This window comes from Salmo trutta, chromosome 19 (genome assembly GCF_901001165.1).
Source record: "Salmo trutta chromosome 19, fSalTru1.1, whole genome shotgun sequence".
In the NCBI taxonomy this organism is placed as follows: Eukaryota; Metazoa; Chordata; class Actinopteri; order Salmoniformes; family Salmonidae; genus Salmo; species Salmo trutta.
This window is the reverse complement of record NC_042975.1, coordinates 42,718,699-42,862,877: the sequence shown is the minus strand read 5'-3', so window position 1 is coordinate 42,862,877 and position 144,179 is coordinate 42,718,699. Positions and strand designations below refer to the sequence as shown.

The following is a 144,179-nucleotide window of genomic DNA, read 5'->3' as shown; positions in this document are numbered from 1 at the left end:
GTAAGGGTTATGGCTAAGGTTAGGGTTAAGCCGTCTGCATACATAGGTTTGAATTGCTCCTAGCAGAACTCGGCTCGGCAAAGTGAACATCTGTGCTTGCATACTCCCTTAAAATAGCTTTGCTTGAAAAAAGTGCCCATATTATTGTTTGTCCCTCTTGAGACGCCGTACTAACAAGTACAATTCCTTAAAATAGTCTGAATTAACATAAGATAAATAAAAAAATCTGTAATTAATTTTGAAAATGTAGCTGTTGTCTTAGCCGTGCAATTTTACATGAACTAAAATGTGTATGAAAACTAGTCGTCTGTCGTTGATTGACAACAAACACTTAATTGAAGAATCCCTACTGTTGACCAATCCCTGACTAAGGGGCGTAGACTTCGGGAACTGAACTTTGACAAACCTCAAATTAATTTACTCTAATAATGGTACCTCCAAACCTCCTGTTACAGTACTCTGTGTTTCTCAATCCTGGTCCTAGGGGCCCAAAGGGGTGAACATTTTAGTTTTTGCCCTAGAGTTGATTATTTGAACGAAGTGTGTGAGTGCTAGGGCAAAATAAAGAATATGCACCCATTTGACTGCGTTTACACAGACAGCCCAATTCTGATCAGATAGGGCAAAAGACAAATTAGTAAAAAAAAAGATCAGAATTGGGCTGCATGTGTAAACGCAGCCTTTGGGTCCCCAGGACCAGGATTGCGCACAGCTCTAGGCCTATCTGTTATCTAGTATTTTGGTGTTTGAATTAGAAGGGAAACTCAATCAAACATTTGATTGCAAGAGTATAATGTTACAAATTGTTGGCTATTAATTTCCCGGTTGACTTGATTTGCCAAAATAAAAATGTGCTGGCTCATTATACCAATCATTCAACTTCAATAATTTCCATTTCTATCTCAAGGTCAATTCATTCAAATGGGATTCAGGTCACTTCACTTTGAAGCCATTCCACATATTCCTCAATTTCAATCGACATTCTAAGATGTATTTTTCCCTCTAGAGAAGGATTACACACAAATCCTGTCACACCACATTGCTTTAATCCCTTCTCAATTGTCCTTCCAATTGAAACTCATTCAAATTCAATATGTCATAGTCCATAAAGGAGTACATATACTGTAGACGCAAATGCAGGTTTCAAATAACCTGAAAATGCCATCATGACATGACTCGCTCAGCTATTAGCATTCAAGGTTCCATCATACAAGGGAAGTTTGCATCCAGGATACCACATCATACCAAAATCTTGACATGACAACAGTGAATGCTCAGTCAAGACTTGTACATACTGTACATTAATTCTGTTGCAGCCCAGACAGCAGGACATAACCACATTTAGAACTTCTTGTCACCACCAAATATGGTGATGAGAGGAAGTCCAGTGGCGGGAGGTAGGAGGAGATGGAGCTAGATTAAACTTGGCCGACATTCTGCTAATTGTCTAATCAATGAAACATTCGATCTCAATACAGTTTTCTGTTCCCAAAACTACATTCTGTTACGAATTGACTGCACTAACTTTGTAGACTTTTACTTTTCTAAAAGTTGTAAAAAATGTTGTTGTTTAGGAGTGCAAGGGTGAATTTAGTTATTGCACACGCACACTTCACAGAGTAGGCCTTCCCTAATGGAAAAATGCAAATGTATGCTAGGACGCACCAATGGGATCTCGCTTGCTCATTCTTGGCTGTGCCCACATCCTTGCTTGTTCTGCCCACTATGCTCCTTTTGCTCCCAATTGGAAACAACACCGGTAGTGTATCTTGGGTTAGTTGCCAGTATCTTTGACGTAAATTTGCAGATGATCAACTGTCTGACACGACAGTCTGAGAGCACATTTGATTGTCCAAGGAGGACTGTGCTCAGGGATAAGTGGAACACTTTAGAGGAAATTAGTTTAGCCTAATAATGGCCTCATTTGCATGTAACATGTTGATAGTGTTCTGTTTGAGTAGCGGAGGTCAAGACACTAGCAGTGGGTTCGTATAGTGAGATACTGAAGCATTATTATCTGGCTGCCTGGAGGGCTGCCGTTGTCATGGCAGTGTGTGGAGGGAGAATACCAAATGCTTCAGGAAATGAGAGAAACAGCCTCTTCAGCATAGAGACACACTCTTGACCTCCAGCACAGACGAGGGGTTATTAACCACACATTCACACAGGGAGAAGAGACCTCGATGAAGACAACATGCAGAGCCTCACATCTTACATGTTATCTAACCTGAGAATGCCACATGCAAACCTCACACACACACCCACAGCCATATAGAGATTGACAGAACACTACATATAGTCACATTCACACAGGTATCGTGACCTTGGGACTATAAGGTTCTATCTGCACAAAGCATAGTTCTGAGATATTGAGCATAAGACTTTTCACATCGCAGATCTCAGAACTGTTTTGTAGTGAATTGTTCTTTCATAACCCATTAAGGTCCTCCCCTTAAAGATACCTAAAGTGCAGAGTATCAAAATGCTGAGACATTTGTAAATCCATTTTTTAGGGGGGTGCAATCACAGATAGAACCTTATGGCTCTGAAATGTCAGTCTGGGTTCAACCATAAGGTTCTGTCTGACACTTCTGAACTAGACGTGTTCAGTTAAGAAAACTGTAGCTATTTGAATGCATCAATGATAGACTGAAACTATTTTATCAAGATGGAGTCAGAACACATCTTCAACTATATTAAGAAAGGCATTATGATCATCAGATGAAATACTGTCATCACTGAACAACGATGTGACGACATAGGTTCCTTTAAGATTTCTGACGGTGTGTGCCATTATTGCTGGCTAGACTAGCCTAAAACATACTTAAAGGGAGATGTATTTGTTCAGACTTGTGATCGGATTGCGTATAGAACCTTATAGCGCCACACTCCAATGGGTTGATGCAAACATAACTTTCTATTTTTCAAAACACTTCACTGACATATGAAGAACCATCTTAAGATCAATTATATGTAACTAACTCATTTATGACCAACAAAAACGTCAAAAACAACTTTCTAGTCCCAAGGTCTCGCTATACTAAGCACAGTGTACGTCAGTCAAACACACTCTCTTATACAGCAGATATATTATGGACGGTCATAATGTGGTTGATAATGTGAAATAAAATGTCTCCCCCTGCCATGCAGTGTTCATTCTAAACACCTGGAGGCGATGTTACACCTTGAGTAGACGGCAGTTGGCCTGTCAAGGAAAGTGTAACATTTGTGGCATCCTCATTTTGGAAGTTTATGCCTGGTAGAAAGCGACTATCATAGAAAGATAAAGAAATGCAAAAACTCGTAGAAACCCATTACTGTTGCACCTTCATCATCCTCCTCGATCATCATCAACATGACGATCATCCATTATTATGACCGAGTGTGTCTTGGTATTTATGCAGTGATTCTTTCACCAGCGTTGCCTCGGCGTTCTTAGAATGCTTTAACAGCTCACCTTGAATCTTCTCTTACCCCAGTAGCACAAAGAGAACATGTGAAAGTTATGTCTGAATTAGACAGTAGATCCAATCCTTGAATACAACCAATTACAGCGACAGTCAGTTTGGGCCGTTAGTGAGGACAGGAATTTGAACCCTGACTGGGCTTGGCTCCTGGACAGAACACTATGGCTGTCTATGTTTGCTGTGGCTGTTTCGTATTGGCCTTTTCTCTGACTGTAGATGTTGAGGTCACAGTCTTTGTGTTGCTCTTGTGAAAGTCCTTGCTGCTGATTGGTAGGGACATTTCCTGGAAACCCTTATGTTCCATGTTAAACACTGAAGCAAATACATATGCTTTCACTGTTTTCTATTTGAGAGCTCCAGTGCTTTGAATAGCAAAGTATGATACAACTGGCAATATTTCATATTCTTACTCATCCCTCAGCCTTTCTCTCATGCTCACAGCTCTCTGACCCTTGCGAGGGAGATTATCATGTTCATGTTGTTTCCAAGCTGTTGGCTTGTGCAACATTTTGACAGGATATCAATTTTTCTAGCAGAACACGATATCTTGTGGTATGGATTATGCTCAATTGCCAAAACACATTGTTTAGATCATTCTCTCATAGAATAACGAGAAGCATATGAAAGTGCACTTCCACATGTCAACGCTTTCCTGTAATGTTCATGTGTTCATATTAGCATTTTAGAAGGTCAAGCTCATGCTCCCTGGTTCTCTGTGTGGTCATCATCTCCAAGGCGGTGGTTTGAAACTCATGCTGGAACTCGGCTGGATCCAAGGCTCCTAACAGAGCTCCTGTGGGTTTGGGAGACGAGACGAGGGCCTGACCTTGAATGAGCCTGCTGTAAAACCATAAACCAACATTTGGCCTGAATATATAGGAAAGGGAATGCTTGATGTGCACAACTGTCTCCCTGGGTCAGACTCATTGGACCAGTTGCCATATGAATGCTGTTGGCTGCCATCCACCCAGAGACACACTCAGGCTCCCGCTCCTCTTAAACAATTTTTCCAAGCCAATTACTGACAGTCTCATTGCAGGCTGAGGGAAGACTCCTCCCCTGCTTTCCAACAGCAGCTCCTTCAATTCAGCCTGGAATTGAATAGCCGACGCCCTGGAATTGAATAGCCGACGCCCTGGAATTGAATAGCCGATGCCCTGGAATTGAATGGAACTTAATAGCAGACACCCTGGAATTGAATGTAATTGAATAGTAGACGCCTTGGAATTGAATGGAATTGAATAGCAGACGCCCTGGAATTGAATGCAATTGAATAGCAGACGCCCTGGAAATGAATGGAATTGAATAGAAGACACCATGGAATTGAATGGATTTGAACAGCAGACGCCCTGGAATTGAATGGAATTGAATAGCAGACACCCTGGAATTGAATGGAATTGAATAGCAGACACCCTGGAATTGAATGGAATTGAATAGCAGACGGCCTGGAATTGAATGGAATTGAATAGCAGACGGCCTGGAATTGAATGGAATTGAATAGCAGACGCCTTGGAATTGAATGGAATTGAATAGCAGACACCTTGGAATTGAATGGAATTGAATAGCAGATGCCCTGGAATTGAATGGAATTGAATAGCAGACGCCCTGGAATTGAATGGAATTGAATAGCAGACGCCCTGGATTTTGAATGGAATTGAATAGCAGACGCCTTGGATTTGAATGGAATTGAATAGCAGATGCCTTGGAATTGAATGGAATTGAATAGCAGACGCCTTGGAATTGAATGGAATTGAATAGCAGACACCATGGAATTGAATGGAATTGAATAGCAGACGCCTTGGAATTGAATAGAAGACGCCCTGGAATTGAATGGAATTGAATAGCAGACGCCTTGGAATTGAATAAATTGAATAGCAGACGCCTTGGAATTGAATGGAATTGAATAGCAGACGCCTTGGAATGGAAAGGAATTGAATAGCAGACGCCCTGTAATTGAATAGCAGACGCCCTGGAATTGAATGGAATTGAATAGCAGACGCCTTGGAATTGAATGGAATTGAATAGCAGATGCCTTGGAATGGAATGAAATTGAATAGCAGACGTCTTGGAATGGAATGGAATTGAATAGCAGACACCCTGGAATTTGGATGATTGTCTAAACTGTCTTAAATGTTCCTTTGAATATTTACGAAGGAGAAACTGCATCCCATTTGTGAGTGGCCAGGATTGCATCAGATATCAATATGGGAGGCCACAGCCTCTAACTCGGCCTTCAGGGGAGATAATCCAACAAATCCCGATTATTGAAACCTCAGCAAATATAAACCCTCTTAGACTGGAAATGAAAAGACAGGAATCAATTGGAGAAAGTCAGAAAAGCAGATGGGCACAAACAGAGACGCAGAAAATACACCCCGAGGCAGGCAGAAAAAGAAATTGGCAGATATGAGGGAAAGACAAATACCGGGAGAAATATTAAAATGAAAGCATGGTGAGAGACTGGTGGTGAGCCAGTGTGACAATGGATTATGTCCAGTGCCAGGTTTATTTAGAGCTGACGTTTGGTATTGATTTCCTTGTCTGGCCCAGGCCTACCTGCAATGGCGTACAGGGGAAACTGCAGCGGATTGGAAACAGTCAGGGGCCAGGGCTTTAGTGTGCTCTCCACATCCAAACCAGGGCCGCGCTAGCCTTTTGGGGACCCTAAGCGAGATTTGGTTGGGGCCATCCCACCTTGCAGGTATAACATTTTAGTGGCTCCCTCTCTTGACGGCGGAGAGACAAATGTACCTTTTAAAAGTTAATTTCCTGCAATCCCACAAATTTTGCCATGGGGTAGAGAGAAATCGTTTCAGTTTTAAATTCCTGAAATTCTACACATATTGCCACGACTTATGCCATGTTAATGATATCTGAGAGAGATTGACTAACAAAATGAAATGGGGGCCACCTGGAAATCAGGGCCCCTGGGCACGGGTCCTGCGTGACAGTATTCGGCCATGATTACTACAAGTTTAGATAGCTGGCTAGAATAATTTAACAATAAAATAATTGTTAGCTGACATGGCTAATTGAGTGGCTGACTTAACAAGATAAAAATTGCTGATGCACAACTCAATTTCGAACTTTCACCTTGTGTATTCTACTATTCTAAGCCCCCGCCCCCCCAAAAAAAATTATATAAAAAAGAGAGTTGGGGGCCCTAAGCAACTGCTTATGTCGGTATGCCTGGAGCCGGCCCTGATCCAAACGCTTAACTCTGTGCATCATACCCACTGCACAGGACACTCTGATACACACTCTTTCAGCTCCACACACAGATGTTCAATTCCCACAGCTATACACCCCTCTCAGAAACAAACACACAAAGATATTATTTGTCCAGGTGTGTAACCCCTTTTATTGAAAAGGAGAGACGTTTAGTATGCAAGACATCGGCCAGGTGATTTGCATACTGTGTATTTTGTGAGAAAGAGAGGCCCACTCAATGAATAGCTGTCCAGTTGTCCATCCCTCTTTTTTGTAAAAGGGTCAAATGCCCTTGTGAGTTATTATGAATCAGAGAGACTTGCGGTTCCCCACATTTAATGATCCAATGTGACTCAATCCAAGTGTAATTAATGGAATTTGGATTTTGGTTCAGCTCAATTTCGGGTTGGTATCACGCCCAGTCCAGGGTAGATTATCTTGCTCTGTCACTCATCCAACTCTGGGATTTACTACTTTACAGAATGCCTGGCCTTTTTTTCTCTCTCTCTTTCTCTCTCTCTTTCTCTATGACATCACCACAGACTACCACCAGGCTGAATTAACCTAACAAGGAGTCCTGCAGGTATGTGACACATGGCTGCCACCGTAGTCAAGATTTGATGGTCTGCACCTGGTAGTGTGTGAGCGTGTGTACGTGTGCTGGTGCATGATTCATTCGTGTGAACGTATGACTGTATTTGTGTCGGTCGAACAGAATCCTATAGGCTTTTAGTATTAGAGGATGTTGTCACGTTATCAAATAAATCAGTGCAAAGACAACCATGCCAAAAATGAGGAATACGGCGACAAAGAGAGAAAGGCTGATAATTTTTTTTATTTAACCTTTATTTAACTAGGAGAAGGAGAGATGGATGAAGGAGAATGATGGATAAGGGTTGTGCAGAAAAAGAGAAATGGGAATAGGGATTGAGAGATACAGAGAGATAAAGAGAGAGTTGGTTGTAGAGAAAACAACGTGTCTGGTAGCTTTATCTGCCAATTAGTGAGATAACACACCCCTTGAAACATTCCTGGAATGTAGCTGGTAGCAACTTCTAACTTGGGGGAGCTCTCAACGGTCGTCGTTGTCTCAATCCCTTATCTTAGAGTTACTGCTTCAATGAACAACAGGATCTATTATTTAAGCACCAAATAGTGCTCCACAGTACAGCACAATGCTAGTACTGTGAATCACAGGGAAATTTTAGGTCTGATGTTTCAGGACAAAGGGTATCCATTAACTTTATTCTAGACAAATGGCTTTATAGAATGAGATAATGCTGATATTATACAGTCCATCCGGAAAATATTCAGACCCTGTGACCTAACATTTTGTTACGTTACAGCCTTATTCTAAAATGGATTAAATAAAAATAAAAGTCTCAATCTACACACAGTACCCCATAATGACAAACAAAAACAGGTTTTTAGACATTTTTGCAAATTTATAAAAAAACAAACAACAGAAATACCTTACATAGGTATTCAGATCCTTTGCGATGAGACTCAAAATTGAGCTCAGTTGCATTAGAACCATCAAGAGTCTTCCTAGAGCTGGCCGCCCAGTCAAAACTGAGCAATCTGGTGTGAAGTGCCTTGGTCAGGGAGGTAACCAAGAACCAGATGGTCACTCTGACAGAGCTCCAGAGTTCCTCTGTGGAGATGGGAGAACCTTCCAGAAGGACAACCATCTCTGCAACACCATCAATCAGGCCTTAAAAGGCACATGACAGCCTGCTTGGAGTTTGCCAAAAAAGCACCTAAAGGTTTCAGACCATGAGAAACAAGATTCTCTGGTCTGATGAAACCAAGATTGAATGTTTTTCCGGAATGCCAAGTGTCACGTAGGGAGAAGACATGGCACCATGCCTACGGTGAAGCATAGTGGTGGCAGCATCATGCTGTGTGGATGTTTTTCAACGGCAGGGACTGGGAGGCTAGTCAGGATCGAGGGAAAGATGAAGAAAGCAAAGTACAGAGAGATCTTTGATGAAAACCTGATCCAGAGCGCTCAAGACCTCAGACTGGGGCGAAGGTTCAATTTCCAACAGGACAACAACCCTAAGCACACAGCCAAGACAACGCAGGAGTGGCTTCGGGACAAGTCTCTGAATGTCCTTGAAGGGCCCAGCCCGAGCCCGGACATGAACCCGATCGAACATCCAAGGAAAGACCTGAAAATAGCTGTCCAGCAACACTCCCCATCCAACCTGACAGAGCTTGAGAGGATCTGCAGAGAAGAACGGGAGAAACTCCCCAAATACAGGTGTGCCAAGCTTGCAGCATCATACCCAAGAAGACCGGAGGCTGTAATTGCTGCCAAAGGTGCTTCAATAAAGTTCTGAATAAAGGGTCTGAATACTTATGTAAAATGTGATATTTCAGTTTTTATTTTGAAAAATGTGTATAAAAAAATCTAAAAACCAGTTTTTGCTTTGTCATTATGGGATATTATGTGTAAATTGATGAGGGAAAGAAACAATTTAATACATTTTAGAATAAGGCTGTAACGTAACATAATGTGGAAAAAGTCAAGGGGTCTGAATACTTTCTGAAGGCACTGCATCTTCCTGTTATAGTAATAGAGAGATGATTATAGTGGAAATAAACCAAACCATGACACATTCCAAAATCACAACATCCTCACAAACTTTTCATTTTAAAAAGAAAATCAGAACTTGAAAATGTTTACAATTTTATAATAGGTACAATATGTATAGGCTACTGCAGTGGTATGGACCAAGGCGTGTCTACACAGTCTACTTTTAGACGCTACAGAGGTAATCATGAAAAACCTGTGTAACTGCAGAAATCAAATGAAATAATAACACCCGACTTCAAACTATGAATCAATCACACACACAAACACATTCACACGCAGCGCACGCACACAGAAAAAAACTGTGACCTGTTCTGTCATTGTTGGAAGAGGGACAGTTGCCGTGTCGCTGACTGGTTTTGAATAAACAGCAGAGGACAAAGCCTTGATGGTTGGGTGAGTGTCGTTTGGGTGAGTGTTTGAGGGAGGACGCTCTGAGACAGATGGACGGGCGCAGCGGCAGGACACTGCACCCCTGTTCAGGTCCCGCTAACGGTGTGGACACATGACATTGCCTCGGCCATCTCATCCAACTGTCAGATTGAATCAAAGATGCAACTAAACAATGCATCTTTCGGAGAATATTCATCCTGCTAGTCTGTCAACTCCTCAGGGCTCTGACAGAGGCTTCACGGTGACTGAACGCCCTTTGAGAGCTTAATGACTTTAGGATGGATCTATGTTTAACCCTTCAGTGCAACACTAAGTTAGAAAGGCTGAATTATGCAGAGAATAAGAGGTCCAGTAAAAGGATTCATTGAGAAAATCAATGAAGATGTCATACTGTCTGTTTTGTGTGACAGAAGAAGAGAGATGAACACAATTAGTTGGCTGGCACTTCACGAACAGCATGATGATTCATTTCTTGGAATGAGATTGAAAACATCTGGACACCATAATGTGAGCTCTAAGAACTCTGACGTGAGAGGACTGTCAACAGGTCTATTCAAAGGAACACCTGCGCTTTCCATGGCAGACTGACCAGGTGAATCCAGGTGAAAGCTATGATCTCTTATTGATGTTATTGATCTGTTAAATCCACTTCAGTCCGTGTAGATGAAGGGGATGAGACAGGTTAAAGAATTTTTAATCCTTGAGACAATTGAGACATGGATTGTGTATGTGCGCCATTCAGAGGGTGAACGGGAAAGAAAAGGGATTAATTCGCACCAGTTTGAGTGTGTCAAGCACTGCAATGCTGCTAGGTTTTTCACACTCAACAGTTTCCCGTGTGTATCAAGAATGTTCCACCACCCAAAGGACATCCAGCCAACGGCAGGCCAGTGGTCGAAAAAGGGGTCATTGATGAAAGAGGAGAAAGGAGACTGACACAAATTGTGCAGAGCGACAGACGAGCTACAGTTAGCCAACTGACAGTCCAGTACAACATTGGTGCCCAAAAGAAAGAACTCGTCGTACCTTGGCACAAATAGGGATGCCGATGACCTTAAAGAGTTCCACTTCTTTCAGCAAAAAACAAGAAACTGTGATTGCAGTGGGGTAAGGAACGAAAGAGTATGGAGAAAACCACAAGTACGTGCATCCATTATGCCGCGTGTCGACACTGCAAGCTGGTGGTGGTGTGGGGTGTGATTTCACTCACACATTGGGCTCCTTGATAAAAGTGGAGCAACATTTGAATTAACATTATTGCTAATCAGGGGCATTCCTTCATGGCAGCAGTGTATCCATCTGCAAAAAATGTTGAGGCCAGCATCCCTGTACAAAACATCTACAAGGTGTCGAAAGTGTTCCATAGGGATGCTGGCCCATGTTGACTCCAATGTTTCCCACAGTTGTGTTAAGTTGGCTGAATGTCCTTTGGGTGGTGGGCCATTCTTGATACACACAGGGAAACTGTTGAGCGTGAAAACACAGCAGCGTTGCAGTTCTTGACACCCCCAAACCGGTGCGCATGGTACCTACTACCATACCCCGTTCTAAGGCACTTAAATATTTTGTCTTGCCCATTCACCCTCTGAATGGCACATATACACAATCCATGTCTCATGATAAGCTGTAGACCACACTATTTACCAAGAGAGTTTTCATCTATATTCTTTGTAGCTGTCTATTTACCACCACAAGCCAATGCTGGCACTAAGACCACACTCAATGAGCTGTATACGGCCATAAAGGAAAACGCTCATCGAGAGGCGGCGCTCCTAGTGGCTGGGGACTTTAACGCAGGGAAACTTAAATCCGTTTTACCTAATTTCTACCAGCATGTTAAATGTGCAACCAGAGGAAAAAAACTCAACTCTAGACCACCTTTACTCCACACACACAGACGCGTATAAAGCTTTCCCTCACCCTTCACTTGGCAAATCTGACCATAATTCTATCCACCTGATTCCTGCTTACAAGCAAAAACTAAATCAGGAAGCGCCAGTGCCTCAGTCAATAAAAAAGTGGTCAGATGAAGCAGATGCTAAGCTAAAGGACTGTTTTGCTAACACAGACTGGAATATGTTCCGAGATTCTTCTGATGGCATTGAGTACACCACAGTCACTGGCTTCATCAATAAGTGCATCGATGACATCGTCCCCACAGTGACTGTACGTACATACCAGAAGCCATGGATTACAGGCAACATCCGCACTGAGCTAAAGGGTAGAGCTGCCGCTTTCAAGGAGCGGAACTCTAACCCGGAAGCTTATAAGAAATCCTGCTATGCCCTCCGACAAATCATCAAACAGGCAAAGCGTCAATACAGGACTAAGATTGAATCGTACTACACCGGCTCCGACACGCGTCAGATGTGGCAGGGCTTGCAAACTGTTACAAACTACAAAGGGAAGCACAGCCGCGAGCTGCCCAGTGTCACGAGCCTACCAGATGAGCTAAATTACTTCTATGCTCGCTTCGAGGCAAGTAACACTGAAACATGCATGAGAGCATCAGCTGTTCCGGACTGAGTGTGTGATCACGTTCTCCATAGCCGATGTAAGTAAGACCTTTAAACAGGTCACCATTCACAAGGCCGCAGGGCCAGACAGATTACCAGGACATGTACTCAGAGCATGCGCTGACCAACTGGCAAGTGTCTTCCCTGACATTTTCAACCTGTCCCTGACTGAGTCTGTAATTACCAACATGTTTCAAGTAGACCACCATAGTCCCTGTGCCCAAGAACACTAAGGTAACCTGCCTAAATGACTACCGACCCATAGCACTCACGTATGTAGCCATGAAATGCTTTAAAAGGCTGGTCATGGCTCACATCAACACCATTATCCCAGATACCCTAGACCCACTCCAATTTGTATACCGCCACAACAGATCCACAGATGATGCAATCTCTATTGCACTTCACACTGCCCTTTCTCACCTGGACAAAAGGAACACCTACGTGAGAATGCTATTCATTGACTACAGCTCAGTGTTCAACACCATAATTCCCTCAAAGCTCATCACTAAGCTAAGGACCCTGGGACTAAACACCTCCCTCTGCAACTGGATCCTGGACTTCCTGACGGGCCTCCCCCAGGTGGTAAGGGCAGATAACAACACAGCCGCCATGCAGATCCTCAACACGGGGGCCCCTCAGGGGTGCGTGCTCAGTCCCCTCCTGTACTCCCTGTTCACTCATGACTGCATAGCCAGGCACGACTCCAACATCATCATTAAGTTTGCCGATGACACAACAGTGGTAGGCCTGATCACCGACAAGGATGAGACAACATATAGGGAGGAGGTCAGAGACCTGCCCATGTGGTGCCAGGACAACAACCTCTCCCTCAACGTCATCAAGACAAAGGAGATGATTGTGGACTACAAGAAAAGGAGGACCGACCCCATTCTCATCGACGGGGCTGTAGTGGAGCGGGTTGAGAGCTTCAAGTTCCTTGGTGTCCACATCACCAACAAACTATCATGGTCCAAACAGACCAAGACAGTCATGAAGAGGGCACGACAAAGCCTATTCCCCCTCAGGAGACTAAAAAGATTTGGCATGGGTCCTCAGATCCTAAAAAAGTTCTACAGCTGTACCATCGAGAGCATCCTGACCGTTTTCATCACCTCCGAACGCAAGGCACTACAGAGGGTAGTGCGTACGGTCCAGTACATCACTGTGGCCAAGCTTCCTGCCATCCAGGACCTCTATACCAGGCGGTGTCAGAGGAAGGCCCTAAAAATTGTCAAAGAACCCAGCCACCCTAGTCTTAGACTGTTCTCTCTGCTACCGCACAGCAAGCGTTACCAGAGCGCCAAGTCTAGGTCCAAAAATCTTCTTAACAGCTTCTACCCCCAAGCCATAAGAAGACTATTTGCATTGCCCCCCTCTTTTACGCTGCTGCTGCTCTCTGTTTATTATCTATCCATAGTCACTTTAACTCTACCTACATGTACATATTGCATTAATTACCTCGACTAACCGGTGCCCCCGCACATTGACACCGTACCGGTACCACTTGTATATAGCCTTGCTATTGTTATTTTACTGCTGCTCTTTAATTACTTGTTACTTTTTTTAATACATTTTTTTTTTACTCTACACTTATTTTTCTTAAAACTGCATTGTTGGTTAGGGGCTTGTCAGTAAGCATTTCACTGTAAGGTCTACTACACCTGTTGTATTCGGCGGATGTGACAAATAACTGTCACGTCCTGACCATAGTAAGATGTTATTTTCTATGGTAGAGTAGGTCAGAGCGTGACAGAGGGTGTTTTTCTATTTCTATGTTCATGTTCTGGTTTTGTATTTCTATGTTGGTTTTGTTTGGGATGATCTCCAATTAGAGGCAGCTGGTCCTCGTTGTCTCTAATTGGAGATCATACTTAAGTTGGGTTTTTTTTTTTCCACCTGGGTTGGTGGGAGATTGTCTTTGAGTAGTGTATGTTTCACGGTTTGTTGTTTCTTTGTAATTCAAGTTTGTTAATATGTATGGCATAGTTTCACAGTGTAAATAAAATGTGGAACGACACACATGCTGCATTTTCGTCCGCTCCTCCTTACGACAACCGTGACAATAACATTTGATTTGAATTGCCTCAAGACTTAAAAATCCTTCTTTAACCTGTATCTTCCCCTTCAACTACACTGATTGAAGTGGATTTAACAGGTGACCTCTAAGGGATCATGGCTTTCACTTGGATTCACCTGGTCAGTCTATACTATGGAAAGAGCATGTTCATAATGTTTTTTTTACACTCAGTGTATATATTGGCTGGAATTCCAACCATAATAATGGCTGAAATGGAGTTAATGGAATGGTATCAAACACATCAAACACATGGTTTCCATGTGGTTGATACCATTCCATTGACTCCATTCCAATCATTATTATGAGCCATCCTCCCTCAGTGGCCTCCACTGGGCCCTAGCATATGGTTTGGGTCTGCTTCTAAAACCTGATCCTTCTGAGTGAGTGGCAAAATCCCAACCGCTCTGAGAACACAAAAAGGAGGAATCAGAGAGAGGGTGAGTGAAGGATGGATAGAGGAAGGATGGCACACAGTCAGTCTATAGTTCTGCATCTTCAGTAATTGCTTTTTTCAGGTCATCAACTGGGTGAGCTACGTGATAACTTTACTGTAGATCTGTAATTAGTTAACTGCCTGGGAGGAGTGGAATACAGCGAATAAAGGGAGGGAGGTCATGGATAGGGCACTGAGGAGGAACACACAACCTCCACCACATACACGTATGCACATACTGTATGTACACATGCACACACACACACCTACAGTGCATTCGTTAAGTATTCAGACCCCTTCACTTTTTCCACATTTAGTTAAATCAAATCACATTTTATTGGTCACATGCACATGATTAGCAGATGTTATTGTGAGTGTAGCAAAATGCTTGTGCTTCTAGTTCCGACAGTGCAGTAATATCTTACATGTAATCTAACAATTCCACAACAACTGCCTAATACACACAAATCTAAAATATACATATAAATCAATGGATGAGCAATGAGAGAGCGACATAGATGGTATAAAATACAGGATATACATGTGAGATGAGTAATGCAAGATATGTAAACATTATTAAAGTGGAATTATTAAAGTGACTAGCGATCCATTTATTAAAGTGGCTAATGATTTCAAGTCTGTAAGTAGGCAGCGGTCTCTTTGTTAGTGGAAGCTGTTTAACAGTCTGATGGCCTTGAGATAGAAGCTGTTTTTCAGTCTCTCTATCCCAGCTTTGATGCACCTGTACTGACCTCGCCTTCTGGATGTTAGCGGTGTGAACAGGCAGTGGCTCGGGTGGTTGTTTTTCTTGATGATCGTTTTGGCCTTCCTGTGATATCGGGTGCTGTAGGTGTCCTGGAGGGCAGGTAGTTTGCCCCCAATGAGTTGTGTGCAGTTGCCGTACCAGGCGTTGATACAGACTGACAGGATGCTCTCAATTGTGCATCTGTAAAGGTTTGTGAGGATTTTGGGTGACAAGGCACATTTCTTCAGCTTCTTGAGGTTGAAGAGGCGCTGTTGCGCCGAGGAACTTAAACTTTCCACCTTCTCCACTACTGTCCCGTCGATGTGGATAGGGGGGTGCTCCCTCTGCTGTTTCCTGCAGTCCACGATCATCTCCTTTGTTTTGTTGATGTTGAGTGAGAGGTTGTTTTCCTGACACCACACTCTGAGTACCCTCACCTCCGCCCTGTAGGCTGTCTTGTCGTTGTTGGTAATCAAGTCTACTACTGTTGTTTTGTCTGCAAACTTGATGATTGAGTTGGAGGCGTGCATGGCCACGCGGTCATGGGTGAACAGGGAGTACAGAAGGGGGCTGAGCATGCACCCTTGTGGGGCCCCAGTGTTGAGGATCAGCGAAGTGGAGATGTTGTATCCTACATTCACTACCTGGGGGTGGCACGTCAGGAAGTCCAGCACCCAATTGCACAGGCGGGGTTCAGACCCAGGGCCTCAAGCTTAATGATGAGCTTGGAGGGTACTATGGTGTTGAATGCTGAGCTATAGTCAATGAACAGCATTCTTAAATAGGTATTCCTCTTGTCCAGATGGGATAGGGCAGTGTGCAGTGTGATGGCGATGGCATCGTCTATGGACCTATTGGGGCGGTAAGCAAATTGAAGTGGGTCTAGGGTGACTGGGAAGGTGGAGTTGATATGATCCTTGATTGGCCTCTCAAAGAACTTCATGATGACATAAGTGAGTGCTACGGGGCGATAGTCATTTAGTTCAGTTACCTTTGCCTTCTTGGGTACAGGAACAATAGTGGCCATCTTGAAGCATGTAGGGACAGCAGACTGGGATAGGGAGAGATTGAATATGTTCGTAAACACACCAGCTAGCTAGTCTGTGCATGGTCTGAGGACTAGGGATGGCGTCTAGGCTGGCAGCCTTGCGAGGGTTAACACGTTTAAATGTCTTACTCACGTCGGCCACGGAGAAGGAGATCCCACTGTCCTTGGTAGTGGGCCGCGTTGGTGGCACTATATTATCCTCAAAGCGGACAAAGAAGGGGTTTAGTGTGTCTGGAAGCAAGACGTCGTGTCCGTGACATGGCTGGTTTTCCTTTTGTAGTTCGTGATTGTCTGTAGACTCTGCCACATGTCTCGCGTCTGAGCCGTTGAATTGCGACTCCACTTTGTCTCTATACTGACATTTCTCTTGTTTGATTTCCTTGCGGAGGTTATAACTACACTGTTTGTTTTCGGCCATATTCCAAGTCACCTTTCCATGGTTAAATGCGGTGGTTCGCGCTTTCAGTTTTGTGCAAATGCCGACATCTATCCACAGTTTCTGGTTAGGGTAGGTTTTATTAGTCACAGTAGGTACAACATCTCCTACGCACTTCCTTATAAACTCACTCACTGAATCAGCGTATACTATTCTCTGAGGCTACCTGGAACATGTCCCAGTCCGCGTGATGAAAACAATCTTGAAGCGTGGATTTCGATTGGTCAGCCAGCGTTGAATAGTCCTTAGGTCGGGTACATACTGTTTGAGTTTCTGCCTATAGGAAGGGAGGCGCAAAATGGAGTCATGGTCAGATTTGCCGAAAGGAGGGCGGGGGAGGGCCTTATAGACATCGTGGAAGTTAGAGTAGCAGCTACAGTCAATATGCTGATAGAATTTGGGTAGCCTTGTTCTCAAATTTGCTTTGTTAAAATCCACAGCTACAATATATGCAGCCTCAGGATATATAGTTTCCAGTGAAGTTCCTTGAGGGCAGTTGTAGTATCGGCTTGAGGGGGGGATATACACGGCTGTGACAATAACCAAGGAGAATTCCCTTGGAGATAATACGGTCGGCATTGGATTGTGAGGAATTCTAGGTCAGATGAACAAAAGGACTTGAGTTCCTGTATGGTGTTACAATTACATCATGAGTCGTTAATCCATGAAACATACACCCCACCCTTCTTCTTCCCGGAGAGATGTTTATTCCTGTCAGTGAGACGCACAAACAATCCAGGTGGCTGTACCGACTCCGACAGCATACCCCGAGAGAGCCATGTTTCCGTGAAACACAGTATGCTACAATTCCTGGAAAGCAGCCCTTGCCCTAATTTCGTCTACCTTGTTATCTAGAGACTGGACATTAGCGAGTAATATACTCGGAAGCGGTGGGTGGTGTGCGCGCCTTCGAAAGGCTGACCAGAGGACTGCTCTGTATATTACTCGCTACCTCTTGCCCTGGATGGTTCGGACAAAGGATCCGCTTCGGGAAAGTCATTTTCCTGGTCGTAGTGCTGGTAAGTTGACGTCGCTCTGATATCCAATAGTTCTTCCCGGCTGTATTAAATGTAATAACATTTAAGATTTTCTGTGCTAACAATGTAAGAAATAATACATTAAAAAAACTAAATACTGCAAAGTTTCCTAAGGGCTAGAAGCGATGCAGCCCTCTCTGTTGGCGCCGTCTTACTAGTTACATTACAGCCTTATTCTAAAATGGATTAATGAAATGTTTTTCCTCATCAATCTACATAAAATACCCCAGAATTTGATCTTAACTGACTTGCCTAGTTAAATAAAGGTTAAATATACAGTTGAAATCAGAAGTTTACATACACCTTAGTCAAATACATTTAAACTCAGTTTTTCACAATTCCTGACATTTAATCCTAGTAAAAAAATCCCTGTTTTAGGTCAATTAGGATCACCACTTTATTTTAAGAATGTGAAATATCAGAATAATACTAGAGAGAATTGTTTATTTCAGCTTTTATTTCTTTCATCACATTCCCAGTGGGTCAGAAGTTTACATACACTCAATTAGTATTTGGTAGCATTGCCTTTAAATTGTTCAACTTGGGTCAAACATTTCAGGTAGCCTTCCACAAGCTCCCCACAATAAGTTGGGTGAATTTTGGCCCATTCCTCCTGACAGAGCTGGTGTAACTGAGTCAGGTTTGTAGGCCTCCTTGCTAGCACACACTTTTTCAGTTCTGCCCACAAACGTTCGACAGGATTGAGGTCAGGGCTTTGTGATGGCCACTCCAATACCTTGACTTTGTTGTCCTTAAGCCATTTAGCCACAACTTTGGAAGTATGCTTGGGGTCATTGTCCATTTGGAAAACCCATTTGCGACCAAGATTTAACTTCCTGACTGATGTCTTGAGATGTTGCTTCAATATATCCACATAATTTTCCTGCCTCATGATACCATCTATTTTGTGAAGTGCACCAGTCCCTCCTGCAGCAAAGCACCCCCACAACCTGATGCTGCCACCCCTGTGCTTCAAGGTTGGGATTGTGTTCTTGTTACGGCTTGGTAATCGTGGAGGAGGAATGAGGCGCAGGAAGCAGTGAACACAGGGTAGAGGTGTTTTTAATATACACTCACACACAAAAAAACAAATGTTCCCACACACAGGGGAGAAAATACATACGGCGTCAAACAACGCCGACACGAACATAAGCCGTCTGACAAGAAACAATCATTAATCCCGCACGAACAGGAGCGGGCCAGCTAAACTAAATAGCCCCTCTAATGGCTAATTGACCACAGGTGTCACAAAATTAAAAAAGGGAAAAGCAAAAGGGAATCGGTGGCAGCTAATAGGCCGGTGACGACGACCGCTGAGCGCCACCCGAGCAGGAGGGGGCGCCACCGTCGGTGGGAATCGTGACAGTTCTTCGGCTTGCAAGCCTGCCCTTTTTCCTCCAAACATAACGATGGTCATTATGGCCAAACAGTTTTATTTTTGTTTCATCAGACCAGAGGACATTTCTCCAAAAAGTACTATCTTTGCAGTTGCAAACCGTAGTCTGGGTTTTTTTATGACGGTTTTGGAGCAGTGGCATCTTCCTTGCTGAGCGGCCTTTCAGGTTATGCCGATATAGGACTCGTTTAAGTGTGGATATAGATCATTTTGTACCTGTTTCCTCCAGCATCTTCACAAGGTCCTTTGCTGTTGTTCTGGGATTGATTTGCACTTTTCGCACCAAAGTACATTCATTCCGCGTTCACAGAACGCGTCTCCTTCCTGAGCGGTATGACGGCTGCGTGGTCCCATGGTGTTTATACTTGTGTACAATTGTTTGTACAGATGAACGTGGTACCTTCAGGCCTTTGGAAATTGCTCCCAAGGATGAACCAGACTTGTGGAGGTCTACAAATGTTTTTTCTGAGGTCTTGGCTGATTTCTTTGATTTTCCCATGATGTCAAGCAAAGAGGCACTGAGTTTGAAGGTAGGCCTTAAATACATCCACAGGTACACCTCCAATTGACTCAAATGATGTCAATTAGCCTATCAGAATATTCTAAAGCCATGACATCATTTTCTGGAATTTTCCAAGCTGTTTAAAGGCACAGTCAACTTAGTGTATGTAAACTTCTGACCCCCTGAAATTGTGATATAGTGAATTATAAGTGAAATAATCTGTCTGCAAACAATTGTTGGAAAAATTACTTGTGTCATGCACAAAGTAGGTGTCCTATCTGACTTGCCAAAACTATATATTGTTAACACGAAATTTGTGGAGTGGTTGAAAAACGAGTTTTAATGACTCCAACTTAAGTGCATGTAAACTTCCGACTTCAACTGTATATATATATTTTTTATTAACGCCAAAGCAAAAACTGTTTTTTTGGAAATGTTTGCAAATTTATAAAACAGAAATACCTTATTTACATAAGTATTCAGACTACTTGCTAAGAGACTCGAAATTGAGCTCAGGTGCATCCTTTTTCCATTGATCAGCCGTGAGATGTTTCTACAACTTGATTGGAGTCCACCTGTGGTAAATTCAATTGATTGGACATGATTTGGAAAGGCACACACCTGTCTATATAAGGTCCCACAGTTGACAGTGCATGTTAGAGAAAACAAATTAGATTTTAAAATCGGACTAAACAGAGATGCTTGTTCTAGGTTCTAGGTCCCAAGAAACAAAGAGATCTGTTGAATCTGACAATTAATCTTGATGGTTGTATAGTCGTCTCAAATAAAACTGTGAAGGACTTCGGCGTTACTCTGGACCCTGATCTCTCTTTTGACGAACATATCAAAACTGTTTCAAGGACAGATTTTTTCCATTTACCTAACATTGCAAAAATCAGAAATTTTCTGTCCAAAAATGATGCAGAAAAAATAATCCATGCTTTTGTTACTTCTAGGTTAGACTACTGCAATGCTCTACTTTCCGGCTACCCGGATAAAGCACAAAATAAACTTCAGTTAGTGCTAAATACGGCTGCTAGAATCCTGACTAGAACCCAAAAATGTGATTATATTACTCCAGTGCTAGCCTCCCTACATTGGCTTCCTGTTAAGGCAAGGGCTGATTTCAAGGTTTTATTGCTAACCTACAAAGCTTTACATGGGCTTGCTCCTACCTATCTTTCCGATTTGGTCCTGCCGTACATACCTACCCGTACACTACGGTCACAAGATGCAGGCCTCCTAATTGTCCCTAGAATCTCTAAGCAAACAGCTGGAGACAGGGCTTTCTCCTATAGAGCTCAATTTTTATGGAATGGTCTGCCTACCCATGTGAAAGACGCAGACTCGGTCTCAACCTTTAAGTCTTTATTGAAGACTCATCTCTTCAGTAGGTCCTATGATTGAGTGTAGTCTGGCCCAGGAGTGTGAAGGTGAACGGAAAGGTACTGGAGCAACGAACCGCCCTTGCTGTCTCTGCCTGGCCAGTTCCCCTCTTTCCACTGGGATTCTCTGCCTCTAACCCTATTACAGGGGCTGAGTCACTGGCTTACTGGTGCTCTTCCATGCCGTCCCTAGGAGGGGTGCGTCACTTGAGTGGGTTGAGTCACTGACGTGGTCTTCCTGTCTGGGTTGGCGCCTCCTCCTTGGGTTGTCCCGTAATGGAGATCTTTGTGGGCTATACTCGGCCTTGTCTCAGGATGGTAAGTTGGTGGTTGAAGATATCCCTCTAGTGGTGTGGGGGCTGTGCTTTGGCAAAGTGGGTGGGGTTATACCCTGCCTGTTTGGCCCTGTCCGGAGGTATCATTGGATGGGGCCACAGTGTCTCCTGACCCCTCCTCTCTCCAGTATTTATGCTGCAGTAGTTTATGTGTCGGGGGGCTAGGGTCAGTATGTTATATCTGGAGTATTTCTCCTGTCTTATCTAGTGTCCTGTGTGAATTTAAGTATGCTCTCTCTAATTCTCTCTTTCTTTCTCTCTTTCTTTCTTTATTTCTCTCTCTCGGAGGACCTGAGCCCTAGGACCATGCCACAGGACTACCTGGCATGATGACTCCTTGTTGTCCCCAGTCCACCTGGCCGTACTGCTGCTCCAGTTTCAACTGTTCTGCCTATGGAACCCTGACCTGTTCACTGTGATTACTATTATTTGACCATGCTGGTCATTTATGAACATTTTAACATCTTGGCCATGTTCTGTTATAATCTCCACCCGGGACAGCCAGAAGAGGACTGGCCACCCCTCATAGCCTGGTTCCTCTCTAGGTTTCTTCCTATGTTTTGGCCTTTCTAGGGAGTTTTTCCTAGCCACAGTGCTTCTACATCTGCATTGCTTGCTGTTTGGGGTTTTAGGCTGAGTTTCTGTACAGCACTTTGATATATTAGCTGATGTAAGAAGGACTATATAAATACATTTGATTTGATGAGATTGAAGGAATTATCCATAGAGCTCTGGGACAGGATTGTGTCGAGGTACAGATCTGGGGAAGGGTACCAAAAAAGTCTGCAGCATTGAAGGTCCCCAAGAACACAGTGGCCTCCATCATTCTTAAACGGAAGATGTTTAGAGCCACTGTGGCTCTTAGAGCTAGCGTCCCGGCCAAACTGAGCAATCAGGGGAGAAGGGCTTTGGTCAGGGAGGTGACCAAGATGGTCACTCTTAACATCTCTGCAGCACTCAGGCCTTTATGGAAGAGTGGCTAGACAGAAGCCACTCCTCAGTAAAAGGCACATGACAGCCCACTCGGAGTTCGCCAAAATCCACTTAAAGGACTCTCAGATCAAGACTCTCTGATGAAGCAAGATTGAAATCTTTGGCCTGAATGCCAAGTGTCACATGTGGAGGAAACCAGGCACCGCTCATCAACAGGCCAATACCATCCTTACAGTGAAGCATAGTGGTGGCAGCATCATGCTGTGGGGATTTCTTTCAGCGGCAGGAACTGGGAGACTACTCTGAATCAAGGGAAAGATTAACGGAGAGATCCTTGATGAAAACCTGCGCCAGTGCGCCTAGGAACTCAGACTGGGGTGACCCTAAGCATACATATAATGTCCTTCAGTGGCCCAGCCAGAGCCTGGACTTGAACCGGATCGAACATTTCTGGAGAGACCTGGAAATAGCTGTGCAGAAACGCTCCCCATCCAACCTGACAGAGATTGAGAGGATCTGAAGAGAAGAACGGGAGAAACTCCCCAAAAACAGGTGTACCAAGCTTGTAGCGTCATACCCAAGAATACTCAAGGCTGTAATTGCTGCCAAAGATGCTTCAACAAAGTACTGAGTAAAGGGCCTGAATTCTTATGTAAATGTGATGTGTTATTCATTTTTATTACCCTTGCAAAAATGTATAAAAACCTGTTTTTGCTTTGTCATTATGGGGTAATGTGTGTACTGTAGAGTGATGAGGGGGGAAAACAATGTAAACCCTTTTAGAATAAGGCTGCAATGAAACAAAATGTGGAAAAAGTGAAGGGGTCTGAATACTTTCCAAATGCACTGTTACATCCAGTACAACTTAGGGCTCAATGGCAGTCTGTTTGAGTCTCTGAGCACATCAAAAAGGCTTTAATTCACTGCTGATGCTCTGATTAGGATCAAGTGACAGATCTGCCTATTAAGTTTCTGCAGTACAGTTCTCAGAGAAGAGGCTTAATGGCTATGAAAGTCGAACTCTAACTGTTTTCTCAATTGGTTGGTAGAGCATGTTTTGACAGCGGATTTAAAAGTGGATATGAAAAAAGATCTTCACATGAACTTGATTGGTCAACCAGCACTCCTGCACTCATTTACATAATGCTTATCCTTTTGGGCTGCTGCAGTGTTGTGGCACTAACTTTGCCCATTCAGAGGGCTGTAGGTCAAAATCAGTCACCAAAGAGAAGGGATAAAAGGCAGGAATTCAGTTGGTGAAGAGTGAATATTGCACCATTCCTGTTAGTAGAAAACCTTGAAGAGTAGAAATATGTAAATACAATGTTCAAAGGGAAAAAGGCAAAAAAGCTACAATTTAAAAAATGAAATATGCTCAACCAGGTGGTTGATATGTCAGTAAAAAGAATGATATATATATATATATATATATATATATATATATATATATATATATATATTTTAAAATACTTATTTATTTTGGTGAAACATTTGATTGAATTGTTGACAACACACAATTATGCAACACATTTGTTAAACCACATTTCATGCCCCATAGGGCAATTAATTCCTATTCTGACCATAAAATAATACACTTAATAGTAATAAAAAAATTGCACTTTGTCATATATTATCTCAAAAGGTAGTCTGAACATGTGGGAAATATGGTGGAAAAACCTGGAACATTTGAAATGTAAGAAAACCATTGTTGGGGACATTGCACTATAGACCAACTGAAAATGCATTATTTTCAATGCATCTGAATATTATTTGGACACACAGTTACAATAATTTGGTTAAATTTGACATCTGTCCTCATTTAACAACGATAACCTACCTATAAAAGCCATTCAAGCGGATTTAAAGTAATTGATGTAATATTCTTGAGATTAGTAAAAATGCTATGCAAATTGCCATTCTAATATGGCATTGCTGGTATGACCCTCTTTTGACTTCTCAACCGCCTGATAGAGCTCTGTAATTTCCTAAATAAACATACATTTGTAAAAAAAAAATATTGGGAGTTCTTATTTGAGTTGTTAGAACTAGGAATTCAAGGTGAAATAATTGTTGTACAGTGTTTTTAAGAGACAGTTAAAGGGTTAAAACTCTTTTGACCTGCATTCATCCTCTACTCCTCTCTCTCTGGCTCTAATGGTTTATATCTCAGACATTCTCTCTGTTAGTTAGGTGTATATGAGCTTGGTACTCTATTTAACACTGGGTATGTAGGTCTTGTAACAATCAGCTTGGATCTCAAACTAAGTTGCAATATTAAAGTTCAAGGCAGACAACATTATATCAAGTGAGCAAAAGAAACACATAGTTACCAATTAGATTTCAATCAAAATAAAATAAAATCTGTCTTTCAAATAATTCCAAAATAAAGTTGACAAAGTCCAAAACCCAATTAGAATCCGAACGCAAAAGTCTCAATGTCCAATTAAAAAAATGTCAATCCCAAAGCAAAAAATGCACAAATATATGTATATATATCCAATAATGAATGTGAAAAAATACATTCACAGGATAAATCTCACCGGACTATAGAAGCAAGTGGAAATCCGACCTTGTAGAGATTTCCTCAGAATGGCTCAATGTTCATGGAGTCCTTAAAAACCAACAGAAATAATATTCCTTTGTTGGTTGAGAAATAATAAAAATGTGCAAGGCATATTAATTTAACGGTTTGTTCTAGGCTGCAAAAGGCTTTTGAACAGCATTAAAACCTTAGCCAGGTATACACCACCATTTTTCCCAGAACGCTTCCTTTCTTAAAGGGACATGCACTCTTGAATGGTTGAGCCACCAAAATAGCAATAGCGGACATCTTAGATTTATTTGCCAGTGCAAATAACACCGATACATAATATAACAGCATGGAAATGAAAAGACACATAAAAGTTTAACCGTGCCAAGTTTTTAACTTTACACCAGACATATATATATATATATATGTATGTGCCTAACATCTCACACTTGTGGAAGCGTCAGTCTCACTCTAGGAATAATGTGCTTCTGTAATCAACCTGGCCAGCCCCCTCCACAATATTCCCCCCACCTGACTGCCTACTAACCCTTGTTTTACACGCATAGAACAGGGTCATGTGAGAGGTGTGTTTGTGTGTAGATGGGGGGTTGGTAGTTGGTGCAGTGGGCAGTAGACCAGGCCTGTGTAAGGGTCTGCAGGCATGTATTGTATTTCCCTGGAGTTGTTCATGTTGACATGGTGAGAGTAGGCTTAGGAGCGTATCTGTTGTGGGGGTCCCCAGCAATCACACAAAATCAATTCCAATTTATATATTTTCCTGTATGTCTGTAGAGGGGAGAGTAAGCCAGTCACTATGATGCACTGTGGAAATCTCTCTTCAAGAAAACAGGGGGATCAGTGGCCTGAAAAATACTGGCATTTTGATCCGATAGACCTAGTTCTAGTGATTAGTTCAAATCAAATCAAAGTTTATTTGTCACGTGCGCCGAATACAACAGGTGTAGACCTTACAGTGAAATGTTTACTTACCGGCTCTAACCAACAGTGCAAAAAAGGTATTAGGTGAACAATTGGTAGTTCTTGTGTTTTGATGTGTTACGCAATGATGGATATTGTGTTAGATATTCATGTTTTGAGCCATGTCCGCCTATATACGGTAACACAGCAATACGATACCATAACTATTGTGTCTTTAAGCCCTTAGCCTTTGTGGTGTGGTTATGGTAACAGCTGTTTATCAGTTTAAGAGTAAACTAATCAGCAGACAGCCTTAGGAAGATGATTTCCCGTAACCAGTGCAAGTGGCTTATGCTGGCTTGGCTGGGGTAATTGGATAGCCAGAGAGAAGATGGTGCTCAACTTTCTAATTACGGAAAAACAAGCTGAAGTTTTTTAATTGGGGAGAAATGAAAATGAGAAAACCTGAAGAGGCTTAGGTGTCTGAAGAGGCTTAGAGACAGAAAGGCGGTGCAGTCTGAGAGTCATTGGACTCAGGAATCACGACAGATGTCTCCTAACGCATGTTCTGCCACACTGTGTGACCTTTTACTGACCTGCATACTGCACCTCCTTCCTCATCAGATGGAATGAAGCCCACACAGCCAAGGTTTAGAGACTTCCTCTGACAGACTCCTAATCTAGAGAAGGAGAAGAGAGGAGAGGAGGAGGGGGATGGGAGAAGAGAGGAAATTAGGGGAGAGAAGAGGAGAGAGGAAAGGAGAAGAGAGGAGAGGAGAGGAGAGGAGAGGGTCAAAGTGTAGCAGACGGAGGAGAGGGTCAAAGTGTAGCAGACGGATAGTGCAGGGAGCAGGCGACCACCTCTGAAATATGGTCAATACTTGACCTTGTGACCCCAGTCCATTAGTGTTGATGTAATATGCGGACATCTCTAGAGGGGAAGTGGTGAGAGTGTGTTTCTGATGCTGATCCAAACAGTTATAAATGCTTTTTGGTTTCATTTGGGCTTTGTATGAACTCACATAAACTCATTTTGAAGTTACATTCCAAATCCACAAACAAAAATGGGACAAAAAGCTCTCAGTTTACCCACAAACCCCTCTCCCTTTTGTGTTTATGATGTATAAAACAAAAGTAACCTGACTACAGGCCATATTAGGGATACTCTGAGTAAGTATTACAAATGAAAGTAAACAAGAGGCAGTATGAACCTGCTCTCCTCAGAGATCTCCAGTGTAACAGGACAGTAGGTCATTACAGTTATAATGACCTTTAAAGTGTTATAAGGCTCATCCTGTAACCATGGCACTAATGTGGTTGGCAACGGTCATTGTTTTTAAAGGTTTTAAAAACAATTCTAATAAATTCCTCAGCTGGACAATGGACGAAGATACTGCAAACTTTTAAAATGTTTATAATCCATCAGATGTTGATTGAATTATGGCACATAAAACATTTTACTGGCACGGACAAATATTGAGTTCAGAGATTTTGGTGGGAACTCAGGTATTTAATTTACCGTCAAATTTCACTCTTAAAATGCACTCATATATACATTTTCTTATTGTAGCAGGCATTTTTTTTTATTATGTTAAAACAAAGACAATTATAGAGCACCAGTCAAAAGTTGACACACAGAGACTAGTAAAAAATAAAGATAAACCCTGGAATGAGTAGGTGTGTACAAACTTTTGACTAGTACTGTATGTGCCTAATTTGCATAAATATACAGGGGAGGCATTTACATATGAATGAATTAACACAAAGGGATGGAACAGGACTGCAACCACCAAACACTTTCTCTGTCTACCCTACCTGCCTCTCACCTACACTGTCTACAGTGCATTAGGAAATGATTCAGACCTCTTGACTTTTTCCACATTTTGTTTAATTCCATTTTTTTCCTTATCAATCTACACACAATACCCCATAATGACAAAGCAAAAACAGTTTTTCTAGAAATGTAAAAAAAAAAATTTTAACAGAAATATCACATTTACGTATTCAGTATTCAGACCCTTTACTCAGGACTTTGTTGAAGCACCTTTGGTAGTGATTACAGCCTCAAGTCTTCTTGGGTATGACGCCTGTATTTGGGGAGTTTCTCCCATTCTTCTCTGCAGATCCTCTCAAGTTCTGCCAGGTTGGATGGAGATCGTCGCTGCACAGCTATTTTCATGTCTCTCCAGAGATGTTTGATGGGGTTCAAGTCCGGGCTCTGGCTGGGCCACTCAAGGACATTCAGAGACTTGTCCTGAAGCCACTCCTGAGTTGTCTTGGCTGTGAGCTTAGGGTTTTTGTCCTGTTGGAAGGTGAACCTTCACCCCAGTCTGAGGTTCTGAGCCTTCGGGAGCAGGTTTTCATGAAGGATCTCTATGTACTTTACTCCGGTCATCTTTGCCTCGATCCTGACTAGTCTCCCAGTCCCTGCTGCTGAAAAACATACCCTCAGCATGATGCTGCCACCATCATGCTTCACCGTAGGGATGGTGCCAGGTTTCCTCCAGACGTGACGCTTGGTTTCTCATGGTTTGAGAGTCTTAAGGTTCCTTTTGGCAAACTCCAAGCGGACTGTCATCCATTTTAGAATAAGGCTGTAACGTATGAAAATGTGGAAAAAGTCAAGGGGTCTGAATACTTTCCGAAGGCACTGTAAACTTCCTCATTAATTCAAATCAAATCAAATTTGTCACATACACGTGTTTAGCTGATATTTTTGTGGGTGTAGCGAAATGCTGGTGCTTCTAGTTCCGACAGTACAGCAATATCTAACAAGCAATATCTAACAATTTCTCACAAATACCCAATACACACAAATTGAAGTAAATTAACGGAATTTAGAATATATAAATATATAGGCGAGCAATGTCAGAGCGGCATAGACTGAGATACAGTAGCTAGTATAGAATACAGGATATACATATGAAATGAGTAATGCAAGATATGTAAATATTATTAAAGTGATATTATTAAAGTGACTAGTGTTCCATTTATTAAAGTGGCCAATGATTTCAAGTCTGTGTATGTAGGCTGCAGCCTCTCTGTGCTAGTGATGGCTATTTAACATTCTGATGGCTTTGAGATAGAAGCTGTTTTTCAGTCTCTTGGTCCCAGCTTTGATGCACCTGTACTGACCCCGCCTTCTGGATGATAATGGGGTGAACAGGCAGTGGCTTGGGCGGGTTGTTGTCCTTGAGGATCTTTTTGGCCTTCCTGTGACATAGGGTGCTGTAGGTGTCCTGGAGGGCAGGTAGTTTGCACTCAGTGATTGCTTTGTGCAGACCGCACCACCTCCTAAGTCTGACTAGAAGACTGCTCCGACTACATCTTCTCCACCGGCGTTGTTTTGGGTCGGACTCTGGAATCAGAATCAGTTCAGCCCTGGGTGGTGCGAACAAAGGATCCGCTTCAGGGAAGTTGTATTCCTGGTCGTAAATGCTGGTAATAGTTCTTCCCGGCTGTATGTAATAACACATAACATTTTCTGGGCTAACAATGTAAGAAATAATACCTTAAAAAACAAAATACTGCAAAGTTTCCTAAGAACTAGAAGCAAAGCAGCCCTCTCTGTCGGCGCCATCTTGTAATCTGTTGTTGTCACGTTATCAAGCTCTCCCTCGCTGCTGCTGTGACTGAGTTTTGAGTGAAGGGGATGGTTACTGTCCTGTAAAATGCTTTCAATCTTTAGGACAATGAGTTTTGTGTAGAGGTTGGTGGCTGATTCTTGATCTATACCAATTATCCTTCCCACCATCTTGATCAAGCACTGAAGCTTGACTTGGTCTTGCGCTCGCATGTCTCCAAACACGCATATCAGACCAAAGGACAGCACACTCTAAAATGGTTTAGTTTGCGTAAAAAACATTGTCTGTTGCAATGTCTTTATCTTTGCAATGACACAGTCATGGAATTTCAGTTTATTGTCTATTTCGATTCCCAGGTACAGTATATATATATATATATATATATATATATATATATATATATATATATATATGTGGTCACTCTATCGACTGATTCCCCATTGATCTTCGAAGGGGGTAGTGCAATTTTGTTCCTTCTAAACTCCATTTACATCTATTTTGTTATCTTGATGTTTATTTTAAGAAAGTTATCTGCGCACCACTGTAAGGACTTTGCCATTTCTCTGTCTGTCACGCCTGCTCCAGCTCTCCCTCTCTGGCGCTCAAGGGTGCCAAGCTGCCCTTCATTACGTATACCTGTCACCATCATTACGCGCAGCTGCACAATATTGAACTCAACTGGACTCCATTAATTTGATTACCCCCTCTATATCTGTCTGTTCCTCCGTTTGTTCCCTGTGTCAGCATTGATGTCGTGATTTTCCCCTGTCCAGACACTGTTCCTGTTCTGTTTCATGTCTGTTGTTTATTAAATGTTCACTCCCTGTACCTGCTTCTCGTCTCCAGCATCTGTCCTCACAGAATGCTGACACCAATATGTGAAGCATCAGGGAGTTTTTGTTCTTTTGTTTTTGTTGATGACGTCAGGTCCGGGTGCCATCACCGATGGAACCGACGGTGCCTCAGCTGGCTCGTCGGGCTTCAACGCCTTAGCCGGCTCGAGAGGTTTTCTTGCCTCGGTTGGTTCGGCAGGCGCCCATCCCACATCATGTCTCAGCTGGTTCATCGGGCTCCCACGCCTCAGTTGGATCGTCAAGCTCCCATGTCTCAGCCGGCTCGCCAGGCTCCCACACCTCTGCTGGCTCGTCGTGCTTCTACGGCCCAGCAGGCTTGTCTAGCACCCATGCCTTGGCTGGCCCATGAGGCTCGCCCAGGTGGGATGCCGGGTGGCGCCCCCAAAGGGGAGGGGGTTACTGTCACGCCTGCTCCTCAGATATAGAGATTACCACTCTATATCTGTCTGCTCCTCAGTTTGTTCCCTGTGTCAGCCTTGATGTCATTATTTTTCCCCTGTTCAGACACTGTTCCTTTTATGTTTCATGTCCGTTGATTATTAAAGGTTCATTCCCTGTATCTGCTTCTCGTATCAAGCGTCTGTCCTCACACTGTCAAAATCTTGAAGACAGGCTTGGTCTGGGTGGAGGAAACCCACATCAGCGGTGTCATCTGTGTATTTAAAGAATTTGTGGGCTGAGTCAGAGGCTTGACAATTGTTTGTGTACAGTGTGTACAGTATCGTTGAAAGTATGCAACCTTGCGTGGCTTCCTATATTCACCATTCTAGATGTAGAGATGGTGGAGTTAAACTTCCCTTGTTGAGTACGGTTCACAAGGAAATTATTAATCCACTTGATCAGTAGAGAGTTGACACCCAAATTCACCATCTTATCCATTAGTAGGTGGGGTTGGATGGTGTTGAACGCGCTACTGAAGTCAATGAATACAATTTTCACTAGGTTCATAGGTATTGTTCAGCATGACCAGTAACACATCATCAATACCCCTGGAGGCATGGTAGGCACATTGGTTTGGATCTAGCTGGGATGAGAGACCAGAGAGAATCTGTTTTTGAATATTTTTTTTTTAAGCATTCATAGGTACAGGTGTCAGGGCTACAGGGCGTAAATCGTTATTTTCTTTTTGCCTGTTGTTTTTAGGTACTTGGACAATCAGTGAATTTTTCCATACATCTGGAATCATCTCACTGTCTAGTGACAGCTGGAACAGCTTCTGGAATGGTAATCTGAGTTGGTCTGTGTATGCCTGAAGTGCCTTGCAGCTGACGCCGTATGGACCATATGATTTTCATGGGTTGACACGTTGAAAGTATTGCTTGCCATGACCAATTAAAAAGGCACAAATACCATAACTACTCTCCAGGGAAGTAGGTATCACTACCTTGGAAAATTGGTGAAATCGGCATATATTAAAACCATGCGTGAGGATATCTAAACTCTGGCTACCGTTGAGAGAGGCGCAGAGGTAACCATCATAGAAGAGGTAAACTATAGCAAAGCATTCTCCGTCTGATGGCAACACCGTCATTCTGACGATCGGTTCTCCAAGGCCGCCCATTTCATCCCTCTCGCCAAATTACCATCTGCAAGAAGACGGCCCAGTTTATGGTGCAGCATGTCTTTCAGATCCATGGACTCCCGGTACATGGTCTCCGATCGGGGTCCTCAGTTCTCGTCTCAGTTCTGGCCTATGACCCAATAAGGCATTCTACACCCTTATTGGGTCATAGGCCAGCCTGTCATCCGGATTCCATCCCCAAACCAACGGTCAGTCGGAGTGAGCCAACCAAGACCTGGAAACCACCTTGAGATGCCTGGTCTCAACAAACCCCACTACCTGGAGCCGTCAACTGGTCTGGGTGGAGTATGCCTGGAACAACCTTCCTTGTTCTGCCATGGGACACTCCCCTTTCGAGTACTCCATGGGGTATCAGCCTCCACTCTTCCCAGAACAAGAGCAGGAGGTCAGCATACCCTCGGCCCAGATGTTTGTCCGCCGCTGTCGACGTACCTGGAGAAGAGCCAGGACGGCTACTCTCAAGACCAACTCCAGGTATCGTCGACAAGAGGACCGTTGCCGGACCCCAACTCCCTGCTACCGCATTGGGCAGAGAGTATGGCTTTTCACTTGGGACCTACCCCTGCAAGTAGTCCCGCAAACTGTCTCCCCAGTTCATTGGTCCTTTTCCCATCTCCAGAGTCCTGAGTTCCACTGCTGTCCATCTTGTGTTACCCCGTACCCTCCGTATCCACCCTACTTTCCATGTGTCCAGAATTAAGCCCGTGTCTCACTGTCCTTTGTCTTCTGTTTCCAGGCCCATCCCTCCCCCCGAGTAATCGATGGCCAGCCAGTGTATACGGTGAAACGCCTCCTGAGGGTTTGACCACGGGGCAGGGGTTTCCAGTACCTGGTTGACTGGGTGGGTTATGGCCTGGAGGAGAGGTGCTGGGGTCCTGCTAAAGACATCTTGGACCTGGCCCTCATTGCCAATTTCCACCGCCGACACCCCAGTCAGCCAGGTATGCGCCCAGGTAGGACGCCAAGTGGCGTCCCTGGGAGGGGGGTACAGTCACGCCATGATCTGTTTCACCTGTCCCTGTGATTGTCTCCACCCCCTCCAGGTGTCACTTCAGTTCTTGTGCTGACGTTGCATCCAAAGGCAGTTTGGAACTCAGTAGTGAGTGTTGCAACTGAGGACAGACCATTTTTTAGCGCTACAGCACTCGATAGTCCTGATCTGTGAGCTTGTGTGGCCTAACACTTTGCAGCTGAGCCGTTGTTGCTCCTAGACATTTCCACTTTACAATAACGTCACTTACAGTTGACCGGGGAAGCTCTAGCAGGGATGAAATTTGACAAACTGACTGACTGTGCCACGTTGAAAGTCACTGAGCTCTTCAGTAAAGCCATTCTATTGCCAATGTTTGTCTATGGATATTGCATGGCTGTGTGCTCGATTTTATACATCTGTTAGCAACGAGTGTGGCTGAAAGAGCCGAATCCACTAATTTGAAGGGGTGTCCACATACTTTTGTCTTTACCTGTATAGTGTTTCAAACACATTGTTTCCAAGTGTTTCATGTCATTCCATTCGCTCGTTTCAGCAAATATTTTGAGCCGTCCTCCCCTCAGCAGCCTCCACTGCAGTCTGAATATCTAATATCAGCCTAATGTACCAATCTGATACTCGAGTCATCTGTTGCTTTTTTGCAGTTCAAGCCTTCCCCAGGCTAAAGGGAACTTTTTCATGGCTCAGGATGTAAAGCAAAGGAAATCTCTTGAGGCTGAGGATATTTCCTAAACAGAAACCTTGAGGCGGCACCCATCAGAGAGGTACTCACTGTTCCTTCTGTGGGATTTCATCAAGGCTGCTCTATCCTGTAGCAGAAACACAGTCTGCTATAGGACTGTTGAACTCATATCTAACTGTCTTTATGGTAGCTCTTTGATGACCATTGTGGCTGATTGAGATTCACAGATCCCCTTCCTGCTTTCAAACAAACCATCAGATCTGGTTTAACAGTTGATAAGTATCTAAATGATTGATTGTCCAGGGCTTATAGGAGTCCCTTGTGGAAGACCAGGATTCTCTGTGTCTGTGAGCAGGAATTACCCATCCTTCTCATCCACCACATCCCTCTTTCCATTTTCCATTTCAAACTACATTTTTCAAACACGTCTGCCGAGACCTTTGTATTTCAAAATCCCTTTTTCAAACGCTTCGGCTGCGTTTCATCCCTGCAGCTCTATCCTGAGGTGACGGAGAGATGGGCTGGTGAGGGGTGAGGAGGGCTGAGGAGGGCTGAGGAAGGGGGAGCTGCTAGGACCACAGCAGACACACATAGAGCCTCGGACCCATTGGACCCCTGTGTGGACCTGCATGCTTAAACATTCCCTCTCTCAGCATGGGACCAGACCCAACATCAGAGCTGCACTCACTCAGGTCCCATATCCCTCTACTCAGCTGTGATTCATCCCTAAACGTACGTGTGTGTGTGTGTGTGTGTGTGTGTGTGTGTGTGTGTGTGTGTGTGTGTGTGTGTGTGTGTGTGTGTGTGTGTGTGTGTGTGTGTGAGAGAGACGGGTTAGGCTGGGCCGGGTGATGATTAATTCAGAGGCAGGCAGGAGAGACAGTGAAGCCTACAACCTGATATCATCACTCTTTGAACAGGAAACACACACAAACACTCAGCCACCTCGCGCCTCCTTCCCCGTGCATCACGCATCATCTCACGTGTCTCTCATAGCTCCATACTTCTCTGGCTCTAACCCCTGGCACTCTGACCAAACATAACACTACAATATCCTCATGCAGCCACGAACCCTACGATGTGCGCCTCATGGCCTGTGTGCGTGTGTGTGTGTTAGTGGTTTCACATGAGAGAGATTGTGTGTGCGTGAGAGTGAGACAGTTTGTGTGTGTGTGTGTGTGTTTTAGTGGTTTCACATGAGAGAGATTGTGTGTGCGTGAGAGTGAGACAGTTTGTGTGTGTGTGTGTGTGGGTGTGTGTGTGTGTGTGTGTGTGTGTGTGTGTGTGTGTGTGCGTGCGTGCATGTGTGTTTTTGAAGCATCCGATGAAAAAGACTAAAACATTTTATTTTCTTTAAATGTCATGCCTCGGGACACATCATATTTGTTTATCCAAATGACAGAGTGACTGGCCTGTCTAAATGATTCATGCACACTGGGAAGAGAGTCAATGGGAAAGACAGATACACAGCGAGGGAAGGGGATAATGATTTCAATACTATAAAAAGCAAATAGACATCTGAGCTCATATGGTACTAGATGTAATATCTATGTGAGGTGATATGCGTGTTTGCTTAGATAGTCAAGACCAGCCTGGAACATTTGTTCTGTGTCTATTGTGTTATTTTAATCTACTTCTGCTAATAATCCATAATTCATACTCATGTGACACCTTGGAAATCACAGGCTACTTATAATGAATTATGCATACCTGAACTGGAGGTTGGAGAGGAAAAGCCTGTCCTCGTGTTACACATACCGATGTCAGGTTAGGTGCACACACACGCGAACTCCTCACATGGAACAAACATCCTGAAACAACACTGTAATATTCTCTTAGTGATGAGCTGCAATCTCAACAATGTTTTCTTCTCCTTCGAGTCACTCTGACCAAACTCCTGACTTCCTAGTAAACACATTTGACCTCAGCATTCACACAGTCATGTTTGACGTAATGGATCCAGTCAGCCAGACCAGATCTGTGTCTGCGGGGATTGACTCAGCACATCCAGAACATCCACTCCAGCACATCCAGTCCAGTCTATCCACTCCAGCACATCCACTCCCGTCTATCCACTCCAGCACATCCAGTCCAGTCTATCCACTCCAGCACATCCACTCCCGTCTATCCACTCCAGCACATCCAGTCCAGTCTATCCACTCCAGCACATCCAGTCCAGTCTATCCACTCCAGCACATCCAGTCCAGTCTATCCACTCCAGCACATCCACTCCCGTCTATCCACTCCAGCACATCCAGTCCAGTCTATCCACTCCAGCACATCCAGTCCAGTCTATCCACTCCAGCACATCCAGTCCAGTCTATCCACTCCAGCACATCCAGTCCAGTCTATCCACTCCAGCACATCCAGTCCCGTCTATCCACTCCAGCACATCCAGTCCAGTCTATCCACTCCAGCACATCCAGTCCAGTCTATCCACTCCAGCACATCCAGTCCAGTGTATCCACTCCAGCACATCCAGTCCAGTCTATCCACTCCAGCACATCCAGTCCAGTCTATCCACTCCAGCACACCCAATCCAGCACATGCAGCACACAGCACAAATCTGGCATTCTCAGCTGTCACTTTGCTTTAGCTAAAATAGAGCCTGGTGAATATTATTGCACCTTAATGTTTCTCACATTCCTTCTTCTGCTTTTCATGATCATCACCATTACCCTTTGCAGGATTGTAGAGCAGCACCAATTCCTGACTGTTAGTTGCATATTGATATTTAACAAGGCATGGCCTTTGGTGTTGTGGGAGGCTTTCAAGCACTGACACACTACATTTGACAAGTAAAGTTGACCTTTCTGTAGGAATCTGTAAATGGTTGAAAGAAAATCCCCCGAAGACTCCTAACAGGCTGATTAGCCACCATAAAGCAGGGGGTGTTTTAATTGGCCCCATTAGTACCGGGGGCCGACCTCCAATTGGTCGGATTAATCCAGAGGCTAAATCAGAGCTCTTCATGTAGCACAGGAGTCTATAATTGGTTGTAATGAACCGGGGGTGGGCATTGTGACGTCTGGTTGGGTCTGGTGCCTTCTTCTACTTCCTTTGCCAGTATGATCGTCAGACCCCATCCACTCATACCGTTGGTCACACTCATTCTACTGATCACCCTATGAATCAGTCATGTCATACCACCCAATAATGCGCGCATGCACACACACACACACGCGCACACACACATAGTTTTAGTGTGCATGCTGGTTCCACTAATTGGCTTCACAGCAATGTAATTCCATAAACACAAATGCTGTACTATGTGGAGGAGCATGTCTCTACAAATGTGTTCTCAGTGAAGCGAGATGCCAGAAGAGATATTAATAATCACTGACTTTCTAAAAGCTCTAGTCGTTCTCCATGCCCCTCTTCCTCTGTCTTATAACCCCCCGCATAAAACAGCCTACTGCTGCTCACCCACAGCCTCCACCCATCCCCTCCAAACACAAACAGAGCCTTTGAAATACATCAGACAACCAACTCTTCCTCCAGAACAATATGGCCGCAGGCCCTCCATAATGATGCCAAATGAACTGTGGGCATGGTTGTAGGATGTGCACTCTGATTTGCATGTGAATCTCCTTCTGTCTGTCTGTGTTAGTTGTTTACGAGGCTTTAAATAAAGCTACATCCATTATGGAGCACTGAGCAGGTGAACGCTGCTTTGTTGATGCCAAGAAAATAGTTGCTATTGAATCAACTGACTGTGTGACAGAGTGAGAAAGATGATTACACGGTAGGAGTAAGTGTTTACATACCGTATGTGTGTTCAGTATGTATTTTTCTCAGTATGTAGTGTAGTGGATGTGAGTGCCTCTATGATAAAGAGGAGGGAGCCTGACCCGCCAAACCGCGCTTCTTTACACCCGCCTGCTTAACCTGGAAGCCAGCCACACCGATGTGTATGAGATCTTAACCTGGAAGCCAGCCACACCGATGTGTATGAGATCTTAACCTGGAAGCCAGCCACACCGATGTGTATGAGATCTTAACCTGGAAGCCAGCCACACCGATGTGTATGAGATCTTAACCTGGAAGCCAGCCACGCCGATGTGTATGAGATCTTAACCTGGAAGCCAGCCACGCCGATGTGTATGAGATCTTAACCTGGAAGCCAGCCACACCGATGTGTATGAGATCTTAACCTGGAAGCCAGCCACACCGATGTGTATGAGATCTTAACCTGGAAGCCAGCCACACCGATGTGTATGAGATCTTAACCTGGAAGCCAGCCACGCCGATGTGTATGAGATCTTAACCTGGAAGCCAGCCACACCGATGTGTATGAGCTCTTAACCTGGAAGCCAGCCACACCGATGTGTATGAGATCTTAACCTGGAAGCCAGCCACACCGATGTGTATGAGATCTTAACCTGGAAGCCAGCCACACCGATGTGTATGAGCTCTTAACCTGGAAGCCAGCCACACCGATGTGTATGAGATCTTAACCTGGAAGCCAGCCACACCGATGTGTATGAGATCTTAACCTGGAAGCCAGCCACGCCGATGTGTATGAGATCTTAACCTGGAAGCCAGCCACACCGATGTGTATGAGATCTTAACCTGGAAGCCAGCCACACCGATGTGTATGAGATCTTAACCTGGAAGCCAGCCACGCCGATGTGTATGAGATCTTAACCTGGAAGCCAGCCACACCGATGTGTATGAGATCTTAACCTGGAAGCCAGCCACGCCGATGTGTATGAGATCTTAACTTGGAAGCCAGCCACGCCGATGTGTATGAGATCTTAACCTGGAAGCCAGCCACGCCGATGTGTATGAGCTCTTAACCTGGAAGCCAGCCACACCGATGTGTATGAGATCTTAACCTGGAAGCCAGCCACACCGATGTGTATGAGATCTTAACCTGGAAGCCAGCCACACCGATGTGTATGAGCTCTTAACCTGGAAGCCAGCCACACCGATGTGTATGAGATCTTAACCTGGAAGCCAGCCACACCGATGTGTATGAGATCTTAACCTGGAAGCCAGCCACACCGATGTGTATGAGGAAACACCGCAGGCGCCCGACACGCCACAATGAGTCTCTAGAGCGCGATGAGCCAAGTAAAGCCCCCTCGGCCAAACCCTCCCCTAACCCGGATGACACTTGGCCAGTTGTGCGCGGCCCTATGGGACTCCCGGTCACGGCCGGTTGTGACACAGCCTGGGATCGAACCCGGGTCTGTAGTGACACCTCAAGCGCTGCAATGGATGCAGTGCCTTAGACCGCTGCGCCACTCAGGAGGCCGGGAGGACGATTTTTCATTCATATTCCTTTCACCCAGTTCAATGTAACATTGATAGGTTTAGGCTACTACATGATCATTTTCTCTATACCCATCATGAGGTTGCTACAACCTAGCTTACGGATTAAAGGTTTACAACGTAGGCGCACAGGTCGAGATAAAAATGTGAGTAATCAAGGTGACAGACGGTGACACATTCAATACCGCAATGCACACTCTTGCCTGCATCTAGCTGATCAAGGGTGTAATCGTTAGTCCAACAGTTGCAAACGAGAGTTTCTATTGGACAAATTCAGCTATGTGTATCCCCATTTTGTTCCGCTTTCATCTGTTTAAGAAATATTTTTCAACAGAATCTGCAAAATGAATACACCCCTGATCAGCCTAGCTGTGTGGAAGAGAAGGTACTGCTCTGTTTCAGCCATTATGGGCAGCCTAGCTGTGTGGAGAAGGTACTGATCTGTTTCAGCTGTTATGGGCAGCCTAGCTGTGTGGAGGAGAAGGTACTGCTCTGTTTCAGCCATTATGGGCAGCCTAGCTGTGTGGAGGAGAAGGTACTGCTCTGTTTCAGCTGTTATGGGCAGCCTAGCTGTGTGGAGGAGAAGGTACTGCTCTGTTTCAGCTGTTATGGGCTGCGTAGCTGTGTGGAGGAGAAGGTACTGCTCTGTTTCAGCCGTTATGGGCTGCGTAGCTGTGTGGAGGAGAAGGTACTGCTCTGTTTCAGCTGTTATGGGCTGCGTAGCTGTGTGGAGGAGAAGGTACTGATCTGTTTCAGCTATTATGGGCAGCCTAGCTGTGTGGAGGAGAAGGTACTGATCTGTTTCAGCTGTTATGGGCAGCCTAGCTGTGTGGAGGAGAAAGTACTGCTCTGTTTCAGCCATTATGGGCAGCCTAGCTGTGTGGAGGAGAAGGTACTGCTCTGTTTCAGCCATTATGGGCAGCCTAGCTGTGTGGAGGAGAAGGTACTGCTCTGTTTCAGCCATTATGGGCAGCCTAGCTGTGTGGAGGGGGAAGTACTTTTTGTTTCCTTAAGTGTCCTTGTATCAACAACCTTTGAAAAGTTTGAATCCTTTATGATGTAATGTGATTTGTGGATTCAAATAAAGTATTTAAAATGTGTGTGTGCGTGGGTGGGCGGGCGCATGTCCGGCTGCAAGCGAATGTGCAGACATAGGTGTGTGTATTTATGTGTGTGTGTGTGTGTTACTGGGTTATTGAGTTGGCTTCAGGCACTGTGTAATGTGTCTGTCACCACCAGTAGAACTAGAGGACAAATATTGACATCCACCTCCCTCGCTTGCTCCCTCTCTCTCTCGCGCCTGTCTGTATTGTTGTGTGGAGAAGCACTGCAAAGAAATGAAAACTTTCACTTCATGCAATGTCTTCTCTCTTTTTTTCTCTCTCACTCAGCACTGTGAGACATCCGAGGCGTTTTCTCTGCCCAGCGGTAAATACTCTAGTGTGAGATAAGGAGTGCAAAGAAGTGAAGCAGAGAGAAAATGTCATTTCTTTCTTTTCCAATATTGTCTCTCTCATTCTCTCTCTTTGTCTCTCTTTCCTGACTTGTTTAACTATCTGTGTAACGGCGAAACAACTCTGGCTGTAATAGAAACGTATTGAAGCATTTTAGGTCACAGTTTTCTCACTGCTTCTCCTGACCAGCTGCCACTGTCCTAAATCCTCTGGGGGTGTGGTACGTTATAAGACCAAGGCACCACCATTCCATAGAGGTAGGTACAATGATTTAGAGACTATGATTAATCAATATATACAGGAAATGATCGTAGGGTTAAAGCAAAGCAGGTTGAGCGGAGCAGTGGGAATACGGTTGTTCCAAGGGGCTGAGGGAGACGGACAGAGAAACAGATAAAGACAGACAGACACAGGAACAGACAGATCTACCAAGACAGGCAAATAGACAGACGCATGTACTATTATAGACAAAAACAAATTCAGACATTAAGACACAGGGCATTCAGACACAGGGCATTCAGACACAGGGCATTCAGACACAGGGCATTCAGACACAGGGCATTCAGACACAGGGCATTCAGACACAGGGCAGAACTCAACCTATGTGTCTGTTCCTGTCTCTCTGCCTTGGGCTGATTTGGAGGTCAACGGACTTCATGCCAATCATCCCTAACCAGCATGGTCACTATCCTATCCTGCGCATATATTCATGTTGATGGTTTATCTCACCAAACATACATTTAAAACCCTTCAGTAATTGAAAGGCAGATAAAGTCCCAAGCCATAAGACTGCTAAATAGCTAACAAAATGGATACATGGACTATCTGCATTGACCCTTTTACTTGTGCACTGACCCTATGCACACTGACAGGACTCTACACTCTCACTCACACTGACACTCCAACACACACTCACACACTTCATTTGCTTACATTCACATAACACGCATACATATTCATACTGACTCTAAACACACACTCACATACAATCATCATATACACTGCTGCTACTCTGTTTATCATATATCCTGATGCCTAATCACTTTACCCATATACATACTGTGTATTCGGAAAGTATTCAGACCCCTTGACTTCATCCACATTTTGTTACGTTACAGCCTTGTTCTAAAATTGATTAAATTGTTTTTTTCCCCTCATCAATCTACACACAATACCTTATAATGACAAAGCAGAAACCGGTTTTTAGAAATTGTTGCAAATTAAAATAAAAAAAAACTGAACTATAACATTTACTTTAGTATTCAGACCCTTTACTCAGTACCTTGTTGAAGCAACTTTGGCAGCGATTACAGCCTCAAGTCTTCTTGGGTATGACGCTACAAGCTTGGCACACTTGTATTTGTGGAGTTTCTACCATTCTTCTCTGCAGATCCTCTCAAGCTCTATCAGGTTGGATGGGGAGCATCGCTGCACGGCTATTTTCAGGTCTCTCCAGAGATGTTTGATCGGGTTCAAGTCTGGGCTTTGGCTGGGCCACTCAAGGACATTCAGAGACTTGTCCCGAAGCCACTCCTGCATTGTCTTGGCTGTACTTGTGGTAAATTCAATTGATTGGACATGATTTGGAAATACACACACCTTGTTGTCCTGTTGGAAGGTGAACCTTCGCCCCAGTCTGAGGTCCTGAGCGCTCTGGAGTAGGTTTTCATCAAGGATCTCTCTGTACTCTGCATTGTTGGTTAAGGGCCCGTAAGTAAGCATGTCACTGTAAAGTTGTATCTGTTGTATTCGGCGCATGTGACAAATACAATTTGATTTGACTTGACTGCTCCGTTCATCTTTCCCTCGATCCTGACTTGTCTAACAGTCCCTGCCACTAAAAACATCCCGACAGCATGATGCTGCCACCACCATGCTTCACCATAGGGATGGTGTCAGGTTTCCTCCAGATGTGACGCTTGGCATTCAGGCCAAAGAGTTCAATCTTGGTAACATCAGACCAGAGAATCTTGTTTCTCATTGTCAGAGTCCTTTAGGTGCCTCTTGGCAAACTCTAAGCGGGCTGTCGTGCATTTTACTGAAGAGTGGCTTCCGTCTGGCCACACTACCAAAAAGGCCTGATTGGTGTAGTGCTGCAGAGATGGTTGTCCTTCTGGAAGTTTCTCCCATCTCTACAGAGGAACTCTGGAGCTCTGTCAGAGTGACCATCGGGTTCTTGGTCACCCCCCTGACCAAGGCCCTTCTCTCACGATTGCTCAGTTTGGCTGGGTGGCCAGCTGTAGAAAGAGTTTGGTGGTTCCAAACATCTTCCATTTAAGAATGATGCACTTTCAATGCGGCAGACATTTTTTGATACCCATCCCCAGGTCTGTGCCTCGACACAATCCTGTCTTGGAGCTCTACGAATAATTCCTTCGACCTCATGGCTTGGTTTTTGCTCTGACATGCAATGTCAACTGTGGGATCTTACATAGACAGGTGTGTGCATTTCCAAATCATGTCCAATCAATTGAATTTACCACAGGTACATCTCAAGGATGATCAATGGAAACAGGATGCACCTGAGCTAAATTTCGAGACTCATAGCAAAAAGGTCTGAATACTTATGTAAATAAGGTATTTCTGCTTGTTATTTTTTTATACATTTGCAAAAAACTAAATTGTGTGTTGATTGATGAGGAAAACAATAATTTCATACATTTTACAATGTAACAACATAACAACATTTTGAAAAAGTCAAGGGGTCTGAATACTTTCTGAACTCACTGTATCTACCCCTACTACGCCAGTATCCCTGCACATTGTAAATATGGTATTGGCACTGCCACTAGAAATTACCATGTATATAGCTTACCTACTTTCTCGTGCGCTTCTTATTTCTATTTCTGGTATGTTTTTGTTCTACTTTACTTTATTTTATAGTACTATGGGTATTTATTACTGCATTGTTGGGAAAGAGCTTGCAAGAAAGGCATTTCACTGTACTTGTGCACGTCATTAAAACTTGAAACTAGACAAATGATCAGAAAATAGAGTGAGAAAGGAGAGGGAGAGAGAGCTGCTGAAGATTCGGCTTTTTTGTTGTTGTGCACATTTAACTGAAGTGTTTCCTAATTGTGAATCCCTTTCGACCCCTCTGTCTCACACTCTTCATCACCCCTTACCAATTTTATTTTCAGACGGATAGACAGAACTCCAAGGTAACCTGCCTAAGTAACTATCTCACATGTGTAATTATGAAGTGCTTTGAAAGGCTAGTCATGACTCACATTAACACCATCATCCCAGACACCTTGGACCCACTCCAATTCGCATACTTCCCCAACAGATCCACAGGTGACGGTATCTCAATTGTACTTCACACTGCCTTCTCCCACCTGGACAAGAGAAGAAATAACTATGTAAGAATGCTGTTCATAGAGTATAGCTCAGCCTTCAACACCATAGTCCACTCCAAGCTCATCTACAAGCTGGGGACTATGGGACTGAACAGCTCCCTCTGTAACTGGATCCTGGACCACCTGATGGCCCAGCCCAAGGGGGTGAGGGTAGCGGACAACACCTCTGCCACGCTGACCCTCAACGCAGGGGCCCCTCAGGGGTGTGTGCTTAGTCTCCTCTTGTAAAATCTGTTCCCCCATGACATGTGGCCTCGCATGACTCCAATACCATCATCAAGTTAACTGACTACACGACAGTGGTAGGCCTGATCACCGACAACGAGGCTTGGCAGTGTGGTGCCATGAAAACAAGCTCTCCCTCAAAGTCAGTAAGACCAAGGGGCTGATCGTGGACTACAGGAGAAACAGGGGAGAACATGCCCCATCCACGGGGCTGTAGTGGAGTGCGTCGAGAGCTTCAAGTTCCTTGGTGTCCACATCACTAAGGACTTAACGTGGTCCACACACACCCGCACAGTCATGAAGAGGGCATGACAACGACTCTTCCCCCTCAGGAAGCTGAGAAGAGGAGGAGGCTGTCAATGTCCCTTGGATCCTCAAAAAGTTCTACAGCTGCACCATCGAGAGCATCTTGACCGGCTGCATCACCGCTTGGTATAGTAAGCACCACCCTCAACCGCAAAGCACTATAGATAGTGGTGCAGACAGCCCAGTACATCACTGGGGCCGGGCTCCTTGCCATCCAGGACCTCTATATCAGGCGGTGAATTGCCAAAGACTCCAGCCACCCAAACCATAGACTGTTCACTCTGCTACCGTCCAACAAACGGTACCGGAGCATCGACTCTTGGATCAAAAGGCTCAGAGACATCTTCTACCCCCAAGCCATAAGACTGCTAAATAGCCATGAGACTGCAAAATAGTTCATTCATGTTTACCCGGACTATCTGCACTGACACTATCTTGCACTAACTCTATGCACACTAACAAGACTATATACACAGAGTGTACAAAACATTAAGAACACTTGCTCTTGACATGATATAGACTGACCAGGTGAATACAGGTGAAAGCTATGATCCCTTGTTGATGTGACTTAATCCACTTCAATCAGTGTAGATGAAGGGGAGGAGACAGGTTAAAGAAGGATTTAAAACCTTGAAACAATTGAGACATGGATTGTGTATGTGTGCCATTCAGAAGGTGAACGGGCAAGACAAAATATTTAAGTGCCTTTGAACGGAGTATGGTAGTAGGTGCCAGGCACACCGTTTTGAGTGTGTCAAGAACTGCAATGCTGCTGGGTTTTTCACACTCAACAGTTTCCCGTGTATCAGGAACCACCCAAAGCACATGCAGTCAACTTAACACAACTTTTAGAAGCATTGAAGTCAACATGGGCCAGTATTCCTGTGGAACGCTTTCAACACCTTGTAGAGGCCATTCCCCAACGAAATGAGGTTGTTCTGAGGGCAACTCAATATTACGAATGTGTTCTTAATGTTTTATACACACTATATCAACACTCACACACACACTGCATTGACACTCTCACACATTCACATACACTACATACGCACACACACACAACACACACACGCATAACACACACAAGCATACCGACAACACATACACACACATACACACACAACACATACACACACATACACACACACTTTTACACTCATCATACGCTGCTGCTAATCTGTTCCTTATTTTATTCTTATTATTATCTATCCTGATGCCTAGTCAGGTTACCTAGTTACCCTGACTTTATATACAGTCATGGCCAAAAGTTTTGAGAATGACACAAATATTAATTTTCAAAGTCTGCTGCCTCAGTTTGTATGATGGCAATTTGCATATACTCCAGAATGTTATGAAGAGTGATCAGATGAATTGCAATTAATTGCAAAGTCCCTCTTTGCCATGCAAATGAACTGAATCCCCTAAAAACATTTCCACTGCATTTCAGCCCTGCCACAAAAGGACCAGCTGACATCATGTCAGTGATTCTCTCGTTAACACAGGTGTGAGTGTTGACGAGGACAAGGCTGGAGATCACTCTGTCATGCTGATTGAGTTCGAATAACAGACTGGAAGCTTCAAAAGGAGGGTGGTGCTTGGAATCATTGTTCTTCCTCTGTCAACCATGGTTACCTGCAAGGAAACACGTGCCGTCATCATTGCTTTGCACAAAAAGGGCTTCACAGGCAAGGATATTACTGCCAGTAAGATTGCACCTAAATCAACCATTTATCGGATCATCAAGAACTTCAAGGAGTGCGGTTCAATTGTTGTGAAGAAGGTTTCAGGGCGCCCAAGAAAGTCCAGCAAGCGCCAGGACCGGCTCCTAAAGTTGATTCAGCTGCGGGATCGGGGCACCACCAATGCAGAGCTTGCTCAGGAATGGCAGCAGGCAGGTGTGAGTGCATCTGCATGCACAGTGATGCGAAGACTTTTGGAGGATGGCCTGGTGTCAAGAAGGGCAGCAAAGATGCCACTTCTCTCCAGGAAAAACATCAGGGACAGACTGATATTCTGCAAAGGTACAGGGATTGGACTGCTGAGGACTGGAGTAAAGTCCTTTTCTCTGATGAATCCTCTTTCCGATTGTTTGGGGCATCCGGAAAAAAGCTTGTCCGGAGAAGACAAGGTGAGCGCTACCATCAGTCCTGTGTCATGCCAACAGTAAATCATCCTGAGACCATTCATGTGTGGGGTTGCTTCTCAGCCAAGGGAGTGGGCTCACTAACAATTCTGCCAAGAACACAGCCATGAATAAAGAATGGTACCAACACATCCTCTGAGAGCAACTTCTCCCAACCATCCAGGAACAGTTTGGTGACGAACAATGCCTTTTCCAGCATGATGGAGCACCTTTCCATAAGGCAAAAGTGATAACTAAGTGGCTCTGGGAACAAAACATCGGTATTTTGTAATGGTCAATAAAAGCCTTTGACACTTATGAAATGCCTGTAGTTATACTTCAGTATTCCATAGTAACATCTGACAAAAATATCTAAAGACACTGAAGCAGCAAACTTTGTGGAAATTAATATTTGTGTCATTCTCAAAACATTTGACCACGACTGTACATACCTACCTTAAATATCTCATACCCCTCCACATTGATCTGGTACTGGTACTCCCTGTATATCAAATCCAATAAAACGTTTTGGGTCACATACATGTGTTTAGCAGATGTTATTGCGGGTGTAGAAATATGCTTGTGTGTAGCTCCATTCTTGTGTATTTTATTCCTCTTGTGTTACTATTTTTCCTTTTATTAGACATTTTTAACTCTGCATCATTGGAAAGGGCTCGTAAGCAAGCATTTCATGGTTAAGTCGACACCCGTTGTACTCGGTGCATGTGACAAGTCAAATTTGATTTGATTTGACAGACACGGCTGGTTGCCATGGTTACGGCACTTTTGTCTATATCGTTGCCAGGTGAGGTGACCGGTTGTCATAGAATCCAGACGGCTGCACGCTATAAATCTCGCCGTTGCTTTCTCCGTCTGTCTCTCTATCTCTGTCTCACATGGGGCTTCTGAGGGGAGGATGGCTCACAGTAATGGCTGGAACGGAGTGAATGGAATGGTGTGTTTGATACCATTCCACCTATTCCGCTCCAGCCATTTCCACAAGCCCTTCCTCCCAAATTAAGGTGCCACTAACCTCATGTGCTCTGTCTGTCATTCACTACTTACCTCCCTCACTGTGCCTGCCAATCTCTCTCTGTTTTCATGACTTATGCCAGAAGAAGCCTATGTTAAAAGCTCTGGGTAAAGCTGGATGCTCATACACACAATTGTCTATCAATGATTTAGACTAGTACCATCTTATATGACACTAGTTGTGTGAATCCAGGGTTACATTGCGTGGGCTTTTGTAGGGCAACAAGTGAAAGTAGCAGTACCAAGAACAGACAGCAGGGGGATGTAAAGAACTGCAAAGAAGGGCCATCACAACAAAGCCACACTCATGCACTCACAGTCACACACATTCACTCCCTAAACACAATACACAGTAGTCACATGCATGCTCACACATACCCACTCGAAGGCACTCAGAGGCACACACAAACAGACACAGGCGCATTAACGCAGGCTCTGGGTGGCTGCCCTGAGTACGAGGGCAAATATGGAGGGATGGCCGCCCTTCAGTTGACACAGTTTAGTGGTGCGTTGAGCTCAGTTGCGTAAATTTGGCAAATTCTGCTGATGTGCCGTGGGGAGAGCGTGAGCCCCACATTCCAGCTGACTGAACTGGGTTAGGACAGATTGTAGGACAAACTCCCAAACCATTTCTGTCACACATACGCCCACACACAAACACACATACGCACACACACGCACACAAACACACACACACGCATGCACACGCACAAGAAGCGCAGACACAATCCCAAACCGCTGTTGTGGTACAGAGGCAGGCAAAACAAACATGAAACAGATGCATAACTACACGGACAGATATGTCATTTGTATACATATTTTCCCACAAAGAAAACACATACTAAGATCTGTTTTTGTTTAAGATTCATATAGGGAGGAAAGAACAGACGTCTTTTAAAAGAACCAGTGACTCAGAGAAAGATGTACAGAGAGACAGGGCTCTGTCATTGAAAGTGGCACATCAACACACAGCCAGACACTCAGAGCCATACACACACATATGGGAAAGAACTTACATGCACACACACACACACAGCTTGAGCCTGTGTTGGGAAAAAAAATCTGTGCAAATTGAATATACATGACATACAACTTTGAAGAGATTAGAGGAAAGGAGAAAGGAGGAACACATGTCAATCTGATGAGTGTAATTGCTGCTCAGTCTGAAGCTGCGGCTCACACAGCAGACAGAGACAGAGCAGATGGGGCTAATGAGGTCACAGGTCAGCCTTAATAAATCAGTTGTATTAAAAGCAGAGGAAATAGATGAGCACAGATTGCCTCATTTACTTATTACCTCTTAGGCTGGAAGAGGAGAGAGAGAGAGAGAGAGAGAGAGAGAGAGAGAGAGAGATAGAGATAGAGATGGATGGATAGGGAGGAGTGAGATGGAGTGAGACATCCAGGCTGATATGAGAGAACCTGTCGAGTATTGGGCCAGGTGTTGTGAGGCTCAGTGTGTCTGTGCTGTGGGGAGCTGCTGACCTTTGAGAGCAGATTTGATTGGAGGCTGGATGTGCTTGGCATAGAGTGGGCCAAACAGACACACCAGGGACAGGCATGCCGAAGGGGCACATCAGAGACAGACATACAGACGGGACACCACCGACCTGTGTGGGTGTGGGTGTGTGTGTGTGTGTGTGTGTGTGAGAGTCCTGGTTTACACACAGCTCTGTCAGGGTGACATTACTTTTTAGCTGTGTGTAACACACTGCTCTTCATCAATGTAATAATGCAGTCATCACATATTCTCTGTGATCTGGTGCATCGCCACCATGGTCCATAGGAGGGGTGCTGGGGTTGAAGAGAGGGTACCAGAGGGGCCGGAAGGGGAGAGAGGTCTGGGGCCCCACAACATAGCTTGTCACTGGTCACAGCATTCTATTTACATGTGGTACACACCCAGAAAGACACACACACACTTGATACAGCTCAGTGCCCCTTTGGTCAAATTCCACTGTGTTTTTGCTCTTCGGTTGACAGGTTTTGCTGTGTGGAGAAAAAACAACCCACCCCCCCACTCTCCCCATCTGTCTCCATCCTCCCTCACACACACCCATTCCAACGACAGGGTCAAAGGCCACGGCTATCAAAACAGGGTGGATGGGATTGGAAGTCTGTTCATATCGCAAAACATTGGCCTTTTGTCTCGAAGGATGGAGAGAGAGAGAGAGAGTTATGGAGGGAGAGAGGGAGCGTTAGAGGGCGAGAGAGAGAGAGAGGATGGGAGAGAGAGAAAAGAGAGGGTGAGTTAATTACAAGGCTATGCTACATGATATGTGGTTGAACTGAGTTGGTTTAGATAATACTTATCATACAAGAGGTTAGATATACTATATTGAATCATAGAACTCATGAGGTATTCAACAGAGGATGAGGCTAGACTATTGTGGTATTTAATTTAGAACATTCCATTATTGTTCTTCTTTGATGTCATGAATCCAAGCTGTTACTGAGTGTGGGCCTAAACCAGGGGTGTCAAACTCATCCCACTGAGGCCCTAGTGTCTGTCAAATAAGCCCTAGACAACCAGGTGAGGGGAGTTCCTTGCTAATTAGTGACCCTAATTAATCAATCAAGTACAAGGGAGGAGGGAAAACCCCCAGACACTCGGCGCTCCGTGGAATGAGTTTGACTCGTGGCCTAAATGAAAGACCCCGTCTGTCGTAGAGGATGTTAATCCCAGTGTGTGTGTTTAATTAAGCGAACACACACACGTCTGTGTGTCATGTCTCTTAGGGGGGCTGTTGATCTGTGTGTGACCTATGTGTCTCTGGGGGCATGTTGGTCTGAAGGAATGTTGACCTAGAAACCAGAGTAGGAATACTCTCGACAAGATCACAAATCTCCTATCATTCTCCTTCTGTGTTTGTGTGAGTCAGTACTGTACTGACCGTCCTTTGACGGTGTCTGTGACTGTGTCTGTGGATAGAAAGGAGGGGTGCATATGTGGGTTGCTGTAGAACCTACCACCTGTCAGTGTTTTGCTTTCGACACTGACCTCTGACATTCACTCGACCAATCCACGGCAACCTTTAGTAATACAGGTCACGGCACCAATTTAACGTAGGTGGCTTCCTCCATCAGGGCTCGACCCCCACTGCTTCCATGCACATCAACGGTTCCCTAATCGCACTACCAATGCATGCGATTCACCAAACAAGCTGAAGACCAGGGCCCTTTACCAAGTATCTAATCACCATGTGTTCAATACTTGTTTGTACAGGGATTACTTGCAGGTATCATCCGCCAATAGCTACATGCGTTATTTTATATCAGTGTGTAACCTCTCATATTGTCCTCTGAGCAGGAGTGTATGCAATGTGTGTCAGTGGACTACCCAGGCAGAGCAGCAGATGGAGGATATGGTCAACCAACCTAATCTGTGTAATTACCTTGACAATTCCCTTCGGTATTTCCGTCCATCCTAAACCTCACTGACCTATCCTGTGTCTGCTAAACCTCACTGACCTATCCTGTGTCTGCTAAACCTCACTGACCTATCCTGTGTCTGTTAAACCTCACTGACCTATCCTGTGTCTCCTAAACCTCACTGACCTATCCTGTGTCTCCTAAACCTCACTGACCTATCCTGTGTCTGCTAAACCTCACTGACCTATCCTGTGTCTCCTAAACCTCACTGACCTATCCTGTGTCTGCTAAACCTCACTGACCTATCCTGTGTCTGCTAAACCTCACTGACCTATCCTGTGTCTGCTAAACCTCACTGACCTATCCTGTGTCTGCTAAACCTCACTGACCTATCCTGTGTCTGCTAAACCTCACTGACCTATCCTGTGTCTCCTAAACCTCACTGACCTATCCTGTGTCTCCTAAACCTCACTGACCTATCCTGTGTCTCCTAAACCTCACTGACCTATCCTGTGTCTCCTAAACCTCACTGACCTATCCTGTGTCTGCTAAACCTCACTGACCTATCCTGTGTCTGCTAAACCTCACTGACCTATCCTGTGTCTGGCACCGGTACTAACCGTCCTCCCACCTCAGCTTACTGACACCACCTCCCCCCAGCCACTATCTATGCCAGCCAGACAAACTCCTCCACATGGTCATGTCATTAGCTGGTCCTTAGAGCCTGGCAGTTTAGACCAGATCTCCTTCTCACATTGTAACAGAGATAACAATGACGTAGCTGCATCAATCTTACTTTCACTACATACTTGAAAACGTTCTCTGTGATAAGAGAACCAAATCTAATGCGAACCAAAATAGAATAATTAACTCCTGCTGAGTAAACAAACATCTGTTCTTATCAGCAGCTTCATGACTGAAGATGCATGACGTATTCGGTGTTAGGAGTTACGTCTCAGACTGGTGTGCTGTTGTTGAGATGCTGTGTTCTCTGGTTAATTCTGCCAGATGCCTATCCACAAACCTCTGTGCTGCTGCTTGTGGAAGACAGACAGCAGGGACTGGGAGTTTTATTTATTTTATATAACTAGGCAAGTCAGTTAAGAACAAATTCTTATTTACAAAGACTGCCTACCCAGGGCCAATTTTGCACCGCCCTATGGGACTCCCAATCACGGCCGGTTGTGATACAACCTGGAATCGAACCAGGGTCTGTAGTGACACCTCTAGCACTGAGATGCAGTGCCTTAGACCGTTGTGCCACTCAGGAGTGGTGCAGCTGCATTGTTGGTCATCCTAGTTTTGGTTAGCACTGCCTGTTACCCATCAACATGCTCACTTGATTTGCTGCCAGCTTTGTCATTTTGATTTGAACTTGGGGGTCCTCATGCCAGGGATTTCCTAAGGTTCCCCTCCATTCTGTAGAGTAATACACTCTCCACAGTAGTAACCCTTGATTGATTTTGACTATATAAAAACAATGCAACCACAAGTGTGAAGACAAGCATTTAGAAATGTGTCAACAAAAAGTGCAAAATGCATTTCCATCCCTGTCCAAATTCAAACATGTTACATTTACAGCTAACCCACATTAAAATAATATGTCTAAATACTAAAATATTCACTGTTTTTGCATCCATGACCAGTAAACTGTCGTTCTGCAGACATGGCCATACTATAGTGATCAATAGTGCTTTGTTAATGATTAGTATACTGCAGTATTTACTATAGCATTTAAGACATGACTAGTAACACCTGCTGATTAGGTTAGATAAAAATGGCACAACTACCAGACTATGCCAGTTACTGTTGAATGAGGGGAACACCTCAACCAGAAGACGCAGGTTCATGATGGCAGCAGTTTTACGGGCGACCAACCAATTGTGCCATTATGTGGGTTTTTTTCGCGTTGTTTGTAACTTATTTTGTACATAATGTTTCTGCCACCTTATCTTATGGCAAAAAAGAGCTTCTGGATAGCAGGACAGCGATGACTCACCTCAGATTAGACAAATATTTTTTCTTCAACAAGCAGGACGCACAGAACATTCTCCGAACACCCAACAAGGCCAACATCCCAGTTATTGGCAAGAGGAAGAGACACAGTTACAGAGAACACAGAGCAGGTTGCCTCGTAAGGATCTGCAGAAGGTGAGTGGGAAAGCTGCCGTTACTGTCAATATTACTCGCCAATGTGCAATCATTGGACAATAAATTAGACGACGTACGATCACGAATATCCTACCAACGGGACATCAAAAACTGTAACAGCTTATGTTTCACGGAATCGTGGCTGAACGATGACATGGATATTCAGCTAGCGGGATAAACGCTGCACCGGCTAGATAGAACAGCACACACGGCTAGATAGAACAGCACACTCCGTCCGGTAAGATGAGGGGGGGCCGGTCTGTGCATATTTGTAAACAACAGCTGGTGTACGAAATGTAAGAAAGTCTCTAGATTTTGCTCGCCTGAAGAAGAGTGTCTAATGATAAACTGCAGACCACACTACCTGCCAAGAGAGTTTTCATCTACTTTTCGTGGCTGTTTATTTACCACCACAGACGGATGCTGGCACTCGAACCGGACTCAGTCAGCTGTATAAGGAAATAAGCAAACAGGAAACCGCTCACCCAGAGGCGGCACTCCTATTGGCCGGAGACTTCAATGCAGGGAAACTTAATAAATCAGTTCTACCAAATTTCTATCAACATGTTGAATGTGCAACCAGAGGGAAAAAAATCTAGATCACCTGTACACCACACACAGAGACGCGTACAAAGCTTTCCCTCGCCCTCAATTTGGTAAATCTGACAATTCTATCCTCCAGATTCCGGCTTACAAGCAAAAATTAAAGCTGGAAGCACCAGTGACTCGGTCTATAAAAAAGTGGTCAGAGGACCCGGAAGCTTAGAAGAAATCCTGCTATGCCCTCCGACGAACCATCAAACAGGCAAAGCGTCAATACAGGGCTAAGATTGAATCGTACTACACCGGCTCCGACGCTCGTCATATGTGGCAGGGTTTGCAAACTGTTACAGACTACAAAGGGAAGCACAGACTCGAGCTGCCCAGTGACACGAGCCTACCAGACGAGCTAAATTACTTCTATACTCTCTTCGAGGCAAGCAACACTGAGGCATGCATGAGAGCATCAGCTGTTCCGGACGCATGTGTGATCACGCTCTCCGTAGCCGATGTGACTAAGACCTTTAAACAGGTCAACATTCACAAAGCCGCGAGGGCCAGACGGATTACCAGGATGTGTGCTCAAAGCATGTGCTGACCAACTGGCAGGTGTCTTCACCGACATTTTCAACATGTCCCTGACTATGTAATACCAACATGTTTCAAGCAGACCACCATAGTCCCTGTGCCCAAGAACACTACGATAACCTGCCTAAATGACTACAGACCCGTAGCACTCACGTCCGTAGCCATGAAGTGCTTTGAAAGGCTGGTCATGGCTCACATCAACACCATTATGCCAGAAACCCTAGACCCATTCCAATTTGCATACCACCCCAACAGATCCACAGATGATGCAATCTCTATTGCACGCCACACTGCCCTTTCCCACCTGGACAAAAGGAACACCTACGTGAGAATGCTATTCATTGACTACAGTTCAGCGTTCAACACCATAGTACCCTCAAATCTCATCACATAGCTCAGGATCCTGGGACTAAACACCTCCCTTTGCAACTGGATCTTGGACTTCCTGACGGGCCACCCCCAGGAGGTGAGGGTAGGTAGCAACACATCTGCCACACTGATCCTCAACATTGGAGCCCCTCAGGGGTGCGTGCTCAGTCCCCTCATGTACTCCCTGTTCACCCACAACCTCATGGCCAGGCACGACTCCAACACCATCATTAAGTTTGCAGACAACACAACAGTGGTAGGCCTGATCACTGACAATGACGAGACAGCCTATAGGGAGGTCCGTCACCTGGCCGGGTGGTGTCAGAATAACAACCTATCCCTCAAAGTAACCAAGACTAAGGAGATGACTGTGGACTACAGGATAAGGAGGACTGAGCATGCCCCCATTCTCATTGACGGGGCTATAGTGGAGCAGGTTGAGAGCTTCATGTTCCTTGGTGTCCACATCACCAACAAACTAGAATTGTCCAAACACACCAAAACAGTCATGAAGAGAGCACGACAAAGCCTATTCCCCCTCAGAAAACTAAAAAGATTTGGCATTGGTCCTTAGATCCTCAAAAGGTTCTACAGCTGCAACATCGAGAGCATCCTGACTGGTTGCATCACTGCCTGGTACGGCAACTGCTCAGCCTCTGACCGCAAGGCACTACAGAGGGTAATGCGTATGGCCCAGTACATCACTGGTGCTAAACTGCCTGCCATCCAAGACCTCTACACCAGGCGGTGTCAGAGGAAGGCAATAAAAATTGTCAAAGAACCCAGCCACCCCAGTCATGGACTGTTCTCTCTACCGCACTGCAAGCTGTACCGGAGTGCCAAGTCTAGGACCGAAAGGCTTCTCAACAGTTTTTACCCCCAAGCCATAAGACTCCTGAACAGGTAATCAAATGGCTACCCAGACTATTTGCATTGTGTGCCCCTCAACCCCCCTTTCACGCTGCTGCTTCTCTGTTTATCATATGCAGTCATTAACTACATACTATCTCAATTAGCCTGACTAACCGGTGCCCCCACACAATCTGCATTGTGTCCCGCCACCCCCTCTATTACACTACGCTCTGTTTATCATATGCATAGTCACTAGCCATACCTACATGTAACTACCTCAGCCTCACTAACCGGTGCTTGTATATAGCCTCACTGTTATTAGTCACTGTCTTTTTACTTATTGTTCACCTAATACCTATTTTTACTTCAAAAAATGGCATTGTTGGTTAGAGCCTGTAAGTAAGCATTTCACTGTGACAAATAAACTTTGCATTGCTCAGAACGGTTGACCCAAATCAACAAACCAGACACCTTGACCGAAATAACATTACAATTGTAACAAATGTTAAACAGGTTCGAGGACCATTAAGAGGAAACAGTACAGAGGCAGATGAACAAGCAACATTTAAAGTTTAGATTAGCCCACATTAAGAGTACACCAAAATGACTTCAATCTGTTACATCCACTAGATAGCTTTCTGAAATACAATGTTTCATGGATTCAGCTGACCAAGTTCAAGATGACCAAAACAAATATTGTACTTATGGTAGTAAAGTGAACCATTTGTATACATTAAGGTTATTTTACAAATACAATTTACTTTTCTTAAAGACAATCCCCTTATTGGAGGGTGATGCCAATAAAATCCCTGGACATCAAACCAGCAAAGCCTCCCTCAAAAGGACAATGCAGTGGCTTTACATAAAGAACATCCTGAATATCACCACATTAATAAACTGATGGTTAAACTCAACACATTCAGAACAAAATCGACCACATGCCAAACATTACTTCAATGCAGTCAAAATGGTTGCACACAGAAATAAACCAAAAGCAAAGATGCCATACAACCTATTCACACACAGGACCTTACAGGTACAAAACTCACTTGAACATGACAAAGGGGTGCTTTTGTAAGTTTCCTGCATGTCCCCCCATGATACGGGTGCCCAGGGAAACACAATTTTCTTCAGTTACAAGAGTCTAACGGATTGAAGTTTAGGTGATGTCCATCTACTGTAGGACCCCAGCTACAGAGCAGGCAGAGATGCAGTTCAGTTTAAGAGTCAGGTAATGGAGATGATACATGGCAGGGAATGACTGACATGACTCATCTTGAATTGAGACTTCATATGGTTTATCTAAAAGTAGAGGTGTAAACAACAAGTGACATGCATAATACAGCGGCTGTTATGGCAATAACTAATGTCAGAATTTCAAAAAGCATATAACTGGTTAAACTTAGGCATAAATAACAGCAGTTAACAATAAATGGCCAGAATGGTGCAGGCAAAGCTATAGTAGGCTAATTTATCAATGGCTATATAGCTTTATATTGATTACCTGCCATGCTAACAAAAGTAGCAAGCATAGCCATACAGCAGGCCTACTTAGCATAACAAAGGCACAAGTGCACAAGTGCAACATTAACATGGTCCCATTAACAGTACAAGCACCAAAGAGAACGCGCAATACACTCAAAATGTTTAGACATTAACATGTCACAGCCATTAGCAGTTGATATCAACAATAGAAAACAATGGTTTGAGAGTCCTCATCTTTTATAAGATAAGACTTGTACTCATTAAGGATGCATGCTGGTTTGACGTGAGCAACTACTCAGCTCTGTCTGGTTGAAGACCTGGATTGAAAGGAGACAGCTTCAAACCTGTCCATATAAAAACATATCCATAGTTATAAAGGGCACACCTGCCACAAGTGCCCTCCCACGTATCTACATCACAGAGCATGGAATTCTGTACAAAGATTTAAATCCAACTGGCAGTTCCCTTCATGCATTACCAGAAACCAATAATTCGTACCAAGATAGTGGCTTGCTCAACTCAGACAACCATAAATACTTCAAGTTACATATCACAGAGGCTCATTTCAAATATCTACCATATTGATGACTGAGTAGAGCAAGCCACTATCTGGGTATGTATTGGTTGTCTGACTGATGATTCATACTGGTAAAGTCAAAAGGAACTGCCAGTTGGTTTTCAATCTTAGTACAAAATTCCATGTGGATGCAGAGAGGGCATTCTTGGCAGGTTTGCAACATTTCCCAGCAAGAAAACCAAAAATGTTGCTTAAAACAGAGCAACAAAGAGCCACTGGCAACCAACACTAAACAGGTGTGGTTTCAGGAGGGGTTCTAAAAGACACTCATGGGGGTGTTAACTGAAAGTTGACTAGCAACAACTGGAACCAAAAAGACATCCACCATGAGTGCCCAATAAATTTGCCCAAAACAAAGCAAACAAATGAAAAACCCACACCAAATTTAAACAGGAAACAAATGGAAAAAAGTGGAGCAAAACAAAAACAGGGAAGAACGCGAAAGGCTTGTTTGTCTAGAAATTAAGTTACGCCTCACCAACTAAAGGTGTTAACCGTCCACATCTCTGAAGACAACTGGAGCACAGGGCCAGCCACTCTTAAATAGCACCTGGGCCAGCACAGGTGAAACACCATCCCACTAATGAGATGGCAACCAGCACAGGTGTAACACATACTGACCAACGAGGGGACACCAATCGGTGGGTCCTACGGGCCAACGAGCCATACGTGCTAAAGTCCAACCTCAAAACATAAATGGAAAAACCAAAACATGTAACACCTTCCCCCTTAAGACAACAAATATATCCTATATTTTTTGCTCACCACCAACAGAAAACATATTTTATTGGACAACATAATCAATTTAAATGCATCGCTACTTAAATGTCTCACCTTCTCCAATGTAAACACAGCATCTACTGGCTGTCAACAATTAAATATAAGACAAAATGCGCTTTACTTTTTTATATATATAGTTGCTTAAAATTTGAAAAAAAGAAGAAACCAGCACACTGCTCTTGATAGTATCACTGCTCTTTAATAAGAATTACGTATCGGCCTCAATGCCTTCATCAGCTCTGACAATGCACCTGCATAAAAGATAGCTCAGATGTGCGAGTGCCTTTTGAATTTTTATAGTTACCTAAAACTCACAAGTTTTGAGAAACAGGGGTAAAATAATGTATGTTTCTAAAACTCTCATCCTCTTGGAACTAGCGCAACCAAAACAATACTCATATCCAACATGGCAAAACATGCAGTCAAAACATAATGAGCCAGGGCAACAACTTGCTAAATGCAAAAAAAAACGTATTGACTGCCCACCCTTGAAAGACAATCAGCAACCAAATTGTCCTTACCACAGACGTGTCTGATTTCAAGGGGAAAGTCCTGCAACTTTCCTCTCGTGATTTTCCTCAGAGTCCCCGAGGTCAATGTCATGCTGTAGTACATTTGTCTGAGTTGGTACAGACTGGAATATGTTCCGGGATTCATCCAATGGCATTGAGAAGTATATCACCTCAGTCATCGGCTTCATCAATAAGTTCATCGACGATGTCGTCCCCACAGTGACCGTACGTACATATCCCAACTAGAAGCCATGGATTACAGGCAACATCTGCAACGAGATAAATGCTAGAGCTGCCGCTTTCAAGGAGCGGGACACTAATCTGGATGCTTATAAGAAATCCCGCTATGCCCTCAGACAAACCATCAAAGAAGAAAATCATCAATACAGGATTAAGTTTGAATCCTACTACAACGGCTCTGACGCTCCACGGATGTAGCAGGGCTTGAAACTATTACGGTCTACAAAGGGAAACCCAGATGCGAGCTGCCCAGTGACACGAGCCTACCAGAAGAGGCAAGCAACACTGAAACATGCACGAGAGCACCAGCTGTTCTGGATGACTGTGTGATAACGCTCTCGGTAGCCGATGTGAGCAAAACCTTTAAACAGGTCAACATTCACAAAGCCGCGGGGCCAGATGGATTACCAGGACATGTACTCAAAGCATGCGCGGACCAACTGGCAAGTGTATTCACTGACGTTTTCAACCTCTCCCTGACTGAGTCTGTAATACCTACATGTTTCAAGCAAAACACCATAGTCCCTGTTCCCAAGGAAGCGAAGGTAACCTGCCTAAATGATTACCACCCGTAAGACTCACTTTGGTAGCCATGAAGTTATTTGAAAGGCTGGTCATGTCTCACATCAACAGCATCCTCCCCGATACCCTAGTCACAGTCCAATTCGCACCTAGTCACAATCCAATTCGCATACCGCCCCAACAGATCCACAGATGATGCGATCTCAATCGCTCTCTACACTGCCCTTTCCCACCTGAGAATGCTGTTCATTGACTACAGTTCGCGTTCAACACCACCTCAAAGCTCATCACTAAGCTAAGGATCCTGGGACTAAACACCTCCCTCTGCAACTGGATCTTGGACTTCCTGATGGGCCACACCCCAGGTGGTAAGGGTAGGCAACAACACATCTGCCACGCTGATCCTCAACACTGGGGCCCCTCAGGGGTGTGTACTTAGTCCCCTCCTGTAGAAGGATTACTTAATCCTATCCCAGGTATTCCTTAAAGAGGTGGAGTTTCAGGTGTCTCCAGAAGGTGGTGATTGACTCCGCTGTCCTGGTGTTGTGAGGGAGCTTGTTCCACCATTGGGGTGCCAGAGCAGCGAACAGTTTTGACTGGGCTGAGCGGGAACTGTGCTTCCGCAGAGGTAGGGAGGCGTTCACCCATGACTCCCTGTTCACCCACGACTGCATGGCCAAACACGACTCCAACACCATCATTAAGTTTGCTGACGACACAACAGTGGTAGGCCTGATCACCGACAACGATGAGACAGCCTATAGGGAGGAGGTCAGAGAACTGGCAGTGTGGTGCCAGGACAACAACCTCTCCCTCAATGTGATCAAGACAAAGGAGCTGTTCGTGGACTACAGGAAAAGGCGGGCCGAACAGGCCCCCATTAACATCAACGGGGCTGTAGTGGAGCGGGTCGAGAGTTTCAAGTTCTTTGATGTCCACATCACCAACAAACTATCATGGTCCAAACACACCAAGACAGTCATGAAGAGGGCACGACAAAACCTTTTCTCCCTCAGGAGACTGAAAAAATTTGGCATGGGTCCCCAGATCCTCAAAAAGTTATACAGCTGCACCATCGAGAGCATCCTGACCGGTTGCATCACTGCCTGGTATGGTAACTGCTCGGCATCTGACCATAAGGCACTACAGAGGGTAGTGCATGGCCCAGTACATCATTGGGGCCAAGCTTCCTGCCATCCAGGACTTATATAATGGGCGGTGTCAGAGGAAAGCCCATAAAATTGTCAGAGACTCCAGTCACCCAAGTCATAGACTGTTTTCTCTGCTACCGCACAGAATTTGTATTCGTGGTCCTGGGAACTGGACCTTTTTTAGAGCACCATTATTTTTGTCTTACTGAGATTTACTGTCAGGGCCCAGGTCTGACAGAATCTATGCAGAAGATCTAGGTGCTGCTGTAGGCCCTCATTGGTTGGGGAAAGAAGCACCAGATCATCAGCAAACAGTAGACATTTGACTTCAGATTCTAGTGGTGTGAGGCTGAGTGCTGCAGACGGTTCTAGTGCCCTCGCCAGTTCGTTGATATATATGTTGAAGAGTGTGGGGCTTAAGCTGCATCCCTGTCTCACCCCACGGCCCTGTGGAAAGACATGTGTGTGTTTTTTGCCAATTTTAACCACACACTTGTTGTTTGTGTATATGGATTTTATCATGTTGTATGTTTTCCCCCCCCAACACCACTTTCCATCAATTTGTATAGAAGGCCCTCGTGCCAAATTGAGTCAAATGTTTTTTTTAAATCAACAAAGCATGAGAATACTTTGCCTTTGTTTTGTATGTCAATCAGGGTGTGCGGGGTGAATATGTGATCTGTCGTATGGTAATTTGGTAAAAAGCCAATTTGACATTTGCTCAGTACATTGTTTTCGTTGAGGAAATGTACGAGTCTGCTGTTAATGATAATGCAGAGGATTTTCCCAAGCTTGCTGTTGACGCATATCCCACAGTAGTTATTGGGTCAAATTTGTCTCCACTTTTATGGATTGAGGTGATCAGTCCTTGGCTACAAATATTGGGGAATATGCCAGAGCTGAGGATGATGTTAAAGAGTTTAAGTATAGCCAATTGGAATTTGTGGTCTGTATATTTTATCATTTCATTGAGGATACCATCAACACCACAGGCCTTTTTGGGTTGGAGGGTTTGTATTTTGTCCTGTAGTTCATTCAATGTAATTGGAGAATCCAGTTGGTTCTGGTAGACTTTAATAGTTGATTCTAAGATTTGTATTTGATCATGTATATGCTGTTTTTGCTGTTTATTCTTTGTTATAGAGCCAAAAAGATTGGAGAAGTGGTTTATCCATACATCTCCATTTTGGATAGATAACTCTTCGTGTTGTTGTTTGTTTAGAGTTTTCCAATTTTCCCAGAAGTGGTTGGAGTCTATGGATTCTTCAATTACATTGAGCTGATTTCTGACATGCTGTTCCTTCTTTTTCTGTAGTGTATTTCTGTATTGTTTTAGTGATTCACCATAGTGAAGGTGTAGACTCTGGTTTTCTGGGTCTCTATGTTTTTGGTTGGATAGGTTTCTCAATTTCTCTCTTAGGTTTTTGCATTCTTCATCAAACCATTTGTCATTGTTGTTAATTATCTTAGGTTGTCTGCTTGAATTTTTTTGATTTAATAGGGAAGCTGAGAGGTCAAATATCCTGTTTAGGTTTTCTACTGCCAAGTTTACACCTTCACTATTACAGTGAAACATTTTGTCCAAGAAATGATCTAGAAGGGATTGAATTTGTTGTTTGCTAATTGTTTTTTGGTAGATTTACACACTACTTTCTTTCCATTTATAGCATTTCTTAATATTATTCAGTTCCTTTGGCTTTGATGCCTCATGATTGAACAAAGTTCTGTTCAAGTAGAGTGTGATTCTGCTGTGATCTGATAGGGGTGTCAGTGGACTGACTGTGAACGCTCTGAGAGACTCTGGGTTGAGGTCAGTGATAAAGTAGTCTACAGTACTACTGCCAAGAGATGAGCTATACAGCTTTGGAAAAAATTAAGAGACTACTGCAAAATTATCAGTTTCTCTGGTTTTACTATTTATAGGTATGTGTTCGGATAAAATGAACATTTTTGTTTTATTCTATAAACTACTGAGATTTATCCCAAATTCCAAATAAAAATATTGTCATTTAGAGCATTTATTTAACTGGTCAAAATAACAAAAAAGATGGTGTTTTCAGACCTCGAATAATGCAAAGACAATACGTATATATTCATTTTTAAACACCATAATAATGTTTTAACTATTAAGAATTCAGAAATCAATATTTGGTAGAATAACCCTGATTTTCAATCACAGCTTTCATGCATCTTGGCATGCTCTCCACCAGTCTTTCACATTGATATTGGGTGACTTTATGCCACTCCTGGCGCAATAATTCAAGCAGCTCGGCTTTGTTTGATGGCTTGTGACCATCCATCTTCCTCTTGTTCACATTCTAGAGGTTTTCAATGGGGTTCAGGTCTGGAGATTGGGCTGGCCATGACAGGGTCTTGATCTGGTGGTCCTCCGTCCACACCTTGATTGACCCGACTGTGTGGCATGGAGTATTGTCCTGCTGGAAAAAACAATCCTCAGATTTGGGGAACATTGTCAGAGCAGAAGGAAGCAAGTTTTCTTCCAGGACAACCTTGTACGTGGCTTGATTCATGCGTCATTCACAAAGACAAATCTGCCCGATTCTAGCCTTGCTGAAGCACCGTGGGGGGTGTCATCACCGATCCTCCACCAAATTTCACAGTAGGTGCGAGATACTGTGGCTTGTAGGGCTCTCCAGGTCTCACAACCACTGTGACATTTGGTGGAGGATCAGTGATGATCTGGGGGTGCTTCAGCAAGGCTATTTAAAATCTATTTAATCCACCTTGAATTCAGGCTGTAACACAACAAAATGTGGAATAAGTCAAAGGGTAGGAATACTTTCTTAAGGCACTGAATCCTCTCCATGTCCTGAATCTATAAACTCTTAAACTGAACTGCATCTCTACCTCCACCTGCTATTTAACTGGAGTCCCACAGTAGATGATAATGTATAATAATCATCTAAACCTCAATCAGTTACAATCTTGTAACTGAATAAAATTGTGTGACAGTCTAGGAACAAAGTTTTGGTCAGTGTTTCCCTGGGCAAGGGCGGACATGCAGGAAATGTATAATAGCAATCCTTGGTTGTGTGGTGTGGTGTTGTGTGTGTGTGTGCATGAATATGTTTTTATTTATGTGAGCAACCATTTTGTGACCAGGCTGACTTGAAGAAATGTTTGGGGGTGTGGTCGATTTTGTTCTGAATGGTATGCATTGAGTTTGACCATCAGGGAGATTTTTCATGTGTAAAAATGTTCAAGATGTTCACCACCGCAATAATGTCCTTCGGGTTTCAGTTTGTTGGAGAGGCTTTGCTGGCTTGAGGTCCAGGCAGTTTATTGGCATCACCCTACAATAAGGGCACTGTCTGTAGGTAAAGTAATTTGTATTTCTAAAATATCTATTTACATAAATGCAGAGGTTACTGTTATTTTCTCCCATCAGTAGTACAGTATTGCTTGTCATTTTGTGAACATGGTCAGCTGAATCTCTGTGAAAACACTGTATTTCAGAAAGCTATCTAGTGAAAGTAACAATTTAAGTTATTTTGGTGTACTCTCGTGTGTGTTATTTATCTGTCAAACAAGCAAACCTAATCTTCTAAGCTTTAATGAACTTTGTCACGTCCTGACCATAGAGAGCTTGTATTTTTCTATGGTAGAGAAGGTCAGGGTGTGACCGGGGGGTTTTGTGTAGTTCATTTATTTCTATGTTGGTTCTAGTTTCTTTTTTCTATGTTGGGTTTTTTGTCTAGTTTAAATTTTCTATGTTGTGTTCTAGGTTCTTTTTTCTATGTTGGGGTTTTTGTCTTGTTTAAATTTTCTATGTTGTGTTCTAGGTTATTTTTTCTAGGTTGGGGTTTTATGATTCCCAATTAGAGGCAGCTGGTCATCGTTGTCTCTAATTGGGGATCATATTTAAGTTGTTGTTTTTCCCACAAGTGTTTGTAGGAGATTATTGTTTGAGTTAGTGCATGGTGTAGCGCTTTGTCACGGTTTGTTGTTTATATTTATTGCATAGTTTCACATAGAAATAAAGATGTGGAACGATACGCATGCTGCGCCTTGGTCTCGTTCATACGACAACCATGACTCTTTGTATTTGCCTCTGTACTATTTCCCTTCAATGGGCCTAGAACCTTTTCTAACGTTTGTTACAATTGTGATAGAAATTTTATTTTTTTGCTAGGGTGTTGTCTGGTCCGTTGCATTGTTCAAAACTGACCCAACTCAATGGGTGGCCTGTCACGAACCTGTCATATGTTCTGGTTGAGGTGTTCCCCTTACTGAACAGTAACTGGCGTTGTCCGGTTGTGCCATTTTAGCTAACCCTATTCGGCAGGTGTTTTTACAGTCATGTCCACAAAAATACTACAGTATACTAGTCATGTCCACAAAATACTATAGTGAATACTACAGTGAAGTCAGCAAAAACACTACAGTGAATAATACCATAGTACGTAAATATAGTAATACTACAGTGAATACCATAGTACATAAATATAGTAATACTACAGTTTCTAGACCATATAATTTTTTCATGTGGGTAGAAGGAGAGATGAAGAGAAGGATGCATACACGTACACAAAGGGTAAGGAAAAATAAGGCATTGGACAATTCAAATTCCCTTATTGCCTAGCAGCATCCAACCAAATGAGACTGCAGACCAAACAAGCTGTCAGAACTGTGTGTGTGGTATTCTAAAACAGATGCAGTGTGAGAGGAGAGAACAGGAGACCCAGAAGAACACACCTGTGTCAACATGAACACTTAAAAAAACACACTTGAGACACAATGATTTTATAACATACTTAGGTTTTTATGTCATTTTCCCCCAAAACTGGAATGTACGTCTGGAAAGAGGTGATTGGGAAGGGACAGGAGAGCAGAGACCCCGGGGAGGCAACATAAACCATCTTATAGTGTCCTGCAAAGTCTCAACAGTCAGTCTCATCGATCTCAAAAAGCTCTCCTTTACCATCTACCTACCACGTCAAACCATTGTCTCATCCCTTGTCTCACCAACACCAGATCCATCTCTCCTCAGTTCTGAAAAGATGGGCCACCTCCTCTGGATGAGGTTATTGGCACAAAATGACTGAGTGGAAAATAGCAGTTGAGAAAGACAACCTAGTGAAAGCAAATGAAACACTATGGCAAATGGTACACAGAATACGGTAGAATAGAACACAGAATTGCACTGGCCTTAAGTCCAGCTGGTCCCTGGTAGAGAACTGAAAGCAGAACGTCTTGGAAGGTACACAAGGACAGGACATGTTTATTCTAGCACCCAGAAAATCACTTTCTTATCAGAGGCGTCTGCCGCCATGTCTCAGTGCTGTTGCTTTGTAGTCCAATCAGAGTCCAATGCCGCCATGTCTCAGTGCTGTTGCTTTGTAGTCCAATCAGAGTCCAATGTTGTCGAAGGGTTGTGATGTAAGTATGAGGTCCAGAATGTCCCAGAGAGGTGTCAGACCCAGCGGGAGCTGGACTGATCTGTGATGTTTCCGATCACTCCGTCACTATAGACCTCAACATCCTAGAAATCATCACACTACATAAAAACGACAGTAGGAATCCGTGAAAACATGAAACAATACATCTATTTCTGTGTATGAGGTGTGGTCCTGAGACTCGAGGACTGAGTTTTAAAGCCAGCGTGTAAGACATTTCCTCTATAGCACTCGTTACGTGCACATTGTGTTGAAACGGTCCCGCAGACAAAGGATGTTCTAAGTCACATTGGCATGGACTCCACCATGGTGTTATATATGTTGACTATCGTCTGTGGCATTTCAACAATGACCTCTGACCTTTTCACGTTCTTTACTTGCTGCATTCCTCTCCTCAGCCAGCCAACCGTTGGTCATCAGTTACCAATGCATTGTGGGGAATGAAAACAGACTGCAGCTGTCACAAAACCAAACAGATCATTCACCTCTAAAAAGACACTGTCACCGGTAAACAGAGGAGCAACATAAACAATACAGTGGGTGAAGGTTTCTGTTCTGTAGCTGTGTGTGGATGTACAGTATGGGAGAATCACAGTGTTTGTGGGTTCGTCTGTTCAAACACGTTGCCAATACGCTTCCTCTTCTTGAGTACACCTCTTTGCGCTGCTGTCCTCCTTCCTTTGTGAAACTTTATATACAGAAAAGGGAACTATTTCAATGCTAAGACATTGTAGAGTGAGTGAGAGGATGGGGTAAAGGAAGAGTAGATCCTTCATTTCGAAGACAAACACAAAACATATCCTAAATACCAGTACCTAGATCTCATCTAGACTCCAAAACAGAGAACATACAACACTGACAAGAAAACAGTGCCTAACAGAAATCTGAACTGAAATATCTACAAATGAGTTAGGAAATCGTTATATTATATCATCTGTAAAGGATGACAGTGGGTAGAAATCTTGCTTTGATATTTCCTCGTGTGGTTTTGGTTTTAAGACTGACATACCCCCCCAAAAAAAGTTCTCACGCACCACACACAAGCAGACGTACTGCTTGCGCGGACGCACGCACGCAAAAACACGATCACTCACGCAAATATACACACACACACTAACAATTTGAAAAGTTTTGACATTTCATATCTAGTGTCAGCTCTCACTTTGAGTGAGAGGCGACACTGAGCCGCTGCCACTGTGAGTCCATCAGTTTAACGGCCCTCACGTCCAGGCCTCATGGACCCAATCATAGGGTTCAAAGCAGGGAAGAGGTCCTACCCCAACCAGTACACAACCACCCCTCCATCCATCTACAGTGGCAGAGCACTGTACAGTACAGTCCATAGGGCAGGAGGGTGAGGGCAGCCGTCCCGACAGTCAGTCATAGAGAGGGAAGTGGGAGGATAAGGGTGTGGAGGGAGCTAGAGGGACAGTTGAATTTCTACGTTGAAAACAGCAGTCTATTTGTTGGTACTGCGTCTATGCCAGCTGGGCTGTCTAGGTGTCTCCCTCATACTTTGTAGTAGATGTTGGCTGGGCTCTGAGGGGGCATCTCCTGGACGATGTAGACAGGGTGACCGTAGTCCCCGCTCACCTTCTCGTAGTGCGGGCAGTAAGCCTGGTCTGAAGTCCGCAGCGGGATGATGATGTCACTGGGCTCCGAGCCGTTGTTTCCACCGGCGGAGGAGCCGGCCCCGTTGTTGCTGCCCCTCTTGGGGGTTAGGGTGGCCAGGGTCAGGGTGGGGTGATGGGTCTCAGAGTGCTTGTTCTGTCGCCAGCGGTAACACACCACACAGATGACAGACGTCACGATGAGGAGGAAGGCTCCGCCCCCTGCCGCTCCAGTGATCACCGCCACGTTAGAGGAAGGTAAAGGGTTGTTCCCCTCGCCCTCTCCACCAGCCTTGGGCGTGGTACCGTTCCCTGTTAGGGAAGAGGGGTTAGGATCAATGACTAACACTGTAGATACTGCATCATTAAACCAGTGAGGAGTGTACTGTAGACTTACCTTTGGGGTGGAAGCGATTTGAGTCTGGTTTGGGTTTGGGTGGGAGGCCATATGCAGCTATGGGAAATCACACTTTCTTTAGGGTTGTGAACAACATTACATAGCAGAGTTTCATGAATATTGTTAGAAAATCAGTACAAGAATATGCCAGACCCCATGCAGATTCATTTATATCAGGATGATTACTATTGAAAGACTAATTACAGCAAATCAAAGAGAATATATATATTTAACAGTAAGGATGGTGATGATACTCACTCTGTCCCACTTTGAGAATCACCTTCATCCCTCGTGTCACACACACTCCTCCTCTCGTGCTGTCCAGCCCCTGCCTCGTCCCATCAGAGGTAGCTAAGAGAGGAAGAGGAGGAGTGGAAGACTACCGTTAAAGAGATACCTAACACTACCCCACACATGTCAAACTATGCAGTTGAAGTAAATATTGTCAGGTTGGGTTACCTCAGCAGCAAACTTCATGGAGTCATAAGCCCTCAAATTATTCCCATCTTTTTTTCACACATCGTATACATACATTCATACATACATTCTGAAACTACACTTACACACTCTGTAACGTAACACACTTCAATATGAAACCACACTTACACACTCTGTAACGTAACACACTTCAATATGTAACCACACTTACACACTCTGTAACGTAACACACTTCAATATGAAACCACACTTACACACTCTGTAACGTAACACACTTCAATATGTAACCACACTTACACACTCTGTAACGTAACACACTTCAATATGAAACCACACTTACACACTCTGTAACGTAACACACTTCAATATGTAACCACACTTACACACTCTGTAACGTAACACACTTCAATATGAAACCACACTTACACACTCTGTAACGTAACACACTTCAATATGTAACCACACTTACACACTCTGTAACGTGATACACTTCAATATGAAACCACACTTACACACTCTGTAACGTGATACACTTCAATATGAAACCACACTTACACACTCTGTAACGTGATACACTTCAATATGTAACCACACTTACACACTCTAACGTAACACACTTCAATATGTAACCACACTTACACACTCTGTAACGTAACACACTTCAATATGAAACCACACTTACACACTCTGTAACGTAACACACTTCAATATGTAACATCAGGCAGGCTCACACACACACACACACACACACACACACACACACACACTAAACCATGGCAAATCAAATCAAATGTATTTGTCACATACACATGGTTAGCAGATGTTAATGCGAGTGTAGCGAAATGCTTGTGCTTCTAGTTCTGACCATGCAGTAATATCTAACAAGTAATATAACCTAACAATTCCACAACAACTACCTTATACACACAACTGTAAAGGAATGAATACGAATATGTACATAAAAATATATAAATGAGTGATGGCCGAACGGCATATGCAAGATGCAGTAGATGGTATAGAGTACAGTATATACATATGAGATGAGCAATGCAGGGTATGAAAACATTATATGAAGTGACATTGTTTAAGGTGGCTAGTGATACCTTACATCAAGATGGCAAGATGCAGTAGATGGTATAGAGTACAGTATATACATATGAGATTAGTAATGTAGGGTATGAGAACATTATATTAAGTGGCATTGTTTAAAGTGGCTAGTGGTACATTTAATTACATCAGATGGCAAGATGCAGTAGATGGTATAGCGTACAGTATATACATAAGATATGAGTAATGTAGGGTAAGTAAACATTATATAATATAAAGTGGCTAATGATAAAATGATTACATACATGTTTCCATTATTAAAGTGGCTGGAGTTGAGTCAGTATGTTGGCAGCAGCCACTCAATGTTAGTGATGGCTGTTTAACAGTCTGATGGCCTTGAGATAGAAGCTGTTTTTCAGTCTCTCTGTCCCCGCTTTGATGCACCTGTACTGACCTCGCCTTCTGGATGATAGCGGGGTGAACAGGCAGTGGCTCGGGTGGTTGTTGTCCTTGATGATCTTTTTGGCCTTCCTGTGACATCGGGTGGTGTAGGTGTCCTGGAGGGCAGGTAGTTTGCACCCGGTGATGCGTTGTGCAGACCTCACTACCCTCTGGAGAGCCTTCCGGTTATGGGCGGAGCAGCTGCCGTACCAGGCGGTGATACAGCCCGACAGGATGCTCTCGATTGTGCATCTGTAAAAGTTTGTGAGTGTTTTTGGTGACAAGCCAAATTTCTTCAGCCTCCTGAGGTTGAAGAGGCGCTGCTGCGCCTTCTTCACCACGCTGTCTGTGTGGGTGGACCATTTCAGTATGTCCGTGATGTGTACGCCGAGGAACTTAAAACTCTCCACCCTCTCCACTACTGTCCCGTCAATGCAGATAGGGGGCTGCTCCCTCTGCTGTTTCCTGAAGTCCACGATCATCTCCTTTGTTTTGTTGACATTGAGTGTGAGGTTATTTTCCTGACACCACACTCCGAGGGCCCTCACCTCCTCCCTGTAGGCCGTCTCGTCGTTGTTGGTAATCAAGCCTACCACTGTAGTGTCGTCTCCAAACTTGATGATTGAGTTGGAGGTGTGCATGGCCACGCATTCATGGGTGAACAGGGAGTACAGTAGAGGGCTGAGAACGCACCCTTGTGGGGACCCAGTGTTGAGGATCAGCGGGGTGGAGATGTTGTTACCTACCCTCACCACCTGGTGGCGGCCCGTCAGGAAGTCTAGGACCCAGTTGCACAGGGCGGGGTCGAGACCCAGGGTCTCGAGCTTAATGATGACTTTGGAGGGTACTATGGTGTTAAATGCTGAGCTGTAATCGATGAACAGCATTCTTACATAGGTATTCCTCTTGTCCAGATGGGTTAGGGCAGTGTGATGGCGATTGCGTCGTCTGTGGACCTATTGTGGCGGTATGCAAATTGGAGTGGGTCTAGGGTGTCAGGTAGGGTGGAGGTGATATGGTCCTTGACTAGTCTCTCAAAGCACTTCATGATGACAGAAGTGAGTGCTACAGGGCGGTAGTCATTTAGCTCAGTTACCTTAGCTTTCTTGGGAACAGGAACAATGGTGGCCCTCTTGAAGCATGTGGGGACAGCAGACTGGGATAAGGATTGATTGAATATGTCCGTAAACACACCAGCCAGCTGGTCTGCGCATGCTCTGAGGACACGGCTGGGGATGCCGTCTGGGCCTGCAGCCTTGCGAGGGTTAACACGTTTAAATGTTTTACTCACGTTGGCTGCAGTGAAGGAGAGTCCGCAGGTTTTGGTAGCGGGCCATGTCAGTGTATTGTATTGCACTGTATTGTCCTCAAAGCGAGCAAAAAAGTTGTTCAGTCTGTCTGGGAGCAAGGCATCGTGATCTGCGACGGGGCTGGTTTTCCTTTTGTAGTCCGTGATTGACGGTTGACCCTGCCACATAACTCTCGTGTCTGAGCCTTTGAATTGCGACTCCACTTCGTCTCTGTACTGACGCTTAGCTTGTTTGATTGCCTTGCGGAGGGAATAGCTACACTGTTTGTATTCGGTCATGTTTCCGGTCACCTTGCCCTGATTAAAAGCAGTGGTTCGCGCGTTCAGTTTTGCGTGAATGCTGCCATCAATCCACGGTTTCTGGTTGGGGAATTGTAATGGAAATGATATGATTAAAGGTTTGACTAAATGATTTCACCCTGAAAATGTATAACCGAGTGATTATAAGGTTAATGTACTGTGTGTGTATGGGACAAGCTGAGACTTTAATATTTAGCAATGTAAGTGAGACGTTCAAGGAGAAGGGGAACTGTTAACAGACAGCAGACAACTTGTGACCACAGAGGAACTGATAACAGGAAGAAAGGTCTCCCTGTCCCGGAGAGGGGAGAAACATTGAGGCTACAGTAGATTGGGTACCAGGTGCAAGATATGAGAAACAACGTATGTGTACTGTGGAAAAATACAGCCGCCTAAAGCGGGGTGGAGTTCTCTACTGATGTAAGCTCATTTGTATGACGACATGTGTAATATAAAAGGCTGTGTGCATTGTATGGATTTTGGAGCTCTCGTAAATAAACGTTCTGACCATTGTAAGCTGGGTCTCCATCTGCTTCATTCAACCAGAATCTTACACCCTCTGGGGGGGCAGACTGAGTAGTTTAATTGAAGTTCGGTTTAAGAACATTGATAACTTAATTCACGTAACAGGAATGTTTTAATAGACGCTGTGGGTACAACATCACCGATGCACTTGTTAACGAACTCGCACACCGAATCAGCGTATTCGTCAATGTTATTGTTCGCCGCAATGCGGAACATATCCCAGTCCACGTGATCGAAGCAATCTTGAAGCGTGGAATCCGATTGGTCGGACCAGCGTTGAACAGACCTGAGGGCGGGAGCTTCCTGTTTTAGTTTCTGTCTATAGGCTGGGAGCAACAAAATGGAGTCGTGGTCAACTTTTCCGAAAGGAGGGCGGGGGAGGGCCTTATATGCATCGCGGAAGTTAGAATAGCAATGATCTAGGGTTTTGCCCGCCCTGGTAGCACAATCTATATGCTGATAAAATTTAGGGAGCCTTGTTTTCAGATTAGCCTTGTTAAAATCCCCGGCTACAATAAATGCAGCCTCAGGATATGTGGTTTCCAGTTTACATAGAGTCCAATGAAGTTCTTTCAGGGCCGTCGATGTGTCTGCTTGGGGGGGATATACACGACTGTGATTATGATCGAAGAGAATTCTCTTGGTAGATAATGCGGTCGGCATTTGATTAGTCGGGTGAACAAAAGGACTTGAGTTCCTGTATATTGTTATGATCACACCACGTCTCGTTAATCATAAGGCATACACCCCCGCCCTTCTTCTTACCTGAGAGATGCTTGTTTCTGTCGGCGCGATGTGTGAAGAAACCAGGTGGCTGTACCGACTCAGATAGCGTGTCTCGAGTGAGCCATGTTTCCGTGAAACAGAGAATGTTACAATCTCTGATGTCTCTCTGGAAACAGAGAATGTTACAATCTCTGATGTCTCTCTGGAAGGCAACCCTTGCACGGATTTCGTCTACCTTGTTGTCAAGAGACTGGACATTGGCGAGTAGTATGCTCGGGAGAGGTGTGCGATGTGCGATGTGCCCGTCTACGGAGCCTGACCAGGAGACCGCTCCGTCTGCCCCTTCTACTGCGTCGTTGTTTTGGGTCGCCGGCTGGGATCCGATCCATTGTCCTGGGTGGTGGGCAAAACAGAGGATCCGCTTCGGGAAAGTCATATTCCTGGTCGTAATGTTGGTGAGTTGACGTTGCTCTTATATCCAATAGTTCCTCCCGACTGTATGTAATAAAACCTAAGATTACCTGGGGTAACAATGTAAGAAATAACACATAAAAAACCAAAATACTGCATAGTTTCCTAGGAACGCGAAGCGAGGCGGCCATCCCTGTCGGCGCCGGAATGCACAGCTGGGCCTTCTGGTCAGGGGGACAAGGTCAAAGCAGGAAGCCAGAAGCCATGCCTCAGACACACTGTGAACCCAAACCCACAACCATATCCCATATCACCCGCACAATACCCCAGACACACAACCCAGCCACATCCCCTGACCTTTTAAACCCAAACCCAATCATATTAATCCAAACCAAGACCAGTGGCCATTTAAACCCTCATCAGCCATAATCACACCACATGACCACATGACACCCTCCTACAGCCTCTACCTCCTATTTATCGCTTGAGGCTATAGATTGCATAACAGTAGGTAAAGTATAGATGTAAGGAACGGTATCTCTCTCTCTCCCTCTCTTCCAACTGGAAGGTGTAAAAACCATAAATGAAAGCGCAATAGAACTGAAGAGCAATAAATAATGGAATGATAGAGAACAGGAAGCATGTTAGGTTAATTAAATGAGAAGCAGAAAGAAGAGAGACGCAAGGAGGAGCTCGTAATGGAGGTGATTATCTGTGGTGAAGGAGAGAGAGAGAGAGAGAGAGAGAGAGAGAGAGAGAAAGAGAAAGAGAAAGAGAAAGAGAAAGAGAAAGAGAAAGAGAAAGAGAAAGAGAGAGAGAGAGAGAGAGATGTACAGCCATGGACAGAAACAGGCGGAAGTTGCTCGGAAAAACACACCACAAGACAAAAGGGAAAGTTGTTAATACATTTAAATAAAATGAGACTGACCCATTAACACACCCATTCTGTAACAGAGGAGGATTTATACACAGACAAGCGACAGGAGGGGGGTATTTTTTCGCCTCTGGCATATCCTAAATTGACCCAGCGAGTGACCCACTTAGCCCAACCCCACCCCGTCCTCCCCTTGCCAAACCTCCCCCTCTCTTCTAAGTGAGAGAGCAGCTAAGGGATTGACCTGTGTTGACCAAGGAGCATAACTCCAAAAGATGGGTTTACCCCGCCTTTAACCGGGCTAAATCTAGTGAACCGTTTAACCCATCCCATGTGAAATGAAAGAAATCTCTATGCCTTGCATAAACCCCTTTCCCCACACAACAACCCACCTGGACAAAAGTATCCTCACAATATGTGAGGATACTGTTCATTGACTACAGCTACACCAGGTGTCGCAGGAAGGCCAAGTAGATCATCAGGGACCCCAGCCACCCAAGCCATGCCCTGTTCTCCCCGCTTCAATCACTCAGACGCGGGCAGTACACTTACCTTACCTGATGCTCCCCCTATGGACATTCTCATTACACACTCTGAATCTGAAAACATCATTTTAATTCAGTTCAGCGGATTCAGGCTTTAGTTGTGCCCACGTCAGCTGTCACTCTGCCCAATGGGCCAGTCTCCATCAGCAGTAGCAGCACATACAGACACATTGGGAAGCTACATTAGGGCCAAGTTGGTAAACAGGGCAGGCAGTCTCTCTCGCCCACTCTGTCCACCAGGGTGTTAAAACAGGGACACTGTCCTGCGGGAGGTCACTGAACTCAAATACCCTGCTGCATTTTTTTGGGCAGGCATGCACCTAGCAGTCAACGTAACGCCATTGCAGTCAATGTAACGCCATTGCAGTCAACGTAACGCCATAGCAGTCAACGTGCAGTCAATGTAACGCCACAGCAGTCAACGTGCAGTCAACGTAACGCCATAGCAGTCAACTAGCAGTCAACGTAACGCCATAGCAGTCAACGTAATGCCATAGCAGTCAACGTGCAGTCAATGTAACGCCATAGCAGTCAACGTGCAGTCAATGTAACGCCATAGCAGTCAACGTAACGACATAGCAGTCAACATGCAGTCAATGTAACGCCATAGCAGTCAACGTAACGCCATAGCAGTCAACGTAACGCCATAGCAGTCAACGTAACGCCATAGCAGTCAACGTGCAGTCAACGTAACGCCAAAGCAGTCAACATAACGCCATAGCAGTCAACGTGCAGTCAACGTAACGCCATAGCAGTCAACGTGCAGTCAACGTAACGCCAAGCAGTCAACGTGCAGTCAACGTAACGCCATAGCAGTCAACGTGCAGTCAACGTAACACCATAGCAGTCAACGTGCAGTCAATGTAACGCCATAGCAGTCAACGTGCAGTCAACGTAACGCCATAGCAGTCAACGTAACGCCATAGCAGTCAACGTGCAGTCAACGTAACGCCATAGCAGTCAACGTGCAGTCAATGTAACGCCATAGCAGTCAACGTAACGCCATAGCAGTCAACGTGCAGTCAACGTAACGCCATAGCAGTCAACGTGCAGTCAACGTAACGCCATAGCAGTCAACGTAACGCCATAGCAGTCAACGTGCAGTCAACGTAACGCCATAGCAGTCAACGTGCAGTCAACGTAACGCCATAGCAGTCAACGTAACGCCATAGCAGTCAACGTGCAGTCAACGTAACGCCATAGCAGTCAACGTGCAGTCAACGTAACGCCATAGCAGTCAACGTAACGCCATAGCAGTCAACGTGCAGTCAACGTTCCCTTACAGGGAAGTGGATAGGTTTGGACTGCTGTCTCTTTTCTTTTTTTTGGGGGGGGGAGGGGGTGTAAATCTAGACTGCAATCTGTCTGTATTTTGTAAAGTACAGTAGCCTAATATCAGCCCATTGTTAACAAGCCTGTTATCTGCTGTTCTAAATGAGGTGTGGTCTGTGTGGAGGCTATGTTCTAAACGTGACTCAGCCATGCTCCATGCAGTACTGTGTGGAGGCTATGTTCTAAACATGACTCAGCCAAGCTCCATGCAGTACTGTGTGGAGGCTATGTTCTAAGCATGACTCAGCCAAGCTCCATGCAGTACTGTGTGGAGGCTATGTTCTAAACATGACTCAGCCAAGCTCCATGCAGTACTGTGTGGAGGCTATGTTCTAAACGTGACTCAGCCATGCTCCATGCAGTACTGTGTGGAGGCTATGTTCTAAACATGACTCAGCCAAGCTCCATGCAGTACTGTGCAGTGCTGCTCTATCACTGGTTGGTATAGTGGGGTTGGACTCTGATGGCTGACTCAGATAAGGTTATGTTGTGGCTGGGGGGCACATAAAAAGTGGCAGGCTTTAACTTCCATTAAAACAAACTCTGCTCACAGAGATGAAGCTTTACACTTGGCTGGCTGTTACAGTAGGTGGAAGGATGCTAAAATGTATGAATTTAGGATTGACAATAAACCCTTTGCGATGATGTATTGATCGTAACATACTTTTTACTGTGTGCAAGACATTGGCTCCTATTCCATCTTAACATTGTAACCAGATATCTGGTCTAAAACACGTTTTGTATTGTGCTGCATGAGTGCACGTTTACATTCACATGCACTCACCCAAACCATGTTTACTGCAATAAATCCCCCTGCATTTTGATATAGCCCTGCTTCCAACCTGCTTCCAACAAGGCAAAAATATTCTTATCTTAGGAATCTGGTGACTGGGTTTGATTGAATAGGGTTCCCTGTAACTTCTAAACACTATAAAGCCTCAAAACATGGTTACATTTTTTTAATGATATCATGGATGGTAAGTCCTTGCATCCATAGCTCTGTCTTTGATTTTAAGAGCGGTTACATTTCTGCAGTCGTATCGCTCAGCTTTTTACCCGAAACAGGGGTGGAGAACACTCTTATTGTTTCAACTGCTGACTGCCGCTTTAAACACTCAGACTCTTCCTTCTCTATTCTCCCTTACATCTCTGTCGATGCAAGCTTCAAATAATTGGTTTATAGGCTAACACACCCTCTTTCAAATTGAATTTGTGTTTTTTTTTGTGAGTTGTAACTTGGGCCGAAACAATTTTCCCCAATCTGTGTGGGCAGCAGTGTCTCCGGAGCCAAATAGCAGTATCCCTGCCTCAGTGCACTAATCTGTAATTCGTGGAGTCACTGAGGACACCGCCTGATTGGACACAAATTGAAACAGATGACGCTTCACCTCTCTTTGATTGGATGAGGCCGTTCACTGAATACTAACTGTGGTTATTAGCCAATAGAAGGCTTGGCAGTTGAAGCAGGTACTCAGACTTAGGGTCAGGGTTCACCTTAGTTGAATAGACAGATTCACATCTGTGACTCAGCATCCCTGTCCTTCCTTGTCTTCTCTCTTTCACTGTTCCGCTCTGGTTATCACGCTTTCTGTCTCTGCAACCATCTGTGTCTCTGTCTACATCTTCATCACCGAAACCTCTCCCTCATCAGCATTTTACCTCAGGTACATCATGTACATCATTACATTGCAGAGCATGTCTCTCCACATTGGCTAGTTCTGTAGTTATACGGCATGATGCTGAAGCCCAAAAAACACAGCGAGCTGATTTCCAATAGAGTAAAAGAAAGACGGACCAAAATAGTACAGGGAGGAAGGGTTGGAAAAGGTGAATCGATGGCAGAAATAAGACAGAAGTGAGAGAGAGAACAGGGGAGATGGAAGAAGAGAAGGAGAGAGGAAGGGAGAGAGGCTGAGAGCACAAACAGGGGGAGTGGGAGTGAGAGAGAGAGAGAGAGAGAGAGAGAAGGGAAGACTAAATTAAGAAACAGGGAATGTGGAGAGAGAGATTGAGTGAGAGAGAGAGAGTCAGAGAGAGAGAGAGAGAGAGAGAGATGAGGAGACGTAGAGGCTCTATCGGAGGCTGAAATCTGAAAGGGTTTTCTGGGTCATGGTCCTGTCAGCTCCAGTGGGGATAGGGAGAGATAAGGCACTGGTGGAGATAACACACATGATGAGGAAACACATACAGACACATTGTCAGACAGGCAAAGAGGAAGAGAAAACAGCGGTGCTCCATCAGCTGTGTAATGGCTGATTATGCTCTTCCCGGATCCCTCGGACAGGTCCACACTGCCCAGGATGCATTACCAAACACACACATCCTTACCCAACTGTCACACACACACGCCCTCCAAAACCTAGAAGACAAAGACAAAACATAATCATAGTCACCTACGCACAGTGCACAAAGACCTGCTCCGATGCCTACCCTTAATAAGGGTCTCTTTTCATTCATGTTTCATCCAATTGAGTATATGGTGACGTTAATCACGTTTGTTCATTATGTGAGGCGAACCGTTGTTCCGGCCCGGCAGAGTTGTATTATTGACAGAGGAGCAGAAATGTTGAACATGTAAAGGGGATTGGAGATCTGAGATAGCGCTATATCATTTAAGGCTCTTTCCCCTCGAGTACAATCAAAAAAGCCTGCCCACCCCCACACTGCAACCTCACAAAGAGGAGAACAAATACACAATAAAGAGACATTATAGAGAGCCATCCAGCCGAACTAACCCAGTCTGACAACTGAGTCAGATCACAGCCAAGGGGGTAGAGGAGCAGAGAAAGAGAGAAAGCGAGGGAGGGATAGAGGGGGAGAGAGGGGGAGAAAGGGAAGGAGAGATAGGGACGGGATCAAATCTCTTTTTAAATCGGCGTCTCCACCGATTGTCTCAGTGTAGTCACGTTAGCTGTGTTGCTTCTGTTTGTGTTGCTTATGCCAATGCTAGGCCCACGTGTTAGCTATGTGTGTGTGTGACTGTGTGTGGTAGCAGCATTACACGTGTTAGCTGTGTGTGTGTGTGACTGTGTGTGTGAAGCTTGTCAGCTGTGTGTGTGTGTGTGTGGTGGTGATGGTGGGGGTCTTTTGTGTGTGAGGCGAGAGGATACAGTCCGTTACGTTAGAGCCTGGGAAAAGGAGACGGGCCTCCCCCCTCTCTCTGTTCATTATCCTAATTAGTTTCTTAATGGCATACATTAAAAGTATGTCACTGGTTGGAGGAGGGTAGCAGGACCGACGGGAGAAAAGAAAGGAATAGATATATATCTACAGCATATGTAGAAAAACACATCTGTTCTATATCTTCCATATGTTCTTCATGTCAGATATGAGAATCAAGGTCAACATCTAAGCCATAAAAAAAAAAAAAAATTTCAGACACGCTAACGTATAAACGGTATTTCCTGGTTGTAGGCATGTCATAACGCATGCTTGCTCACAGACCATATAAACTAAGTACCACTCTCTGTCAGGCCTCAGATGCGTGCACATGAGGTGGACTGACTGGCACCTGAGAGGTCTCAGTCTGTCTCTAGTACCTAAAGAGAAGAGGCACAGTCAGATTAGGGATGGTGAAGAGATCCTCTTCCTGAAGCCATTACATCATCACCCTCACGCTCCACACGGGCAGATTATTTGGCCTTTTCTACGTCTATTAAAGACTTGGCTGGGGGGACTGTACACCATACCGAGAATTAAGCCTCTGGCTTGACAGCAAATCCCATAGCCTTAGGGGTGGTAGCAGAATGTGTGTGTGTGTCTGTGTGTCTGTGTGTGTGTGTGTGTGTGTGTGTGTGTGTGTGTGTGTGTGTGTGTGTGTGTGTGTGTGTGTGTGTGTGTGTGTGATACGCAGATCTACAAGTGCCTGTTCAAGCATGAGCTCCACCATGTTATAGTTAATACCGCAGTTACAGAGATCAACTCTATATTACCCTGGTATCCTTTCTCTCCTGTCTGTCTGTCTGTCTGTCTGTCTGTCTGTCTGTCTGTCTGTCTGTCTGTCTGTCTGTCTGTCTGTCTGTCTGTCTGTCTGTCTGTCTGTCTGTCTGTCTGTCTGTCTGTCTGTCTGTCTGTCTGTCTGTCTGTCTGTCTGTCTGTCTGTCTGTCTGCCTGCCTGCCTGCCTGCCTGCCTGCCTGCCTGCCTGCCTGCCTGCCTGCCTGCCTGCCTGCCTGCCTGCCTGCCTGCCTGCCTGCCTGCCTGCCTGCCTGCCTGCCTGCCTGCCTGCCTGCCTGTCTTTCTTTCTTTCCCCTCTATCCCGCCATCTCCCTCTGTCCTTGTCCCTAGTGAACAGCTGGTGGAGTAAATTCTCCCAATCCCCTGACCACTGTAATCTCTCTCTCTGCTCACACGAATGTCTGTAAAAACAATGTCTGTGTGTATGAGAGAGAGAGAGAGTCCCTGCAGATTTCCTGCCTCCGTGTTTAAAAAGTGTGTGAACGTCTGTGTTAATGTGAGTTGCTGGCACAACCAGAAGGTTATTGAATCACTGTGTTAAACCTCTTCAATCCAATTTCTTAGAGAATTTTACGGCATGACATTTATCAGCGAAAACACACACACACACACACACACACACACACACACACACACACACACACACACACACACACACACACACACACACACACACACACACACACACACACACACAGAGAGATGGATGCTTGAATAGACAAGCATGAACAAGCAGATATAAAGGCCAACTCTCATTTCTGTTGCACTCTCTCTCTCTCTACACACAAACATTCACAACTACAGCATGGTACGGTCCTGATTGTTGACCTAGATCGGGGAAGCGACGTGTCACTTTGTGTTATTCACAGTCATCACACAGCCCCTCTCTTACTCACACACACACACATGCACATGCACACGCACACACACACACACAACAGTGACTGGACTGTTACTAGCGAGTGTTCCATGTTCCATGTTCCCAATTCCCATCTTTCTCCCTCTCTCTTCCTAACCCTCTCCCTCTTCCTCTCTCTTCCGAACCCTCTCTCTCTTCCTCTCTCTTCCTAACCCTCTCTCTCTTCCTCGCTCTTCCTAACCCTCTCCCTCTCCCTCTCTTCCTAACCCTCTCCCTCTCCCTCTCTTCCTAACCCTCTCCCTCTTCCTCGCTCTTCCTAACCCTCTCCCTCTTCCTCGCTCTTCCTAACCCTCTCTCTCTTCCTAACGCTTTCCCTCTCTCTCTTCCTAACCCTCTCTCTCCCCTCCCTTCCTAACCCTCTTCCTCTCTCTCTCTCTCTCTCTCTTCCTCTCTCTCTCCCTTCCTAACCCTCTTCCTCTCCCTCTCCCTTCCTAACCCTCTTTCTCTCTCTCTCTCCCTTCATAACCCTCTCTCTCTCCCTTCCTAACCCTCTCTCTCTCCCTTCCTAACCCTCTTCCTCTCTCTTCCTAACCCTCTTCCTCTCTCTCTCCCTTCCTAACCCTCTTCCTCTCTCTCTCTCCCTTCATAACCCTCTCTCCCTCTCCCTTCCTAACCCTCTTCCTCTCTCTCTCTCCCTTCATAACCCTCTCTCTCCCTCTCCCTTCCTAACCCTCTTCCTCTCTCTCTCTCCCTTCATAACCCTCTTCCTCTCTCTTCCTAACCCTCTTCCTCTCTCTCTCCCTTCCTAACCCTCTTCCTCTCTCTCTCTCCCTTCATAACCCTCTCTCTCCCTCTCCCTTCCTAACCCTCTTCCTCTCTCTCTCTCCCTTCATAACCCTCTCTCTCCCTCTCCCTTCCTAACCCTCTTCCTCTCTCTCTCTCCCTTCATAACCCTCTTCCTCTCTCTTCCTAACCCTCTTCCTCTCTCTCTCCCTTCCTAACCCTCTTCCTCTCTCTCTCTCCCTTCCTAACCCTCTCTCTCTCTCTCCCTTCCTAACCCTCTTCCTCTCCCTCTCTCTTCCTCTTACAAAAACCATGGCAAACCATATTTACATGCAGGCATACACACACGCGCACACACACACTGAGCGAGCAAACGGTCTGCTACTTTTCGCTATTTCAGCTTAACACTGATAAATAATCCAACTAGCTCCTCAATTATTAACCTCTCTACACAGCACACGCCGATGCATTATGACACCATAAAGCACATTGTCAATGGCCAACCTGCCAGCAGCCAACACACTCGTACCCAGTGAGTGTCAGGCACAGTCAGTCAAAACACACCCACCCATGCAGGCATGTACAGGCATGCACACAAGCACAGACAGTCACACTTGGAGCATCAGCTTGATAAAATGCCACACACAGACAGACGCACTCCACTGTGAGGCCAGCCATTTAGAGTGTGCGTTTGGCTTGATGTGATCATGGTGCAGCATTGTTTGACTGCCTCTCTCATGTTGTTTTTTTGGGATGGCTGAAGTGCTCCCATGGGAGCCGTATGACTGCTGTGTGATCGAACCAAGTTGGCGGAGCTCCTATAACAGCCGTACACTAAGACAACAGAGCAGGAGAACGCTCACTAAATACTCTGACAGTGAAACCCCTCGATGTAATCTCATATTCTTACAGCATACCTGCATCCACTTGTCTGACTATATCTAACGAAAATCACTTGTGAGCACAATGCTTCACAATGATAGACACACAATTGTACCTACACACAACAGTTAAAACCCAACGTTCGAAAAGTTAACATACCCACAAACACCTGCAGCTTTGGCCCTAAGTGCCACACTGTAAAAACATTATATTCACCATGTCCCCACCTGGGATTTGAACACACAACCTCTTGGTTCACAGCATGCTGAGCTTCCTGCTACACCACCATGTCCAGGTCAATGACCGATTTCACCTGTATTGCTACACTTTGCACTTCAAAGTAAATCTCAACTCTGTTAAAAGTACACTCAAGGAAGACTAATTGTGTTAATCATAGTGATTCAGGAGTAACATGAAAGCAGAATAATATTCCCCACTAACTTTATTCGACAACTATACAGAAAAACCTCAAATTGCTGAAATAAGTAAATCAAATCAATGATGAGAGAATAGTCAGATTAACTGATAACTGGCACCGACATGGTGGAGTAGCAGGAAGATCGGAATGCCATGAACCAAGAGGTTGTGAGTTCAAATCCCAGGTGAGGACACATTGAATAATAATTACTGTATAAATGAACATGCACAATGTAATCATGTGTGTCAAATATGTAAGTTAAAAGCACTGTTTGTGTGTGTAACCAGCTTTCTTTAGTTAAAGATGCCCAAATAATAATTTAGAGTTGAGAAAACACACCATTTTAAATTGACTAGGTTTTCTCAAGTTGGAGAAAGTTGGAGCTAAGTTTTGGCCAACATTTTTAGTTCAGGTAACACTTGGACCGAAAAGTTTAGTAAAAAAAAAAAAAAAAAATCTGTGGAAGCAGTTACTTAATAATAATAATAAGTTGAAACAACTTGTTTTTTTGTGTGGGTTTTTTTACAGTCCATGTTGGCTGGCTAGGCTGGCTTGGTGTGGTGTGGGTAGTGGTGGCCAATGGCTGGCTGCCTGACTCTGAGCTGTGGGCTGGAGACCCAGTCAACTGAGTCATTCCCCCATTGCCCACTGTGCCCTTGAGCTCTCCACCATGCATTACTGCCAATTAAACACCAGTGCTCAAACGACCTCTACATGTTGATGCAAATATGTAAAACAGCAGGCCGGTGAATGAACTCCCTCTCCTCACCCAGCTTTCTCTGTCTGTCAGTACTCCAACTCATTACTGCCATATTGGAAAAATTAACAAATGCCAATATAGGTTAACTAAATGTGATTTCCCCATGCTTAGATTAACCCCCCCCCCCCCCACACACACACACAGATGTAAAAACAAAGCCAGAATGCTCACATAAAAACACACAACCATTTAACAACCTTTTAAAAACTGAATTGAACAAAAATATATATTGTCTATACGCAGTGAGGTGAGACCTATTTTCCAAGTACTCTTGTTTGGATTTGCAATACAAGAGTGTGTCATCATGCCTTTCCATATCTCCTCAGTGTGGGGAGTGGGTGTGATGAGTGGTACTCAGTCTGACTGTCATGGCTGGATCAGAGCATGTAGAGCTCAGTCTGACTGTCATGGCTGGATCAGAGCATGTAGAGCACATTATGACTGTCATGGCTAGATCCGAGCATGTAGAGCTCAGTCTGACTGTCATGGCTGGATCAGAGCATGTAGAGCACAGTATGACTGTCATGGCTGGATCAGAGCATTTAGAGCTCAGTCTGACTGTCATGGCTGGATCAGAGCATTTAGAGCTCAGTCTGACTGTCATGGCTGGATCAGAGCATGTAGAGCTCAGTCTGTAATGGCTGGATCAGAGCATGTAGAGCAGAGTCTGACTGTCATGGCTGGATCAGAGCATGTAGAGCTCAGTCTGTCTGTCATGGCTGGATCAGAGCATGTAGAGCTCAGTCTGTCATGGCTGGATCAGAGCATGTAGAGCTCAGTCTGACTGTCATGGCTGGATCAGAGCATGTAGAGCTCAGTCTGACTGTCATGGCTGGATCAGAGCATGTAGAGCTCAGTCTGACTGTCATGGCTGGATCAGAGCATGTAGAGCTCAGTCTGTCTGTCATGGCTGGATCAGAGCATGTAGAGCACAGTCTGACTGTCATGGCTGGATCAGAGCATGTAGAGCACAGTCTGTCATGGCTGGATCAGAGCATGTAGAGCTCAGTCTGTCTGTCATGGCTGGATCAGAGCATGTAGAGCACAGTCTGACTGTCATGGCTGGATCAGAGCATGTAGAGCACAGTCTGTCATGGCTGGATCAGAGCATGTAGAGCTCAGTCTGACTGTCATGGCTGGATCAGAGCATGTAGAGCACAGTCTGCTGATCTGCTCCTGTCATGCAAGGGAGTACACACGCTGCTGAGCACCAGGCCTCTCATACACACAAACACACACTGTCTACTACAGAGCGAGGAGAGAGGCTAGAAAACGGAGGTACAGTGGCACTGCTCAACACTGCTCTGTGTCACTCATTGTGAGAGACATATGGAAATACTTTCTCATGGAGACACAGAAATACATCACAAACTGGAAAGTTCTGGAATGATAGTGCTTCCATAGTGCATACCACACATTTCTAAAATGTTTCCCTTTCCCCCCTCACATATCTCTCTCTCTCTCTTACACACACGCACACACGGGTCCCCTCACCTATGATGTAGTAGTCCGTCAGGGTCTTGAACTCGTGTCCCCACAGGTTGGGGGAGAACTCCTGGAACTTGATGGTGAAGCGCATGTCACTGTTGGGCTTGTCACAGGTGAGCAGCAGGTTGGGCGCGCCCATCACCTCACAGCGGTCGGCCTGCTCGCGCATGGACACCAGGTACAGCTTGTAGTACTCATACTCACTGGGGGAGCGGGGGCCTGGGGGGTTGGAGGCTGGGCAGATCAGGTCCAGACGATCCCCTATCTGGGGGTACAACACATACCCTCTGTCATCCTGGAACCTGCAGAGGTAGACAGAGAGAGAGGTGAGAACGGTATCCATGGCAACAAATGATTGGCAGTGTGATATTTACCCATCTCTGTGTCTGACAGCTTGTGTTTGGAGAGGAGGCCTCTCATCTATTCATGGCACAGTTTGGAGGCACAGACGAGTGCCTGTGGGAGCACTGGGTGTGCGGGTACATGCATGGCTGTGGGAGTGGTATGTGTGTTTTTTTCTGTGAGTGAATTTGTGTGTGTGTGTGAGTTAGAGAGATCATCAGATTAGTCTTCTGCCAAGAATCCCAATCAACGCCCCAATCAACCACTAGCCAGTATTCTGGTAACCAGTACCTCATGACTGGTAACATTCTCACTGGTTATGTTTTATTTCATAAATGAGATGAGAAAGTGGTTGAAAGGACATAAAAGAGGAGAGATAGAGCTACTGAGTAAGTGCTAAAAAAATTACAAGTTGTATTGTCACATACACCTGATAAGTGAAGTGAAATGTGTTGTTTTACAAGGTCAGCCACAGTAGTATGATAGGTGCAGTGAAATGTGTTGTTTTACACGGTCAGCCATAGTAGTATGATAGGTGAAGTGAAATGTGTTGTTTTACACGGTCAGCCATAGTAGGATGATAGGTGCAGTGAAATGTGTTGTTTTACAAGGTCAGCCATAGTAGTATGATAGGTGCAGTGAAATGTGTTGTTTTATAAGGTCAGCCATAGTAGTATGCCCCCTGGAGCATACTAGGGTTAAAAATAGTCGTTTGCTATTTTACAACTTGATGTTAGATGGTTCCTCACCCTGAAAGTAGTCTATGGACCGGGAGAAACTGTAATCCCTGTTTCAGTTTATTTTAAACAGCCTCTACAAACTTCATCTAACTTTAGCCAAAACAAGCTAATAACCAATGGAAGTTTTTATTTCCTATTGTCAAATCACCTCCTCTTGACGTTACCCTAGGATAGGGGGCGCCACAGCGCATTTTGAAAAAAAATCGTGCCCATTTTAAACGGCCTACTAATCAAACTCAGAAGCTAGGATATGCATATAATTAATACCTGTGGATAGAAAACACCCTAAAGTTTCTAAAACAGTTTGAATGGTGTCTGTGAGTATAACAGAACTCATATGGCAGTCAAAACCCCGAGACCGATTGAAACAGGAAGTGGAATTCTGAATTGTGGACTCAACTTCACATCTTTGCCTATTAATCACACCGTGAGCTATGGTTCATTGAGCACTTCCTATTGCTTCCACTAGATGTCCCCAGTCTTTACAAAGTGGTTTGAGCCTTCTACTGTGGAAACTGACAGAATGACAAGCTGTTGAAATTGGTCACAGGAGGAGGGCCATCACCATTATGACGCCGGCGCCCCTGTCTACCCCCTCCTTTCGAAACGTTTTGAAACACAATACAATCATCCCCCTCGAATCTTATTGGCTGTCTTGTTAAAACAGGCCCTGAAGATTTATGTTATACAACGTTTGACATGTTTGAACGAACCTAAATGGGGGAAAAATGTTTTTTTTTCGAAATTGCTGTCCCGCGGCCGACGGAGCATTTGGATACAGCCTTCAGACGCGCTAACAACAGCAAGCTAATGGAACATAAAGGATGGACTTTTTCGAACGAAAATACATTTGTTGTGGACCTGGGATACCTGGAAGTGCTTTCTGATGAAGACAACTAAAGGTAAGGGATTATTGACAATAGTATACAAGATTAGATGTGATATGCGATTGTTCCAAGATGGCGCCGAGCTGTATTTACTAGCTAATTTTCTGAGTATCGCATCCCCTTTAATCGTAAAGTGTGATTACCCAGTAAAGTTATTTTTAAATCTGGTATTACAGGTGCTTTCAAGAGATATTCATCTATAAATCTTAGAATGACAATATTACATTTTAAAAATGTTTTCGAATAGTAATTGAGTAAATTGTAGCACTGTTTCCCGGGATGCATTTGAGGGAAAATAGTTAGTCAACGTCAGGCGCCGATGTAAAATGCTGTTTTTATATATAAATATGAACTTTATCGAACAAAAGAATGCATGCATTGTGTAACATGATGTCCTAGGTGTGTCATCTGATGAAGTTTGTTAAAGGTTAGTGCTGCATTTAGCTGTTTTTTGGTTATTTGTGATGCATGTGGTTGGTCGGAAAATGCCTATGTTGCTACTTTTACCATGTACTCCTCTAACATAATCTAATGTTTTGCTTTTCCTGTAAAGCCTTTTTGAAATCGGACGACGTGGGTCGATTCAGGAGAGGTGTATCTATAAAACGATATGAGACAGTCCTATATTTGAAAAAATATATATATTAAATTTCGTTATGCTAATGTTGATAGGAGTTTTTCGCTGGATGTTGATCCCGCTTACGGGACGAGACCGTCAAGAGATTTTAAGTAACATCAAACTACATTGATTTGATTTCAACTGATTTAGATTTTCTTCTAAATGTACATGCCCCCATCACTTCCAGTGACTGTTAGCTGTGGTGTCTAAGGTTAGCTGATGTTTCTAGTGACTGTTAGCTGTGGTGTCTAAGGTTAGCTGATGTTTCCAGTGACTGTTAGCTGCGGTGTCTAAGGTTAGCTGATGTTCCAGTGACTGTTAGCTGCGGTGTCTAAGGTTAGCTGATGTTTCCAGTGAGTGTTAGCTGCGGTGTCTAAGGTTAGCTGATGTTTCTAGTGACTGTTAGCTGCGGTGTCTAAGGTTAGCTGATGTTTCCAGTGACTGTTAGCTGTGGTGTCTAAGGTTAGCTGATGTTTCAGTGTTTTAGTACTATATCTCTTGACACAATGATGAAAATAATCATGGCCTCCAAACCCTCAAGCTGCATACTGGACCCTATTCCAACTAAACTACTGAAAGCGCTGCTTCCTGTGCTTGGCCCTCCTATGTTGAACATAATAAACAGCTCTCTATCCACCGGATGTGTACCAAGCTCACTAAAAGTGGCAGTAATAAAGCCTCTCTTGAAAAAGCCGAATCTTGACCCAGAAATTATAAAAAACTATCGGCCTATATCGAATCTTCCATTCCTCTCAAAAAAAAATGAAAAAGCTGTTGCACAGCAACTCACTGCCTTCCTGAAGACAAACAATGTATACGAAACGCTTCAGTCTGGTTTTAGACCCCATCATAGCACTGAGACTGCACTTGTGAAGGTGGTAAATGACCTTTTAATGACGTCAGACCGAGGCTCTGCATCTGTCCTCGTGCTCCTAGATCTTAGTGCCGCTTTTGATACCATCGATCACCACATTCTTTTGGAGAGATTGGAAACCCAAATTGGTCTACATGGACAAGTTCTGGCCTGGTTTAGATCTTATCTGTCGGAAAGATATCAGTTTGTCTCTGTGAATGGTTTGTCCTCTGACAAATCAATTGTACATTTCGGTGTTCCTCAAGGTTCCGTTTTAGGACCACTATTGTTTTCACTATATATTTTACCTCTTGGGGATGTCATTCGAAAACATAATGTTACATTTCACTGCTATGCGGACGACACACAGCTGTACATTTCAATGAAACATGGTGAAGCCCCAAAATTGCCCTCGCTAGAAGCCTGTGTTTCAGACATAAAGAAGTGGATGGCTGCAAACTTTCTACTTTTAAACTCGGACAAAACAGAGATGCTTGTTGTAGGTCCCAAGAAACAAAGAGATCTTCTGTTGAATCTGACAATTAATCTGGATGGTTGTACAGTCGTCTCAAATAAAACTGTGAAGGACCTCGGCTTTACTCTGGACCCTGATCTCTCTTTTAAAGAACATATCAAGACTGTTTCAAGGACAGCTTTTTTCCATCTACGTAACATTGCAAAAATCAGAAACTTTCTGTCCAAAAATGACACAGAAAAATTAATCCATGCTTTTGTTACTTCTAGGCTGGACTACTGCAATGCTCTACTTTCCGGCTACCCGGATAAAGCACTAAACAAACTTCAGTTAGTGCTAAATACGGCTGCTAGAATCCTGACTAGAACCAAAAAATGTGATCATATTACTCCAGTGCTAGCCTCCCTACACTGGCTTCCTGTTAAGGCAAGGGCTGATTTCAAGGTTTTACTGCTAACCTACAACGCATTACATGGGCTTGCTCCTACCTATCTTTCCGATTTGGTCCTGCCGTACATACCTACACGTACGCTACGGTCACAAGACGCAGGCCTCCTAATTGTCCCTAGAATTTCTAAGCAAACGGCTGGAGGTAGGGCTTTCTCCTATAGAGCTCAATTTTTATGGAATGGTCTGCCTACCAATGTGAGAGACGCAGACTCAGTCTCAACCTTTAAGTCTTTACTAAAGACTTATCTCTTCAGTAGGTCCTATGATTAAGTATAGTCTGGCCCAGGAGTGTGAAGGTGAACGGAAAGGCTGGAGCAACGAACCGCCCTTGCTGTCTCTGCCTTGCCGGTTCCCCTCTTTCCACTGGGATTCTCTGCCTCTAACCCTATTACAGGGGCTGAGTCACTGGCTTACTGGTGTTCTTCCATGCCGTCCATGGGAGCGTGCGTCACTTGAGTGGGTTGAGTCACTGACGTGGTCTTCCTGTCTGGGTTGGCGCCCCCCCTTGGGTTGTGCCATGGCGGAGATCGTTGTGGGCTATACTCGGCCTTGTCTTAGGACGGTAAGTTGGTGGTTGGAGACATCCCTCTAGTGGTGTGGGGGCTGTGCTTTGGCAAAGTGGGTGGGGTTATATCCTGCCTGTTTGGCCCTGTCCGGGGGTATCATCGGATGGGGCCACAGTGTCTTCTGATCCCTCCTGTCTCAGCCTCCAGTATTTATGCTGCAGTAGTTTATGTGTCGGGGGGCTAGGGTCAGTCTGTTACATCTGGAGTATTTCTCTTGTCTTATCCGGTGTCCTGTGTGAATTTAAATATGCTCTCTCTAATTCTCTCTTTCTCTCTTTCTGTCTTTCTCTCGGAGGACCTGAGCCCTAGGACCATGCCTCAGGACTACCTGGCATGATGACTCCTTGCTGTCCCCAGTCCACCTGGCCGTGCTGCTGCTCCAGTTTCAACTGTTCTGCCTGCGGCTATGGAACCCTGACCTGTTCACCGGACGTGCTTGTTGCACCCTCGGCAACTACTATGATTATTATTATTTGACCATGCTGGTCATTTATGAACATTTTAACATCTTGACCATGTTCTGTTATAATATCCACCCTGCACAGCCAGAAGAGGACTGGCCACCCCTCATAGCCTGGTTCCTCTCTAGGTTTCTTCCTAGGTTTTTCCTAGGGAGTTTTTCCTAGCCACCGTGCTTCTTTCACCTGCATTGCTTGCTGTTTGGGGTTTTAGGCTGGGTTTCTGTACAGCACTTTGAGATATCAGCTGATGTACGAAAGGGCTATATAAATAAATTTGATTTGATTTGTTTCTAGTGACTGTTTAAAGAAAACTGATCCATGGACTCAAAAAAAGGTGCTATCTAGCACCAAAGAGGGTTCTTCGGCTGTCCCCATAGGAGAACCTTTTGAAGAACCCCATTTGGTTCCTTGTAGAACCCTTTTGGGTTTCACCCTTTCTCCTATAGGGACAGCCTCAGAACACTTTTTTCTAAGAGTGTACTTTCAGGTTAAGGAACCATCTAACATTAAGTTGTAAATAGTGAACTACAGATTTTTCACCTTGGATATTCAAACCAGCGACCTTTCTGTTACTGGCCCAACGCTCTAAACGCTAGGCTACTTGCCGCCCTTAAAAAGAAAAGGGTGAACTCAACTAATGAAGAGAGAGACAGAGACAGAGAGAGTGTATCGGAGGCTGAAATCTGAAAGGGTTTTCTGGGTCATGGTCCTGTCAGCTCCAGTGGGGATAGGGAGAGATAAGGCACTGGTGGAGATAACACACATGATGAGGAAACACATACAGACACATTGTCAGACAGGCAAAGAGGAAGAGAAAACAGCGGGCTCCTTCAGAGAGAGGGAGAGAGAGAGAGGGAGTGGCGTGTGTGTGACTGTGATGCGTGGCCGATCTCAGGCACAACACACATTACCCTGTCATTAACACTACCAAGACTTTCGACAAGACTGCAATTTGCCACCGACCATAGTCAAACAGAGTGAACACTGCAATACAGAGCAGATTCAGTGAGGGAATGGAGGCTACAGGCTTGGATGAGTCCTCCGTCTGGGTTTTTCTAGTCCTCTGGGTTATTCTGCGTGCTTTCACAATGATAGCCAGCAAGCTGGAGTAAAATGTAAAAAAAATTATAATAATCATTGACAACTAAGCTCTCTAATTGTTACTCTAATCCACAAATGGTTCCTCCCTAATAATCCTAGAGTAAATTATGCTGCCATGGTTTCTGCTTTTAATACAACTTCTTAGAATTGTGGGATTTCGCAGTGGTTTTGTAGTCTGGCATTCCAATGTGAACTTCCCATGATTCTTGCTAAATCCAACAGCAGTTAACAGTCTGAGGACACATTTAATTCCGTGTAAATTCGCTGTCATTTCACGGTGCAACCATGCTGAACTCCCCACCTTGAGTCTCTCACAGACCTCCAGTCACAAGCTCAACGTAACAGAGAGTATATTACACCACCAGATGACTATAGCTCTGCTTAGAAAAACCCTTGAGCAGATGAAGGTACAGAGAGCATCAGCTCCCTGGCTCTCCATTAAGCGCTTACTGCCCTGAGAGCCTGGTGACATTTCAACACAGGGAGGGACAAGCAGAAAAATCAACCAGGGAGCTCCAGGCTCCTTCATCCCTCTCCTTCCTTCTCTCAGATCAAGGTGTTTTGCAAGAGAGGGAAACAAGGGTTTGGGGCGTTTGACAGTGCGTGATAATAAACCATTGGCTGTTACATTCCCCTTGAGGTTTCTGCTGTGACATAGGCTACAGTAAGAACGACGCAGTATGTACCACGTAGTGGCTTTAACCTGGGCTCACATACAACGAGGTCCTGGTCCTGCATGATCACATTTAGAGAGGCTTGAGGCTCACGGTGATCTGATCTGCACAGATAGAACAGATAATGGGAGACAGTGACCTTTTCATGTGTCTGGACACATCATACACCTTCTGCTCAGCACACACATCACATATATGCTCTCCTACACTCGTTATTCTACACACACAGTTAGCATTGTAAGCAGAGAATTATTGTGCAGGCCTTTGAGTCAGGTGTGTGAGCTCCTCTCTATGACTTGGAGTTGAGTAATCAAATCATGTCTGTCACTGTGTACCTTTTCACTTCTGCACAGCCACATGTGTTCTATTTAGGCATATCGTAATGCTTTGATACAGAGCATATGTGTGCTATTTAAGTCTCCTTATTGGGACATTTCAAAGTGTACCATTTCTGTCCATCCTCCCAACGTCAAGATTCCCATGACTCAACATCCCCATCATTGCTATATTCAAGTTGCCAGTCACGTGCGTGTGTGACATCAGTGATTACTCTGCTATCATAACTGTATCCTGAGGTCACATCCTGTCCACTACGGGCTTGACGCCTGTCAGAGCTACACGTTGTTGACCTTGTTAATAAGTGGGTTTAAAGTTTAATGCTGGGAATGAAGCCCACAACTATGTTGAGTATGGCCATGATCCATGCTTCATAGCTACAGTTGAAGTCGGAAGTTTACATACACTTAGGTTGGAGTCATTAAAACTAATTTTTCAACCACTCCACAAATTTCTTCTTAACAAACTATAGTTTTGGCAAGTGGGTTAGGACATCTACTTTGTGCATGACACAAGTCATTTTTCCAACAATTGTTTACAGACAGATTATTTCACTTATAATTCACTGTATCACAATTCCAGTGGATCAGAAGTTTACATACACTAAGTTGACTGTGCCTTTAAACAGCTTGGGAAATTCCAGAAAATTATGTCATGGATTTAGAAGCTTCTGATAGGCTAATTGACATGATGTGAGTCAATTGGAAGTGTACCTGTGGATGTATTTCAAGGCCTACCTTCAAACTCTGTGCCTCTTTGCTTGACATCATGGGAAAATCAAAAGAAATCAGCCAAGACCTCAGAATTTTTTTTGTAAACCTCCACAAGTCTGGTTGATCCTTGGGAGCAATTTCCAAACCCCTGAAGGTACCACGCTCACCTGTACAAACAATAGTATGCAAGTATAAACACCATGGGACCACGCAGCCGTCATACCGCTCAGGAATGAGACACGTTCTGTCTCCTAGAGATGAACGTACTTTGGTGCGAAAAGTGCAAATCAATCCCAGAACAACAGCAAAGGACCTTGTGAAGATGCTGGAGGAAACAGGTACAAAAGTATTTATACAGTAAAACAAGTCCTATATCAACATAACCTGAAAGGCAGCTCAGCAAGGAAGAAGCCACTCCTCCAAAACCGCCATAAAAAAGCCAGACTACGGTTTGCAACTGCACATGGGGACAAAGATCGTACTTTTTGGAGAAATGTCCTCTGGTCTGATGAAACAAAAATAGAACTGTTTGGCCATAATGACCATCGTTATGTTTGGAGGAAAAAGGGGGAGGCTTGCAAGCCGAAGAACACCATCCCAACCTTGAAGCACAGGTGTGGCAGCATCATGTTGTGGGGGTGCTTTGCTGCAGGAGGGACTGGTGCACTTCACAAAATAGATGGCATCATGAGGCAGGAAAATTATGTGGATATATTGAAGCAACATCTCAAGACATCATTCAGGAAGTTAAAGTTTGGTCACAAATGGGTCTTCCAAATGGACATTGACCCCAAGCATACTTCCAAAGTTGTGGCAAAATGGCTTAAGGACAACAAAGTCAAGGTACTGGAGTGGCCATCACAAAGCCCTGACCTCAATCCTATGGAAAATTTGTGGGCAGAACTGAAAAAGTGTGTGTGAGCAAGGAGAACCACAAACCTGACTCAGTTACACCAGCTCTGTCAGGAGGAATGGGCCAAAATTCACCCAACTTATTGTGGGAAGCTTGTGGAAGGCTACCTGAAACGTTTGATCCAAGTTAAAAAATGTTAAGGCAATGCTACCAAATGCTAATTGAGTGTATGTAAACTTCTGACCCACTGGGAATGTGATGAAAAAAAAAAAACTGAAATATATCATTCTCTCTACTGTTATTCTGACATTTCACATTCTTAAAATAAAGTGGTGATCCTAACTGACCCAAGACATGGAATTTTTACTAGGATTAAATGTCAGGAATTGTGAAAAACTGAGTTTAAATGTTTTTGGCTAAGGTGTATGTAAACTTCTGACTTCAACTGTATGTCCAATCATGCTTTCTCTCTTAATACTAATATCACGGTGACATCATGGTGACTGTTGAAGGTCCTACAGATATTAGTATTAAGAGAGAACGCATGATTGGACGTAGCTATGAAGCATGGACCATGGCCATATTCAACATAGTTTTGGGCCTTATCGAGAACAGTTGGCTCAAGCTGCTGCTTGATGCTCATCTGGAGAAACTTTCACCTGATCTCACATTGACGCTGAAGCGAACGACATGAATATTGCATTTTCTCCTCCAACTTCTCTTTTTAAAACAACGCTAAATTAGTGCCTTCATCAGAGTTGCTGATGAAACGGATTCTGATGCATTATTCAATGGTCGAGTGTTAAAACCGTGCCATAAATGATGAATCAGGATTGTATACATAATATGAAGTATTAACACCAGATGACACACAGGTCAAAGGAAGGGAAACCATAGCTTTTGAATCTATGGGTGTTGATCATGTCTTGACAGTCTCTACCTGTGGTCTGTGTGAGGCTACCCAGGATTCAGTGTATTGCTGAATCCCACGGCCTTATTACTGCAGTGGACAGATTGGAATGGCCTTTGACCGCCTTTATGGCCCAGTGTTTATGGGAGTGTGGGTGTTTGCTTCCTTGCCTGCCTGTGCCCTCTCCTCCTATTTGACTGCACTAGCTGTAGTTCTAGCTGTAACTCCACCTCTTGTGAATACACTTCCAGCTTCATGTTTGCTCACACCATTCTGCCTCACTGCTCTGTTGAAGATGATTTCAGGCAAACTTCCCCCGTAATCCCCCCTGCTGCTGCCCCTGCCCCAGTCTGGAGGTCCTGTATAGGGGAGGACTGTACCAGGATGCACCAGAGCCTGCAGTCCACTAAGCCAGCCAGCCAGGGACCAGGGCAGTCCAGCACCACCTCAGCCCAGTCGCCCACCCAGGGTGAACACATTGGGAGATGGCCTGGTTCATTAGACCAGAGCTTTCATTGGCATGAGGTGGGACATGGTTTACCATTGACTTGAATTGTTTACAGGCCAGCCAGAAGAAAACAAAGCTGCTTTCTCAATTTTACACAGAGCTCTCAGGGTTTCACACCATAGATCATTACATGCCAATAAACTGTACAACACTGTAATTTAGTATCTAGAAATATGTGTAAATGTCAATTTTGTCCCATAACACAGCACTGTTTGGTGAAGTGCTGATACCGTGCCCTTCTAGGACCCTTCCCCCAGAACTGCTAAGTGGGTCCTGCTTTATCTGAAGTGCTTTCAGAGTGTTGTTTAGAGCCTTTATTTAATTAGTTAAGTACTAAGAGATAAAAGCCACATTCCTACCCCATGACTCAGTCCCCATCAGACTCCGGCCTTAACATAGGCCAACCTTGACACAAGTGGAGCTCAGGCACTCCCCTCTAAAGGGCTCTCCACAGTGTTTTCACAGTCTACGCAAATGGAGCTCAGCTTGCGACGCGTTCGAAAGTAGAGAGGTACGTTGCGGACTGTGTGGAGCCCTTAAGGTCGGTTCGTTACAAGTGGGATCTTGTGGTTCAGAATGTTGAAGTTTTCGGTAACACTTTACTTGACACATAACATGTCCTAACCTGTCATAATATGGTCATTTACATCTGTTTTAAAATATATTGCGTAATTTTATGGCTGGTTATGACACCTACATTCAAGTGTCAAAATCCATAAAACCTACCTCACAAGGCAAAACATTCCATTACACCATAGCCTACTTGTCAACAGTATTTTTATGTTAAATAACATTATGAAATTAATCATAGGTGTCATAACCAGCCACAAATTACGCAATATATGTCACAACAGCTGTAAATATATGGGTCATGACAGTGTTATGACCATATTATGAAAAGTTATGTCAGCTGTTGACATATTATGACACGGTTATGACCGTGTCATAACGTGTTATGACGGTAGGTATCAAGTAAAGTGTTACCGAGTTTTCGAAACGTTGTGGAGTGGAAGTGTGTTTGTCTAACTCTCAGTATGTATCAGGCTGTGAGAGGGATACATGTACCCAAATGCCCAGGACTCTAACCACACATGAAAAGGCTCATCAAGCCCAAATCACAGGGCTGATTAAAGATGAGAAGACTTAAAATAGCACTTCCCTTTGTTTGGAGGATGAGTGAAGCAGAAAGTCAGTCAGAGAGAACAACTCCCTAGTCCCTTCTCTCCCTCCTTCTTTTCCCTTTGTCTTCTTCATTCCTGTCTTCCTTGTATACTAGCACACCGGGGAATGTCTAGGTTTCCATTCTTTGTAATATTTTGGAATAAAACGTTTCACACGAGAGAAGTGTGTGCATCTGAAGCAGAAAGACGGAGATACTGAATATGCAACTTCAGAGACAAAGAACGAGAGAGCGAGAGAGCGAGAGAGAGAGAGAGAGAGAGAGAGAGAGAGAGAGCAAAACAAAGCGAGACGGGGTAAAGAGCGAGTGGGATTAGGTGAATGTTGAAGGGGAAACATTGGTCTCGTTTGTTAAAACAACTACATGTCCTTATTACTGACATGGCTCTTGGACCCTGTTCTCCATTCGATGGTCCCCCAATTACACAAAACAAGGCATACAGAAAATATTATTCATGCCACTTAACCTTTACGAAAGAGAGAGGGAGGAGCAGATGGAGAAACAGGATGCAGGAATAGAGAGAAACAAGGAGATATGAGGGAGAGGCACATGGAGGGAAAATGAGTTAAAAAAGTCGAAAGGGGATACAGATCAAACAAGCACAAAAACAAGGGAAAAGCACGCGTTTTTATTATAGTGATGCACTGTTCTGAGAATCCATCTCATATTGGAGGGAACATACATCATCACCCCCCACCGCACAGTGAAACCCTCATCAGCGCAATCTTAAGACTGCAATTACTCCATTATTCGCCACATGCTCTCATGCTCTGCCAAGACTTTGAAGGCCTGCCAGGGAAGCACCTTTGAAACAGAACATTAAAAACGAGGAGGGCGGTGAAAGGGAATTTGCAAATGATACTGGCAGGTAGCTACTAGGGTGTGTAAAATGAAGAAAGCAAATGTTAGTGTGTGGGTGAACACCCAGGTCCGTGATACAAGTCGGTCTTCAACATCCATCCATGTCTGAGGACATCAGGGAGATGACGTGGAAACCAGCCACTAGCGCTGTTACCTTCAAGTAGGTTTGGGTTTTCTTAGGGCATTGTGGATGGGGGTGCGGATGGACTTAAGCATCTGCCTCGATTCCAAAGGTTTGAAGATAAAACAAAAATGACTTTTTATTATCCCAAACCTTAACCCTTGCACCTTAACCATTCGGAGTCAATGCCTAAAATGAAGATGTCTGAGTTAATGCCTAAACGTAACCTTAAACACTTCGAAATGTGACGTTTGGAAAACGTTGAAATGTGACGGTTGAGAAACATGGATGACCGTCTAATTCTGACGTGAGGCTGTGTGAGCTAGTTGGGGTGTAAAGGTGTCCACGTGCTTCCCAGCTGAAAAAGTTCGCAAGGGTTCGTGCATATATTATGACGACATTTGTGTTCGTTTTGGACTTCGGGTAAGGGGTTTTTCAGCTGTTTAGGCACACGTCCCTTTTTCTCGAGGTCAGCCGAAGTTCGGGAGCCGAATGCTACGCCCCTTCGTCCGTGATTGGTCAACAGTAGGGATTCTTCAATAAAGTCTGTTGTCATTCAATAAGAAACGACTTGTTTTCATGCACATTTTTTCTTTCAGAAATACTGCACCAAATGTCTTTTGCGCGACTAAGATCTGCTCAGCAAAAACATCAAAATGAATGACAGATTTATTGAGTTATCTTAGATTAATTCTGGCTATTTTGAGTAAGTATATACTGGCTACGGCATCTTCAATAGGAGAAACAGTCCTATTGCCGCTTTTTTCTCGTTCTTTTCAAGTGAAGGTCTTTTAAGGGAGTATGCGAGCACACTCGTTCGTCTAGCCGCCAGCCGAACTGAAGCATGCTGACGCCTTAAGCCATACACCTACTACAAAACATGTGAAAGGGAGGAAAGTTCTTTATGTCATGCACCCTTTCACTGATTTACTCATCACTCTTGAATTCTGTCCATATCCCTGGGCAAGAGTTGATGAAACCAATGGATTACTGAAGAGATTCCATCAGATTAGTCTCCTGCCAAGAATCCCAAGCAATGCCCCAAATGCAGCTTCCACCACTAGCCTGGATTCTGACATCCAATAGTTTATGACTGGTAACATTCTCACTGGTTATGTTTTATTGAATAAATTAGCTCCAGATAGCTCTGTGGCTATTCATTATGGTAATGATCTCAGGTAAAAGAGGGCACATAGAGAGATGGAGCTATTGAGGAAGTGATGATTGAAAAATACTTGATGTTAGATGGTTCCTCACCACGAAAGTAGTCTATGGGCCAGGAGAAACTGTAATCCCTGGTTCAGTTTTCCTTAAAACAGCCTCTACAAACTTCAGCCACCATAAGCTAACTACCAATGGAAGTCATGCGACATGAATTTATTTTAATTTTTTGCTTTGTTTACATGCCCCCAGCACTTCCATTGATTGTTAGCTGTAAATAGTGAACTACTCCTTTAAGTGCCTTGCTCAAGGACACGTCGACAGATTTTTCCACCTTGGCAGCTCGGGTATCCGAACCAGTGACACTTCGGTTACTGGCCCAACGCTCTAACCACTAGGCTACCAGCAGAGAAAGCGAGTGAGCGAAAGAGAGAAAAAAATCCCCTCGCATACTGCTTTGTTGTCTGACTGACAGTGGAGCACTCCACAAGAGGGGACGGCTGGGTGTGTGTTGAGTTGGAGGATTATCCTCCCTTACTCTCACACCCCTAATCCGAGGTCAAGTGGTACAGCTCATTTGGTGCTGTTACCAAAGTCACCTTCACAAGTCTATGGAAAACTTTTGTTTGGTCGCACATTCAGTATTTCACCACAAGTATGCATACATTTCACACAAGCTTGCTCATATACAGACAGCTCGCCTATTCATACACATACCCACTGCACTTTCCTTTGCCCTTCTTCATTTGACACTTTATTCTCCCCAGTTCAATCTAGACTGTTAAATATTTAGACTGGAAAATACACAGGTTTAACACAGACACGCCTAGGCATCCATCACACACGGCTGTCTGAGCAGGAGGTGCCACAGAAGGACAGGGGTGGATTGTTCCTCACTGGATGAGTAAACAAGGCGAGTCTAAACACTCTGACTGAGACAGCCGCTGAGTGACTGACTGGGAATACACCCCCACACACCCAACAACAATGATACCCACACCCCCAGGAACAACATGCACAAACACAAAAACACTCAGGCAAGTAAACACACACACTCCTTTCTGTCACAGAAATCACACTCACTCCAACTCCGAGGGTGTAACACTCTGGCTGTATGTGGCAGTGTAAGGGGGGTAATGAGGCTGAACACATGTGAAGACGCAGGGACCTCATCCTTAAACTCACGCTACCCGCTCCTCAGTCTCCTGACACTGTTAGGTTCCCTTTCTTTTCCCAAATCTTTCAAAGGTTTTAATCTGAAAACGCTTAGCCCAGTTAACCAGGCTTTTTATCCTCAGCCAATTAGCAGGCGATTCATTAAATATTGAGCAGCCTGTGAAGTATTAATTTTCAATGCCCATTTAAGGGGGAAGAGATGAACAGCAAATTGGCCTTAGACAACTCTGCCTCAGATGTCAAATCCAAATCAAATCAAAGTTTATTTGTCACGTGCACCGAATACAACAGGTGTAGACCTTACAGTCAAATACTTACTTACAGGCTCTAACCAACAGTGCAAAAAAGGTACAGCGGGGGAAAAAAGTATTTGATCCCCTGCTGATTTTGTACGTTTGCCCAGTTACAAAGAAATGATCAGTCTATAATTTTAATGGTAGGTTTATTTGAACAGTGAGAGACAGAATAACAACAAAAATATCCAGAAAAACGCATGTCAAAAATGTTATAAAATGATTTCCATTTTAATGAGGGAAATAAGTATTTGACCCCTCTGCAAAACATGACTTAGTACTTGGTGGCAAAACCCTTGTTGGCAATCACAGAAGTCAGACGTTTCTTGTAGTTGGCCACCAAGTTTGCACACATCTCAGGAGGGATTTTGTCCCACTCCTCTTTGCAGATCTTCTCCAAGTCATTAAGGTTTCGAGGCTGACGTTTGGCAACTCGAACCTTCAGCTCCCTCCACAGATTTTCTATGGGATTAAGGTCTGGAGACTGGCTAGGCCACTCCAGGACCTTAATGTGCTTCTTCTTGAGCCACTCCTTTGTTGCCTTGGCCGTGTGTTTTGGGTCATTGTCATGCTGGAATACCCATCCACGACCCATTTTCAATGCCCTGGCTGAGGGAAGGATGTTCTCACCCAAGATTAGACGGTACATGGCCCCGTCCATCATCCCTTTGATGCGGTGAAGTTGTCCTGTCCCCTTAGCAGAAAAACACCCCCAAAGCATAATGTTTCCACCTCCATGTTTGACGGTGGGGATGATGTTCTTGGGATGATAGGCAGCATTCCTCCTCCTCCAAACACGGCGAGTTGAGTTGATGCCAAAGAGCTCCATTTTGGTCTCATCTGACCACAACACTTTCACCAGTTGTCCTCTGAATCATTCAGATGTTCATTGGCAAACTTCAGACGGGCATGTATATGTGCTTTCTTGAGCAGGGGGACCTTGCGGGCGCTGCAGGATTTCAGTCCTTCACGGCGTAGTGTGTTACCAATTGTTTTCTTGGTGACTATGGTCCCAGCTGCCTTGAGATCATTGACAAGATCCTCCCGTGTAGTTCTGGGCTGATTCCTCACCGTTCTCATGCTCATTGCAACTCCACGAGGTGAGATCTTGCATGGAGCCCCAGGCCGAGGGAGAATGACAGTTCTTTTGTGTTTCTTCCATTTGTGAATAATCGCACCAAATGTTGTCACCTTCTCACCAAGCTACTTGGCGATGGTCTTGTAGCCCATTCCAGCCTTGTGTAGGTCTACAATCTTGTCCCTGACATCCTTGGAGAGCTCTTTGGTCTTGGCCATGGTGGAGAGTTTGGAATCTGATTGATTGCTTCTGTGGACAGGTGTCTTTTATACAGGTAACAAGCTGCGGTTAGGAGCACACCCTTTAAGAGTGTGCTCCTAATCTCAGCTCGTTACCTGTATAAAAGACACCTGGGAGCCAGAAATCTTTCTGATTGAGAGGGGGTCAAATACTTATTTCACTCATTAAAATGCAAATCAATTTATAACATTTTTGACATGCGTTTTTCTCGATATTTTTGTTGTTATTCTGTCTCTCACTGTTCAAATAAACCTACCATTAAAATGATAGACTGATCATTTCTTTGTCAGTGGGCAAACGTACAAAATCAGCAGGGGATCAAATACTTCCCCCCCCCACTGTATTAGGTGAACAATAGGTAAGTAAAGAAATAAAAACAACAGTAGAAAAGACAGTGAAAAATAACAGTAGAGAGGCTATATACAGGCACCGGTTAGTCAGGCTGATTGAGGTAGTATGTACATGTAGATATGGTTAAAGTGACTATGCATATATGATGAACAGAGAATAGCAGTAGCGTAAAGAGGGGTTGGTGGGTGGCGGGACACAATGCAGATAGCCCGGTTAGCCAATGTGCGAGGGCACTGGTTGGTCAGGCCAATTGAGGTAGTATGTACATGAATGTATAGTTAAAGTGACTGTGCATATATGATAAACAGAGAGTAGCAGCAGCGTAAAAGAGGGGTTGGGGGGGTGGCACACAATGCAAATAGTCCGGGTAGCCATTTGATTACCTGTTCAGGAGTCTTATGGCTTGGGGGTAAAAACTGTCGAGAAGCCTTTTTGTCCTAGACTTGGCACTCTGGTACCGCTTGCCATGCGGTAGTAGAGAGAACAGTCTATGACTGGGGTGGCTGGGGTCTTTGACAATTTTTAGAGCCTTCCTCTGACACTGCCTGGTGTAGAGGTCCTGGAATGCAGGCAGCTTAGCCCCAGTGATGTACTGGGCCGTTCGCACTACCCTCTGTAGTGCCTTGCGGTCGGAGGCTGAGCAATGACCAGGCAGTGGACCAGTCAGGATGCTCTCGATGTTGCTGCTGTAGAACCTTTTGAGGATCTCAGGACCCATGCCAAATCTGTTTAGTTCCTGAGGGGAAATAGGATTTGTCGTGCCCTCTTCATGACTGTATTGGTGTGTTTGGGCCATACTAGTTTGTTGGTGATGTGGACACTAAGGAACTTGAAGCTCTCAACCTGCTCCACTACAGCCCCGTCGATGAGAATGGGGACGTGCTCGGTCTTCCTTTTCCTGTAGTCCACAATCATCTCCTTAGTTTTGGTTACATTGAGGGATAGGTTGTTATTCTGGCACCACCCGGCCAGGTGTCTGACCTCCTCCCTATAGGCTGTCTTGTCATTGTCGGTGATCAGGCCTACCATTGTTGTGTCGTCTGCAAACTTAAAGATGTATTGGAGTTGTGCCTGGCCATGAGGTCGTGGGTGAACAGGGAGTACAGGAGGGTACTGAGCACGCACCCCTGGGACTCCAGTGGACTCCAGTGTTGAGGATCAGCGTGGCAGATGTGTTGCTACCTACCCTCACCACCTGGGGGGCCCCCTGCACTCCCTAACTCCACTGACTCACTCATCTTCATGTTATATCCATGTTTAGAGTGTGTGATTTTCTATGTCTGTACTGAACATGTTTCTGTATTCATTGCGTGTCTGTTTGTCATTTGTGCTGGTCGTCTTGGCCATCGGGAGTCTGAGGAAGAGCTGTCTAACAGGCCATGAGTAAACCCATTGACCTTTTCATATATCGGAGGAACATTAGGATCCATACGGATGAGAGATTCTCAGCAGTAGCACAGAGCTCACACTCAGTGTGTCCCTCTATCTGGGCCCACTTACAAAGACTGTTTCATCAGACCTAACTCTAGGCTATTTTTGTCTCTCCATCTCTTGGTTGCATCTTTCCATCTCTTTATATTTCCCTCCTTTCACCGGCCACTCTCAACATCTTGACTCTTCTTGAGAATTGTACCCCTTATTGCAACTCACTAAACAAAACTTTCTCATGAATACATTATTCATTAATTATAGTGACATTTGGGCAGTTTGTTCATGTATCTATTCTGTCTATGGAAACGTAACCTAACAACTACAAGGTGATTTGGGTAGCCAAAGTCTTGTAGGCCTATTTAATCAAACCTTCTTTGATTGTTCAACTGTGTATCTGTGTCTGTCCTCACACGAGAGACAAATTAAGGCCTAGCTTATGAATTGATGCACAATTACTGCATGCTTGCCAATAGGTGAGAGTCTGAGCTTTGAAAAAAGAGGAGCTTGCTTGAACAGCGTTGGACAAATCCAGGCCAAGTTCTCACTGGCTTTCATAATTCCCCATTCGCAAACTCAGCATGAGTCTGCGCAGGCGGGAGGGAGGGTCGAAACCACGGAGGGCACGCACGCGACCCTTTATGAGGGTGCAATCATGCATGAAGACCACCCCCTCTCACACACAAGCCTGACATAATAAGCGTCTGCCATAAACAGCCATTCCCACGCTTAACAACCCAAGTGCGGTCTGCTTGCTCTCTCTACAGCCAGAAAGGTATTCTATAGTTTTACACTAGTCTGTATTTAACTATAGGCACAGGACACCAGGGTTGGGCTCATGTCAGAATCTTGGAATTGACTCCCATTCAACTCATGAGTTGAAATTCGAATTGGCCATATCCCACAGGAAGTAGAATTGAATTCAATACAATTTAAATAAATTCCACTCAGTCATATAGTGTTCACGTGCTAGTCAAAACTAGGAAACTCTGAAATGTCCAACTTACTGTAGTTATACGTGTGCCTTGTTCAACAAGTTAACACGTTGGAAATGTCAGAGTTTCCTAGTTCCGACTAGCACGTGAACGCGCTAATAGAACATGAGTTTAATTGAATCTGACAGGTCACACTTCCAGATACCAAAGAATATACACTATATATACAAAAGTATGTGGACACACCTTCAAATGAGTGGATTTAGCTATTTCAGCCACACCCGTTGCTGACAGGTATATAAAATCGAGCACACAGCCATGCAATCTCTATAGACAAACATTGTCAGTAGAATGGCCTTACTGAAGAGCTCAGTGACTTTCAACATGGCACTGTCATAGGATGCCACCATTCCAACAAGTCAGTTTGTCAAATTTCTGCCTTGCTTGAGCTGCCCTGGTCAACTGTAAGTGCTGTTATTGTGAAGTGGAAACATCTAGGAGCAACAACGGCTCAGCCGTGAAGTGGTTGGCCACACAAGCTCACAGAACAGGACAGACGATTTCTGAAGCATGTAAAAGTCGTCTGTCATCGGTTGCAACACTCACTACTGAGTTCCAAACTGCCTCTGGAAGCAACATCAGCACAATAATTGTTTGTCGGGAGCTTCATAAAATGGGTTTCCATGGCAGAGCAGCCGCACACAAGCCTAAGATCATGCGCAATGCCAAGCGTCGGCTGGAGTGGTGTAAAGCTCACTGCAATTGGACTCTGGAGCAGTGGAAACGCGTTCTCTGGAGTGATGAATCACGCTTCACCGTCTGGCAGTCTGATATACGACTCTGGGTTTCGTGGATGCCAGGAGAATACTACCTGCCCGAATGCATAGTGCCAACTGTAAGGTTTGGTGAAGGAGGAATAATGGTCTGGGGCTGTTTTTCATGGTTCGGACTAAGCCTATTAGTTGCAGTGAAGGGAAATCGTAATGCTACAGCGTACAATGCCATTCTAGACGATTCTGTGTTTCCAACTTTGTGGCAACAATTTAGGGAAGGCCCTTTCCTATTTCAGCATGACAATGCCCCCATGAAGAAAGCAAGGTCCATAAAGAAATAGTTTGTAAAGATCGGTGTGAAAGAACTTGACTGGCCTGCACAGAGCCCTGACCTCAACCCCATCTGAAAACCTTTGGGATGAATTGGAACGCTGACTGCGAGCCAGGCCTAATCGCCCAACATCAGTGCCCGACCTCACTAATGCTCATGGCTGATTGGAGGAAAGTCCCCGCAGCAATGTTCCAACATCTAGTGGAAAGCTTTCTCAGAAGAGTGGAGGCTGTTATAGCAGCAAAGGGGGGACCAACTCCATATTAATGCCCACGATTTTGGGATGAGATGTTTAACGAGCAGGTGTCCACATACTTTTGGTCACATAGTGTATCACTTTTCTCTGGAAACAATGTTCATATGATCTTTTAACTTATTGCTTAGAATAGACCATTATATTTCCAGCACAATTTCATTTGTTTGGCTTCTTTTTGAAAGTCACGAGGTCAACTTGAGGGTTGAACTAACGCATTCTGGTAAATATGATATATATAATACAAATCTAAGTGATTAATGAAATATAATAACATTTCATATTTTATATGCATGTTTTATGTACAACATGTTTATATTTGTATAGACTAGGCCTTGAAGTGACATTTGAATGTAATTATATTTCCTTTATTCAAATTCGAATTCTTTATCCCGTTTACTAATTTCAATTCAAATTCAAGAATCGAATTGGAATTTGATATATTTTAAATTATATTCTAAATTAAGCCCAACCCTGCAGGACACCCATCTCTATTGAATAGAACCCGTGTTTGACTTCGCTGGACATTATGTGCCTGGAGACTCCCGTCTTCCTCGAATGTAATCCTCTCCAATGAAGTCAGTCTCCCCACCAATACTATTCACCTCCACCAGCAACAAGTAGTTTAGGCTAGTGTAGAGTTGGTTATTGAGTGAACTCATGTCATTAGCGACCTGAAATCGAAGCTTACAAAATAATCGGTGTCCCCAAGGTGCGCATGTTCCCCATGAGTTGGTAGTTGTATTGTTGCGTTCAATATCTTTCTCCAAAGGCCACTCTGCCGGACTGCAATGTCACCTAAATAACGCACAGTTCTTCGCGTTGACAGCCTGTAAAGACACCGTGTACACGAGTGACATGTATTCAGTCAGTCATTATCAGACGTATTTTTTTTGGGGGGGGGGGGGGTAGACGACGACGACTTATAAATACATCTAAACAAGTCTATATGACAGCGTTTAACCACGTACCTCTTGTTCAACGTATTCCAGTAAATAGGTTCCATGTTACCTGCAGCTATTCCCAGTAGATCCACAAGAAAGATCAAAATAAATCCCAAGCCATTACAGCCGTCCCAAAACGCCAAAGCCATCCCTTTTCCTCTGCTCTCTCCTGCCATTTTTCCCCAAAAAGTGACGGGGAATCGATTCAGACAAAGAATCGCTTGGAGACTGCGAACGAAGTTCACTAAATCCCTGGAAGCGCACAGCTATGGTGAGACTTCGGAAACCGCATAAGAAAAAACGTCCCAAAAATCAGACAACATTCAGAGTAGTTGGAATGTGTGAGGAGATACAATGTGTCAACCTCTTGAGTTTAAAGTGCATTAGCGGCAATATGTAGCTTTCTGGTTTGAAACGTGTCCAGCAATTATGGACATTTTTGCATGACAAAGCCCATGTCCATCCTCTCTCCTAAATGTCACCTCTCCAGACAAATGCAAATGCGTTGAATGTCGCGAATATCGGAGTAAACGCCTTCTACCACTTTGGAAGCGTAATTTTGGATAGCTGGCGTTAATCTTCATTGGCGAAGTGCCATTGCCTACCTTGCCACGCAGATGCACTGGTTTTCTTGCTCAAATGTCCCTGACTCATACAGCCTAGTCCAATGTTGTATAAGAAAACATTCGCTGACCCAAGTTTATCATCGCCTATTCGCTATTCTCTTGAATGCTTAACGCATTAAGGCTTTTACCGCTTTCTCCATTGTTATTCCTTCTGCGTCTTAGCGCACAAAGAAATGCCCATTCTATCCGTCCTTTATCCTTTCCGCTATTTTGGCATAAAAAAATAATAATAAAAATTAAAACAGGTCAAACTTCTTCGGTCAAACTTCAAAAAGGACAGGCAGTCACTGAGTATTGCACCTCGATTAACTCGTTTTGATCAAAGCCAGTTTCCCGAGAGGTCTCTTCTGTTCACAATACTGCTTTATGTTCGTTGCATCCTCTCTCTCAACCTCGTACTATGCTGCACACTGATAGAGTATCTAGGTATGGGGATGGAGTGCAGTAGCACATGCTATGCAAGACTACTTGTGTCCCAGTGTAGCTCTGGGAGACCCCTTACCATTATCACCACTCAAACTGATGACATACCTAAATGGAAAATGCCCTCTAATCAGTGTAACACGCGAATCGGAACAACTTCCCACATCATATATATCCTCCTTTCGCCATTATAGCAGCGACAGGTAGACTTCGGATTGTCTAATGCCGACAGTGGCCAAGGAACATAGTGAAAGGGCATCTTAGCCTATAACCAACATATTTTGCCCCAAATATTGTGGCAGATGCCGTGTCAAATGTTGGTTAAGAAATGCCCGATGTGCAGTAACACGCTTGTAGCTCCCCCACCCGTTATTCCGTAACAGATGGTATTAATTTATAATAGAACAATTCAGCGACTCATTTCCAGTAGTTTCATGATTGGGAAAGCAGAAAAGAGAGCGGAGTAAAGTGCAGAGTATAGGACAACAAAACTGAACCTACCATGCCACCACGTGGCAACATGTAAAACAGCAGGCAGTGTAATATCACATATTGTACAGTCTTTGGTAACATGTAAGACCGACCACCAAGAACGTCGGACGTGCGCAGTAGATCACCAGCTGAGCGTCGACGAACAGTGGCAATTCAACTTGTGGAATCGTCGAGAAAGGACGTCCTGTTAGTCGGTCTTCCCTTTAAAACAATATGTAATTGCGAAATTATGACAACACAATCATATTGCATTCCACACAGTTTATTTATTCTGTAACACGTCTATTAAAAAGGAAAACTATATACACAATGCCTGCCCCCCCCCCCTCCATCTCAAATTCTGCTGTGGTCGAGTAGAAAGCCTCAAAACCAGAACATTTCCCCCAAAACGAATTAACCAATTTAGCATGACAGACATTCCTCTAATAGCTTTGGATAATATTTTTCTTTTTACAGCACTCACATTAAATCCCCATTACTGCAATTGTACTGCTCTGTTAGAAGGGCAAATGTCCCAAACCAACGCCAGCAATCATTGGATACACTTCACCAGGTAAAGCCCATTACTTAGGGATGGTGGGGGAGGGGACATCACACATGGACAATTTCATTCTGTACATTTAAGGCAAGTAAAACCAAATAAAGGTTCAAATAACCAAACAAAAAATGAGTAGAGGAATTAATCGTTCACTATTTACATCCAGGAGTTGAAACTTGCCAACCAGATGTGCGCGTGTGTGTATGAATGTAACAGGCCATGAGCATAGTTGTATATGTTCAGTCATTTTGAGAGTCCATGTTCACAAGGTGTGTTAACTCCTGGTTGAGACCTTAGTCAGCTGGGTTCCATCTCACCCTCAGTCCAGGACTGGGACAAAGCTGGTTTCTCTCCTCTACTGTCTGCTCCCCTCTGAGACCATCCCATGTCCAGCTGTGGTCCAGTTCAACAGTATGAGAGCCCACAGGCCTCAGCCGCCAATACACCTCAGACAGTCGTCCAGCAGAGAGGCCGCTACATGGACAGAGTAATGAGGTGGTGGTGTCCATGAGGCATCCTGCAGAAACAACAATATTAAGACGAGGATGATTAAACACTATCACCCCAATCATAATAGATTCATAAACTAATATTACATCCCAGAACCCCTGGGTATAGCATGAGGAACAGAGGGGCTGTCCAGACATATCTAGATGTCCAAACTCATTAAAATGGCCACATATCCTGAAGAACCAATTAATTACTCAATTCTCCACTGAATACATATCACCACAATTGGTACAGCAAACCTATTAAATAGGATCTCTAGTCAAATAATTTATGTAGTTCCCCATGTCGCTACCTGTCCTATGTGGGACTTCAGGTAGATAGTAACCTAGAAAGTTGACAAAAAGTACATCTGTAACAAAGAAAATACATTTTCCCCAGTGAGCACCTTTCTAAAAACAGATGGTCACATTGTTAACTTGCCTTCTGTGAATCTCTGGTGGTCAGCGCAGTATCGTTCTGGTACACCGAAGAATCTGGTCTTCTGTGTCAAGGTCGTCCTCAATGTCGTCTTTTCTTGTGGAGAATGTCCAGGGAAAGGCAATCCTTGAGGAATACTGTCCAGTAAGAGAGTAAATACAAGGAGACGGGGCATCATACGCAGTCAACAAACATGTCCATCTCCCAACACTGGGTTCTGTGATTTGATAAATGTTCAACTAGACCCAACAAAAGCACAAGATGAACAAGCTTCACAACTGACCCCACCCTTACCAATGAGTCCATTGTCCAGTAGTTTTGGATTTCAATGGATTCAATTGTAGGCCTGTGTTAAAAAAATATGTTCTCTCCATTATAGTAGTTTATTTTCTAGAACATTCAATAATTGTCTTTAGGCTGGGACCAGTTACATGGTCCCAGCTTGCCAAACCCCATGAGACACGTAGCACAGCATTTTGTAAAGGGGGGGGGGTAAAAATAAAAAATAAAAAGCTAGGGCAAGGACGCCAGCCTGATGAACAAGTCTCTGTTGGAGGTACAAGGAGAGAGGGCGAAAGGAGTGCTATTTTTGACCCCTCTGTCCATCTCAGGTTCTCTCCATCTCACTCCAACCCATGGCATCAAATTAGCCACATATTACATTATCACAGCCCCCCCCAAAATATTATCCTCTCCTTTTTTTTTGGCCTTTCTTTTTTCATTAAAAATATAATCCAGACCGGTTAAAGCGAAGATCGTTTCAGTTTGCTGATGACGTACCGATCATTCCTCTGCCCACATCTTCAAAAACTCCATTTTCACAAGATTTAGGCAATGAGGAAAAGCAAGAGATCGTTCATGAATAGTAGCAACCCAGACATTCAAAGATAAAAGGAGACCAATTTCTCTATAAAAAACACAACTGCTACATTTTCCATGCCAGTTCCTCGTGTGTGTGTCGTATCGAGGACGACATGGCGGTGGACAGATGTCTTCATCTTATTAGGATGTGTTTCTCAGAGAGCAGTAAGAGAAGGCAGTGTTCAGCCGTGTCCCCCTCGGTTTCATTTACAGTGCTCATCTTCAGGGATTCTAATACTTGATCAGCACAACTCTACTCATTAGCTCCAAAATATTTGTTTAAAGTCTGGCTTCATTTCAATGCACTGTTATACATTTCAGTTTTTGGAATACATTCATTTCCACCCCCAGAAAAAAAGTAAAGTAAAAAAATAATTACCATAGAGGCAAAAAAAAACCTAAAACAACAATATAAAAATACAATAGTGTAGCAGCCTCAAAAGTGCTCCATATCAAGTCCAAATACTTTCACTTTGTTGAAAAACTGACATTCTATTCAAAAAGCAACAAAAAGACATGACTCTAGCTATCAATACTAGGGTTAACATACGCAGTGGCAATCGTCTGCAAATCTGCCTGGAAGCAGGAAAGCAAGACCTCAACACTGACATTAAAGGCAATAGATCCCCTTGGAAAATGCAAGGGACTTCTCTGGTCTTACCAACTCTCATAACCACAAGGAAGAGAATGATTAAACAGAACTTTTCATGGTTCTTTAAACGAGAGAGAGTGACTTAACGGCAGTAAAATACACCTCGGAAATCTGCCTTGAATCATAAGATCTGTTTTCACAGTTGTATCAGCGAATCAGAGCCCATGGACCGTCGTGACTCACCATGAAGGAGAATGAGCGCAGCAATGCACCAATGACAAAACACAAACGGCCAGTCAGGTAACTGGACACCAAAGCAAAAGACCTTCATGAAGTCATTTAGGGGATGAGGAGCTGGTGAAAGATTGGTTGAAAAAGAGCCCTCTCCACTCTCCCTTAGAGAATCCATGTACAAAAGAACATACACATTCATTGGCTACCAATCACTCATATACATCTGACATGGGAACACATTGCATACATTCTTCAAAGTAAAAAAGTTTCATGGAACAAAGTAAAAACATGGCCTTTTTATGCATCTCTGTAAGCAATAAAAATTGTGCAGGCTTTAAGTCTACCACACAAACCAACAAGCATTCAAAGAAACATTTTCTTCCACTACTTATCTACAACTAGTTTTGTTTGTTTTTCTAAGTGCAAACCTTCAAGTTTTTTTCTTAATAAAATGCAATTTGTTATAGCTTTACATTTTATATAAAAACTTTAAAAAAAAGAATATACTTTCCAAAATAAATCCTCATCACCCCACATTATTATTGGAGATGTAACCTCCAGTTCCTTGCTTAGGTATGTTTGCACACACACATCCACATGTGTGTATTCATATTGTAGACACAATATGCACATTTTGCATCCTAAAAACAAGAAAACAAACTGGCAAAACATCATTTCAAATATTGAAACCCCGTGATAAAGTGCATTAGTGTAGTTTAAGGTGCTTAACTGTAAGAAGTGCAGGAGGGTACTCCTCTGCACCCCCCCCCACCACACCCCACAGAGATGAGAAAGAAAACACTACTTTACCAGGTCCTCATCTATGAGGGGGCAAAGTAGCTCAGCAGTGCACATTCGTCATTGTCTGTGTGGGTGTAGGTGAGTGTGTGTGTGTGTGTGTGTGTGTGTGTGTGTGTGTGTGTGTGTGTCAGTGTGGTGTAGGTGAATGTGTGTGTGTGAGAGTCAGTGTTTTAATCCAGATGTAAGGCCTCAGGTGGATTCAGGTAGATGCTGTGGATCAATAATCCTCCACTGTTTCCATCTCGCCCTGGTTCATCCTGTCCCCGGCGCCCAGGAATGAATATCCTGCAGGACAAAACACCACAGTTCATCTCTAGATCCACAACTAATACGGAATCTACTACTTTTCCGTTGGAAAGTTACCCTCTCCCAGGTTACCGGTATACACACACAAATACACAATACTTCAACTCCATATACAGTTGATTTTTTACTGTGCTAAGAGACATTTAATAAATGTACTGTGTGTATTATTATTATTATTATTATTATTATTATTATTATTATTATTATTATTATTATTATTATTATTGACTGAGTGTCTGAATACCTAAGATGCTAGGGTCAGAGTGAAGCGTCATGGTCGGTTTCTTCATTTTTGCAGCCTGGCTGTCATACATTCCTCCCTTTCCCATCTGGGCTGCCTGGAACATGGACTACATAGGGAGGGGAACATCGTAATAGGGGTTTGCTCATTCAAATAAGTGGTATATAGCATGAGAAGAGTATAGATGTGATTACATCAACAAAACAAATGCATGTTGATGACCAAATGGTCATGAACTGAGGAGGGTTCCTAACTGGACGGAGCCTACCTGGATAGGAAAGTTGTTCATGGCCAGCCCTGAAACTTCTTTTGATAGCTGGTGAGGGAAAGGGATGGTGGTTACTGATAAGGTCTTCTACGCATTCACACACACACACACAATAAAAATGCAACAATTTACAGGTCAAATGGAAAATCAGTCAATTGAAATGAATTAGGCCCTAATCTATGGATTTCACATGATAGGGAATAAACATATGCATCTGTTGGTCAGATACATACATAACACAAATATATGTATGCTTGTGTGTGTGTGTGTGTGTGTGTGTGTGTGTGTGTGTGTGTGTGTGTGCGTAAGTGTCTGGAGTGACCACCATTTGCCTCATGCAGCACAACATCTTCGCATAGTTGATCAGGCTGTTGATTGTGGCCTGTGGACTGTTGTCCCATTCCTCAATGACTGTGCAAAGTTGCTAGATATTGTCAGAAACTGGAACACGCCGATGTACACGGCGATCCAGAGCATCCCAAACATGCTCAATGGGTGACAAGTCTGGTGAGTATATGCAGGCCATGGAAGAATTGAGACATTTTCAGCTTCCAGGAATTGTGTTCAGATCCTTGCAACATTGGGCCGTGCATTAACATGCTGAAAGATGAGGTGAAGGCGGCGGATGAATGGCACGACAATGGGCCTCAAGATCTCGTCACAGTATCTCTGCATTCAAATTTCCATTGATAAAAGGCAATTGTTTTCGTTGTCCATAGCTTATGCTGGCCCATACCATAACCCCACCATGGGGCACTCCGTTTACAATGTTCACATCAGCAAACTGTTCGCCCACACGACGCCATCTGCCTTGTACAGTTGAAACCGGGATTCATCTGTGAAGCACACACTGCTCCAGCATGCCAATGGTCATCGTAGGTGAGCATTTGTCCACTGGAGTCAGTTACGACACCGAACTGCAGTCAGGTCAAGACACTGGTGAGGATGACGAGCACGCAGATGAGCTTCCTTGAGACGGTTTCTGACAGTCTGTGCAGAAATTCTTTGCATGCGCAAACCCACAGTTTCATCAGCTGTCTGGGTGGCTGTCTCAGATGATCCTGCAGGTGATGAATCCGGATGTGGAGGTCCTGGGCTGGCATGGTTACACATGGTCAGTGGTTGTGAGGCCGGTTGGATATACTGCCAAAGGTGGCTTATGGTAGAGAAATTAACATTAAATTCTCTGGCCACAGCTCTGGTGGACATTCCTGCAGTCAGCATGCCAATTGCACGCTCCCTCAAAACTTGAGACATCTCTGGCATTGTGTTGTGTGACAAAACTGCACATTTTAGAGTGGGCTTTTATTGTCCCCTGCACAAGGTGCACCTGTGTAATGATCATGCTGTTTGATCAGCTTCTTGATATGCCACATAGGTGGCAGGTGGATTATCTTGGCAAAGGAAAAATGCTTACTAACAGGGATGTAAACACATTTATGCAAAACATTTGAGCGAAAGAAGCTTTGTGTGTATAAGGAACATTTTTGGGATCTTTTATTTCAGCTCATGAAACCAACACTTTACATGTTGCCTTTATATTTTTGTTCAGAATACATACAACACACACCTGCTGTTGCTGCTGTTGTCTCTGGTGGTTGGCTTTCTGTTTGGCTCGGCGCTCCAGGAACTGCTTGGCGAACTCTTTGGCTTCCACGGTGTCGCCCAGGTAGGAGCGGATAAAGTCATGGACCTCGTAGGGAGACTCCACCTCCTTCAGGTAGGCCACGATGGTTGCCACTGCTCAGAGGAGAGGATGACAACAGACATTTACACTTAACCCCAGGGGGAAAGAGAATGGCCAAGTGCTAGAGTCGGGCAACTAAGGAGATGTTTGTGTAGGTGTGAAGGTCAGTGATGACATATTTGACAGATCCAGGGATGTAGGAAAGCAGTGCGTTCGTTACCGTCCAGTGAGGAGGAGGAGTTGTTAGCGGAGGTGTTGAGTGCGTGTAGCATCTGTTCACACCAGGTGGTGAAGCCATCCTGGGGCTTCATGCCCTGCAGCAGATTCAGCAGCTTGTCCTCCTCCTCTGTACGCTTCTTCCTCAGCATGTACTGCTCACTGCAGGGGGACACGGAAACGACCATTACACACATACAGAAATGCAGGCCTTCAAACAGTTTACATGCACACAAAATGTTAATGCGCGGCTTTAAACAGAGGTTTATTTGCACACAGCGTGAGCGTGCAAACAGGGAGGAGTACCTGAGAGATGGGCTGCTGTGGCTGTTCTTCATGCCCATATTGCGGAGGCTGTTTTGGTTCTTCACAGCCTCCTCCCAGACACCCATCCCTCCAGAGCTGCCTTTGGGCTCCATGCCCCCACCAGACCACATGCTCACAGACCCCTCACCCCACTGGCCCATAGACAAGCCTCCATGCTGGGGGAGAGAGAACAGAGGAACATCGGTCACTACTGTTCGCACTGCAGAGAACACCACAAGAATTATGACTGAATGATCACAGTGAATTATTGTTATGTTGTTTGTGTGTCAATTAATCCCATGGGTTTGCCAACGGGCGATTTGACACGGAAATAAAATGTAATTTATTCATATGGGCATTGTAATAAATATCCTCAGATTACACATTACTTCTCGGAAACTACTACTTGTGTCAATTAATCCCTGCTTTGAAATGGAATAGACTTGACAGGACAGTCCGTTTACATGGGCTGTACTTTGAGGTTGTGTGTCTCTCCTCACCCTGTCTCTCTGATGCTGGGCCCTCTGGTGCTGGGCCTGCTGTTTGAGCAGCCTCTCGGTCTCCAGCTCCAGCAGGCCGAGGCTCTTGCCTTGTTTGGAGAGGGCTGAGGCCTGGGAGCCGCTCCACCCTGACCCAGAGACACACCCTGGGGCCCCGGGCTGGGTCTGCTGCAGCAGCTTCATGATCAGCTCCTGCTGCTGCCGACACTGCTGCTTACGCCTGTACAGCTCCTCCTCCTCACGCCTCTTCTGTTCCTCCTGCTGCCTCCTCTTCTCGACCTGCCGCTTCCGCTCCTCCTCCTCTCGCTTGGCCCGGAGTTCAGCCTCACGCCGGTCCTGGAGCTGCGGTACAGCAGAGATAGAGAGATAGAGAGATAGAGAGAGTCAGACAGAGAGAGAGAGAGAGTCAGACAGAGAGAGACAGGGAGACCGAGAAAACGAAACGAAGACGGTACCTTCTGTATCTGCTCCAGAGATAGCCCCTGAGTGGAATGACTCATGGTTAAGTCCCATAGGTTGGCCTCACCACCTAGAAAGGGCCACAAACACATTACTGCCATACAATGACAATATGTACAAGGACATCTGTGTGAATAAAAATATGTTTTGCTGAGGTGCATCAGTGTGGGTGGATATGAAATATTGAGTGAGTTCACAGCAGAATATTCTCTTCAAAACTGGTTGAATGGCTATTTTTTACCATGTAGGCACTTGCAAATTACTCCAAGTAGAATAAACTACACTTGCCTCCAACAAAATTAATTATAAGTTAACATTTTACCCAGGCCACTCAGTTAAAAATCTACATGCGAGTTTAGGTTTTTTGTTGTTGTCCTATGCATTTGTAAATCAAATATGCTTGAACACAAAAAGTTTTCAATTCAAACTTATTCTAGAGGAAAAAGCAAATCACGCGTGGGTGCCAATATATATTTGACCGCATCTGTATAAAGTGTGCTTATATAAAGGTGTATGTGAAGCAGGGAAGATGCATCGTGTTCCTCTTCAGTACCTGACTGCTGGGAGGCCGGGGTATGCATGTCCCACATGGACCCATTATCAGGTACTGACATGGACCTGTTCATCGAGGGCATCATGCTAGAATCTCCACTCCTGCAAATACACACATTAGTACACTCACATACATTGTGTGTGTGTGTGTGTGTGTGTCTCTCTCTACCTGTTCATGTGCTGGAACCTCATCTGTAGTTGATGGTATAGAGCTGCAGTGGCTGCCTGCTCCAAATGTTTCTTCAGCAGCTCCTGGTCCATATTGGCCTAGAGAATAACATGACCTACAGGGTTACCATACTGACCGTACCACAGCTCCAGACAACACCCAAGCACACCAATATGCTACTGATTATCTGCTCTGATAGACATGTTACAGCTACAGGAGCTCTTCAGTAGATTTTGCCTAGGACACTGAGGTACCCTGCTATAAATTCCTCACAGAAAATAAGTGAACAGAAACAAGAAACACCCAGACAGACGTGTGCTCGTTGACTCACAGAGGACCCCCGAGATGGTGGGGGCTGTCTCACCAGGAGGGGCGGGGGAGAGGGGCCGGGGGAGAAGGGCACGCGGCCCCACATTTTGATGACGTCACCAAGGGGTTGGAAGCCCTCATCACAACCCCTCTTTACTAGCAGGGTCATGGTGAAGTAGCCGGCCTGGAACCACTCACACATCTCCACCGTGGAGAAGGGACCTGGACCGGGGGAGGGAAGACATGGTTATGACAAACCAAGATGACAATGTGATAAAGTATCTGTAAGATATAAGCAACAAGTAGTGATATGTTTATAAATGTAAAAAATAAATCACTGAAAGTGTGTGTGCGCGCGCACGTATATATCTAAAAATGCACATGTCTACCTTGGATCTCTCCCTGGGGGTCCTTATAGAACCACTTCATGGCTGCCTCATGGGAGAGGGGCAGGGCACAGTCCCTATGGGTCGAGTGAGTGTGTGTGTGTCCAGCGGCGTGCGTGTGTGAGTGTGGGGCTGGGTGTGTGTGAGAGGTGACTGTGTGGCTCTCCTGTAGTGCTTGAGTGAAACACTCCTCCTCAAGGGACGTGTCCTGCAGTGAGGCCACCATCTTTTCAGCCTCCTACAAGGGAGAAAACAAATATGAACATCTACGTCACACATTTCCCCCAGTATACAAGCGTAACCCTAAGACTTACAATAGATCCGGTATTGAACGTCAAATCAAATTTACAGGGTAATGCAACCCGCCTCGTACCTGTTGCAGGTGCTTCATGCCCTCGTCCTCCTCCGCTTCTCCCCCTGTTGAGGGGAGGAGAGATCTGGAGGGAGGAGGCATCAGGCTGGAGGTGGTGGTGGAGGGGGGGTCTGGGCTGAGCTGTGCACCACTCCCTGGAAGTGGGCAACCTGTGAGACCAGAGAGAACAGGGGTAGAGGATGAGACATGTACTACTGTAATGGGGCCACTACTGCAGGTGAAACATCTTCTGAAGCAGATACCAACTGATGAACACACAACACAGTGAAGATGCTTCACAACATCAATAATTCAATATTTACCTTCAGCGGGCACATGGTTCGTTTTGGAGGGATGGGAGATGGGTGCCTGTGTGGCGCAGGGGGCAGGAAGAGGGTCTGAGGGTGGAGAGCCAGAGATGGCAGGAGGAGAAGGAGTCTTGTACTTATCTTCTCTCTCACCTGCTGCTTCACATTCATCTAGATGAAAGGAATAGAGGGAGAAGGTCTTCTATAAGTGCATAAAATGTCTTCTGTTAATTGTTTTACTAAAGCCAGGGAAAGCATCCAGTCTCACCTCTGTCATCATAGTTGTCCTTGCCTCCCTGATCATTCTCCTCATCTTCCTCCAGAGCTTCAAACTCCAGATCCTCTTCAGTGATGGTGTCCTTACAGTCTTTCTGCTTGGACAAGCACGAGAGGCTCAGAATAGACTTACAAATAACATTCAAATACACACACTGACAAACACAGACGGATATGACAGCAGGCCAACAGACACACGCACCTTGATGCACATGAAGGCCCCAGAGGAGTCAAAGGTTCCCATCTCTCCATCCTCCTCGTCAGTGCACCACTCAGGAAGGCCGTCCCTGTCGGATTCCCTGCGGGGGCCCTCACCATCACGGAAGTCAAACTCAAACTTCCTCCGGCCGCCACGATCACGCCAGCCTGCAGAACGAGGACCTCCATCTGTGTTGTTGAGGGAGTCTCCATCAGACATGGGGAAACATGCACAAATGCATTCTGGGTAGAGGGTGTATGAGTGGTTATATGCGTGTATGTACCATCACGGCGGGATCCTGCAACTCTCCAGGCTGGCTGCTCTCCTCCTGTTGCTGCGGCTGCCTCTTCCTCCTCCTCTCGGAGGGTACGCCAGTTGTCGCTGTCGGCACGCCAGGAGTCCTTCCTGCCCAGAGACCCCGCCTCTTCAAACCCTGGACGCACTACTTCAGCACATCTGATTGGCTTCTCAAACCTTGGCCTCTCAGCTCTGACAGAAGGAAAGACCAGTTAACGGGATAGTTTAAGACCTTCAGTGTAGAATATGGAAAACTAAACATACACAATAACCATCAATATGATTGAATGATAACCATCTGGGGGTGAGGGCAGTGTAGTTTAGGACAATGAAACCAACATGGACAGTGAGCCTACCGGTCATCCCAGCTTTGGCTGCGGAGCATTTCTCGGCCACGACCGAAGCCCACCTCTCCTTCCTCAGGACATCCAGGAGCTCTTTGGTAGAATGCACCTTCACCTCTCCCTCTCCCTACCCAAACACATAAATCCACATTCAGCAGGAGAATACATAGCCAGCAGATCTGACCTGCTTGCTTACAGCTCCACTAGGGTCAGACAGGGTTCCTGTGTAGATAAAGAAACCGCAGAGCCGGCGTGAGATATGGCGCAGAAAATGTATCTCAATCCAAGAATGAGAATTGCGCTGTACTCCAAGTTGTCCCATTATCCCAACTGTTACACTGAGGAGATTGAACGACTGCTAGTTAAATAAACTGCCCTTTTCATCCTCATGCTAGTCAGCAGTAGCCACAGCAGCCATTATGGAATGCCATGTCGCATTGAACAACAAAGGAGATGATTGGCTGACACTGCCATTTCCAAAATGACTGCTGTGGCTTCTGCTACCAAGTATTAGAACGAAAAAGGGCAATTTTCCAAATAATCAAGCAGTCGTTCAATCTCGGTGTACGAGATTCGTTCCCTTTTCAATTTTCGCCTAAAATTACATACCCAAATCTAACTGCCTGTTGCAAGGACATGCATATTCTTGATAGCATTTGAAAGGAAACACTGACGTTTGTGGCAATGTGAAATTAATGTAGGAGAATATAACACAGATGTGGTCAAATATAATACAAAACAAAAAACATGCCTATTTTTTTTTAAATTATCATTGAAATGCAAGAGGTGTAATTTAGATTTTGGCCAGGAGACGACAGCAGTGCGTGTGCAAAGTTTCAGACTGAACCAGATTACATTACTACACAATATTTTGTACCAAGTCTGCCAGGAGTTGTCCCAAATGTGCCGAATTTGTCAATTGATACATTTTCAAGTACATAAGTATAGAGAACATACAAAACGCTATGGTAATAAAACATTAAGTTTACACACTCCCAGGAATGTCATACATGATGGATCATTAGCTTATACACATCTAGATGGCTGGGCGGGGTGGATGTGGAGCCAGAGACAGCAGTGGGGTCAAACTGTAGACCCCAGTTCCAACATTTGAACATAAAAATATATTTTATCAAACAAAACTGATACATTTTATCTCTGGGACCCTCTGGATGACAAATCAGAGCAAGATTATTGAAGTACATTATTTACCTTCAGAGGTAAATGCATCAAACAAGTCGCCTTGATAAGTTGTGTTGTGGACTCTCCTCAAACAAAAGCATGGTATTTTTTCACTGTAATAGCTACTGTTAACTGGACACTGCAGTTGGATTAAGAAGAATTTAAGCTTTCTGCCCACATAAAAGACATGTCTATGTCCCGGAAAATTGGCTGTTGCATACAACATTCTAGTCACATTAGCGCACGTTAGTTACAACCGTCCCGGTTTAGGGGCACCAATCCCGTAGAGGTTAATGGGACAATTCAGAGTACAATGCATTTCTCATCCCTGGATCGAAGTGTGTTTTCCGAGCCATATCTCACACCGGCACCACAGTGTTTTAATCTAGACAAGAAGCCTGTCCAACCCTAGTGCAGCTGTAAGCTAGCGGGTCTGATCTGCTGGTTAGTGAATACATTTCTATTTGTAGAGTTGCACCGTCCTGATCACTTCAGGTGGTGACTGACCTCTACCTCTGTTGCATCCTCCACGGCCCCTAGCCACGCCTACAGGGGCAGACCCGCCTCCCTTTCCCATCAGCCTCAGCACAGCCACACTGTTCACAGACATGGAGAAGTTTCTCTGCAGGACAAAAGGCAGGAGGGTCGATGACATTAACGCTGAATGGCGTTTTGTCAACCTACAGTGAAGCAGGATCTGATCAGCACATTGTGGGTAGAAGTAGCATCTAAGAGCTGAGATTTGAGAGAGTTGATCCTGGCCAAATGCTTCAGTGCATCAAAGCGGTGAACCTCTGACTCACTAACAGCTCCTATATCTCCTGCAGTCTCACCTGCTCCTCCTCAGTTAGAGGCTCCAGGGCCAAAGGCTGCACAGGCTCATCCTGCATGATAGCAGCAAACTCCTTATCCTGCATGTCCTCTGGGGGCTGACAACACAGTTTGCTTTACTTCATACTAGGGCTGGGACGATACCAGTATCGTGATACTCGTTAGTATCGTGGCAAGGAAACAAAACACGAAGCGGACTTAACGTCAAGAAAGCAGCCCTATTGTGGGAAACAAACATGGTCATCCAGAGGCATATTTTCCAAGTTTAAGCACACAATATTTTGCATAGAGCAGATTTTTAAAAGACCAAAGAGTTGTCTGCTTCGTGTTGTCCTTTTTGCCATGGGAAAAAAATATCGGAATACTGGCATCGTCGCAGCACTACTTCATATCCATTAGTCATAGCCAGCCAGCAATCTTTAATATAAACACCTGTATTGGAATCTTCATTGAAAGAGTGAATCACACATTACTGTACATAAGCTCACCTTGTCATCTTTGATATAAAGTGCTAGCATCTCCTCGCGGCCATAGCGGTAATCAGCCAGCTTGGACTTTGGCATGGCTGGAGAAGGAGGGGGGGTCGTCACACTCCCCCCTCTGGATAGTGCACGGAGCCTGGGGACAAGAAATCAGCATAAGTACAATCCATGCATCAGTAACACTTCAAATGCAATCATTATTACTGACATAATAGTACTGGGCCATGTGTATGAGCATATCCATTTATCTTCACCTCAAGTTTAGGTTGGATATGCATCGCCCATTATCTTCCCCTAGACAACTAAGGGCAACAAGCAGGAGCAAAATGAAAATACAGTACACAATACACCACGGGTGAGGATTAGCTTTTAGTACAATCTGGATATGTCGAGTTGTTGGCAACATAGCAAGAATTTATGTTTGTAGAGTTCTATTGAATGATTGGAGGAGGGATGATTGGAGGAGGGTTGAGGAGAAGTCCAAGTTGCAAAAACATCCCGAGTGAGGCATTTCTCAAGGAGAAGTGGAGGCATCCTATTATTTAACTTCGCTATATACAAGTTGAAAACAAAATGGATTTATTTTCTTTACATTCTAAAATTTAAAATGACAGATCATGCACTCACTCTGAAAACAAGAATGGGGAAGGAGAAAATGTGGAAGGAAAGAATGCAGTGTGTTGGCTGGTGTTGAGTAAATGAGGAAGAAAGGAGGGAGGAGAGACGTGAAAGACGGGGAGTAATGGGGAGGAGAGACGTGAAAGACGGGGAGTAATGGGGGAGGAGAGACGTGAAAGACGGGGAGTAATGGGGGAGGAGAGACGTGAAAGACGGGGAGTAATGGGGGAGGAGAGACGTGAAAGACGGGGAGTAATGGGGGAGGAGAGACGTGAAAGACGGGGAGTAATGGGGGAGGAGAGACGTGAAAGACGGGGAGTAATGGGGGAGGAGAGACGTGAAAGACGGGGAGTAATGGGGGAGGAGAGACGTGAAGACGGGGAGTAATGGGGGAGGAGAGACGTGAAGACGGGGAGTAATGGGGGAGGAGAGACGTGAAGACGGGGAGTAATGGGGGAGGAGAGACGTGAAAGACGGGGAGTAATGGGGAGGAGAGCGTGAAAGACGGGGAGTAATGGGGAGGAGAGACGTGAAAGACGGGGAGTAATGGGGGAGGAGAGTACGTGAAAGACGGGGAGTAATGGGGGAGGAGAGTACGTGAAAGACGGGGAGTAATGGGGGAGGAGAGACGTGAAAGACGGGGAGTAATGGGGGAGGAGAGACGTGAAAGACGGGGAGTAATGGGGGAGGAGAGACGTGAAAGCCGGGGAGTAATGGGGGAGGAGAGACGTGAAAGACGGGGAGTAATGGGGGAGGAGAGACGTGAAAGACGGGGAGTAATGGGGGAGGAGAGACGTGAAAGACGGGGAGTAATGGGGGAGGAGAGACGTGAAAGACGGGGAGTAATGGGGGAGGAGAGACGTGAAAGACGGGGAGTAATGGGGGAGGAGAGACGTGAAAGACGGGGAGTAATGGGGGAGGAGAGAGACGTGAAAGACGGGGAGTAATGGGGGAGGAGAGACGTGAAAGACGGGGAGTAATGGGGAGGAGAGACGTGAAAGACGGGGGAGTAATGGGGAGGAGAGACGTGAAAGACGGGAGTAATGGGGAGGAGAGACGTGAAAGACGGGGAGTAATGGGGGAGGAGAGACGTGAAAGACGGGGAGTAATGGGGGAGGAGAGACGTGAAAGACGGGGAGTAATGGGGGAGGAGAGACGTGAAAGACGGGGAGTAATGGGGGAGGAGAGACGTGAAAGACGGGGAGTAATGGGGGAGGAGAGACGTGAAAGACGGGGAGTAATGGGGAGGAGAGACGTGAAAGACGGGGAGTAATGGGGGAGGAGAGACGTGAAAGACGGGAGTAATGGGGGAGGAGAGACGTGAAAGACGGGGAGTAATGGGGAGGAGAGACGTGAAAGACGGGGAGTAATGGGGGAGGAGAGACGTGAAAGACGGGGAGTAATGGGGGAGGAGAGACGTGAAAGACGGGGAGTAATGGGGGAGGAGAGACGTGAAAGACGGGGAGTAATGGGGAGGAGAGACGTGAAAGACGGGGAGTAATGGGGAGGAGAGACGTGAAAGACGGGGAGTAATGGGGAGGAGAGACGTGAAAGACGGGGAGTAATGGGGGAGGAGAGACGTGAAAGACGGGGAGTAATGGGGGAGGAGAGACGTGAAAGACGGGGAGTAATGGGGAGGAGAGACGTGAAAGACGGGGAGTAATGGGGGAGGAGAGACGTGAAAGACGGGGAGTAATGGGGGAGGAGAGACGTGAAAGATGGGGAGTAATGGGGAGGAGAGACGTGAAGACGGGGAGTAATGGGGAGGAGAGACGTGAAAGACGGGGAGTAATGGGGAGGAGAGACGTGAAAGACGGGGAGTAATGGGGAGGAGAGACGTGAAAGACGGGGAGTAATGGGGAGGAGAGACGTGAAAGACGGGGAGTAATGGGGGAGGAGAGACGTGAAAGACGGGGAGTAATGGGGGAGGAGAGACGTGAAAGACGGGGAGTAATGGGGGAGGAGAGACGTGAAAGACGGGGAGTAATATAGGGCCCTAAAATATTGAAGATGTGCTTTAATTTACTGACATAAGAGCAAGTCAATGAAAAACAAGAGCCTTTTATGGGCTAGGAAGGTAAGCAGGGAGGAAAAAGGAATGACTACGTTAGAGAAGGAAGAGATGCGTCACCATTCTGGGCCGAAGTTAAGTGTTTCAGCAGTCATACTCCTCTCTTCAACTGGAGCTCAAGGCTTCTGTTGGCACAACATGGGTGTCAGTCAGACCATATCATGACATGGAGCCACATCATAATCATACAATCAACTGTCCACTTCAGGAGTAATAAAAACTATATATATTGTACTACAGTTCAAAGACTTGTCCCAAATAACATACATCCCCAACATCCACATCTATGACACAAGGTTCTCACAATCTGTCTGGGCAACTGTACAGAGCGAGTAGCACTCTAACCTTGTCCAGGGGACTGGACCAGTTTCGTCCAGATTCGATGAGGGCGTTAAAGGCTACTTGGTTCTTCTGTGTGCAGTGGTATAGAGTGGGATTGTTCAGACCACACAAATCTGATATGCTGAGCAAATAGCTGCCAGGCTCAGGGAAAGGAGTTGGGTGAGGTGACGGAGGATTGGCCAAACGTGACAGCTATCAAAAATAAACAAACTAAATTCTCATGGACAAACCGCACCAGTAATTACATCAACATTGGAGTTGATCATAATAATTACTATGAAGCAATATTGTGAAGAACAGCGGCTGCACAGGGAGAGACAAGTGTCATCTTCACAGGCATGTATTATTCCTTCCACTTCTCACTGTCCTACTCCTGCTTGATTATTTCCTCAGGGTCTATTTTCCCTCCCTTTCCGCCAAACACCTGGGGAAACAGAGAGCGAGCGACAGAGAGAACAAGATATTCAAGTCAGTGTTCACAAATGGCAAATTGAGTGTTCAGCATCCAAAGAATACTGACCAAATCTGCAGAAAGGTAGAGAGGATTATTAGAACCGAGAAGGGTTTTCACTTTAGTTGCATACATTTCATTGACGGTTCGTACAATGTGACCACTGTGCAGTACATTTCTCCTTGCTTAGATAAAGGCTAGCTAAGAATTCGCAACTACACCGTTAGTTGTGACCTGCGCCCCATAAAAATACATACCGTACAGCCTACACAGGTTTCACCCATGTAGCTTGTTGTTGGCACCACTGTCAGAGGCTCCATGTGTAGCAATGTAAAGTGGGAGATAACTAATCAATGCTAAATGTAATGTAAATTACGGAATCAGCTAAATGAGAAAGAGTAGGCTACAACCAGTAACCGACAGGTGTTTCATCTGAATGGAGTTGTTGTAGATACGGACAGGGAGTGTAGCAAAACATCCTCAACTAGCTAACACCTGGCTATTTTAGAGTGTTTTTATTTACATGGATTTGATACATTAAAGACAGGCACTGCCAGATGGGATGATAGACAACCTATGACATTTTCAAGTTTGTCTAACAAGCTTGAGTCAGTGGCTACTTTTTCTCTCTCCCATGCACACACCACAGGCAGGTCCCTGCCAATTCCCGCTGCTGGGTAAGTATAATTTGTGGAACGTTCCAACAGGAATCTGTTCCAAAAACTTAATAAATAACAAGGATGCCAACAAACAATGCATACAAAGTAGCATGATCAAGTCACCTAGCTAACTAGATGCCGAATAGGCATCAACTCACCACGTAGCTTATTCTTAAGTGAGGACAGACATTTCTGAATAAACGTGGCGAGTGAAAAACTCACCAAAATTGCCCACCTGGCATCTTATTCTGCCGCTATACAACTTTGTATGCATTCAGGGGCGGAAATCCCGGGGGGGACGGGGGGACACGACCCCCCCATCCTGGGAAAAATATGATTTGTCCCCCCCAATATATCACTGAAATATAACTATGTAATTTAAATAATATTAATAATACGCAATGAAAGCAATTGTGCTGATTATAGACACTTAATAGCGCGTTTTTAAGTTTCAAAAGATTGTGACCCCCCCGCCCTTTGCCTCACAATGGTTTGATCCACTGCCAGTTCCTTAGCTTGCGACGTAACTGCCGTGAGGTTCATCCAGTCAATCGCGCACACACACACTAGCTGAATATGCAGAGCTAGCGCGCAAATATTAACTATTAAGCTAGCTAGTACCTATTCCATTTATGTGGCGTCGTCAAAGATGGAATCAGCATGCAGATGATGTAAGTTAGTGCTTCAAAGTCCCTGTGATAAGGTTAGCGATAAACTGAAGTCCAAACTGAACAGAACTACACTCTCATCTACCATTGTCTTAAATATATTTAATGGTCTCGTTGCAAAAGCTAAATTGTCGCAAGGGAACTTTTATTTATTTAATTTCACCTTTATTTAACCCGGGTAGCAAAGATTATAGCAAACACCACTGTAACTGAATTGGTGCTCGCTAGCTTTGCAAATTCAGCTATTGTTGGAAGCCAGCCAATATGAAACAAACTATTAAAATTACAAAAGGTTGCAGCATATGTTGTGTAAATGGTGAACGCATACAGCTGTCAACTCTTGTCATTTTAATCCGTTTCACATTTGCTAGCTACCTTTTAGATCGAAGCCCAAATAGAATGATTTAAGATGATAGAAGCCCATCTCCTACTGTAAATAACCTACACTGTGTATGTAGCCAGCCAGCTAGAAAAATGGCAGAAAAATAAAAGACGGACATCAGAGTATTTTTCAATACACCAAAACGCATAGTAAGAACCCTAGTAGCCTAATATCTCAAAGACTAGTTGATAAAATGTTCATAAGAAAGAAATGAAATTCTAATGGAAATGTTTCACAATGATGTCATTAGGCAGAGCAGGCAACAGATGGCACACAGACAGCAGAGTTGGGGACAGATATGCAGGGACAGACTGGCAGAGACAGGGAGTCTCAGGTAAGTTTGTTGAGTCTGTTTGGCAACATTATGAAAGGTTCTCAATTTTTTTGACTTGTAAAATAGGAACATAATTGGAAAATGCCATGGATACCCCCACTCAACTTAAACTGGTGACTGAACAAAGATTTGTTAAAGGCAATGGTATTGCTGTTGTGATTAGTTGTGTAGTTTTGGGTACCGGTAGTTAGGAGTACGGCAAACACCTTATTTCTTTGGTTCCTCAATATACATTTACCATATTACAATGTAGGCTATGTGTTACAGCACTACATTTGGTGTCCCCCTCAGGAATTGCTCTTGAGAAAATTTCATGTAATTGTCCCCTCCAAAGTGGATATCAGATTTTCGCCCCTGTATGCATTGTATGTTGGCAACCTGGTTATTTACTAAGTTTTTGGAACAGACTCCTGTTCCTCGAGGCGATGAGTTTTGGCAGAGTTAAGCCTACCTCCTACTACTCTCAAGCCTATCAGTTGATACTTGTAAAAATGTCCATTCATGTCCATTCTTTCATGTGTACCTATTTGTCCTTTAACTTTTTTTTCTTTTCTTCGGATGCTGCAATCTGTAGGTTGATAAAAAAATAGCATTTTACACAAACTCCAGCAAGGGAGCCATTGTTAACGCAAAAGGATCAGCCCTGTCATTGCACGGTGCAATTTGACACAGGTCAAATAGAATTAAGTTATCAAAAACGACAGATTGCAGAACTGAAAGAAAACAGGACAAACATAGGTAGAACGGAAATTTTTTCAAGTATGGACTGATACCGAGTCGATGTAGTCGTCTCACCACTCAACTCCACTGAGTATCGTGATTGCGGCCCACAAGTCAGGGCGTTCCTGCACGAGGGGGTTCTTGAACCCCTTTTATACGTTTATTGGCCCATTTTAAGCACGTGCTCTGGTAACGTTATACAGGCGGGAGTAACACCGGTAGTTCGCTAGCCAGGACACAGGTAGACTGTCCTTCGGCCCCGCCTGCTGACCTCTGCTTTCCCGCAGTTCTGTTAACATTACGGCGAGGGCATTTGGGTCTGTTTATGTAGTACATCATTTCCTCACAGCTTTGATAAAGAGAGGGGTTGGTGGCTGGTATCTGTTACATCTGCTATCTAACAACAGATTACACATCAATTTTAAGGTAAAACATTGCACATTATACTACAATGACAGCCTAAACGAAAAACCCTGATAATACTTTTTATTTCCTGTTTGAACCACATTAAATCACATTGACAATCAGGGGAAATCCAAAATATCAAGTGTCACTTAAACACAGGCACAAACGCCGGGGGTTCCTGCTGATGCAGGAAATGCCTACATGCAGGAACACCCCAAATTGTGGGCCGCAATCACACACTATTGAGATGAAGGCCAACTTCATTAACCCTGACGTCGGTTTGTAAACTATTCAGAGCCAACTAAAGTAGCTAGCTAACTACGCCAACTAAACACTAACACATAGGCTAGTTAAGTTAGCTAGCTAACTGGCTAACTTTGCAATAACAAACATGTCACAACCAGCTGGTTTTTCAGAGACGATACACAAACGTTGCCATTTAGCACAAATTAAAGTTAGCAAAGCTAAAATGCACTCAATGCAATAGTGGTGTTATCTATTAACTTCAATTAATTAGCCGACTAAACTCCAGTGAAGGAAGTTTCTGATGAACTCCAAAGCCGAGTGGCGCAGAGACCAGGCTTTGTGGAATTCAGCTGAGACTACATCGATTCGGCCAAGGTCAGTACTTTATTATGAAACACTTACCTTGTACCTATGTTTGTCCTCTGTAGTTACGTACCTTTGTTTTCTGAAATCCATAGTTGCATCAATAAAATGTTAAATCAAATACAACTTTTAGGTTACAGTTGCTCCAAGATGGCAACTCTGCAAATGCCAGTTGAATATCAACAGTCGGTGGCATGCAACCACAGAGGAGAAACATACGTACAAAACAAGCATTTAATCCGATTTTTTTTAAATAGTATTTACCTTGTGCGAATCGCTGTACACGGAGCAGAATTCTACAAAGCCTGTTCTCTGCTCCACTCCGTTGTGGAGTTCCTTCACCATGGAGTGATTCAGTCAGCTACAATTAGCTAACTTGGCTAACCATCTTACTCTTAGCTAACTTGTCAGTTAGCTATTAACACATTCGAACAAATCACTTCAGATAATAGAAGCATGTCAGTGAACATTTGAGTTTAATTTGAAGTGGCGTCAGAGCATTTAGCTAATTGAACCAGCTTGCTAAAATGTACCACTGTATGTGTAACTATCTATCTAACCTATTTGAATAAGAGGTAAGTAGTTAGAGGATTAACAATGGAAAGCAGTGAGCAGCCCTTCACCCGCTCCGCCCACTCGGTTCGCGCAGGCTACATCTCAACTTTAGCCCGCGGCTTTGGCCCGTACCTTTTCCTAGCTAACGTTAGCTTGTTTACTAACGAATGCCTAACTACCTAACGTAGCTAACATTGCTGCACTGTGTGCGGACAACGTTAACTATCTTGACACAATCCAGCATGAAAAAAAGGAGAACTAACGTTAGATTATTCTAAGCAGTAAACATTGCAATTTATTCCAAGCAGTAAACATTGCAATTTATTCAATTGCAGAAGAAAACGTTTGCGTACATAACTGCTCCAAATTCGACACTCACCTTTCGTTGAAAGCTGGTCGCACTAGCTAGCCAGCCAAGTAGCCAGCTAGCCAGCTACAACCTAGCTAGCTGGTAGCTGCAAATTTTCCGAAATTGAAATGTAGCTAGTTAAATCCAGTTAACATATACGTGTATTTCGCAACAATCTGTATATCTTAATGTTACTTCCTTTCACTATTTGTTGAACGTTTGATTAATTAGCTATACTTTCCTCTGACCAACATTCGCTGCGAATATTTTCACAACTCGCTTTCTCTTCTTGTTTGTGTTTTTTTTTTTAAATGGCTGCCCTCCTTGCTTCATTTGACAGCTGTGTTTTTTCTTCTGTCAAGAATTCGCGCGATGGACAAACTAGTTATTGGTGCATTACCGCCACCTCTCGGACTGGAGTGGGATAAACATGCCTCTCTCAATTCAATTCAAACGGCTTTATTGGCATGGGAAACATATGTTTACAGTGCCAAAGCAAGTGAAATAAATTATAAACAAAAGTGAAATGAAAAATAAACAATAAATATTACACTCACAAAAGTTCCAAAGGAATATGGACATTTCAAATGTCATATTATGGCTATATACAGAGTTGTAACCATGTGCAAATAGTTATTAAAGCACAAAAGGGAAAATAAATCAACATAAATATGGGGTGTATTTACAGTGGTGTTTGTTCTTCACTGGTTGCCCTTTTCTTGTGGCAACAGGTCACACATTTTGCTGCTGTGATGGCACACTGTATTATTTCACCCAATAGATATGGGAGTTTATCAAAATTGGTTTTGTTTTCGAATTCTTGGTCGACTGGTGTAATCTGAGGGAAATATGTGTCTCTAATATGGTTATACATTTGGCAGGAGTTTAGGAAGTACATCTCAGTTTCCACCTCATTTTGTGGGCAGTATGCACACAGCCTGTATTCTCTCTCTCTCTCTCTCTCTCTCTCTCTCTCTCTCTCTCTCTCTCTCTCTCTCTCTCTCTCTCTCTCTCTCTCTCTCTCTCTCTCTCTCTCTCTCTCTCTCTCTCTCTCTCTCTCTCTCTCTCTCTCTCTCTCTCTCTCTCTCTCTCTCTCTCTCTCTCTCTCTCTCTCTCTCTCTCTCTCTCTCTCTCTCTCTCTCTCTCTCTCTCTCTCTCACACACACACACACACAGTATAATCACTATTATGTGGGGCCTATATGCATTCCAATATAAGGGATTTGCATAGCCTAGCCTATCTATGAACAGAGATAGACTTTCAATTTCAGAGACAAGTATACTGACAGCTTCTACTGCACCACTTCGTGAGCACTCTTCTCCATGGTTTCTTGCATCATAGCGCGAGCTCAGGCGTTGGCCTGGGTGCTAGTCCTGGTGATGGTGGAGGCAGAGGTACAGGAGAACTACTCACCTGCATGCCGTGAGTTCATGTACATGGGCACACCACCACTGGGACTTGAGGACAAAGCACTAAAGAAGATTTGCCAGCGCTACAATGGCAAGCCACGTTTTGTCACCCTGTATGATACCTTTGATCACATCCCAGTCTACTCTGCCTACACCTTCAAGCGCTCTGACGGCACCAAAAAGGTTGATGTGCCTTGGATGTTCGAGCCTCAGGTATTTTGACAGACTCCTGTATCTTACATTATCTCTGCAACATTGCCTTGTGCTTGTGTGTACAGATGAATAATTTTTAGTGTTATTGGCTACAATAAGAGGTCGATGGTCTCTGTGCAAATAGAACGAATAGTGAGCAATATACTGTTGTGTTTAGAAAGAGTCCATGAGGGTTCACTGACTGAGATTCCTTTTGTACCACTGTTCTTTATGTTATTAAAGCTAAAGGTGTCTGCATACATGGGTTCGGTTTGCTCCTAGCAGAACTCGACTAGGCCAAGTGAACGTCTATGCTTGAAAAATGAGAAAAAAGTGGCAAATTTACTGCGCAAACTGTTTCTACTGGGAAGCATATGGTAAAGCTGACCATAAAGCTTACCATATACTTCCCAGTAGAAACAGATCGCTCATCAGGACAACATTTTGTGATGTTTTGGTCTTCGGCAGGTTTTTCTTTGGCTGTTGGGGCACACACATTATTTTCTTGAGATAGGTCTAAATTTGGTAGTTGAAGTCTATGCCCCTTCATCGGTGATTGCTCTACAGTACTACTCCTAGTAGGATTGGGAACTATGGACCCTATTCTTCAATTAAGTGTTTGCTGTTGTTCAACGAGAAAGGATTTGTTTTAATGCACATTTTTAAACTTGAGAAATACTGCACCAAACATCTTAGTTAGATGTAAAATAAAAAACTAAGAACTCCTTGGCAAAAACTTCAAAATTAATTACAGATTTATTGATTTATCTTAGATTCATTCACACTATTTGTGGAAGTGTTTCTGGCTGTTGTTGCTAAGGTGTATATAGAGGGACATTTTTTCTTGTTTTTCAAGCGAAGGTGTTTTAATTAAGTAAGTATGCAAGGACAGACGTTCGCTTTCGTCTAGCCGAGTTCTGCTAGGAACACTAAGAACCCAGGTCTGCTAGGAACACTAAGAACCCAGTTCTGCTAGGAGCTCTAAGAACCCAGTTCTGCTAGGAGCTCTAAGAACCCAGTTCTACTAGGAGCATTAAGAACCCAGTTCTGCTAGGAGCTCTAAGAACCCAGTTCTGCTAGGAGCACTAACCCTCTGCTCTCTGTCAGCTCTCCACAGTGTCTGATTTTGGGGAGATGCAGCCCTTTCCTCAAGGCGACCTCCATCGCAGTTTTGAGGATGCCCAAGCGGTGCTGGAAGACTACTCCAACACAGTGAACTTTGAGCGTGGCCACCTGAACCCTGATGAGCATCAGTCTGACCCCAACGACAAGGCAGCCACCTACACCCTGACCAATGTGGTCCCTCAGGTCCGGGAGTTCAACATCGGCCCCTGGAAGACCCACGAGCACACCATACGCCGCCGCCTCAACAACTACTGCCGCGGCACCGCCTACATGGTCACTGGTGTCACCACCTCCGGGAACATGATCCGCCGCCACAACATTGACCGTGTGGCCGTTCCCACCTACCTGTGGTCAGCTTACTGCTGCATCGACTACGACCGCAACGCGCCCTTTGAGGAGCGCACCAAGTTCCCAGCCTATGCGGCCCACGGTCTCAATGAGAAAGAGAGGCCTGAGGTGCTGGAGATGTCTGTTCAACAGCTGGAGAACTTCCTCAAGAGTGTCACCTTTGTAGACAAGACCTTTCAGATCTTCTATGATAACTGTGTATCCCCTGATAATGGCCTGCACATGACTTGACACTATACAAAAAATGATGTGTAGCGTAATTTACTTAAACTATAATGTAATCGAAAAGTAGGTAAATCTGATGTGTTGTCTTACATGAATGCTTACGTTTTGCTTCATCCTTCTTCAATTATTTTATCTTAGCACGCATATATCACAGTAGCCTATATGATCGCTCGCCTCATATATCGAATATGTAGCCTGCAAGAAACAACATATTTTACAAATACATTAAAGCAATCCAAGTAATGGTAATTGACAATCAGTTTGCCTACTTATAAACCCTTTATAAACCTGTTAATCATATAAACCAGTAAGGGTTTACGTGGCAGATTTATATATATATTCTTAAAGATCCCAGTTCTGACTGACAATTTCTTTTGCATGTAAAGCTTCCTCATCTTTTTAAAATCCTACTTTCTCGTTCAATCACGTTCAATCATGTGCACAAGCCCCTTGTTTCTTGATGAGTAAAGACTTTCACTCCATTTCCTTTTTTGTCTCTTTTCTTCAACTAGTAAGATAAAGAAAAGGCTTATTTTGCAATCATTTGAAATATGTTTGTTTCAATAGCAAAAACACACATATTGTAGATAACACTAACTATCTGATGAATATCCCTTTATTGCACTCACTCACTCATTCATCACTCACTCATTCATCACTCACTCTCCTTTGTCTTTGGTCAAAGTCCACATGGAATCTACTGCGTGCTTTATCTGTCTGTGGTATTGTGCTAATCTACCATTACCACTGCCTTGCTACTTAACCTCACCTGACACTGAAGGCCATATTTGTTCTCCACAGAGATAGATTAGAGAGCAGGTTTTACATTTTACAGTCTGCCAACCATGCCAAGACACACTTCTGTGTACATGAAGGAGAGAGGAAAGACTGAAATGACAAGACAAAGGAGGCTTGTTGGCAGAATGCTTAGCACATGAGTGTTCCATATTACAGAGGGTGCTCAGTGAAATGAGTCCTCTCAGTACATTGCATGAGAGTGGGGTTATGATAAGTGATAGCCAATGAAAGGCCTGTCATACTCTGATTAGACATTTCAAGGAATTGAATGAAAGGGAGCATTCAAGAATAGCAGAAGATGTGATATACCGCCTTATTATTTGATGTAATCCTTTAGCCTATAGCAGGGGTCTCCAACCCTGTTATTGGAGAGCTACCTTCCTGTAGGTTTTCGCTTTAACCCCAGTTGTAACTAACCTGGTTAAGTTTATCAATCAGCTAATTATTAGAATCAGGTGTGTTGGATTAGGGGTGTGAAAACCTATAGGGCGGTAGCTCACCAGGAACAGGGTTGGAGATCCCTGGCCTATAGCCTATAGCAGGGATATTCGACTCTTAGCCTACGAGGTCTGGAGCCTGCTGGTTTTCTGTTCTACCTGATAATTAATTGCATCCACTAAATCAGTCCCTGATTAGAAGGGCACAATGAAAAAACACTGCGGAACGAGTTCACTTTGAGGGGTCTATAGCCTCCCTAGTGAGTGTACTACCTCCTCTGCCAAGATGACAGGGTCTTTATGGCATTTATGCTTGGTCAAGTTCCTGCTCATGCTGTTCGCCCTAAAGTTCCCCCTAAATTGCTATATTAATGGTAGAAATGGGATAGTCTCTCAGGCTGATATTTGTTACTGTGTCCCTGGCTGCTTTGGGGTTTGTGCGCAGGCCACTTCTAGATAGATGGTAAAGTGTGGCATGGAGTCCTTGTATGTTAGGGTACAATTGCTATATTATATTATTCCCCCACCAGTTACAGTAAATTCACATAAGTTCACATAAGACTGTGCTGATTGGATAATAGAGAACAAGCCAACACGTGTTCTTGTCATTCACTCCACACAAAATGGTTGGATCCCTCTATCACATTATTTACTCACTTTGCATATCTGGGCTTTGGCATTTAAAATCTAACTGCACACCTTGTCTTTCATTTCACTCTCCTGCAGTCAATCTGGTAAGAGCCATGCAATTATCTCCGGGCTGTTTGGTGTTGGCGTTCGCCCTGTTCCATAGTGCACCTCAAGCCACTGTGGTCGAGGACTTCAACCATGTAGAGCGATGCAAGAATTCCTGATATATGGGAACCCCACCATGGGGAATCATTAATGACAAACTGAAGAAGATCTGTCAGCGCTATGCCGACAAGCTACGCTTTGTGACCTTGTACGACCCCCAGAAACGCATCCCTGTCTACTCAGCCTACTCCTTCAAGAAGACAGAGGGAGAGCGGCGTGTGGACTACTCCTGGATGTATGAACCACAGGTCAGTCAAAATCATTATTGCTGTTTTTGTAAGTCTACTCCTCAAATGTGATGTTATAACTTTATGTTTTCCTATCGGAAAATGTTTGTAATTTCAAGTCCCTATTCTGCAGAGACAGGAGTTGAGTTGTTACAGCGGTTAAATGTTTGATAGAAGCCTTCGCTGAACACTGTAGCTTCTTTCCCTTTGTATCAGAACTCAGGATAAGACGCAGATGCAGACAGATTGGAAACAGGAGACAAAGGGCTGTAGGTTTAATCCTAAACAGATGAAAAGTGGGATGTATGCGGAGGGTACGGGGTGACAGAAGACAAACAGCAGAAGGGCTAAGAATCTTGGAGATGGGGAAAGGGCCGATAAAATGGGGGGAAAGTTTGCGGAACTCCACCCGGAGGGGCAGATCCTGAGTGGACAGCCATACCCTCTGCCCGAGACAATAATGGGGAGCCGAGGTCCGGTGGCAGTCCGCCTGTAGTCAATACCTGGAGATGGTCTGGAATGGCAACAGCGGCGGACGAACATCTGGGCCGAGGGTATGCTGACCTCTTGCTCCCGGAAGAGCAGGGGCTGATATCCCAGGGAACACACTAAAGGTGTGTGACCAGTGGCTGAGCAGGGGAGGGTGTTGCGGGCATACTCTACCCACACAAGTTGCCGGCTCCAGGTGGTGGGGTTCGGCGGAGACAAGGCAGCGAAGAGTCATCTCCAGGTCCTGATTGGCTCGCTCCGACTGGCCATTAGACTGGGGGTGGAACCCGGAGGACAGGCTGGCCGACGACCCAATCAGCGTGCAGAACGCCTTCCAGAACCGGAACGAGAACTGAGGATCCCGGTCGGAGACCATGTCCACTGGAAGTCCATGGATCCGGTAGATGTGCTGCACCATGAGCTGGGTCATCTCCTTGGCTGAGGGTAGCTTGGGAAGAGGAATGGAATGGGTGGCTTTGGAAAACCAGTCCACCACGGTAAGGATAACAGTGTTGCCATCAGACGGGTGGAGACCCATGACGAAGTCCAGGAATATACGTGACCAGGGACGGTGAGGGACAAGAAGTAGTTGAAGGAGGTCAGCCGTAGCTTGCCGAGTAGTCTTATTCTGGGCACACACGGTGGAGGCGGCGACGAACACGGAGACGTCAGGAACCAAGGTGGGCTACCAAAAACGTTGTCGTACAAAAGCCTTGGTCCGACGGGAGCCTGGATGGTAGGCCAGTCGAGAGGAATGAGCCCATTCCCGAACTTGGTTAAGGGCAGAGTCCAGGACAAACATCCACGAGACAAGCGATAGGGAGGATGGTCTCGGTGTCCGATGGTGTAGCAGCGGGGCTATAGAGGCGTGTCAGCGTGTCCGGCTTCACATTCTTGGAACCCGGGCGGTAGGAGATGGTGAAGTTGAAATTGGTGAATAGCAGGGCCCATCGAGCTTGCCTGGAGTTGAGGCGCTTGGCGGTGCGGAGATATTCTAGGTTCATGTGATCTGTCCACACCACGAATGGGTGTTCCACCCCCTCTAACCAGTGCCTCCACTCCTCCAATGACATATTCACCGTAAGTAGTTCACAGTTACCCATGTCGTAATTCCTTTCCATGGTGTTGAGACAATGGGAGAGGACAGGACAGACCCCACTTCGACGTCTGAAGCGTCGACCCCCACCACAAACCGCCAGGACAGATCCGGATGGATTAGGATAGGGGCGGTAGTGAATTGGTGCTTGAGGTCCACTTAAACGAGACCTTGGGAGAGGTGAGTGCTGAAAGGTGGGAAGCCAGGGTTCTGTAGCCCCGGATTAACTGGCGGTAGAAATGGGCGAACCCCAGGAAGCGTTACAGCTGCTCTCTGGACGTGGGTTGCGGCCAATCCACTACCGCTCTCACCTTTCCAGGATCCATCTGTATGTTGCCTGCAGCTATGATGTATCTAAGGAAGGAGATGGTGGAGTGAAGGAATTCGCATTTCTCCACTTTGATGAACAGCTGGTTCTCCAGAAGATGCTGGAGGACTTGTCTGACATGGAGGACATGTTCCTGAGCCGAGTGGGAAAAAATGAGAATGTCATCAAGGTAGAAGAACACAAACCGGTTCAACATGTCACGGAGAACGTTGTTAACCAGGGCCTGGAACACAGCAGAAGCGAATGGCATCACCAGGTATTCATAGTGTCCGCTAGCCGTGTTAAAGGCATAGTGTCCGCTAGCCGTGTCCACTCGTCCCCTTCCCGTATCCGTACCAGATGGTAGACGTTCTGGAGGTCCAACTTGGAGAAGATGGTAGCACCCCTGGAGAGGCTCGAAAGTCGAGGCGATGAGTGGAAGCAGGTAACAGTTTTTAACCGTGATGTCATTCTGGCCCCGGCAGTCGATACACAGGTGGGGGAGGCAGAAGGACGGATATCCCCTACAGCCAGGGAGTCCTCAATATACCTCTCCATTGCCTTGGTCTCCTACCCGACAGGGAATAAAGCAGCCCCCGAGGCGGTGTAGTGCCGGGGAAAAGGGAGATGGTGCAGTCATAGGGCCGATGAGGAGGAAGCGCGGTGGCACGTGATTTGCTGAAAACCTCCTAGAGATCCTGGTTTTCCGCGGGAATGGCGGAGAGTTCCAGGCAATGCGCATGGCAAAATGGGCTCAAACCCAGGATAGAACCAGTAGCCCTGTTGATCAGAGGATTATGCCTCTGGATCCAGGAAAATTCCAAAACCACTGGTGCATGAGGGGATTTAATTGGCAGGAACTGCATAGACTCACTGTGATTAACCGACACTCTCATGTTAATGGGAAACATAGTGTGGGTGACTCTGCCAATAGAGCGCCCATCCAGTGCTCTGACGTCCATAGGAATAGAGAAGGGTTGTGTGGGGATTCCCAGCTCCGACACCAGGGTAGTGTTCATAAAGCTCTCGTTGGCCCCAGAGTAAATGAACACCCAAAGAGATTTGGGCTGGTCACCCACAACAGGATAGCATGGTGAGGGGTACGAGAAATGAAAGATGGGAAAGTCCCCCCAAGCTCATCAGCGTACTCGTACCTACTTGATAAGCCTGGTCTTTAAATGGGCAGGTAGATAAGAAATGTCCCATAGCTCCACAATACAGACAGCTCTGGGTGTTTAGTCTGCATAAGCACTCAGCAAGAGACAATCTAGCCCTACCAAGTTGCATGGGCTACGGAGGAGATGACTTGACAGCCCTCGGTGACTTCCTGAGAGAACTCGAGTGACATCTGATCCACTCGGAAATGTGGACTTTGGGGATTTCCGGGATTCCTCGGAGGCGAGGTAGAAATCGAGGACGAGCGTCGGCAACAGGGAACAGACTCCCTCTCCCTCCTACGTTCTCGTAGCTGCCCATCGATCCGGATTGCCAAGGCTATGAGGGAGTCGAGGTCAAGGGGCAGCTCCCAGGCTGCGAGCTCATCTTTAGTCACCTCCAATAATCCATGAAGGAATGTGTCGAACAGGGCTTCCGGGTTACAGGCACTCTCAGCCGCCAACGTGCGAAAATCCACTGTGTAGTCTGCCACACTACGGGAATCCTGACGTAGTTGGAGCAGCTTATGGAGAATCTAACACTTTATGTACCTCTGCCCCGAACTCCTCCAAACTGAGGCAAACAGTGGATTGTTGCTCCCACACTATCGTAGCCCAGCCAAGAGCCCACACCTGGAGGGGGTGGAGACAAGCACAAAGACAGGTGAAACAGATCAGGGTGTGACACTTTGGTTCAGCCTCATCAGTCTTATCCATATAGTTATTTTGACACATTGCTTACATTTATTCCATTTAATTGGATACTTCACCCAACATACCATAAACAAAATTCCAATGTTGTGTATGTTTATAACTGTGTAGTATGGTGTAAGATAGCCCAGTGGTTAAGAGCGTTGGGCCAGTAACCGAAAGGTTGCTGGTTCAAATCCCTGAGCCCACTATGTGAAAAATCTATCTGTGCCCTTGAGCAAGGCACTTAACTCTAATTGCTCCTGTAAGTCACTCTGGAGAAGAGCGTTTGCTAAATGACTAAAATGTAAATGTAGTGTCTACAATCTGTGAGCAATGCACTGATCCTCCTCCCCGCTCTCTCCAGCTGGCAGAGGTTGATGGGAATGGGAATATGCTACCTTTCCTTACCGGCTACCTGCACATGAAGTTTGAGGACAGCCAGGCAGTGCTGGACGACTACTCTGACGTAGTCCTGTATGAACGAGGACACCTGAACCCAGACCAGCACCAGTCTGACCCATACGACCGTGCTGCCACCTACACCCTGACCAACGTGGTCCCAGAGATCAGGGAGGTCAATATCGGGCCGTGGCGTGAGCATGAGGAGCGCATCCGTGTTCGCCTTTACAACGCGTTCGCCTCACCGCCTTCATCGTCCCCGGGGTGACCACCACCGGTAACATGGACGTGGACCAGAATCTGCAGATCTTCTATGACAACTGCATCTCCCCCTCTCCCCTTCCTCTGTATCTCCACCACACCATATAAGAGCTCCTCAACCATGCTCACACACGCCTACTCTGTGTGCACTAGTGTTTACAACTATCTCCATAGATCTACTATTATGTGCTTATTATATTGATTAAGCATTTATTTTTAACATAACAATTGTAAAGTACTTGAGATGCTTTGGCAAAGCTTTCATTATCGAAGATCTGCTTTGCAAATTACTTCCCTTGTAGCGTAATTGTTCCTCCATTCTCTGTATTTGTAGCATTCTTTATTTATCTGTCCCTTATAAAACAGCTCAGTGACATTCAGACACAATGGTTCAGTGTGTCAGCCATTCATGGAGAGGTGTTATCGGCTCACATTTGGCAAAAGTGGTTGTAAAATGGATACTATCAAAGGTTGTGAAGTTTTGAGCTGTAAAGAGCATCTTCTTTGACTAAAATAAATGAGTAATTTGACATCCAGGTGCCATGTTTTACTGTTTCAACCACACACAATGTTACAGTATGAAACATAATAATTTAGGGTCACAATTATTAAAACTGTGTAATTACAATTATTGATACATCCATAGACGGGGTGGTTGTTTAGAAACAAAACCAATGCGTGCTCAACTATGTGGCAAAACAGATGGAGCTGGCTTAGACTGTTGACATGAAAACTATATTTTGTCACCAATTGTTTTGATAACATAAATAGATATGCACAATGAGCACTTGTTGTCTCTCAAATACATTGTTACAGTTGTTGGTTAGCTAGCAAATTTTAGCCATATTAGCATAGACATGGCATGAGTCAAAACACCTCAAAACAAGACATGGTATCAATAACAACATACAACAAGCTGAAACGAGCCACCTACGATTCCCCACATAGCAGCTTCTTGTCATTGTTGTGCTAGCTATCTGAACTTTCAGAATTATAACATCATATGGCCTTCTTGTCATAGGCGTCGAAAGGATTAGACCAAGGCGCAGCGTGGATAGTGCTCATTCTTAATTTATTATATGAGAACACTTAAACAAAAAAAACAAACGACCAACAGTTCCGTCAGGTACAGCAACTAAACGGAAAACAAACACCCACAAAACCCAAAGGAAAACAGGCTGCCTAAGTATGGCTTCCAATCAGAGACAACGAAAGACACCTGCCTCTGATTGGAAACCATACTCGGCCACACATGGAAAATTAAACATAGAAGCGGAAAACTAGAACCAATTCCCCTAGAAACAAACCAACCCCAAAACACACAAAACAACTGCCCTGCCACGCCCTGACCATTCTACTATGGCAAAATGACCCTTTTCGCTGGTCAGGACGTGATACTTCTGCCTCATCGATGCACGTATTTAATTTTTGTGATGTTGTCAGCCAACCCATCTGTGCATACCAGTGGAGGCTGGTGAGTTGAAAAATGAGGAGGATGGGAGACCCACGGTATAGGCGTAGACTTCATGGAGACGACAAAGTGTGTTTAAAAAATCGTCAAAGACGAATTATTTTAACCTATAGTATTTAATAAAGACATTTACAGTGCATTTGTAAAGTATTCAGACCCCTTCACTTTTTCTACATTTTGTTACTTTACAGCCTTATTCTAAAATTGATTAAATTGTTGATTTCCCTCATCAATCTACACACACAATAACCCATAATGACAATGCAAAAACAGGTGTTTAGAAATTCTTGCAAATGTATTGACTGAAATGTAAAACTGAAATATCACATTTACCTAAGCATTCAGGCCCTTTACTCAGTACTTTGTTGAAGCCTCTTTGGCAGTGATTACAGCCTTGAGTCTTCTTGGGTATGAAGCTAAAAGTTTGGCACACATGTATCTGGGGAGTTTCTCCCATTCTTCTTTGCAGATCCTCATAAGCTGTCAGGTTGGATGGGGATTGTCACTGCACAGCTATTTTCAGGTCTCTCCAGATAGGTTTGATTGGGTTCAAGTCCAGGCTCTGGCTGGGCCACTCAAGGACATTCAGAGACTTGTCCTGAAGCCACTCCTGCTTTGTCTTGGCTGTATTCTTAGGGTCGTTGTCCTGTTGGAAGGTAAACCTTCGCAGGCTCATCATGGATGGATGGTGTTGGAGAAGAGCTCAACTCTTCCACTGAGGGCAGGACAGGATTTGACTGGGAAGACAAAAAACTATAACACAACACAGTTAGACAAAAGAGCTAAGAATGAGTTAGTCCAAGCAAGGAGTAAAATCATTGATGTTTAATAATGTGATTGTGTTTGTGTATATGATTGACTCTACATACAATAATGAGAGAAAATTGACAGGTCTACTCACAGTGCTTGGAGAGGAAACATTCAATGTGCCTGTGGATGAGAGGGCACATGAGACGTGGCTTCAGTTCATGTCAGGCGAGAGTTGACAAAGGTAGTGGAGTGGACTGGTCATCACTTCTTAATCAGCGAACAGGAGGAGACTTAGCTGTAAATACAAATAGAAGATACATTCCACTACAGCAGCGCCATCATTTGGGCAACAAGTTTCTCCATGAAGTTAATCTCAGACGTCTCAGAATTCCCAAAGTCAAACACAGACTGCTCATCTCGCCCACTTGACACATCAAAGTAGCCCAAGAAACGTTCCTGAATGAAGCCCTGATCATCCACATACAGTACCTGACGATAACTGACAACTGCAAGCAGACTGGTGGCACCATAGGTCCCAGAGTGGTGTCGAAATGTTTTCTCACTGGGGCCTGGCATTTTTCCTTATTTGGTAACCTAACCAGGAAAACTCTGCACCCTAAAGTTTTATACGGGCTATGATGGGACCAATTTGTCTAATCAGGTCGCATGATTCTAAAAAAATATTGGGGAAAACTCCTGGTCCTGGGGAGGATAAAAACCCTGTCAAACTGCAGCTACCTTATACTTGTTCATATATGAATTATATTTAGACAAGACTACCTAGACACAGAGACAACAACTGATAGACAATAGAACTCACAGGGCTGAGCTTGCTTTATGCATGTTTGCATCATGTAGGCCTATGCAACTGTAGGCCTTATAAAAAAAATATGATTCACAGTCTATGTCATCACCATTATGTTGATTGATTAATTCCAGTTAATAATTTGGGTTTGAAAATGTATAGACACCAGCCCAAGTTTGAATATAAACCAAATTTAATGACATTCCCATTTTCTCCTGACACACAAATGGGCTATAAATACATAACGTTACCAAAGGTTTAACGTTGGCCAGATGGACAGGGCACGGAGGCTGTATGCAGCTGCTATTATAATTTTGTAACAATGCTGAGGGCTCCATATAGCTCAGTATAGATCTGCATTGACATGTTGGGGGTGGGAGGTCCTGTATAACACAAACTCACTTCCTTGACAACTTTCTTCACAACAGCTCTGCGTAGCACAAAAAAAGTATATTTGCTCTGACTTCTGCAGAGGCCGCATCGCAGTAAATGCTGTACAGCCACTGCAGCTTGACCATGCAGAGCTTTTAAGTAAAAGCCAACTCTTGCCTATAAACTGCGTGTGACCTTGTTTCTTCTTAAAGGTTCTGCATGGACAATCCAATGCAGCCACACAGATGTCGGGGCTTTCATACCTCTAGTTCTTAGTGGAGCAGAGCTATTTAGTGGGGCTCACGAGTGGCACAGCGGTCTAAGGCACTGCATCTCAGTGCTAGAGGTGTCACCACAAACCCTGGTTTGATTCCAGGCTGTATCACAACCGGCTGTGATTGGGAGTCCCATAGGGCGGTGCACAATTGGCCCAGCGTTGTCCGGGTTAGGGTTTGGCCGGGGTAGGCCGTCATTGTAAACAATAATTTGTTCTTAACTGACTTGCCTAGTTAAATAAAGGTTAAATAAAATAAATAAATAAAGTTGTCAAGGAAGTGAGTTTGTGTTTATACAGGACGTACCACCCCCACCTACCATCAACCAATCATGTCAATGCAAAGCTATATGGATCCCTCCACATTGTTACTAAATTTGAGAGGCACACAGCAATGCAGCAATACAGAGTTTGATTTGGCCTCTGCATGCCTCTGGAGGCACCACAATTGTGTCACACCCTCCATACGAAACCTCCAACCACATTTTCGGATCAAGCATAAATGGGCTTTTATCTTCTCGCTG

General features: G+C 44.6%; 2 protein-coding genes and 2 pseudogenes across 2 annotated transcripts; 2 read left to right on the top strand and 2 right to left on the bottom strand.

The window, feature by feature from the left end:
- Positions 1-65,329: 65,329 nt before the first annotated feature.
- On the bottom strand, positions 65,330-107,779 carry LOC115154631 (ephrin-B3). The gene is made up of 5 exons (XM_029701071.1): positions 106,728-107,779; positions 85,094-85,389; positions 68,253-68,345; positions 67,995-68,051; positions 65,330-67,909 (listed from the first exon to the last, which is right to left on the bottom strand). The coding sequence occupies exons 1-5, from the start codon at positions 106,874-106,876 to the stop codon at positions 67,497-67,499; spliced, it is 1,008 nt and encodes a 335-aa protein (XP_029556931.1). The 5' UTR covers positions 106,877-107,779; the 3' UTR covers positions 65,330-67,496.
- A 2,623-nt stretch (positions 107,780-110,402) lies between these two features.
- LOC115154628 (GRB10-interacting GYF protein 1-like) lies at positions 110,403-130,422 on the bottom strand (annotated as a pseudogene).
- Positions 128,673-133,809, top strand: LOC115154629 (endonuclease domain-containing 1 protein). Its single transcript, XM_029701069.1, has 3 exons — positions 128,673-128,792; positions 131,370-131,650; positions 132,737-133,809. The coding sequence occupies exons 1-3, from the start codon at positions 128,699-128,701 to the stop codon at positions 133,331-133,333; spliced, it is 972 nt and encodes a 323-aa protein (XP_029556929.1). The 5' UTR covers positions 128,673-128,698; the 3' UTR covers positions 133,334-133,809.
- On the top strand, positions 129,075-140,517 carry LOC115154630 (endonuclease domain-containing 1 protein-like; annotated as a pseudogene).
- The last annotated feature ends 3,662 nt before the right edge of the window (positions 140,518-144,179 follow it).

What these genes read in the sequence shown, in the direction of transcription:
- LOC115154631 (XM_029701071.1), bottom strand. Translation starts at nt 106,876, where the DNA reads ATGGCAGGAGAGAGCAGAGGAAAAGGGATGGCTTTGGCGTTTTGGGAC. An exon ending in GACGGACTACTACATCATAG is followed by an intron (nt 68,346 to 85,093) that starts GTGAGGGGACCC and finishes TTCCTCTCTTAG; the next exon opens with CTACCTCTGATGGGACGAGG. An exon ending in AAATCGCTTCCACCCCAAAG is followed by an intron (nt 67,910 to 67,994) that starts GTAAGTCTACAG and finishes CTTCCCTAACAG; the next exon opens with GGAACGGTACCACGCCCAAG.
- LOC115154629 (XM_029701069.1), top strand. Translation starts at nt 128,699, where the DNA reads ATGCAGGAAATGCCTACATGCAGGAACACCCCAAATTGTGGGCCGCAA. An exon ending in CTTCATTAACCCTGACGTCG is followed by an intron (nt 128,793 to 131,369) that starts GTTTGTAAACTA and finishes CTTGCATCATAG; the next exon opens with CGCGAGCTCAGGCGTTGGCC. An exon ending in CTTGGATGTTCGAGCCTCAG is followed by an intron (nt 131,651 to 132,736) that starts GTATTTTGACAG and finishes GCTCTCTGTCAG; the next exon opens with CTCTCCACAGTGTCTGATTT.